This window comes from Chinchilla lanigera, unplaced genomic scaffold, assembly GCF_000276665.1.
Source record: "Chinchilla lanigera isolate Chin_1 unplaced genomic scaffold, ChiLan1.0 scaffold00064, whole genome shotgun sequence".
Classification (NCBI taxonomy): Eukaryota; Metazoa; Chordata; class Mammalia; order Rodentia; family Chinchillidae; genus Chinchilla; species Chinchilla lanigera.
In genome coordinates, this window is record NW_004955465.1 from 6,745,816 (window position 1) to 6,868,117 (window position 122,302).

Genomic DNA, 122,302 nt, shown 5'->3' on the forward strand with positions numbered 1-122,302 from the left:
AAAAAAAAGGCAGTCTGAACTGCATAGGGAGACCCTGTCTCAAAAAAGACAAACAAACCAACAAACAAAAATAGATCATTGTCATGTCTATAACGATGGTCTTCTAAATTTTAAAAAGTATATCCTCCTGGTTTTAAAAAGCATTTTTTATATACCTAAGTACCTAATTTATAAATTATATGCTACTATTAATTCTTCATAAAATGTGCAAAAATGCACAATACCAATGATTTCATAGACATTTCTCCAAAGAAGTTACACCAATGGCCAAGAAGAACACAAAAAGATGCTTACCGTCATTAGTCACTGGGAAAATGGAGGTCGAAACCACAACAAGATAGTTTTTATGCAATGCAATGGCTACAATTTTTTTAAAAGGTAAAACAACAAATGCTGACAGAGATGCAGAGAAACTGCAGCCCTCACACACTGCTGGCCAGAAGGTGAGATGGTGCAGCCACAGTGGAAAATGATTTGGAAGCTCCTCAAAAAGTCAAGCAAATTTATGATCAAGCAATTCCACTGCTGCCTACATACCTCAAGGCATTGAGAGCAGGTGTGCAAAGTGTTACCGGTACACGATATTCACAGCAACGTTATGCAAAGTAGGCAAGGTATTGAAACGAGCTAAGGGCCCATCAAAAGGTGAACGGATAGACAAAATGTGATATACAGAGACAAGGAAATATTATCCAGCCGTGAAAGGAATTCAGTATTGATCCGTGCTACAACACAGATGAATCTTGAAAACAGTGCGCTCAATGAGATAAGCCAGGCTTAAAAGGACGAACACTGTGTGATTTTACTTGTACGAAATATCCAAAGTAGGCATCAGAGGTAGAAAGTAGCTCAGCAGTTACCAGGGACTGAGGGAAAACAGAGTGGGGAGTTAATATGCTTCATAGGTACAGTGTCTGTTTGGGGCAGTGAAGAACGTTTGGAAACAAGGCAGGTGTGGTGGTGTAGGCCTCTGATGCCTGAACTCCGAGAGGCTGAGGCAGGAGGGTTGCAAGTTTGAGGCCAACCTAAGCTACGCAGCAAGTCCCAGGTCAGCCTGGAATACAGCGAGACTCTGTCTCAGAAAATAAAACAAGATAAAAGACAAATGCTGAATACAGAGAGGGGTGAGGGTTGCAGGACACTGTGAATGTAATTAATGCTGCTGAATTATAACTTAAAGTGGTAACAATGGCAAACATACTAGGAAAGTTTTTTATTTTTAAAGGATGATGCAAATGGGAAAGGTAAAAAGACACATAGATGTTGTAATATTTTCTTCGCATACAGTGTGTCCCCTGCATGCTGGGGGTGGGATGGGGGCAGTTTCCAAAGGCAAACCAAGAATTAATAAACGGGTGGCAGGCATCTTGGGAGACTAATAGGGTCTGGGTTTTGGTGATGCCTACAACTCTCAAATAAGTTTATTTTTAATTCTAACAGAAACAGAATTTATCCTGTAGCGTTTTTTGGAATTAAGTAGACTGCTGTGGAAGATCTTAGCGCCCCTCACGGCAAATACCTGGAGCTTTGGACCATCTGACTCTTGCAGAGTCCCAGAAGCCCTCTGTGCAAGCGCCCACACAGTGCCCTGCCAAATACCCCTGTGCCTTTTCGTGGCATCAGGTAAGACCCACACTCATCCAGGCACACACCTTTGCAGCACTCGGGAGGCTGAGGCAGGACGATCGCTGCAAATTCAAGGCCAGCCTGGATTGCATAAGTGAGACCCTGCCTCAAAAAGAAAAACAAAAACAAAACCTAAGTCCAATTTAAACCTTTCCTTTTTGAAACTGTTTTCATTTTCTTCACTATGCCTCTTCTCGCCCCAGGCTCAAGAGCATCAATCATGGCGGTGGTGGGGTGACAGGAAATAATAAAAAGATAAGCAGCTCAACATCGGCCAGCACCTCCTCGGCCCATGCCGAAGGTGTCAAACAGAAGGCTGGCTGAGGACCAAGGTCATCAAAACCAAAACACACCCGAGTCGAGGGCGAAGCAGACATTTCAGGAGACAGAAAGTCCTGTGAAGCACAGGAGTGACCAAGCCAAGGGTGCCACAGAACAATATGTGTTTCTGTATACCACGCTGTACCCACATTTGCTCAGCGTTTTTTTTTTTTTTTCAATTGCTGAGTTTCGCTGTGCAAATAGGATGGCTACGGTTTGATTTTTAAAAGCTGTTTTTCTAGTCAATGAAACGACCCAGCTTTAAAGTAAAAGTTAAAACACCCTAGGCTCTCAGGATCTGAACTTGCCTTTTCTAGAGGTCTGTGATGTGATAATATGAACTGATTGTCCCCTTCCTTTGACAATCCCATTGCAACTCCTGCCTCTTCCTTACAGGGAAAGACAAATATTCCAGCACTGCTGTACGAAATAGTTGACTCATATCCTTCAAACTGATAGTCACTGTATCCAAGTAAAAATAACTGGGGCTCTCGGATGAATCCTCTGTGAGCTGTCATCTGAAACACTATTTCTATGCTGTAATAGTACAGCATCTTTAGAACATTTCTACTGAATCAACCAGCTCCCAAGTTCTTGGTGAGACTCAGTTGCCTCTGCCTGGTCTGGATTGCCCATTTGAAAATCCTGCCCTTGGTAATGAAGCCCGTCATGAAATCTTGGCTTCTAAAAGATGAGTCCTCCCAGCGGGGAATGAGGCTGGTACACAGAAATGTGTATCATGATTCTTCTTGCTTAAAAGTGTTCCATTTTAGTTCCAGCACTGATATTGTTTCAAAACACTTTCCCCAAGGCCTTCCTGCACGTTATATTTAAAAAGTTGCCAAACTGGTTTTCTTTTTTAACACATCTTTTCATGATTGATAAGCAGAAGTTCACCAAAGCAGTTTGGAGTAAAAGCAACTCAGAGTTATAAGTTTTTTGGAAAATCCAGAGACACATTTTAGATGGAGGGTTATCAAATAAACTATAAATTTCCAAAGCCTTGAGAGCTCTGGGAAGGCATTTCTCCTTTGGTAAAAGACGAAGCCACAACTTCTTTGGAACCGAGCTGACATCCTGTTGGATTCACTGCCTACAAACCTGTTTTGTGGGTATTATGAATGACTGCAGGCAGAGAAAGTGGTTGTGAAAATAAATTTTCTAATGTAAAAAAAAAAAATCCTGTTAATACATTTGGGTTGACTAAGAACTTTGGTGAATAGCAATCATGTTTCCAATCTTTCTTGTGATTCTTAAGGCAGATTTATTTAACTTCAAAAATCATTTCAGTGTGTGAAGCCCTGGGTTCCATCCTTTGCACTGTAAAACAAATTTTTAAAGAAGTTTTATTTAACAATGTGGTCATTTCCGTGATAATGAATCCAGAGGTTCCTGCTCAGGTTGAAGTTTTCTGGCTGTTGATAGCCACAGGGTCATAAATAATAAGCCGTACTTCACCAGGGAAACTGGGATTACAGTGGCAAGTATTACCTACTTCTCTGTGTAGCCAAAGGATGCGTTCACGGAGTCCAGGAAAGCAAACTGGAAACTCTGGGAAATGGTAAATTGAGTGCTGTAAATTCACATTTGACCAAGTGCTTTCTTGAGGCGTACTCAGGAAAACTTGAAACTGTGCATCAGGATGCTAGCATGGCTCCTGGCTTCTTAGCAAATCTCACGCACAAAAGTGCCTTTTTCCTCTGTACTGACCGACTCCACAATGAGCTACCGTGAGGCATAAACTCAGGCGAGCCCCTCCTACAAAGAAAGCCGTCTATTTCTCTTCTCCTCTGAGCAAATATGAATGCTGTGTTTGTCCTTACTCCCATTCACTTTTATTTATGTTTTTTGGTACAACCTGGATTTCACTTTCTGACATTTTTAGAATACTCCTCTATATGCTTAGGAAATTTTTTGAAACCTAGATCTATTACACTACAGTGTGAATACATTTAATGTAACTTAATGGCACACTCAAAAGGTTAAGATAGGAGCCAGGTTGGTGGCACAGGGCTTCCCACACTCAGGAAGCTGAAGCAGGAGGATCCTGAGTTTGAAAACAACCTGGGCTACATAGTAAGAAACAAACAAAACAACCAAAAAACCCTTATCTCACAGAGAGAGAGGGAGAAAGGTTAAAATAGGGCTGGAGATATAGCTCAGTGATAGAGCCACTGTGTATGTAGCATATGAAAGGCCCTGGGTTCCACCTCCAGCACTGGGGATTGGGCGGGGAAGGTAAAGATGGTAAGTTTTATGTTATGTGTATTTTACCACTTTTTTTTTTAATAACTTAGATCCATCATCTTCCACTCTTCTCTGGTAGGGGAAAAGACTCAATGATAAAATAACCCACCCGTGGTTACAAGGTAGACGACATGGACGGTTTCGACTCTGTGTTTGGTGACCGAGTGGAATGGGGTGTAGGAGGAATTCTGCCCCTTACAGCCCTCAGCATCAATTTTAAACTCGTGCTTTCGCCGGCCCATTCAGCAGGCAGCTAAGAATATGGATGTGTGAATTCATCTCTACGGCCGACACACAGAAAGGAAAAGCAGAGCTGCCGATCAGCTCTGGCGAGGTAATTAGCTCACTGAAAGTTGGCTTTGACAAAATCCACGACGGTTGTGCAACAGGATAGACATTTGTTTTATGACAACAAAGAAATAAACAGCCCGGGATCCCTTGAGAAAGGTGTTAGAGTCATCACCTCTCAGAGTGTCTGACGATGCACATTTCTCTGCCAGCCCGAAGAAGCCCTTGTGCGCCGAGAGCCTGCAGCCTGCTCTGCCTCACCTCCCGAGCTGCCAGACAGCCCAATGCCCGGCGCACCGCCGAATGCCACACCCTGGCTCTGCATATCCAGAGGTACAGGAAGTGGTCTGCCCGGGGCTGGGCCATGGCCTCATCCCGGCATGCTTCCATGGACACAGTTTGAGTCACTCCCTGCTACACAGAGCTCTTAAACCCCACCTCCTTCCAACCCGGCTGGACACATCCATCCAGTCTTCCAGACCAGGGCTAAATTTGGAAAGCGGCAGGTCATGGGATAAAAACAACTTCGAGCACTGCCAATCAATGACTGCCCATCAGATACAAAAGCAAAGGCACAGGTCGGAAGGCAGGAGCACACGGGGGAGGTTAGAGCTCTCATGCTGTCCCTAGGAGAGACACAGGAGGCCACCGGGGTGGTCCAGGCTAGACCGGAAACCGGCTAAGGCAATGGTTTTCCCAAAGGATCCGCGTGGAGTTTAACACCTGGACTGCAGCTGGCCCAGGAGATTCTGATTCAGGACCCGTGAGGGGGGGGCCCTTTAATCTGATGAGCCAGGTTAGGGAGCCACTGGCTTAAAGCATTCTGGTCAGAACAGTGCTGAGTCAACATATTGGCTCTAATGAAAGCCCGGGCAATGACTCCCTCGTGGTCTATGAGGAAGAAGAATTTTCAAGATTGTATTTTCAGGCACATTCAAATTGGGAATGTTCCCTCAACCTGGACCTTTGCCAAAAGATTCCAATTTAGGTGCTGGTTCACACCTGTGGCCTCCCAGCACTTCCACGCAGGTGATGCACATCTTGGCCACGACTCATCCTTCGCCCCGAAATCACGTAAACCCGGCTCCCACGGTGGTGTCAATCTCAAATCACTTTTCCCATCTACCTTATTCCCATGTCTGCGGGTAGTGCGGTGGCCTGGAAGTATATCCACCATCACCCCGGAGTTCACTGCCCTCCGCGCGCAAACACTCTAAAAATCCTGTCCATTTTTCTTCTATTAAAGCATCTCCTTCCAACCAGATCCCACTGCCACGACAGGTGTCCGCCCACTCCCATCCCTGCAACAGCCACTCCCGGCCCTTAGACCCGCACTGCACCCTAGCCTGTGAGGTTACCCTTCCCCAAAGCCAACTTTGACCTTGAAAGTGAGGTTTCCATTCCAGACCATGTCAGAAAGCAAATGGGACAAACTTTGTTTCCTAGCACATCTCAGAGTTACCCTTACACTACACTGTAGTCTGTTCTGTGTGAAACAGCGTTGTATCTGAAAAAAACAACGCACATATCTGAATTTAAATTATTCTAATTGAGCACAGTGGTGCGCACTTCTGAGCCCAGCTATTTAGGAGACTGAGGCAGGAGGACTACAAGTTTCAGGCTAGCCTGGGCAACTTGGCAAGAACTTGTCTCAAAAAAATTTTTTTTTCTTTTTTAAAAAAGGGCTGACAACAGAGAACCCGCAGTCATACCTGCAGTCGGGACTGATGAACCCCCAGTGCTGACCAAGGAGGAGCCTGTTCCAGAATTGCTGAAGCTGAGGCCTCTGAAGCTTCCCCGTCTTCGAGCCAGTGCCACCTGTCCTTGAGGCAGCCCAGGGTGACACAGAGGACTCAGGGGGTGCCCCCCGCCACTCAAGCGTATCTGCCCAAATGCCCAGACCCCTGAGAAGCCGGCCTGCCTGTCCTGTCATCCTGGGGCCTCTTTGGCTTTTTACAAATAAAGTCCATTTGTAAAAATAAACAAACAAACAAACAAACAAATAAATAAAAGGGCTGAGGTTGTAGCTCACTAGAGGTGCTGGGTTCAATCCCCAGTACTGGAAAAAAAAAAATGACTGCTAAAAAACACTAATAATCACCTGCACTGCTAGAAAAATGTCACCAAAAGACTTGGCTCAACTCAGTTTCCACAAATGTTTAATTTGTTTAAAAAACACCCAAGAAACACAATACAGTGCGATGTAACAAGATGTGCCTATACTCCTCCTGGTCAAAATAAAAATCCTTTTACAATTCCCCATTACCTGCCTTAGTCCTGATACTGAACTTGGCCAGGCATTCACGGCCCCTAACTGGTCTGGTCTAATCTATCACATAAAAGACAAATTTCATACTTGAGCCATCTCTCCCAGCAAAGCTGATCTATTCAAATTCCCCAAACACACCCTGCACTTCCCCTCTTGGCTTATCTCACTGGGTTACAGCATTGGGAATGCCTTTCCCGCTCTAGCTATAAAAATCATGTCCATCCTCTAGGTCGAAGTTCAAGTCCTACCACTGCCCTCTGAAGCACTTCCCGATGGCTGCCACCTAGCCGCCACCCCGGAGGACACGTCCCACATCCAGGACACTAGGCCAGCTCAAAGCAAGGGTGTGGCCCTTCTCCTTTTCTGCCCGGTACCCTCTGTGTTCACCTCTGACAAAGGTGCCCTCGGTTCTTAGCTCCACGGAACCCCTGGGCCCAGCCCTCTTTGTTCTCTGACCCTTTGGGCAGTTCCGGTGGCTGGCTGGCAACATCTCCTTAAGAAGAGCACGACTTCTACTCTCCTGCAGAAGCAGCACAAGTTCACTGTTGACATTTTAGAGAAGGGAAAAAAATTTAATCTCTTCTTATTCTAATTCTCAACTCCTTGTGACTTTTGTATAGGAATCCGTCATGCATCTCCTTTTACGCACATTTTTTTTTTAACTGGTGTTTTTATTTAACTCCGGAACAGCTGAACTTCTTATATTTGCCATCTAGCTGTCACCTCCAACTAGACCTTGTTAGACTTGACTCTTTTAGGAACGTGCATAGTCCCACAGGGCCCGACACTGTCTACACACAACATAGGTGGTGCACGTGTTTCAAACTCAAGCTCACTTAGAAAGTATTCTGAAGGTGTCAGGGAGTAAACGGTTCCAAATGCACTGTCCACAGTAATCTATGTGCAAATCTGTTATACATAGATGAATTCTTCAGCAGTGCTCCAAAATGCATGTGTCAAGTGGGTTTTTCTTTTCTCTTTTTTTGTTTGGCACTGGGGAATTGAATCCAGGGCCTTCCCATTGAGCTACATCTTCACCCTTGAAAAAGAATTTTTTTTAAAATTTTGAGACAACATCTCACTAAATTCCTAAATTGCCTAAGCTGATCCTGAACTTGTAATCCTGCTGCCTCAGCCTCTCAGAGTGCTGGAATCACAGGCATGTGCTACCTTGCCCAGCTAACTAACTTTTTCTTAATAGATGCCCATTCCTTAACTTATTTTCTAAATCTGACTTACAACTGAGATGCAGATCATCCTATATATAATTATTTCATTTCAGAGGTGAATTTGGGAGGAAGGATGAAAGAAAAAAACAGACTGCCACTTTATTTTGTTTAAATTTGCATTTCATTTCTATAATAGTAATTCTGGTTTGCACCCAGATTTATTTGTTTGTTTGTTTGTTTTTTGTCTTTTTGAGACAGGGTCTTGCTATGGGGCTCAGGCTGGCCTTGAGCTCACTTTGTAGCCCAGGCTGGTTTCCAACTTGCAAAGATCCTCCTGCCTCAGGCTCCTGAGTGCTGGGATTATAGGTGTGTGCCACCACACCCGGCCTGAACCAAGATTTTCAAGGTTCATTATCTCACACAGAAATTATACTCCTTAACGGGAGATCCTGAGTGTGTTAGCTTTTTTTCTGGCATAACTCTATCTTTTCACTCATAATGTGAGAGTATTCAATGCATGAATTCCTCAGTTCTCGGGGCTGGGGATTTAGCTCAGCGGTACAGCGCCTGCCTGGCAAGCGCAAGGCTGTGAGTTTGCTTCCCGGTACCAGGAAAAAAACCCAAAAGAAAAGAAAAAAAATTCCTCAACTCTCAACTACAGCAAAGCTACAGTTTGTGCAAACAGTCTAAGTGAAAATAATGACTTTTTCCAGGTGAAGTGAAGGTAAAAAGTTCAATCTACTATTCAAAAGGAGGCCAAGTATTATATTTATTTTTTGATGCTTTTTTTGTTTGTTTGTGTGTGTGTGTGTGTGTGTGTGTGTGTTTGTCTTTTTGAGACAGGGTCTTGCTATGCAGCTCAGGCTGATCTTGAGCTCACTTTGTAGCCCAGGCTGGCCTCAAACTCGCAACGATCCTCCTGTCTCAGCCTCCTGAGTCCTGGGATTACAGATGTGCACCACCACGGCCAGCTGTTTATTTTGTTTTGCTTCTGTTTTTGCTTTTTGAGACAGGGTCTTGCTGTGTACTTCAGGATGGCCATGAACTTACTATATAACCCAGGATGGCCTTAAACTTGTGGCAATTCTCCCGTGTCAGCCTTCCAAGTGCTGGAATTTCAGGTGTGTCCCACCACGCTGAACAAGGAGGCCAAATATTACAATAATTATTATTCCCATTCTAATAGTGAGACAATTCAGAAAAGGTCAACCAGTCACTACTAATACTATTGCTACTATTACTAATTTGGGTTGGGTCTGTAGTTCAGTGGTAGATCACGTATACTTAGGATAACCAAGGCCCTGGGTTCAATTTCTAGCCCCCAATTTTTTTTGGTTCTTTTTGTAGATTATACTGTATCTTCACAAACGTTTGTATGACAAAAAAGCCTCCAGTTTTATTTATGTAGAATATGATTCAATTTAAAAATCCTTGTATCCTTTTTTGTTATTTTGTGCTGTTTGATTTTGTCTTCATTGTTGTTTTGTTAGTTCTTTTAATCTTTAAAATAAAAAAGCCAGGTGTGGTGGCAAACGACTGTAATCCCAGCACTCGGGAGGCTGAAGCAGGAGGACTGTTGCAAGTTTGAGGCCAGCCTGGGCTACAAAGTGAGCTCAAGGCCAGCCTGAACTGCAGAGTGAGACTTTGCCTCAGAAATACCCAAAAAAAAAAAAAAAAAAAGAAAAAAGAAAAAAGAAAAGAAAAAGAAAAAGAAAAAGAAAAAAAAATCCTTCTTTTTGTGTAACGGGAATCAAACTTAGAACCTTGTGCTTGCCAGGCAGGCGCAGTGCTGCTGAGCTATATCCCAGGCAAGGGATTCAATTTAGAAAAACCATTCAATTTCCCTGTTTTTGTCTCCTAGGGACTGATGCTCTTTGAAAGTACAATACACCCTAATGGATATAGGTATCCTTATGCCAGGAGCCTGGGATACAGAAGTTGACATTAATCCCATGTCAGCTTTGCAGTGAACCTGGAAGATCTCCGCACAGGGCAACACACCCCTTTTGCTCTGAATAAGAACTCCAGCAGTTGCACATGTCTTCCGAGCTGTCTTTGCTGCCCCTGAGGCCCTGCCCTGTATCTTGTGACTAAGGTCCACCAGGCAAAACCAGACTGAAGGAAACCCGGGAAGGGTGCAAAGATGACTTTGGGGTCACTGACTTAACCTGCTAAGCTTTTCCTCGGACGCCTCATTCTGCAAAGAAAAAGAGAGAGAGAGAGAGAGAAAAATTCTTTTCCTTTTCGATTGTGCTTGTCTCAGTAAAGCCCATCACTTCACCACCTCGATTCCTCCCCTCCTAATCATGTGCTTGGGGTGTGGGCCGAGGCCTGGCCACGGCGCACAGGGGGAAACTCTGGCTTCTGCTTCGATGAGGGCTGGGGTTTTTTCCGTCTTCTCCTTTCAATAAAGGCCTTTTCATGTGTGCTTCGCAGGCCTTCCTCAAAGACAAAACTGTCACTGTCCCCTCTTCCTTCCAACTCGAGGGTATCAGCGTCAAACCTCTGTATCCACTAAGTCAGGGCCTGTTCAGTAAATTTACAGCAGACCAGGCCTACGTGTGCAAGACTCAAATCCTAAAGCAAAAACTTTTATTTCATGTCCTCCAAGACAGTAAAAAAAAAAAAAAAAAAAAAGTAAATAAAGAGAAGGAAAGAAGGAAAGAAAACCGAACACAAAACAGAGCAAAACCCCACCTCCTCTCCAGCTTTCCCTTCTGGTTCAGTAATAAGAAAAGTTAATCCACCCCTCCGCGCCGCCTCCGCCGCTCCTGCACAGCCGCTCACCTAGAACACTCACTACATCATTGCGGAGAAGCCAAGCCCGGTTACTCAGGCAACTAAGTTTTCCTTCCCAAAGGGTCACCAGGAAACACATCCCGCCGGATCCCCCAGTAACCGTCCACAGATAATGCTGGGGAACCACAACACCAGAGACTCGCTTTCCAAGGCTTGGCGCTGGCGGCCCCGGCGGCCACAGGGGGTGTGCGTGGGGGGTTGCAGCGTCCGGTTACATTCCTGACCCACTTTCGCATCCCCTCCCTCCCGGTCCTCCTCCTCCCCCGCAGGCAGGCGGGGAGCCACCCACCAGCACTCCCCGGGCGCCTGCGGGCGGTGCACCGGCGTGGGCACTGCGAGGACCCAGGGGAACCCCACTCCCCCCACACCCCCGGCTTCCCCTGCGCGCGTCCCTCCCCGGTCACGTGGGCTCCAGAGCACCTGTTGGCGACCTCAGCCCCCCGCCGAGCCCGTCCCGCCGCCCTCCCCTGCCAAGCCCCCTGCGGGAGGCACGGGGAACCGTTTACACACCAACCCCCCTTCGTTCGGCGGGGCGCAGGGCCGGCGGGCGACGCCTGCACACGCTCGGCTTTGCAAAGTGCAAAGCGCCGGGCCGAGCCTGGGTGGAGGCGATCCTACCCGTCCTCATCCCTCCTCCCGACTCCAGGCGGACAGGGAGTGGGGTGCGCCCCGCCCGGCCCACCGTCCGGCCCCCCGCCCGCCTCCGCTGGAAACCTGGGCTCCTCGCGCACGCGGGCGGGGATGCTGCGGGTCCGCGGGGGCCAGGGCAGGTAGCGGGCGGTGACGGGTGGGTGTGCGCTCCGGGCCGCCCAGTCCAGGAAGGGGGCGGGAAGCTGCCGTCGCAGCTGCAAGTTCTGAGCGAGCACAGCAACTCAGCAACTTTGCCTGCACCGCGCCCCTCCCCCGCGCCACCCGGCCGGGCCGGGGGCTGCGCGTGCCGGGGACGATCGGGCGTGCGCGTGCATGGGGAGGGGGCTGCGACCGGGGCCCCGCGGCCCAGGGTGGGAGTCGGGGTCTTGGGGCCGCACCCACGCGCCCCAGGCCTTGCAAAGGCACCGCTCGCGCCCCCTGCGGTCCCCACCCGCAGCCCGCGGGTGGCTGGGCTCCGCGCGGGCAAGGGGGCGGGAGGACGGCGGCGGAGCCATGGAAACTGCGCCGGGCGGATAAATAAGGCGAGGGCCGCGGGGCAGTCCCAGTGCCAGCATCTGGGCGGCGGATGCAGTGCCCGGAAAGCGAGGCCCAACTCGAGCTCTTCGCGAGCCTCCCTCCGCGCCCCACTCCTGGGGAAAGGCGGCGGTGTAGACCTAAGAGGGCTTGGAGGCATAGGGCGAAGGCGAGGATAAAGGTGACCCCGAGGTCATCGGATGTTTGTCCCGGGGCTCCAAGGACAACACGAGGCCCCGGCTGGCCCGGCCAGTCCCGAGAACTTGGAAAAACCCCAGGAAAGCATCCAGGAAGATGGAGACAGAAGCTGCCCTGGGGCTGCAGCCGGAAGCACAGGGAAGACCGGGTATCTGAGCCAGCCGGGATGGTACCTGATATCCCTGGAAGTCAGCCCCTCAGGGGTGGCCGCTCCTAGGTGGCTGGAAAGAGAGTTTAGGCCAGGTGGAAGAAGAGCTTGGCCAGGCCCACGCGCTCGCGCAAAGGAGGGCCCAGGCTACCAGCGGTGCCCCTGCCCTGGAAGCACACAGAGCCTCCAACCCTCCTCCCGACTCTCACAAACTCCCTCTGACTCACTATCGAATTCCTAAGGCCATGCGCCCAAGCCTCCTGCCTGTAAAGCTAGAGATTTTAGTGGTGGTGTTATGAAGTTGAGTCACTTCAGGGTGTGGGGATCTTCCGAAGCAAAGGGGTCATTTCAAGTGAAAGTAAACTACCTGCGTGGAGGAGCTGCCAGCCCGCTGAATGATTTAATTACATGCCATCTTAATTGAAATAGATTTACACGCTCATTGCGGACAGCTGGACAGTTCCCTGCTGATGTGTACCTGGAAATTACCTTTTAACTGGAGGTCAATTTAGTTCACACTGTGAACAGGTAACCAGGACTTCCTCTCTCAAAAATGTTAGGTTCTTATTCTTCTTAATAGGAAAGAATAAACTCTTTTCTCCTGAAATGATTATGAAACCTCTAGGCTAGAACATGGTTTCCAAGCAGTGTTGTTCCAGAGAACTGGATTCTCAGTAATATTTGAAAAAAAGGGGCAGGAGGTCATCATATACCACACTTCACCCGTTCCCAGAGGCGCATCATTTTAAAATTGAGCGTCTCTGATGTCTGTCGGCATCTAGCATGGAGGGATAGTGACAGTCCCGGTGCTTTTTTCTCTTAGCGGTTCATACAATAAGGAAGTTTGAGAAATGCTGAGGTAAGCAAGTTAGAGTTTATTTGTTGTCCACCAAGCACAATGGCTTTTAGTCTTCAGTGTGCCAATGGGCCCGTGAATCACCAAGTAAAAGTTAGTAATGTGCACTTGTTAAAATGTAAAAACATGAGGTTTTCTTTTGGGGGGGTGAAGATTATTGCTTACAGCTGATATTCCTGTCAGGATCTGCTGCTCGAGTGTTTGTGCAAGATTGGAACACAGTAAAGGGAACTGGGTCTAAAATGGTGTAGTTAGGAATTGTTCAACGATCAACAGAATTTAGTGTCATTACAAAGAAATAACCAGAAGAGGAAAGAAAAAAACCGTTTGAGGAAATACTCAAAGGGAGAACTGTTCACATTCAGCTGTAGTAGAAACTGAATCAGATCATCTTTAGGGAACTGGTTCCACTGAGCACTTAGTCAAAAAAATTCATGTGTCTGGTACATACATAATCAATGTTAAATGATCTCCTGCATTAGTCTGATTTGCAGAAATCAATATACTTTATTTAAATCAGACAGGCACTAAACTACTCATTACAAATGCCCTTTGACTTACATAGTTTTAGTTCTAGACAAACTTATTACAAGTTGACGATATCATTAAGTCAAAAATGCTTGTACTTTTTCTGCACTAGGGATGGAATGCTGGCCTTGAGTATATCAGGCGAGTGCTCTATCCCTGAGCTACACCCCTAACCTTCCAAGGTGCTAATACACTTACCCGACCAACATCCTAGCTTAGCCTAGTCTACCTTCCTTGTGCACAGAACACTCACAATAGCCTAAAGCTGGGCAGAATCATCTCAAGCAAAGCCATTTTATAGTAAAGTGTTGGAGATTTCACATACTCTCATTGAGAAGCAGCCTATAGACACGATGAGACGTGGAAACAAAAGAAAAGGTCCAAAAAATGCTGGTGACAGTGCACTGCGGGATATGGCCTGTCTTCTCACCATGCCCTGGCGGACTGAACTGTATCTTGCTGCTGTCTGGCCTCGTGAGAGAGGCTTGTACTGCATATTGCTAGACTGGGAAGAGATCCAAATCCGAAGCACAGTTTCTACTGAATGTGTGTTGCCTTTGTTTCAGCCACTTTAAGGCGGAAAATCAAAACTTGCGTCATCCTCAGACAGAGGCTATCCATACTTCTAAAAATTCTTCCAAAGATTGCTAGAGAAAAATTTAAAAAGGATGGTGAGTGCCTAAAAGTGTACTCTAATTAAAAAAAAAAAAAAAGAGAGAAACCAGGCGCAGTGGTGCATACTTGTAAGTCCATCTGCTGGAGAGGCTGGGAGGGTATTCAAGACCAGCGTGGGCAATTTAATTTTTATTTATTTATTTATTTATTTTTTTGGTGTTTTTCTGGTACCGGGAACCGAACTCACGACCTTGTGCTTGCCAGGCAGGCGCTGTGCCGCTGAGCTAAATCCCCAGCACTCAGCGTGGGCAATTTAGTGAGATATTGTCTCAGAGAAAATTTAAAAGGAGAGAGCAAGTTGGGCCTCATGGTGCACACCTGCAATCCCAGCGTTTAGGAGGCTGAGGCAGGCAGATTGGCATGAGTTTGAGGATAACTTGAGTTACATAGTGAATTCAAGGCCAGTCTGAAATATTTAGTGATACCCTATCTCAAACAACAAAATTAAAATGAGAGAGAGAGAGACAGAAAGAGGTTTCCAAAGGAAGATGAAATTGGGCATAAGAAAGGAAAAAATGCTTACTATTCATTCCTTAGCAAAGGTTAGAAAGGTTAATGACTTACCCAAGTGAACCGGAGTCAAGATTTGACTGGTCTTGTGATCCCAAACACCGTGCTGTCCTCTACAACAGCTGCACTCTCATCGTGTCTCTATAGTGTGGTGGTCCTTTGGTATCTGAGGGGAATTCATTCTAGGTAGGATACCTCCCCCTTGGGTACCAAAATCTACAGATGCTCAAGTCCTGCATGTAAAATGGTGTAGTATTTGCATAGAAGCTATGCACACCTTCTAGTTTACTTTAAATCCTCTCTAGATGACTTGTAATTCCCAATACAATGTAGATGCTATTGAAATAGTTGTCATACTATGTCATTTAGGGAATACTGACAAGAAAAAACCTGCACGTTCAGTACAGAAGCAATTTTTAATTTATTTGGCAGGGGGATGCTTTTCATCTGAAGATGGTTGAATCCATCAGTGCAGAACAGTTGGACGTAGGGGACCAAGTGCATCTGAAATGAGTTGAATGTGAAAGCAAATATGTTGAGTCTTAAGAGTCAGAAAGAACTTTGGAGGTTATGTGGGCTCATCTACTCCTTTCCTAGGACTGGACATAGAGACACGGACAAAAATGGGTTTGCTCACGGTTACACTTTTCAGTCATCTAATAATGGAGTTAGGGTTAGAGTCAAGGTTTTCCTCCTGCCAGCTTTTTGCCTTATAGGGAGCTACCTAGTGGTAAGAGGTACCACTAGGTCTGCTTCTACTCTTGTGTGGAGCCTAGGCCCATACCAACAAAGGCCTGGAGTGATGGTTGAATCTGTGTCACAACGCCCCATAAGTAAATACTTATTTAAAGAAACATTTCTAAGGGGAACTTCAGTTATGTAAGTTCCTTAAAAACAGCCATGATTCTTAAAAGTTGAAGACATAGTTGATTTTTTTCAAAAAGAACATGTAGCCAGGCACAGTGGTGCATGCCAATAATCCCAGCACTGAGGGAGGCTGAGGTCGGAGGATCACGAATTTGAATTCTCCCTGGGCAAATAAGTGAGGTTGTCTCAAAATAAGAAAATAAAAAGGGCTGGGGTGTAGCTCAGTGGGAAGCCCCTGGGTTCAATCTCTAGTATCTAGGGGGGAAAATAGCTATTTGGGGAAATTTGAATACTGATTACATATTAAAGAACATTAAGGAGTTATGTTACTGGCTCAAGTACTGGTGGATTTGTGATTATATTTTTTTTTTGTTTTGTTTTTCTCCGGTACCGGGAACCGAACTCACGACCTTGCGCTTGCCAGGCAGGCGCTTTGCCACTGAGCTAAATCCCCAGCCCCTTGTGATTATATTTTTAAAAAGAGTTCTTATGTCTTAGATACATAGTGAAATACTTGCATGAGAAATACTATGGTGTCTGGTATTAAAATAATCCAATTTTTTGTGGGTGGAGGAAATGAATATAAATGAATGATGCCATATGAAAACATTGCATGGTAGAATTTAAGGATTCATTACACCATTATGTCTACTTTTGTGTATCTTTAAACTATTCCAAAATGAAAGGCTTTTTTTTTTTTGAGGAGTTCAATTTCAAACAAAAAGAATATCCCTTCATTTTAGGCATGTGCAAAAAGGGATGTGCTGCTATTTATTTTAGGGAGCTAATGTTCTTTTTGCTAAGGAATATTAAGTCAGCCCCAAAGCCACATCATCATGGAATCTATAGTATTATTAAGGGCCTCTTTGTGGCTAAGAAGAGTTGGTATGTTATTGTTTTTATTCTAAGATTTATAGAGCTGGCTTATAATACTGTATCCTTAATTGTATGGGTAATATATTTAAAACATATGTGGCAGCCATAGTTCTGGTTCTATTTTGAGCGACTTTGGATGCCCCCTTTCTATTCATCTAAGGTATATCTGCATCTGGTAACTATCAAAATATCACTAAGCCAGCACAGTGACTGTGGCTAATTTAAGGGATAGACACCAGCAAGTCTACAAGCAAGATCACTATCACTCAGCAATAGTAGATTAGCGATCCTTGTATACAGAAAGCTGGGAATCGGGGACATGGGTGGGATTTCCAAGCACATAGCAAAGAAACTAAGTGCGAGGTGAGACCAACTTCAGGTGCTTGGATGTTCAGGGGGAAGCATTTGAAATCTATGCTGGCTTAATTGACAGGAGACACATTAAGGTTGTGTTGAGCACCTCTTCCTGCTTTCACGTCATGTTTCTGCTCAAAGCCAGTAGGTTCAGCTGGTGGCCAACGACTCCCCAAGGGACAAAGTTACTGCAAGGGGCCTGCCATGCTTTATCTGCATGCAACACCTTCTCTGTGTGGGACAGTAATAGTACTGATGCATGAAGGTACTCCACCTGAGTGGATGTTGTTGTCACTAATTAATAAACTAAAAGCTTGTGAAAGTCTAAATTTATATTGCCTTTGATCTTAAATCAGCGAATACTAAAAGTATAAATAAGTACTATCTTATGTATGGAGTAAGCCAGAAAAGGGAGACCAGCTCTCTGAGTCAGAGGGTCTTCTTCACTGATTTGGTGAAGTGCGCTCTTGCTCTGCTCTTGCTCTTATTTTACGTACCACATGTTTTGGTTTGTTTGTCTGTGATGTGATGTGAGGAGGAAAAGTGAGTTTTGCGCATGGCTTCTGAGGTTTCCGTGCGTGGGTGCTCAGCCTGTTGCTTTGGGCCCATCGCAGCACAAAACATCACAGTCAAGTGTGTGGCAGAGGAGATGACCCACCTTGAGGCGCTAGGAAGTAGGGGAGACAGGAAGGGTGGGGGCTCCCATATCTCCATCCAGGGCACATCTCTGAGGATTTAGCTTTTCTTTACTAGGTCTCACTTCTTAACGAGTTCACACTTCCTAAGAGTTCCGCAGGCTGGAAACCAAGCCTTCGACATAGGGACCATTGAGAGACAGTCAACATCCAAACACAATGACAGAAGAGATAAGATGGTTCCGGGGCTAATTCTATGTACTTGTCAGATTTTTTCAGCATTTGTCTATTAGAACCGGAAGCTCTAGGCATCAGTGCTTTGTCACACGTGTGTGTGTGTGTGCGTGCGCGCGCGTGCGCGCATGTGTGTGTGTGGTGCTCGGGACGGAATGCAAGGTCTCATGCATGGCAGGCAAGCACTACACCACTTAGTGCCACCTCTAATCCCTTTCCTTCTCCATAGTAAACTAACAGTCAGCCCTCTGTATTTACCTGATCCAAATGTGCAAATAGAAACTATTTTAAAAATTGCATCTGTATTGAGCATGCACAGACTTTTCTTCTGGTCACTGTTCTGGTCATTATTCCCTATACAAGAGTGTTACAACTATTTACCCCTCATTTACATTGTATTACATAAGTTATCTAGGTGATTTTGGTTTTTGGTTTTGTTTTTCTTGAGTATCTTACCCTATAGTTCAGGCTGGCCTTGAACTCAGTTCCTAGCCGGGGCTGGTTTTAAACTCATGACAATCCTGCTTCAGCCTGCCTAGTGCTGGGATTATAGATGTGCGCCACCATGCCCAGCTATTTAAAGTATATGGGAGGATGTGTATAGCCAGTACTGCATCACTTTATGTAAGGGACTTGAGTACCAGAGGATTTTGGTATTTGCAGGGAGTCCTATAACCAGGACAACTGAGGACAACTGTACTCCCATTAGTGCCCTAATCTGAGAAAAGTTTTCACAATCTATGTACACATCAACCCTAAAGTACCCCAAATCTAGATCTCTGCTGGGACTTTTTACAGTCGTGGAAACTTAAAATTAGGTGGTTCTTGTCAGGAAAGCAAATCTCCAGAGTATCTTGGAAGTATCTCTTATCACAGAATGCATTTTTACTCTAAATTTTCTAATTGCTTTTATAATTCTCCCTTCAGCCAGGCATATTTAAAAGGGACTTTAGCCTTGGATTATTACAGCAAGCAAGCAAGCAAGCAGATGGCATTATTGCTGAGTGAGGTTCCAGTGTGAAGGATGATACGCTGAGCTCCCGAATCATAACTGGAGGTGGGATTAGTCCAAGAGACTTGTTTATTAGCAAATCCTCTCTCTTCATTTTATTTATTCCCCCATAATTATCTGCCACTGCCTAAGCCCTTACTCTGCACCTGGCATTTTATGCTAATCTTCGTAACAATCCCATGAGGCAAATATTCTTGTTCTTCTATTTTACAGATGAGGAATCTGACACACAGGTTAAATAATTGGTCTGAGGTCATGGAGTCTGTAAGTGACAGAATTAGGATTCGAAATCAGATCTGTGTCCCCAAAGCCTCAGCCTGCAGAAATAGGACCTCCTCTTCTTTGTGGATCTTAAGCATCTTGTTATTCTCACCTTTGGAGAGATACAGTTTAGAAAGAACTGCTATAACCCAGACCCACACAATAGCCGCTGTTTCTTTAGCCCACAGTCATTAGCCACCTCTTGCTCCATTTCCCTGGGAACAGTAGGTTTGTAAGTGGCTTAACCACCACCAAGATCATCCGCACATTCGATGCACAGATGGCTGGGAGCTGGCTGTGACTTAACCTAATTATTCTGGCCTTTCCACTTTGAGCAATACTCATCAGAAAGCGGAGACTTTGAAAGACTGTTTTAGAGCTCACCATCCTAACAAGAATCATTTTGGAGCCTCCAACTCTCCTATAGAAAGGGAGATGGGCTGTTTAGGAGAAGGAATGAAGAGAGTGCTGCTTGCAGTGGCTGTTAGGTGAACAAATGCCACATGGAAGCTAGAAGAGGCCACTGTCTGACACACGAAGTGGCTGCAAAGTGGGGCAACCCCTGGCTGGATGCTCCCCTCCCCCAGCCTCTTTTGCATGCTTTGGTGGAAACTCACCTCTCACTTCCTATTGTCTTTGCAGGACCCTGAGCATTTTACTGTCTGCTGATGACCTTAACTGGTCATTTTCTTCCATATGCCTATCTTTGTCTCTGTCTCTGTCTCTCTCTCTGTCTCTGTCTCTCTCTGATGGTGGTGCTAAGGATCAAAACCAGGACCTCACAGGTGCTAGGTAAATGCTCCACCACTGAGCCACACCACCAGCCTGTACTCATTTGGAGATGGAGATGAAACCTTGCTAACCTCCCCTCCTTTAAATCCCAAAGAATTGTCTGCTAGAAATAAACTCCCCCACCATTAAGATGCAAAGCAAGTCGAACATATTGATGCATGCCTGTAATTCAAGCACTGGGGAGGCTAAAGCAGGAGGACTGCAGTTCAAGGCCAGCCTGGGCTACAATAGTGAGTTTGAGGCCAGCCTGGACTGCACAGTGACACCTTGTCTCAAAAAAACAAAACAAAACAAAAAAAACACTGGGAAAACAAAAAGCAAACAAAAAAAGACAAAAACCAAATGTAGGCAGCATGAGGGCTGATATATTTTAAGAGTGCTCCCGCATGGCATAAATCGTCCGGACTGGCTTGGCAAGAGACAGAAGAGGAAGCCATTTATATTTGGGAGTTGGAGGAAGGGGCGTGTCTCAGCAAGGTCAGAAGCAGCGGTTTCTGGGTCCCTCCGACAAGCAGTGAGGCGGCAGAGCAGACAGCATGTGCTACGTGTCAGGCAGCCAGCACTGCCGCTGGCCCTGGGGGCGTGGGGGACGGGACGACCAGAGCACTGCCTCTTAAGGTAGCTCACGCCTGGCCTGCCTCTCAGTCAGACTGAGACTGCAGGCTTTGTGGGAGAATGTGGGGACACAGTGTGAAGTTAGGTGCTGGGAATCGGCCACCTGCTCGTGGCAAAGGGAGCAGCCAGCATCTCCCATTTCTTAGAGCACACGCCCTGGACTTCACTGCCTAACCAGGACGTCTGTTGGCTCTCAGCTTGCCTGGTGGAAAGAGCCCAGTTTTTAATTGTCTGTCTTCTAATTAAAGAATGTATCTGTGCTGTTGGGTTTCCCCTCTGCCTGCTTAGCTGACTTGGCTCAAGTGGCAGCAATTACCCTGTACTTCTAAATTTCATGTTGAATAAAAAGCAGTGTTTTGAATCCTAAGTTCAGCTAGTGAGAGATGGTTTATTTCTGATGATTTTTCTTCCCCGGATGAGGCAGCTTGGATGCTTGTTAGCTGTACATTGCTTTGTTAACACTCCCCATGTCCCAGGTAGTAGGCTCAGATGGGTCTCAAAATAGACCAGGAACACAGGGCTGATAAGATCCCAGTAGGCAGAAGGTAACATTACACCATCTATGACAAAACCTCTAGACGGATCGTGGCTGCCCTTTGCTCCAGAATCCAGCTCCCTTGTACTAAAGAGTAGAAACGCCTCAAACAGTGTGTGCGCTTTCCTTGGAGTCGGTTAAACTTCCACCCAGCTTTGCAAGCGTCACATAAGCAGTTTGCAGTCTTTTCTTTCTTTTCTTTTTTCTTTCTTTAGAGGACTGGATGGCCACACAAATGTCCTGGTGGCCGTTAAGCAGAGCGAAAGTCTTTGCTGGAGCACGTGCCAGCGTTTGACAATGCCCGGCACACTTTGGGAGCCTTTGGCATGCGTGCAGCACAATTGGATTCTGGCGCTCTCAGGACAGAGAAGGCTGCTAATTTGTGTAGCCACTGCCTGCAGATGGGGAGCCTGGGGACGGTCCCTCTAAGAAGACAGCATCAGGGCACCGGGGCAAAGGGGTTTTTCAGGTGACCGGAGGGGAAAGCCCCATCCAAGAAGAAATTTTAGTTTCTGCTGTCCCGAGTGCCTGATGTGAGGATACCTAAGCCCTCTCCAGTGTGACCTGGATCTTGTACCTCTCCCCTGGAAAGCTACCTCTGTTAGCGACAGAATGGCAGCCATAGACCCCACTGGGAGAGGAAGGGAACGGACTGAAATATTTATAGAGAAAACCAGGAAGTGAAGAGGTGCAGCCCCGCCTTCCTGGTGGGGCCTCTGACTCACTGCCATCCTTAAGGCGATTTCCTTCATTTCTTTATACCTCAGTTTCTCAGGGCAATAAAGAATGAAAACAGAACCTCCCCCCCCCCCACACACACATACACCAGAGGGGCTGGGAACACCTAATTCATGTTTACGCTTCTTTGAGATAACTGGGATTAATGCATAGCATCATTACCTGGAAGAGTACATCTTTATCGTCAAGTGCCCACCCTTCATCTGAATACGTATCTTTCAAGGACTTTCTTTCAGGTCATCTTTTTGACTGTCCACTCTGGTGACAGCCCCTCCCCTCTCTCCTTTTATTCTTTTCCACAGTGACTTCAAGTTATGTTATTTGCATGGAGTCCTTCTATGGGGAGGAGCCTCCAATTTCTCTTTGCTTGATTCAGAATCTGTGAACTCATAAATCTTGGTCACAGGGCTGATTGGATGGGACCCTGCTAGCTGTGGCGCTTTAGGTCACAGCTCTCTGTAGCCTTTTATGGAACGTATGCTGTCCCTTTGTACTTGGTTTCCCCTCCTTTCGAAGTCTCGGCTTCATTGTTTGGCCGGTGTGAATACATCACTTCCTCTTTGGGGGTCTGTGTTTTGTATCCTGCTGGGTTTGAAATGTCGTGTAATTTGTTGGGTTTTGCTGGATTATGTTGGGGGTTTGTTTGTTTTTGGTGTTGCCAGATTGTCACTGGCCACCAGAGCCCTTGACACTTCTACCTCCTGATTGATGGTGTTATAGAAACTTGTAATCCTTCGCATTTACTAAGAGATAGGCGTTCGTTTTTAACTGCACCCTTGCTTCTGTTGCCTGTGAAGGGAGTTCCCCCAGCAAGGACAAAAAAACCCCCACAAAACCCCACAAGCCTGTTATCTTTTCTTCCTGCTGTGCTGTCAGGCTGCTGTGTTGCCGAGCTCATTATCTGGCCAAAAACTCAGCTTCCTATCAGACCACACCTCTCATGGACGGTGGTGGTGATGGGGAGGGGCAGGAGAGACCCACAGACCGATCCGCTATGTGGCGAAAGGAAAGATTTCTGATGGTGCCTGGGATCTGCTAGTAATCATGTTCCTAATGCTCAAAGCATAATATCATTCTGTATTACAACAGCACCATTTCCCTGAGTTCTTACTTTGGGGCAATCACCAAGCCAAGTCATTCCAGTCCCTCCCTAGCTCTTGGCAGTGAGTTCTGTCTTCTTCCTTATTTTACAGAAGATAGAATGGAGACAAAGTAGTGAGTGCTGGGTGGTTAGTTCACTGGGAACTCAGGGATCAGTTGGATAGCTCTATCAATTAAGTTCTCTCCTATATCTCTAGAAAGAACTTGTTCTTGTGTTCTGGAAGAATGCTGTGAGAAGAAGCCTGTTATTGATGCCTAGTGTATTCTGCATTTTAATATATTCCACATGACCCTACTTCCGGGCTGTCTTAGCGAACTCTCTGATGTACTCAGGGAACACTTTGGGCCATTCTGCTAACTAGTGAGGGGTGCCTGCTTAGAAAGTGACGTTAGGGGGTGACGCAAGTAGCTGAAAATTGTCTGTCTAACATATCTAAAACTATTAAGATTGCCTTGTTGGCCCCAAATGAGCATGGTTGAAATTGATGTCAAGGTCTTGGGCAATGTCCTTGTTGCTATATTTTGGGGCCACAACACACTTCTTATGTGACTTCTTAGAATCATTTGCTGGTGTCACCTTTTGAGCAAATCCATTCTCTTGGTCTCCTGACCTTCTTCCTATCACTCTGGGCAACGCTTTGCTTGTTTCTTCAGAGCTGGTGGTCTCCCAACACTTCTTATCTCAGGACGCTCTCATTTTCAGAGTCCCCTTCATTGTAGGGGTTCAATTGCAGCTCCATGTAAGTGGCTTCTGGCTCTTCAAATTAGACCTAACTTCAAATTAGATCTTTCTTCCTGGACCTTAAACTTAAAAGGTCCAATACCTAACATATCCTCTTTTTTTTTTCAGTCTTTTTGAGACAGGGTCTTGCTATGCAAGATGTTCAGGATGGCCTTGAACTCACTTTGTAGCCCAAGCTGGTCTCATACTTGCTGTGATCCTCCTGCCTCAGCCTCCCGAGTGCTGGGATTACAGGCATGTGTCACCACACCCGGCTAACATCCTGTCTTTACCTTATAGTCTCTTCTCTCTGTCTGTGAAGGACACCACTGACCACCCATCCACTCATCCAAGCCAGAGGCCTTGGCATCATCCGGCATCCTTCCCACACTCTCCTCTTACAACAGCCATTCCAGCAAGTTCTAGTCCACAAGATCCTTCTATTTCTCTGCATTCCCTCACAACTGCCTTAGCTCAGGGCACATTCACTCTGTTCACACTCACGTTCCTCCAGGTTCGTGAGTGGTCTCACCATGCATTTCAGGCTGGCCTTGAACTCACGAGGCAGCCCAGGTTGGCTTTGAACACAAGGCAGTCCTCCTGCCTCAGCCTCTGGAGTGCTGAGATTAAAGGAGAGTGTCATCACAACCAGCTAAATTCCACCTTTTGAAGAGCAGAGTATCAAGAACTTGTCAACACACTTCATTATTATTATTATTTTGATACTGGGAATCGAGCTCAGGACCTTGCACTTGCCAGGCAGGCACTATGCCGCTGAGCTATATTCTTGGCCCATCAACGCACTTTAAAATGTCACAGGATTTGCCCAAACCATAACTACCATGAAGTGCACGTACTCACAGGCAAGACGGACTGCACCAATGTGGGTGACCACACCTCTGCGGCAACTAACTGGTGCAAAGCTCTGCACCAAATGTGGAACACTTCCACTTGGTTTCCCATGAGCTAGCGATCAGAGGAAATGTGAGCCGATCACAAAGGTGCCTCCAAAATATACCTTGGAAACCAAGAAAGAGAAAGAGCTGTTATTAAAAGCTTGGATGATCAGAAAGAAACAAACAGGGTTTGAATAAAATGAGGAAGTGTTGAATAAATTCACCAATATTAGACTCCCTCATCATTGACTTATCTGGATATATACTGGGTACCTACCTCCTCAGAACTTTCCCCTGGGGAGAAGGTCAAAAACTGAGATGGTCCTGGGACTTCATCTCGCAAACATGTGAGTGATACAGACCAAAAGGCTGCTCTTCGTCATCAGCCTCATCACTGCTGGCCCAAACCCATCCCAATCCCTGACCTAACATCACCTACCACCACTGTTTGTTTCTTTCTGATCACTCAAGCTTTTAATAACAGCTCTTTCTCTTTCTTGGTTTCAAAGGTATATTTTGGAGGCATCTTCACATTTCCTTGGATCATTAGCTCATGGGAGACCAAATGGAAGTGTTCCACATTTGGTGCAGAGCTTCGCACCGGTTAGTTGCCGCGGAGGTGTGGTCGCCCGTGTTGGTGCAGTCTGTCTTGCCTGTGAGTGTGTGCGCTCCGTGGTAGCTATGGTTTGGGCAGCATAAGAGGGCTGTAGCTGCTGCCGCTGCTGGGAGAGCTGCAGACACACTTAGGGTCTCATTCTCACGCCTGCTCCTGTCCCACAGGTCCAGGGTAAAGGATCAGGTCCTTGACTTCCCCTTCTGATAGGTTGCTAACCTCAGACACAACCCTTTCTACCTTTGTGAGTTTCTTTGCAAAGACTGCCTTGTGTCCTCCCCCAGCAATCCCGTAGGACCCTGGGAAGCCAGACATGAGGCTTCTGGAAGGCCAGAGCGGAAGAGCTAGAAAATAATTCTAGAACATTGGTCAAACATTTCCAGATCTTTCTCTGTTTCACTCATGGGCCTAGATGAGCTAGTAGTAAGTAACAGAGGTAGGTCTTGAGATCAAGTCCGTCTCCTGATTCCTGCTCATCATAGGGAGGCAGGTGAGCCTAGAAATGAAGAGTCTGGATTCTGCAATAAGGCTGTCTGGCTCATAGCTTAGTTCTTCTCTATGCCAGACATTTTCCTTTTCTTTTTTTTTTTTTGAGACAAGGTGTCGCTATATAGCCCAGACTGATCTCAAATTTGTAGCAATAGTCCTGCTTCAGCCTTCTGAGTGCTGGGATTATAGGTGTGTGCTACCATACTCTCCACAAGAGATTCTTTGAACTTCAGTTTATCATCTGTAAAATGGAAATATTGCCCTACCTCTTAGGATTGCTGTGAGGCTTACATGAGATAATCCATGCCATCCATGGCCTGGCAGCCAATGTGTACTTAATGCATATTAAAGCATACTATCTTATCTCTACTCATATTTTCTTGGAGTGACGGTGGGCAAACATTACCCCTGCCAGTAGAGGACCTTTGTTTTCCTATTTTTGTATACTAAATAAGCAACCTTCAATGTCTTTTTTATTGGGGGGGGGGTGCATGCAATACACTTTTTGCTCTCCTGAAGTAGAAAGCTAGCCAGGAACAGTTCTGGCCGTTGAAGATTATGGTGGGGTGTGCGTATGTACGTGCATGTGTCTGTGAGTGTGCATGTGTGTGTACAGTTTGCTTGATGTTTTTACACAGTCCATCGTTGTTAGCTTTTTGTTCTGAGGTTGTTGGCGAAGCGACTCCACCATGATGAGCTGGTTGGGGACTCTTGCTTGTACTCACTTGTAGTGAGAGAGAAGGGGGCTGGGGAGAGACTTACAGAGTTTGCCCAACACAGGCAAAAATTTAGGCAAAGAGAGAGATGGGTATTCGACACAGGAGTCATAGAGTGTAAAAGGACAGGGGATGTTTTCCTCAACTATGTCGATGAACAGAGAAAGGAGAAGGGAATTATTGTTTCAGATAGGTACTGGCATCTGAGTAAAGAACCACAGGCAGAAAGTAACCGTTTTCTACTTTTCTGAAGTTTCTTTTTCAGATTTTTATTTGATTGAATGCCTACCTTCCTCAGGGTAGTATTTTATTATCTATCTATCAATCCATTGATCAAGCTATCTATCTGTCATCTATCTATGAGAGATTGAACCAAGGCCTTCGCAATGAATTAAAACCCATGCCCTTTTTAATTTTTTATTTTGAGATGGGCTCTTGCTAAGTCAGTAAGTTGCCCAGGCTGGGCTCACGCTTGCAATCCTCCTGCCTCAGCCACCCAGAGTACTGGGATTACAGGCATGCACTACCACATCTGGTTGGGTGATATTGTTTTAAAAATTAAAACCAACTGAAAATAATTTCAGAGCTAAGAGTGTAGGTCAGTGGTAGGGCACTTTCTTCACTAGAGCTGGGCCTTGGGTTTGATACCCAGCAGAAAAAAAAATAAAAGAATAAGTTTGAGAATTGAACTATGTCATAGTTAACGGATGTGACTGAAATCATGTTTATTCTATGCATGCCCAACAGCCCCTGGGTGACTTTGGTTGGTGTCCAATGGTTTAACTGTGACTAAGAGAATCTTGTCACTATGGTGTGACCCTCCAAGGCCCTTTCTTTTGCTTTGTTATTTTCCAAAGCACTGGTGATTTGTTTTGCTTGGTTTTAATTTTTCCAGAGAGAAATATTCCCTTAGAAAACTCCCTGAGCCTTCTCTGTTGGCTGTAACGAAGTCCAACTTTCTATACAACCCTGGTAGCTTAGCCCTACAGCTTACATTTCACTAGAGCTGCTTCTGCCACACTGGTAACCAAGGCAGAACCTTCAGACCAAGTCTACGCTGCAGACCAGGTAGTTAGGAGGACTTGGATATCTCTATTTGACCTCAATTCCAACTTCATTTTATGAAGAATGCTTGTAGATAGACAGAGGAACATGGGATGCTTCTATTTTTAAATTTTTTTTGTGTGTGTTTTGCGTTTTTGCGATGTAGTCCAGGCTGCCTTTGAACTTGCTATATACCCCAGGCTGGTCTTGAACTCCTGGCTTTGAACTCCTCCTGCCTCAGCCTGCTGGGTGCTGGGATTACAGGCGTGGGCCACTTCCCCTGGCTTTGGATTTCTGCTTGTAAAATGCTAAAATGCTCTTCCTGCCTCCTTCCCCTTTGTCACTGGGCCGTGTTATTGTCTTCTGCAAGGCAGCATAGCCTCTCTTTAGCTCCTGCTGAAGGCTCATACACTCCCTTTGGTCTGGCGCATGACTGACAGCAGAGGCAGGGACCTATGCTCTTGAAAACCTAAAGTGGTACTGGGGAGCAGTTCTTACTCGAAAATCCCGTTGAACCATTTCTGTGCTGCACTCCTCCTTTTGGCTTTTTTGCTTCTGTAAATGCTCTAGCGTCTGGGAGTCAGATGGCTTAGTGAAGCATGGATTTGAAGAGGGGGCATGATGCAGGGGCTGGAGCTGGGGCAGGAGGGCTGCAGTGCAGAGAGAGGGATGCGGGTGCAGAGGGGCCCTGCCACCCTGTCTGTCGGAGGTTTGCACCCGACTTGCTCCTCCTTATCGGAAGGCGCTGATGTCAACAGTTCAGTTTGTTTCTGGCTCACTGCCCCCTCCAGAGGTTCTTGGTCTTGATTTTTCTGCTCTGCACTCAATTGTGTTTTCCCTTTTACTTCCTGCTGCCTGTTGCTGCCCCGGCTCTTCCTTTGCAGACAGGGCAGTGGAGAGGAAGTGCACACACAGCCAGAGGGAGACGGGAAGTGCTCAGGAAGCATCGCCCCAGCGAGCGCCTCGGATTCAAGGTCACGGCTCCACTTCTTGTTCGCCACCGACAGGCCACAGCAGGGCCCTGTGGGAGGGATATTGTGCATCACTCTGCAAAACTGCAAACCGGCTGTCCACAGCCCCCTGGTGTGGCACGGAGGAGCCCGACTCAGCCTGGTACCAGGAAGAATGGTGGCGCCTGCTTTTAAGAAATCCACAACAGGTGTGCGGTTCCCAAGGGCCAGTGGATGACGAGGAGAAGCACACAAAAGGGAACCAGAACCTGCAGAGCTAACGTCGGTGCACTTGTCACACCGGATCATTAATGCTGGGTGCATGTCACATGGGGCTTCGAGACTTTCACAAAAGCTGAGCAGCTGTGTGGCTGTCGTCAGAATCTATGAGGAAGGCATCTTCTTGCATCCAGTTTCTTCTGTGATGCTTGTCTTGTTGTGGTTGAAAGATCAGAGGCCTTAGGGCTATTTAGTTTTGAATTACACCCCTGCACTAGCTCCATCATATTAGATGTTTGTCTTCCTTCCTTCCTCCTTTCCTTCCTCCTTCTCTCTCTCCTCCCTTGTTCCTTCCCTCCCTTCTGCTCTTCCTCCTTTGCTTCCTTTTCAGTTAGTGTCGTGCTATGTTGCCCAAGCTGGCCTTCAACTCCTGGGCTCCAGCAATCCTCCTGCCTCAGCCTCGAAAGTAGCTGTGACTACAGGTGTTCACTACCGTGCCCTGCTTGGTACAATTCTTCACCTCTGGGAGCCTTGGTTCCCTAAATTGTGAAACTCTGACTGTGTGATTTGTTATATTTGACATTGTTCTGTGAGATGAATTCCCTACTCTTGAAATGGAACCAAAAATATGTTCCTTTCAAGATTGTTATGTGAGTCAATGAGAGAGTAATGAACATACCCTGAGTGGCCCCCAGCAGGCCCTGAGGATAAACACTTTCCTTTCTCTTTGTAGTTATTGTGTCTGGACTCAGGGTGGGCCCCATTAACATAAGAAAGGTTTTTACAGACTAGTTTCATTTAAGGGCTTTAGAAGAACTCTCTAAGAAACTACTGGTGAATGACTTGGCAAAGAAAAAAAAATAAATGCATAAAACCAACGGCTTCTTTGGCTTGTATTTCTTTTATCTATTACATGGCAGAGAAACGGGTAAAGCAATCAGGGAGTGCTTTCGATGTTTGCTCTTGGTCTACGAGATTGAAACTCATGAGGTCGCCAGTTTTGAAGGACACTGTGGCCTGCTGTGAGCTTGTCTGATCCGAAGGAGGAGGATGTTTAGTGAGGCGTGTGGCAGGGCCTGCCCAGGGTGGCAGAGGCCCATAGGTACCACCTCTCTGGGCACACGTGCCACCTGCCAGTGGCCTCCTGTGCTGCCCTGTGCTGTCACCTCACACTGAGCTGCTTGCCGGCTGATGCTTGCTCCCCGTTTCTCACTGTGGTCCTTCAGAAGTGCAGCGTAGCCCTGAGGACAGTACACTCAGCATGAGGCACTGACGTTGGCCTTCTCTGCAGCTGCTCGGGCTCCTCCTCCCCCTAGATTATCTTGGAGACACAAAGCTCCTCCTTCCACATAGCCCCCAAACCCCTTACCAAGGGCCCCCTTTGGTGTGTGCAGGGCACTATTTTAGGCAGAGAGCGTCTCACCTACAAGGGTAAGATTGGGTTTGGGATGTGGTACGGAGCTCCAGCTGGGCCTTCTCACTGAGATCAGGGCTGCCCTTGGGGTCCCCCATGGCGCCTCCATACTGGGGAGATACCCTGCTCCTTGCCTCTGGCCTTTGCAGCGTGGACTCCCTATCCCATGGTCAGGTGCCACACACTCACCCTCTTCCTCCTCCTGCAGAGACCGGAGACCTCCTCGCTTCCGGCCACTGCAGAGGGCTCCGCTTCCTGAGCCCGCTTTGCTCCATCCGTAGGCTCAAAGAGGGCCAGATCACTGCCAGGAGCCTCATGGGCCCAGGGCCACCTCGAAACCGGGCACACAGGGAGAGGGGCAGGTGGGAGAGAGGTGGGTGGGGAGTCCTTTCATTCATCTAGTTCGTGCTTGGAGCTCTTCGCTGGGGCCAGGGCTGGGCTGGCTTTAACGAGGAGCTCACAGTCAGGGGGACCTTGCAGCGTGGCCAGCAATCCAACACAGGTGCTCTGTACTTGGAGACAGACACACGTGGATAAGAAGATATCCGACGGGCACAGAAAGGCCCAGTTCTAATGGGAAGAGAGCTCCGGAAGACTGGGGAGGGAATTCATTTCCCCTTTCTTTCTCTTTGGGTACATGGGCTTGAACTCAGGGCATGGCACACGCTAGGCTAGTGCTCTAGTGCTGAGCTAGAGCCATATTTATTTTCAAATTTTGAAACAGGTTCTCACTAGTTTGCCCAGGCTGGTTTTGAACTTGTGTATCAGCCTTTTGAACCTACAGACACCCGTACCATACCCAGCAGGTGGAAATCCTTTTCTTTTTTGGTGACCCAAATACTTTTTGAAAGATACTAGGAAATTATTTATTCTAATTATGAAGGTGATAGCCACTTAATAAAATGACTTTCTACTTATATTTGCACATTATTTACTAATCCCCTTTAATATGATGATTTGAGTCTTTCTTCAGCACTGGGAAATATTCTAGCACAATTTGTTTTTCTCCCAGATTCCTCTCACTCCTGTCCTGGAATTCCTGTAAGGCGGCTGGACCCATGGATCAAATCTTTTAATGTCTAGCCGGGTGTGGTGGCTCACGCCTGTAATCCCAGCACTCAGGAGGCTGAGGCAGGAGGATTGTTGCGAGTTTGAGGACCAGCCTGGGCTACAAAGTGAGCTCAAGGCCAGCCTGAACTGCAGAGCAAGACCCTGTCTCAAAAAGCCAAAAAAAAAAAAAAAAAAAAAAAATCTATGTCACATTTTAGATTGCTTGATCTTTTGAATTTCATTTTGGGTAAACCAGCCTGGTCTTCCACTTAACACATTCATTCTTTGTGGATGGTTTTCTGTGATTCATCCCATCAGCAGAGCTCTCATTCAGCAATTAGGTCTTCAATGTCCAGGGATGCTAATGGCTTCTTTTCCTAGACATCCAGTCAGTAGTGGATTTCACATCCTTGCATGTCCCTCTTGGGACACTAATTATACTTAATTTAAAGCTCTCTTCTCTTTCCTGTAGAGCTTATTTCCCCAGGGCCTAATTTCTTTAGTGCATTGAGTTCAGCGGTCACCATGTCTGTGCTGGTTTTCTCGGATGGTTGGCGATCTTGGCTGTATCTCAGGGGTCAGGCGAAGCTCTGCAGCCTGACTGACATTGGTAACCATGCACAGCGGGGGTCTGTTCACTTCCGTAGATGACCAAGGCAATCAGAACCTGGCAGTTGTGTAGGGAGGCTAGAGTTCAGAGGGAAGGACACTGAACCTGGGATAGAGATGAAAGGGTTAGAATGTGGAATTCAGAAGAGGGGCCCAGCTTGGACTGAAGAAGAATTGAAGATGAATGTAGAGAAGGGAGGGTGTTTGGGGTTTGAGGAGAGAGAGTCAAGATCATAAATAAATATCAGAGGTAAGGAGATCATTTTGGGGCAGCTGGAGAATTTAAGGTAGATGTAACAGACAGAAGTGGGGGAGAAGGAATGGGGGAGCATGTTCCAGTAACAAGGAGCTCCACTGATCAGCTGGATGTGGAGTGCTAGGGAGAGAGGGGTGGAGATGCTGGAGGACTCTATCTGGGTGAATGGGGGCTGCTGCCAGAGAGGACGTCGGAAGAAGGAAGTGGCGTGGGAAGGAGGTGAGCAGTCAGACCCCGTGGACTCTGAGCTACCCCTGTGACATCTGGGTGCACCATCAAAGTTGGGGGCAGGCTGGAACCTCAGATGGGCTTGGGACTTGTCCACCGAGAGGCAGGAGCCATGCATATGGCTGGGACTCTTTAGCAAGGATGGGGGTTTGAGGAGCTCCATGGGCAGGAGGATGAAGAGGAAGCAATAGAACAATCCAAAAAGGAACAAGGAAAGCAGAGTGGTCTGTGTCATGGGAAGCTGCAGGAAGGGAGTTTTAAGAAGAAAGTGAGTGAGCGGTAGCGTGAAGCTCAGTAGGGAAGCAAATCACAACAGCCACATGATGAGGCGCCGGGTGCTGGGTTCACTGGGCACTTACACCATGCGGGGCTCTGGACTACACACGTTCCTTGCATTAACTTATTTAAATCATATAACAACCCTCATGAGGTAGGTGCTGTGGTTTCTATCTAGATGTCCTCCAAGAGCCTCATGTGCTCATAGGCGGGGCTTTGGGGAGGTGATTGGATTCTGGGAGTTTATGGCTGATGTGCTGTTGGGAGGTGGGGTCTGGTGGGAAGAGGCAGGTCTCTAGGGGCGTGTCCTGGAAGGGTTTCTCTCCCTCCCCAGCTCCTCCTTTCACTCGGTTTCCTGTTCACCATGGCCTGAGCAGCTCTCCTCCGCCAGAGTCTCTGCCCCGCGCTCCTGCGTCGGAGCCAGCTGACTACGGGCTGAAACCTCTACAGACTGTGAGCTGCAATGAACCTCTACTCCTTTAGGTTGTGGGTGTCAGGTGTGGTGTGCCAGTGATGAGGCAGGTGACTAAGTCAGTAGTTGTTGTATAGTTTCTCGTAGACAGGAAAACTGAAAACAGAGAGGTGAGCAACCTGGCCCAAGCCACATGACTGCAAGGTGTGGCCCCATCTTGATTCCACAGCTCACATCTTTAGGAAATTCCACATTTCTATCTAAAGGACATGCTTTTCTTGCTCATTGTTGTGAATTTATACTTCTGACATAAATCTATATTGCATACCCACATGCTCAAATTTGAGATAACCCTTCAAGGTATCTTCCTGATATAGTTCAAGTCATCATATTACTTATTGCATAATTCATAATAGCTAAATCTTGGAAGTAGCCTTCATGCCCATCAACAGATGAATGAATAAAGAAGATGTGCTAATTACACACAATAAAGTACTACTCTGCTATAAAGAAGGTTAAATCTGAGTCATTTGTAGGCACATAAATGCATCTTGAAACCATATTTTTAAGTGAAATAAATCAGACACACAAACTTAAATATTGCATGGTTTCTCTTATATGAGAAACCCAAACTATAAATAAAGAGCAAAATAAAAATATACATAATAGGAAATAGGGAGATCAGCAAATGGGAAGGGGATGAAGAAATGGAGGGGGAGGAGGGAAGGGGGTGAGACAAGAATTAAATGTGTTGTCCCATGCGCCACTCCCCACGAGGAATGCAGCCCTTGTGTACTGCAAACATGTGCTACTAAGAATAAAATTATTTAACAAAGCAGAGGCAAGTTCCTCTCCTTTCCCCACCAAGCTTCAGAGGAGCAAAGCTTTGTTTCATGGGTAAGAATGTGGGAAATGGTACCACACTTTAGTAGCTCTGAAGAGCAGTGTAGGTCTTGGGTCTTGAGTGCTCACATGTCCTCCAAGCCCTGGGTCCTGCTTATTTGGGGAAACTGACACCTCATTAGTACCTGCAACCCGGAAGATACAGGGCGAGCTCAGTGAGTTCCGGTCAGTTCCTCTTCTCAGCCTCCAGTGAGCCTGCAGCTGGCCCCTGGGCTCAGCACCATGTGACAGCCCTGGTGGCCTGGGCCCTGCCTGCCTGTCTGGCATCACCTCCCCCCCGTCCCACTGGCACTCCACACCAGCCACTCAGAATGCCCTTGCACCCCCAGGATGGACCGCCTGCCCCAGGGCCTTCGCACACCCTGCTCCTTCTAGCTCTGTCCCTCCTCGCCCCTTCCTGGCCTGACCAAGCAGCCAGAGTGATCTTCTCAACACCTCCATCTGAGCTCATCACCCTCTGGCTTTAGGAGTTTTTCCATGGTGCATGTAACAAAATCCATTTAGGATCTGTGGCATGGATGTAGTGCTAGGGCCACCTCCCGGCAGTCTTCCCTGATTGACTACTCCTCCCTAGCTTGATTTAGGATCCACTTGGATGTACTAATGTGGAACTCCGGCTTCCCTTGAGTCTAGCACTAACTACACCGGCTTGTCACTGTCTTCTTGAATGATTTCCCCGGTGCCACAACAAACCCCCTAGGTGTTTCCAGAACCTGGCTGAACTCCTTGCCCAGCATGGACTGGCCACGCTTGTCTGTTGGCCTTTGAGTGGACAAGGAGGACAGAAGTGAGAGCCGCTCTGACAGAGAAGAGTCCCTGTCCCTGCAGCTCCAGGAAAATCTACAGCCTCCCCGGCTCCCTGCACCTGGCAGAAGCAGAAGGCCACCATGCTTGCAAAGCTAAGGTCCTGGCTGGCACCCCCGTCAGCCTCTTTTCAGAGCTTGCTCAGTACACAGGCCTGCGAACTGGTCCAGGAGAGCTGGGTAGCTGGCGTGTCCCCGAGAGGACAGCCAGCAGGTACAGAGTGCCCTGGAGGCTTGCCCTCTGGGAGGGAGGGTGACATCCAGAAACTGGCCTGGCTGATTTTTATCAACCTGCCTTTCAGTGAAATCGTACAGTTCAAAAGGGGACAATGCAACCGCTTAACCATTGCTCTGCTAAACTGTTCTAGACAGAAGCAGTTTTTGCTCAGCCTGATTGGGGGAGGTAGTTATGAAGCCATGATTAAAAAAAAAAAAATTCCTGGATGTAAGGGGCAGACGTTAAGAATTAATATTGCTGAAATCTAGCTTTCTATATTGTTTATTGAGTTTTACAAAGAAGTGCCACCCTTAGGCCTTAACTCCATGACTTTTTTGATTACTGTGATGCTCAGATGGAGGACGTATCGCTCATTAAAGAATGCAAGTTGGAGGGTTTTGTGGGTGTTGTTGTTGCTTCCATACTGGGGATTGAACCCAGGGCCTTCACATGGAGCTACATGCCCTTGCTGCTTTTAATTTTTTATTTTGAGACAGGGTCTCATGAAGTCGCTAAGTTGCCCAGGCGGGGCTCCAACTTGTGGTCTTTCTGCCTCAGTCTCCCACAAAACTGGAATACAAGCAGGTGCTACCATGCCAGGTTGATATTTGGTTCTCATCCCTGAGGGGAAATACGCTTTCTCAGAGCATGCTGGGAGTAAGAAATTAAGAAATCAATTTAATTTCATCATCGCCCTTTTGCTCTCCTGACCTCCCAATCTCTTCTCACTCCACGCCTCACCGATTCCTTACGCTGAATGCCTTGAGTCTGATGGAAAGTCCCACTTCCTTGTTCAGAGCAAGAACCACAACCATGGCCTAAGCAGGCTGGACTCTGCACTGGACAGCTTCTGGGGACCAAAGTTAGGGACAAAAGCTGGGGGCACAATGGAGCCTTCTGAGAGAAAACAATCAATAAGGTGGATTTACCGTATTGTAGCACATAGACTGGACCACAAAGAAGCTCTACCCAGAGCACAGTGTGGGCGGCTCTCTGCCCCTGTGGGCTCTGCCCCAGGCCATCGTGTGCCAGGGAGTCAGGCCTGTGATGACTGCATCCATCCCATAGGTGCCCAGACTTTGTTTTTTTTCATTATTTCCTAAGCAATACGGCGTGACAACTGATCACGCAACCCTTCCGTGGTATTAGAGATTATGAAGCATCTACAGGGGGCTTGTGCATAGGCCCTGTGTAAATTCTGTGCAGTCTTATCAGGCTACCAAGGGGACACCGATATGATACAGTATTGTCCAGAGATCTGCCGGGGTCCAGGGACACCGGACCCCTTCATGACAAGCCCCTCCCACCGGGCACTTTCAGAAGGGTGGGGAGGCAGGAGGTCCCAGCACCCGGACTCCTACCAGGCCCCACGTCCGGGAAGCTGCAGGGGGCTTTTCTTTGGTCCACTCCACAAAAGTATCTCCAAAAGTAGAGGAAGTGACTGTCACCGTTAACACTCTCGGTTCCAATGACAGCTGCCCTTCCTCTCTGTTTACTCAGTTGCTTTGGAGAGGAGCATGACCCGTTCTCTGCAGAGTGGGATGGAAGGCAGCTTCCCAGAGGCCCTCACCCCTGCATCCAGCAGACCTGCTGTTTCCTGGACCAGTGTTTTTACTTCGTCCTCAGGCCAGCGTTTGTGGTCTCTGCCTTGGGTGAAGCGGACATACAGCCCGCCTGTCAGATGGGCAGCCCTGAGCCCGGGCACCTCAGGGACATCATGAAGGGTCTTCAGAGGAATCTCTGCGTTGTGCCACTTGAGATCCTAATTCAGTCTTTGACCTTCGTATGTGTGCCCATGCCAAAAGCGAGTCATGGTTTTTCCAAATGGTTTTATGCAGTTTCTAACACTGCTCAGCTTTGGAGGTTTTGTTCCTCTTTTCTTTCCTCCCCAAGGCAGAAAAATTCTGCCTATACTTTCGTAAAGGGTCTCCGCGAAGATGACCCCGGCCCCATGCACTTTCCCCATATTTCCTTCCTTACTTCTCCACCTTCCTGTGGCCCCCTGAAAGCGGGCTGTCTTGGAGAGAGTCCTCCACTGCAGTCATCACCAGACACTGGCAGGCTCTGTGTGTGTGTGTGTGTGTGTGTCCCTTAGAAAGCTTAGGTGGGCTCCAGCCTCTGCTGTTACAACTGTAACTATAGGAAGACCTCCAGCTTACTTCTGAAAGATGAATCGAGCTCTTCTCCCAAAGCTGAAATCCCTTTTGCATTGGGTGACACACACAGACAGGCTTCCCTTAGGGAGTACAGAGCCGAGTGACTGGGGAAAGAAAAGTTTAGCAAGGCTGCAGACATAGCTCAGTGGTAGGGTACTTGCCTAGCACGTGTGTGGCTAGGTTTGGTCAGTTCCCAATACAAAAACAAACCAAAACAAAACAGGACAGGTGTGGTGACACACTCCTGTAATCCCAGCACTCAGGAGGCTGAGGCAGGAGGATCACTGTGAGTTGGAGGCCAGCCTGAGACACAAAGTGAGTTTAAGGCCAACCTAAACTGCATAGTGAAACATTGTTTCAGAAAGATAAAACCAAACCAAACCAAATTAAAACCAAATCCCCCAGAAAAATTAAGCATGGTTATTTTTTTTTTTTTTTAAGCATGGTTATAACCTAGTGCAAAGGAAACATATTTTGGAAGGCACAAGCATCTTGCTTCCTTACCTGCATGCTCTTATCCTCCGTGGACTCACAACAGAGAGAAGGAAGCCGAAAAGCCAAAAAGCCCATCATTTTCATCATCCAGTGTGTTCATTCCACTCACCCATGCATCCATTCATCCCTCCCTCCATCCAACCATCCCTCCACCCATCCCTCCCTCCATCCATCCATCCCTCCACCTGTCCCTTCCTCCACCCATCCATCCCTCTACTCATCTGTCTATGTATACATCCATGTATCCCTCCCTCCATCCATCCACCCATTCATCCATCCACACATTTGCCCATCCAACCATACCTCTACTTATCCATTCCTCCATCCATCCATCCATGTATCCATTTATCCCTCTCTCCCTCCTCTATCCATCCCTCCACCCAGCCATCCATGTATATCCATCCATGCATCCATTCATCCCTCCCTCCCTCATCCATCCATCCTTCTACCCATCCATCCATGTATCCATCCATGCATCCCTCCCTCCATCCATCCACTCATCTGTTCCTCCACTCACCCATCCATGTATCCATTCACCCCTCCTTCCTCCATCCATCCCTCCACCCATCCATCCGTGCATCCCTCCATCCACCCTTCCATCCTTCTACCCATCCATCCATCCATGCATCCCTTCCTCCCTCCATCCACCCATCCATTCCTCCAATCACCCATCCATGTATTCATTCACCCCTCCTTCTTCCATCCATCCCTCCACCCATCCATCCGTGCATCCCTCCATCCACCCTTCCCCATCCTTCTACCCACCCATCCATGCATCCATGCATCCATACATCCCTCCCTCCCTCCAAACCTGTCCCTGTGGTCCCTCCACCTTTGTGCAGCCCTCTGGTCCCCAGAGCGGCTTCTGTTCTGGCCAGAGCCCGCCCCTCCTGGCACAGCAGGTAGAGATGGGCAGTTCCTTTGCTTTAATGGGGCTTTTACTGAAGGCAGAGGCCGGCACAAAAGAATGGGTGAAAGAATGGGACACGAAGGGGCACTGGGGAGGCCAAACTTCTCTCACATGTTGCTACACAGCCCACCAGGAACATACAGAAGACCATGTGTCCAACCATACACGTTAACCAGAAGGCATTAACTGCAAAATAGGGCGCAAGGTCTCACAGTCTCAATTTAGGGTGGGGTTACATCACCACAAATCCACTGCAACCTGAAAAATAGCACAACAAAAATGCTTTTGCTAACTAGGCTTGGTGGGACATGCCTGTAATCCCAGCTATTAGGGAGGCTGTAGCAGGAGGATTGCAAGTCTGAGGGCTAGCCTGGGCAACTCAGCGAGATGGGTGTGAAAAGGGCTGGGGAGTCCCTAGTACCCCGCCAAAAGAAAAAAGTTACCTCACCCAACCTGCTGATCAGCACACGTCAGCCTCACCTGCTTTGAATACGCTCAGAACAACTGCATCAGCCTACTTTAAAGTGTTGACTGTCTCATGAAACTTCTAAAATACTGTCCTGAGCATAAAAACCACAATGCTTGCGTGGGGATGGCTTTGCAGCACCGTCAAGTAGAAAAATCTGTCAGTATAAGTCAGGGACCATCTCTTTTTATTTTTATTTTTTTTGGTTTTGGTATTTTTCCGGTACCTGGAATCGAACTCACAACCTTGCACTTGCTAGGCAGGCGCTGTGCCGCTGAGCTAAATCCCCAGTCCCCAGCGACCATCTCTATATGACATGAATGCAAACATGTAGAACAGTGCCCGAACCTTGTAGTCCAGACCCATTAAAGAGATGCTCCATGATTTCCTCTTTTTACATTTTATCTTAATTATTTATTTATTTATTTATTTATTTATTTATTTATTTGAGACAGGGTCTTGCTGCTAGGTTGTCCAGGTTGGCTTTGAACTCTTGGGTTCAGATAATCTTCCTGCCTCAGCCTTTCCAGTGGCTGGACTCCAGGTGCCAGGCTACCACTCCTGTCTTCCTCAATCTTTTATACCTAGAATATACTAACGCAATTTTTTTTCTTTTTTGTCTTTTTCTTGTTTGTTTTTTGTTTTTTGTGTTTTTCTGGTACTGAGCATTGAACTCATGACCTTGTGCTTGCCAGGCAGGTGCTGTGCAGCTGAGCTAAATCCCCAGCCCCTTCTTTTTTGGCTTTTTGAGACAGGGTCTCGCTATGCAGTTCAAGCTGGCCTTGAGCTCACTTTGTAGCCCAGGGGCTGGTGTCAAACTTGTATCAATCCTCCTGTCTCAGCCTCCCAAGTGTGGGGATTACCGGTGTGCGCCCCCACGACCTGCCTGTAATGTGTTTTGTGCATATAATTTTTAAATGGAAAAGTAGAGTGGAGCTTCGCATTGCTGGAGAGGGGAGCCTTTAGCAGGCTCTCAGACTACTTTTGGGATGGATGTAGCGAGGCCTGGCTGAGGCCTATGGGCAGGGCAGGTGCTGTGGCAGTCCCCTTGCTTTTCGGGCTGAGTGTCCCCAGAGGAGGCAGAGAGGCCCGGGAGGGATGCTAACAAGCCACGTGGGTGTAGCCTGCGGAGATCCCGGAGCCTGGCGGAACAGAGCAGATGTTGGCGCAGTTAACTTGCCAGGGAAGTTCACCGAGGGTCACCTCAAGTGAGTGCATGCTACTGTTTATGTTTATTGTTTAGGTGAATTGAATGTAAACTTATTTTCCTATTGTGGGTTACATGCATTAACACAGCAGGACCGGGGTGTGTTTTCAGCTCTTGGTTCCCCAGGACTGAGCCTAGGACCTGGTAAGATACCAGGCGCTGCGGCTGCTCCAGGGCCTTGTGCGCTGTGCAGTGGGTTTGCACGGAGCCGAGGCGCATCCTCGGCAGGCTCTGAATTATCGCCAGGGATGGGTAGAATCCGGCGCGCCGGCTGTACTTTTCAGATGAGAGATATGGCATTGTGGAGGGAATAATGATAAGAAAAATGTCTGTTTGTATTCAGTGCAGACATAATTTCCTCCCAAATATTTCCCATCTTCAGTTGGTTAAATCCTTGGATGTGGAATCCATGGACGCAATGTGCCAACCAGGTAGGCTTCTCATGAAGGTGTGGCAGATTCCCAGTTCCTTAAATGATATAGCCAGTGTGTGCAAATTTCCTTAACTGCCATGTTCTCTGGCTTTTTTTTCCTTCCAGAGACAGGGTCATGCTGTGTAATTCAGGCTGGCCTTGAACTCACTACCTAGCCCAGGCTGGCCTCGAACACACAGTGGTCTTCCTGCCTCAGCTTCCCAAGTGCTGGGATCACAAGTATATGCCACTACACCAGCTTACGGCTTTGTTTTAGTTGCCTGATTTCCACATCCTCTTGGCCTCTCTGTAGCAATGAGTAGATTTAATGTCTGACAGCTCAATTAGTCTGTAATCTAGTTACCGATACTAGATTTAATGTCTTATTAACAATTGGTATTGTTACTATTATAATACATAGAAGGGTTTTTAGAATCATTGGTCTTGATTTAGAATTGCAAAAGACTGCATACCATTTGTAGTTATGACCAAATATATATTTAAGTACATATATACAGCATAAGTATAGTATATACTATACATGTATAATGTGTATATATATATGTAATGTTTTTGGTACTGGGATTGAACCTGCAGCCTTCTCACTGAGCTACTTCCCCAGCCCTTTTAAAAATGTTAATTTTAACATTTTGAAACAGGGTCTCACTAAGTTGCTGGGCTTGGATGTCCAAGTCTCACGGCTCAGCTTCCCTGAGTGCTGGGATGACAGGCGTGCACCACCACTCCCACCCGGTCAAATGTGTTTGCATTTCCTTTGGGTTCCCATCATTCCTTTTTCAAGCCTACTGCTCTCCCAGCGCCCACGTGAAACCTCTGCACAGGTTAGGACTGGAGCTAGAAGGAAGCCCCCTTCGGAACAACCTGCTAGGCTTGCGGTAGCTTCCGGCTTGGGAATGTCCCGATGCGTGTGCTGTTGGCTGTGCTGCTCTCGGTCACAAGCACTGCGTTTACTGGCAGAACATCAGTGCCACTATGACACACGCTTGTTGAAGTGAAGTGATTTCCACTGCTGTGATACATTTGGGCATTTTCCTTTCTTGCTAATAAAAAACAAACAAACAAACACATAAACCCAAAAATCACGCCTTGGAAAAACCTAGCAAAATATTTCATTACCACTGAGAGTGAGTGGTGGTGGTCCCGGTGACCCACGGAGGCTGGGCTTTGATGCAGTATGTCACATTGCGCTGCGGAAGCCGGAGAGATAACGGCAGTGTTGCCTGGGTTGATCTTCTCCTCTGACCCTCCCTGGCCTCCAGGGTCTGAATGCTAATCCTGACCACCTCAGCGGCGAGCCTGCACAAGAGGGATGGTCTCTGTGGGGAGCTCCAGGCTTAAGGTTCCTTGGGACCCCACTGCGGCTCCCCCCATTGAGCTTTTGCAGCCTTTCTTCCCATAGTGCCTCACTCTGAGCTCATTGTTCTGTGCAAAACCCGTCTTTCAAGACAAGGGCTTGCAGGTCAACATGACTTTCCCTCGGAGCTATTTTTATTTTGCTAGGAGATTCCTGGTAAAATTACCCTTGCCTTCATCTAAGTAAATAAATCTCCAGTGTGGGGAATTTGAGGTATGTGGCACGACAAGTTGGGTAGATAATTTTGCCTAGGAGAGGGGGTCCTTTCCAACACACCTCCTTCCCAAGCATGGGAACCGCACGTCCCCCAAACCATCCCAGTGAAGTTGCTGCAAGACTGTTTCCTTGTCTACAAATAAAAAGGAATGATGATTTTATAATTGTTTCCCACTCTGACATTTTCTGATTCCATGAAGTAACATGATTTCCTGGTATCAGTGAGATAGAGGTCACCTGCTTTGTTTTCCTGAGCATGTATGGCTCTCCAGTTCTAATAATTTGCCTTGGATGTGAGCATACCCAGGCCTAGAGCTACACCTTCACAAAAGCCAGAGGTGAAGGCAGTCAGCTGACAGGGTGAGGGACACATGAAATGCAATCTCTACATGCAATGGCATAGCCCTGTTTTTAAAAGGAAGGAAATTCTGACACATGCTGAAATATGGCTAAAAACAAAAGATGTTATGTTCATGCAATAAGCATAATGCTGATTATAAATAATTCTATTTTTTTGGGGGGTTAGTACTGGGTATTGAACCCAGGCCCTTCACATGGAACTGTATACCCTTTTTAAAATTTTTAAATTCTTTTTTTTTTATTTTAAAGAATAAAAGAAGGATAACATAATAATAGTAAAATTTTTAAATTCTGAGAAACAGTCTTGTTAAATTGTTCAGTTGCCCAGCTTGGGCTTCAACTTTTGTGATTCTCCTTCCTCGGTTTTCCCAGGTGCTGGGATTATAGGCATGCTGGGATTATAGGCATGTGTCACCACGTCCCATTTGTATGATTCTAGTTATATGAAGTGCCTAGAATAGGCATATTTTGAGAAACAGAAAAGAGAATGGTGGTTATTAAGTTTGACAGGGAAAGGACAATAGAGACTAATTGTTTAATGGGTACAAAGTTTCATTTGGGGAACCTGGAGTGGTCATGCATGCCTATAATCCCAGCACTTGGGCGGGTGAGGCAGAAGGAGCCTGAGTTTGAGGCCAGCATGGGGTATATAAAGATGTCTCAAGTCCCCCCACAAAAAAGTTTCAGTTTGGGAAAATTAAGAGGTCCTGAGATGGAAACAATGCAAATATACTTAATGATACTGTACAGTGAAAAATGGTTAAGATGGGCCAAGCATCATGACACACACCTGTAATCCCAACATTTAGGAGGCTGAGGCAGGAGGATCATTGTGAATTCAAGACCAGCCTGGGCTACAAAGTGAGCTCAAGGCCAGCCTGAACTGCATAGTGAGACCCTATCTCAAAAAGACAAGAAAAAAAAAAAAAAGGGTTAAGATGGTAACTTTCACTATGTACATTTTACCACAATAAAATAATAAAAAAAAACTTGCACTGAGCTTAGTGTGAACATTCAATAGTGTTGACTGGTTAACATATAAACACAAGTGCCTCAAATTTCACTTCATAGTCATCATATTTCATCCTATTATACCTGTGAGAAGTGGTTGATTCATGTTGCCACAACTCCTCAGCTGGCTTTGAAACAGTAGTAGATTTCACTGCATTTTATTGAGAAATGTATGCATTGAGAAGTTTGCCACATCTTATTTTTGTAGATCACGGGACAGGAAGCGTATGACAGATTGTCCCAAGAGACAGCACTCATTTAAAGGGAACAAGTCTGACCCCATACGAGAAAGTCACAGGTAATAGAACGCTACTCTTAACTTCTCTTTCTTGCAGTTATGAAAAAAAGGTCTAAGTAATCATACCTTGCACCCACCTCAAAGCACTGAGTTTAGATTTGGAATTTCCTTTAATAACAGAAGGTGACTGTAAAAAGGAAACAATTACACTTATTCTTGCTACCTGTCTTAGTTACTTTTCTCATTGCTGAGACAAAATACCTGACACCCAGAGTTAGAGGAAAGGCTTATTTGGCTCACAGTTTGTGGAGGTTTCAGTTTGCAGTTGTCTGGCTCCAAGGCAGGGTGGAATGGCAGAGGAGAAATAGTTCATGGCAGACAGAATACAGCAAAAGCAAGCAAACGACCCAGCAAACAACAGTAGTAGCTTCTTTCTGCCTCTTTTATATTCTAGGTTACCCACCTTAGGGTGGTACTAAACCAATCAGTGGGCTACTTTAATAATCACACACCCTTAATCCTAGTATCCTTCATGCTGGCATTGTGCTATGAATTAATCATAGTGTCACACACTCTAGATCCAGCCAGCTCTGACAAAGCCCCACCTATGACTGTGTGAGACCTTGGGGAGACATCTAGACACAAGTCATAACATTACCTACCTAACCAAGATCCTCTCAGTGAATCTGACTTTGAGTCTAGAAAGCTGTCATGGGTGTGATCTTGGGCCCCTCTCTGGTCTGTGGAGAGGCTGACAGTTGTGCAGGGAACCCAGGACATCAAGGACAGCAAGGCAGGGAAGGCCAACCATGCAAGCATGGCTTCCCATCCCCTCTCCTCTAGCCCCTGGGAACTCCTTCCTACTTCCCATCTTTGAATTTGACTATTCTAGGTACCTTGAGTGAGCGGGATCGTAAGTACTTGTGTCTTTGGGATTGGCTTATTTCCCTGAGCAAAATGTCTTCAGGGTTTATCTGCACTGTAGCAGAGGTTAGACTTTCTTTCCTTTTATAGGTTGAAGAATAGCCCACTGTTTATCCCTTCAATGATGAAGATTGAGATTTATGGTCAACCTTTCACAATTGTAAGTGATTAGCAAATTCACATATGTCTTTATTTGAATATATGATAATGACTCTCAGAAAGGAAATCATGGGGGTAACGGGTGTGAATATCCTAAAGCACTTGATGGATAATGCTAAAAAGTCTTCCAGAAATAGCCTTGTAATTTTGCCACGAGGAAACTGAGGTGCAGGGCCTTCCTTTATGTCTCTGTGGCTCTCCTTACAGTGAAAAAATATTCTGATAAAAACCAGACACTTAGTTTCACAATGCACTCTTTCTTTTTTTTCTTTTTTTTTTCTTTGAGAAAGCTAAAAGTTTTTTTTAATTTTAAAAAAATTGTTTTTATTTCACAATGCACTCTTGTCACCAAACAAATACAGTATCTGGATTCTTAGCCGGCTGTGGTAGTACAAACCCCAGCACACTGGGAGGCTGAGGTAGGAGGACTGCAAGTCTGAGCTTAGCCTGAGAAACTTTGCAAGACCTTGTCTCAAGAAAAAAAATCTGGATTCTTGATTCATTTCTTTCTCATCCGGGACTTGGTACCATGAACACTGCTCTTCCTCTAGGGATGGGGTTGTTGGTTCTATGTTCAGCAGGCCCCTTTGGGAATCTAGGATCAGGCACTGGCAGGGGGAATGGTTTAAACAGTTGCACTGACATGCAGGATACGGTGATGGCTGGAAGGAGATTCGGGACGTCACTCGGCTGGGTGCGTCTCACTTCCAGCTGCACTGAGCGTGAACCTGAGGACTGTCCCCTCCCCCAGTGGCTGTGGATGAGGAGGCTGGTTGACAGTCTGAGTGCCCTGCCCACCCTCAGGGAAAATGCCTATAAGGTTGCAAACAGTCTCAACAATGGTCTTGAGTCCTGAGGAGATTTTGTCAACAACAGGCAATAATTCTGAGACACCGGTGTGCCCAGACTTGGCAGTTTCTTTCCAGAGGCACCCTGATTTTGTCAACAGGACCTCTCATCTGGCACTGGAAATCTCCCTTGGTGAGATTTCCTTCATTCTTGGTGATCTTGGGGACATCCCCTGGCTCCTTTAACCTTTGGTTCCCTAGGTGACAATCAATTCAGATGACTGCATTAAAGGCATTTATTTGATCACCAAGAAAGGCCTAAAGAAACGGTCGGTGTTAATGTCATTTCAGGGGTGATTACTATGTGCTGCAAGATGGAGATGTTGGTCAACTTGGAAAGTAACTAATGGCAGTTGTGCAGGGAACCAAGGGCATCAAGGACATCAAGGGCATCAAGGGCATCAAGGGCATCAAGGCAGGGAAGGCCACCTGTGCAACCATGGCTTCCCAATCCCCTCTCCTCTAATCCCTGGGAACTCCTTTATCATCACTAGCAGTAGTACTTGAAAAGCTCTGCCATTTCCTACTCATGGTATTGCTTGATGCATTTCACTTAATGTCCTTTCACCATTACAAAGTTCTGTTCCCTGTGCTATGCCACGGAATCACTGCAGCAGTGCCACAAACGAGGTGTCTGCTGCAGAGGCACTGGATGACAGCCCGCAAGGCTTAGCACTTGGTCCCTGGTCCCACGGCAGCAGAGCCCAAGACTACAATGCAGGATTCTTGGATTTAAGGCCCTGCGCGCTCTTGCCAGCACCCAAAGCTTGCCGTTCCCCTGGGCATTTCCCCATTTACCTCGCATGACCTTGGATGAGTTGCTGGGAACCGAAGACCAACAAGCTGGTGTTCAAGGCTACCCGGAAACTCTTGTGGATCTAAAACTCAGAAATTCCCTGGCGCTACCTTTGCAGGTGGTGTATACTTTACAGATTTCATGCGTGCCATGCCTCCACGTGTCTCTGCCGCCCAGCTGGGCTGGGACTCCTGGTGGGGACAAGAACTGAGTCATGAACACAGCCTGTGTCTCCCTCCTCCTGTGTTGCTTCCACACATAATGTACTTCTTCTCTGTTGTTAATTTTAAAGGCCAGAAGCTTATTATTTATTAGCCCTTCCAAGATAGTCTATTTAGAGCAGTTACTAGCTTTCTGCAAACACTCTTTAGGGATAGGTACACATTGTGGTGTTTGACCCTAAAAATAAGAGTGTATTATTATCCTCCAATGCTGCATATAAAAAAAGAGACATTAATATCTTACATTCTCCCTCTCTGTGGCTAATGCCAACCAGCAACATGCGTTAACCATTTTCAGACTCTTCTTGTAGGCAGGAGGACAAAGGACTTCTTCTGTTGTTTGTGAGCATACATGGCAGACAGTTGGAGGAAAGGTAGTCAGTTAAGGCTTTAGTGATTTTTTCCATTTTCAGATGTGTGGAGCCCTGTGGAAATCCTGGCTGGAAATGGGAGGGGCAGAAAGCAAACCCTGGCCTGCTGAGTCTGACTCCACTCAAACCCGTAAGGCTGCCCACACTTGGCTTCAGCGTGGGTCATCCAGACAGCTTCTGTAACTGTGAAAACCATCAGCTGAGACGAGCAAACCCAGAGCCTGCTAAATACCAGCCCTTGTCCTGCCCAGAGCTGGTCTGTGCTCTGCGGAGATGGGTGATGCTAGCCAAGGAAATTATAGGCTGTCCAGCCACCAGGTCTTCCAGAAAGATTATGGGGTGACTTACTGATCTTTAGGTGGGTCAGGGATTTTGAAGGAAGGTTAGATTTAAAGCCTGTAGTTAGGGTTGGAAAGACTGGGTTTGGACTCTCAGAGGGATGTAGATACAATGAAGAAAGCTCCAGGCAAAAAGGGACTTGTCTCGGCTCTCTTCCTGGTTCCCACACAGCCAGGCTCACTGCCTGGAGACGTAGGTGACACAGTTGGCTCCTCAATCCCTCCACCTTACAGAGAGAGACTCTGTAGCTGAAAAAGTGAAATAAGTTGCTCACATTTCCCCACTGGTTAGCATCAGAACTAAGGCTACAACCCATGTGTTCTGGTGGCTTCCATGATTAAGATTTCTCCCAAGGATGCCCTATGACCTGATCATTCAGTTTCAGTGATTTACCCTCAGATTTGCTTTACCCTTTTGATGACTTTTCTGGAGCTTCAGAGGTTCTGCTTTTAATGCATTTCATGTTTAATGAAAGAGATTGCACTAGGGTCAAGCACAAAAAAGTAGAAGCAACAGAAATTTGGGAGGGTTCAGTGTGAACAATGACCTTGGCTCCTTGCTATGGGCTAAATTATATCCCTTCAGATTCATATATTGAATCCTAACCACCTTGTGTTAATCAGCTTTTCCATTACTGGGATAAAATACCCACAATTTAAAGAAGAGGTTTAATTTGGCTCATAGTTTAGGGGGTTCAGTCAATGGTTGGCTGGCTCCAAGGCAGAAATGGCAGGGTGGAAGTGCATGGTGGAGAGGAGCTCAGTTTAGAAGCAGGAAGAGTAGCAGGGAGAAGGAGGGGACAAGAAGACACCCTTCCAGGTCATGTCCCCCAGTGACCTATCTCCTCCAATCAGGCCCTGCCTCTGAACACATGAGGCTTTTGTAGGCTATTTTATATCCCAACCATAACCCACCCATCTCATAATGTGACTTACTTGGAAACATAGTAATTGAAGGTGTAATTAGTTAAAACAAGGTCCTATTGGATAAGGGTGAGTCTCTAATCCAATGTGATGGGTATTCTTATAAAGAGAGAAAATTGGACATAGAATAGTGTGAATGCCATGTGAGTATAAAGACAAAGATTGGCAAGATGATCCAATAATCCATGGGATCAAAGATTGGGAGCAAACCAACAAAAGCTGGGAGAAAGCCATGGAAGATTCTCCCTCACAGCCTCAGAAAGAAGTGTTAAATTAAATAAGTATGAAGCCATTGGTCTGGGACTGTCTCCATATTTACAATTCCTAAGTTGTAGCCACAACATAACTTAGTAGTATATTTCTGTAAGCTTAGCTTTAACCAATCACAAACAACTGACTGATCACATCACGCTCAAATAAATCAAATACTCCACCGTAGCCAATCAGTAAATGTCTCTATTTGGTATCCTTGTTTGGCTTATAACTTGGAGTGGTAGTGTCACTGTACCTCTTCTGATTCTGAGTGCTGCCTAATTCATGAATTGTTCTTTGCTCAGACAAACTCTGTTAAATTTAATTTGTTTAGTTTTCTTTTAAGAAAACTACCCTGCCAACCCTGGAAGGAACCCTACCAACTCCTCAATTTTGGACTTCCAGGGTCAAAAATCGAGGCAGTAGATTTCTGTTGCTTAAACCTCCCAGTCTATGGTACTTTGCTTTGGCAACTCTAGCAAATTAATACATTTCCTTTATTTTATATTCCTCATGGATGAGTATATCATTCCTGGTCTGTTGTGTCATTTTCCTTCACCTGTTTTTCTCTCAGCCAAGTAGTTAATGCTCTCTAAATAGTCTTTTAGTACTGAAATGATCTTGGTTAAAGGAAAAAAAATTTAGGGGCAAAGGAAGTACCCCAATTCATTTTAAGACTTTCTGTTTCAGTTGTTGGCAATGAAAATGAAAAAAAGAAACCACACCTCTTTCTGAAGCAATTTATTTGACAAATTTTCTCAGGGGCTTTATTGGCCTTCCACTGCCTAAGATAATAATCTAGGGTCATTTACACTTCAATCCAACCCCAGGGTTTACATTGCCCCTGGGATTTGTGCCTAACTCTACCTAACAGGGGAGGTGCTCTTTTTTTCAGGCCTAACATCCCCCATATTTCTGTCACTGGCTCTGGGGGATCACACTGAAAGATCCTGCTTTTTGCTGTGGGTGTCTCTGAGGCCCGCTCTAGTAGTTGCGGCTTTGGCCTATGCTGACCACTCAGAAGCCAGGTGAGGCCTTTACAAGGGTAGCAATATGATCATCAAATGCTTTATGGGTTATCTTTGGCTTTGGAGGACATGGAATTTAATGCTGTCCGCTCATCCAGAGCTTTTCCAATAGCGCTGTGCTAATGCAAGTCTTAGGGGAATAAGAGCAAGCCTGCAGGTGAGGAGACATCTTCCCAGGGCCAGAGGTGCCTACGTTCTTAGCATCAGTGAGGCTGAGTGAGAATGGAGGCAGAAGAGAGGGAGCCAGTATCCCTGAGAACTCCAAGACTGCAGCTGCCCCTCAAAGCTTAAAGTGCTGTACTCCACGCAGACCACCCTGTGTCTATCACCAGTGCCCTTTCAGGTAGGTTCAGATGAAGTTACATGACAGCTGTCCTTTAGATCAGCTCTGCAGCTGACTAAATGAAATGCCCTCCCTGGTTGCCAGGAGCTCTCCTTCCCTGCAGACTGCCTCTTTATCATTCTGATTCCCCAGAACGGTTCCATCCTTTTCCACTGAGGTCTGAATTGCAGCTGTGAATTCCCCTTTCCACCTGGTCAGCTGTGTTTGCTGGCCAACCTGTGTTCTTCTCAACTCCCATGTTTGCCGTTTAGGATTTCTCATTGCAGGACCCTGTCTCTCCCAGTACGGTATTTCCCCCTTTTCGCGGGAGTATGTTCCAGGACACCTGAGAGGTGCCTAAAATCACAAGTGGTGCTGAACTCTATGTGCACTGTGCTTTTTCTCTACATGCCTGAGAGTTTAAAGTCTATCATAAAGTTTAATTTATGAATTGGCCACAGGAAGAGATTAACAACTAGTACTAATAAAATAGAATGATTACTACAATATACTTAGTGTAATAGAATTGCCAGCATCACTATTCTTTCGTGTTAGGACAATTATTAAGTGAAATAGGGTTATTAGGCACACACATAGCTTCACCATGACAGTCAACCTGATAACCCAGGTGGCCGGTAAGTGGCAGCAGGTGGTATAGTCAGTGCGGACCCACCGGACAAAGGACTCACGTCCAGGTGGGATGGAATGAGACAGTGGGAAATTTCGTCATGCTGCTCAGAACGTGCAATTTAAAACATGTAAATTTTTATTTCTGAAATTTCCATTCAATGTGCTCAGAGCCTCTTGACCTTAGAAAACTGAAACTGCAGAACATGAAACCATGCATAAGAGAAGACTGGGGGGCAGTTTAATTTGGGGAGTAGTTATCCACATTAAATCTCTCTTGAGGTTTCTTTCCTCGTCTGTGAGTGATCACCTACAAAGCTATGGGGTCTAACAGAGAAGGTGGCAAACTCTTTCTGTCAAGGCAGTAAATGAGTTAGATTTTTGCCAGCTACACAATTTCTGTTGCAGTCACTCTGTTCTGCTTTTGTCATTTTAGCACAAAAGTACCCACAGACAATATGCAGACAAACAGGAGAAGCACTAAAACTTTCTTTATGGACACTGAAGTCTGAAGTCCAGAAATAAAGAAAGAAAGGATGTTTAAATTCACAAAATTTTTGCAATTCACAGTACGTTTTTATTTTTATTTATTTATTTTTGTCTTTTTGAGACAGGGTCTCGCTATGCAGTTCAGGCTGGGCTTGAGCTCATTTTGTAGCCCAGGCTAGTCTTGAACTTGGATTCATCCTGTCTCAGCCTCCCGAGTGCTGGGATTACAGGCACGTGCCACCACGCCTGGCTTCATCTTTATTTTCTGAGCCATTTAGAAATGTAAAAACCTTCCTGGCTCACAGGCAGCATGGAGAGAAGGTGGTGGGAAGAATTTAGCCTGCCAGCTGCAGCGTGCCAACCTCTGGTCTAAAGGACAGCGCCTGAACTCTGGAGTCAGACAGACCAGGAATTCAATTGTATTTGTCACTTGTCAGCTCTGTGACTTTGGGCAGGTTACATAACCCTCTTACCCTCCAGACCTTGAAGAGTTGCTGTGAACACTAGAGATCACTTGTGTAAAGTTTCAGGCACGCAGAGGGCAGTCAGCAAGTGTAAGTTCCTTTTTGATTTCTTTTGAGGATCTTTCTCAAACTAGAATTCAATAATCCAAGAGTGCAAAGTTCACCTTGAACCCTTTGCGGGCAGAGAAGCCTGGGCAAAGGATATAGGCTAGTTTCAGCCTACTCAGCGTGCTCTTTGGCCTACTTGCAAGTGCACACATGTGTGCACAGAGCTCGCATGTTTACACGAGTTTCACACTGCTGCAGGACAGAGAAAATGACCTCTCCTCGTGTCCAAGTACAAGGGGTCCTGGATTCTGGATTTGTTGGAGATGCCCCCAGTTTAGCAATTCCCGAGTCTCTTACAATTTACAGTGTGTCAAAGTGAGAGTTTTTAATCAAAAACTTTAAACACAAATATTAAAAGTGTGTAAAGTATTCTCCCAAAGAGACATTTTATGAACCCCAAGCCATGTTATCCCCAAGTGCCCTGCCGTAAAAGATTGGGAGTTGTAAACCCCGGGTGAGGGCTCTTTCCAGACCCCTTTGGAACCCGCTCACTTCATTCTTCAGAAAGATTCTATGCCTGGGTGTTTCAGTGCATGATGAACTTAAAATGATTCACACATCTTTGTCCACTCTGTGCAGCTGTAGCAAAATACTGAAGGCTGGGCAAGTTGTAGAGCACACAAGCTCATTTCTCACAGTTTGGAGGTCAGACAGTTTGATGTTAGGGTGCAGCGTCTGATGAGGGCTTCTCTCTGCTTCTAAGATGTCACCTGGAGGAGTGTCCATTGGAGGAGTGTCCATTGGAGCTGTGTCCATTGGAGGAGAGCAATGCTGTGTTCGCACATGGCAGAGCAGAAGTGAGCAAAAGCCCCCACCCCAAGCCTTTGTATCACGGCGTTAACCCATTCCTGAAGGTGGAGCCTTCCTGCCCTAACCTCTCCCAAGCACCTCCTCTCGACACACACTGGGGGTTAAGTTTGCAATACATGAGATTTGGAGGACGTATTCAGACCACTGCGTGTGTATTATTTCATGAACATCCAGAGCTGGTTTTATTAGTATCTTTTTGTAGCAGGAAACAACCTCATCAAGGTCGAGATGATCACCAACACCTAACTGTCTAGACCTCTGTCCTCTGGGAAGCCTTCTTCCAATACTGTTTCTCAGTCCTATATTGGGGCCGACTTGCTTGTTCACTCTCCAGTTTTTGAAGATAGTGGTCTCTATTTTTTTTTTTTTTGTCTTTTTGAGACAGGGTTTTGCTATGCAGTTTAGGCTGGACTTGAACTCACTTTGTAGCCCAGGCTGGCCTCAGATTCACGGCAATCCTCCTGCCTCAGCCTTCCAGGTGCTGGGATTATAGGTGTGTGCCACACCAGACCATGGTCTCCGTTTTTCTGTGCTTTCTGAGGACCCTAAACAACTTTGCAGAGCAGAATCTGTCCATTGTTTGTTCACAGGTTCAGCAGCAGTCCTTTGGCCATGGCCCTTCTGTCAGTCTGTTGTGAAAGTTTGTTTGTGAGCTCGGGAAGACTGCAGGCGCCCACGAAGCCGAAGCCTCCATGAGGGTGGTGAGCTGTGCCTGGTGGGGAGGAGCCTTTGATCTAGGCTTGGTTTTAAGAGCCAGAACCCCAGCCCCAGGCATTGCACTGACTCAGGTCCTATCTCAAGGTTCTAACCAGGTGTCGAGTTATTTAACCTCTTCAGTCTCATTTCCTCATCTGTAAAGTGAGGACGTGAATGTCTACCTCACAATGGGTTTGGAAGATGCAAGGACAAGGTTTACAAAGAGTGCTTAAGGAATAATAGCTCTTAGCAGTAAGAGGCAGTTCCTAAACACCCCTGGCAGAGAGGCCAGGTTCTGCTGTGGGGAAAGGGTTGCTATCATTTATTTCTCACAAAGTTATGCTCTGTGTTCTGTGTGGCTCTGTTCCACGTCACCTTCCTGTGGGACTCAGGCTGACGGAGAAGTCTCCGTCTGGAACAGCAGCTAGAGATAGAAGGAAGAGAAAGCTTAGCACAGCTCATACTGGCTTGCAGAGCTGGAAAAAGTTCACTTCTCCTCACCTTTATTGGCCAGAGCAAGGAACATGGCCAAGCCCGACTGGGGAGAGAAAATAGAACAGAGGTAACCAATATTTTAAAACACTTAGGTACCGCGATTTTTATGCAAAATAACCTCTAAGAAGCACAAGAAAGTGTGGCACAGAAGAGACATATAAAGGCTGAATAAACACAGGCCTGGGGTATACTGTTAGACTTGAGTGCTTCCAGAGTAAACGATTCTTTAAGAATTTTCTGAGAAAAGGTTTTCATTGTCACTCTCATAAGGTTTATATAAAACTGAAGATTACTGTACACACACTCCCAGCAGTTGTCAAATACCGAGTCCTGCAGAGGCCAAACTTCTGTTTGTCTTCTTCCAGGCTTTCAGAGGCTGACAATGATCAAAGCAAACAAGTCCTTTTTGTCAGCCAATCTAGGTTTTTAAGATATATTTGAAGAAATCCATAGCATTCTGGAGGCATTAATTTAAGCGTGGTACCACACACACACACACACACACACACACACACACACACACACAGAGTTGCTGACTTTTGGGTCAGGCAGGATTCTTTATTTACAAAGAACAGTATCTATTCTAGGAAAAAAAAAAAAGATCTAGTAAGGGAAATTAGGTAGCTCAGAAAATTTCCAGGAGAGCTTTGCGCTAGAAACAATGTGTGAGTTACGGCGAGTGCACTGCCGATTGTTTCGGTCTGGAGCAGCTGCCAGCACTGGGCGTGAGACACTGCCAGTAGGACTTGTGCCAAGTTGCCCTTAAAAGCCAGCTGCTTCCCTTCCTTGTGTTCTGCCACCTTGCCAGAATGGGTCCTGGGTGACTTCTTCCTGTATTTTGCTTTTAAACCTCTTTTCAACAGTTTTTTCTGAGTCCAAATCTTCTGCATTTACCACTGTAACCAAGTGGTCACACGGAGTGTCCCTGACAGTGAGAAACTTTGACCTGGCCTGCTTGGCCTGACATACTTAGTACCCCTGAGGTGCTCTTTAACCAGGAGGTACAAGGCTCTCTATTTTATTTCCTGGTATTGGAGACTGAAATCAGGACCATGGCCATTCTAAGCACGCTCCACCACTGAGCTACAACCCTAGCTGGTCGTCTTTGTGTTTCTGATGATAGCAGGTATTGATAATCATTGCCGAGATCCATTAATTCATTGGGGATGGCAAAGTGGTTATATTCTAATTGTACTGTTTCTTTAAATATTTCTACTTGGCTCAATGTAATAACGGTATTTTTTCTTTTATTTACTGTTTAGTTATCTGTTGTTCAGGAGATAAGAGAAAACAAAGTTTGATTCTTTTCTTTATTGGTTTTCAAGATCATGAATTGATCCTTCACTGCTCTAGCATTCTCTAAAGATGATCAGTTAGGTTTTTTAAAAAAATCAACATGATTTCATGAATTAAAACACATTTGATAAGTTCTCCAAGTTATAATTTTTGGCCTTTAAAGCATGATCCTCTTGCTTTAGCCTCCCAGGGCTAGGGTCACAGTTGTGTGACATCATACCTGGTGCAGTTATAATTTTTGAAGTACAAATTATTCTATATTTTGCTAGTGGGAGCCTTTTAGTTTGGTTTCTGACTCCTTCTCTCTCTCTCTCTTTTTTTCTGACTCCTTCTCATATGACCCTAGGGTCTTCAGTAGTTTCCACACTCTGTGATATGATGTTTCAGGTTTATTTTGTGGATTTTGTGGGTCAAAGAAGAACCAGCCATTTCTCTAAGAAGCCTGGCTTCCTTCAGTGAAAAATGACATTTTAAAACCCTGACCTAGCCACGAACAACACTTACTATTATCTAACTGGCAACTGTTTTCAGGTCTCAGCAACAGACAGAGCCAGGAGGTATATACGTATATACGTATTTGTGCATGGCATACACGGATGTGTATGAATACCGCGGTTCAAATCCGAGAGTAGGTCTTTATATTTACATTTGATCTCTCTCTTCCTGCCCTTCCTCTCTTCCTTCCTTCCTTCCTTCTTTATTCCTATTGTCCTTCCTTCCTTTGATCTTACTGTGTTGGAGATTGAATTCAGGACCTTGCAGATGTTAGGCAAGTGCTCTACTACTATGCTACACTCCCATTCTTAATTTAACCTTTTTTGTATTAAAATCTTTGCATTCTTTTTCTCCCTACTGAAAATCTTGATCCTCAGAAATCTAGGGTAGCTGATTATAGTGATGTGCACCTGTAATCTCAGCATCCAAGAGGCTGAAGCAGGAAGATTGCCAAGAATTCAAGGGCAGCCTGGGCTACATAGTTAGTTTAAGAACAGCCTGAACTACACAGTGAGACTCTATCAAAAAAAAAAAAAAATCTAGGAGATGATATAAGTAGAATATTCTATAATTACTCATTTATTTTATCTCCTTCTGAATACACAATAGTCCCAGACTAGCAACAGTAGCACTGGCATCATCAGAAATGCTGTGAACAGCCAAAGGGCTCTTTCTCGCAGTGCTCTTCGCTCCCCCAGAGGCGTCACACCTGTCTGCCCAAGTAGGAAGGCTGTGTGCAGGGTACTTGGTCCCCTGCAAGCCTTGGTTGCTCCTGGTGCTACGAGCGTGTGTGTCATTACTGCGCATCACTTCCCCATGTGTTGGGGTCTCTCCAGCCATTTGTTACTATCTGAAGTTTGTTCTTGGGTTGATTCTTCAGAATGAACAAAACTTCCTGAACTTTTTTGTTAAACCTTGGGCCCACACCCACTTCCACAGAATACAAAACCTTGAGCCACATTTTCTTTCCTTGTTTCCATTTTCCTCTGGCATAAAATCTTGCTATCAGAAAACTGGATGATAGGGCCGGGGATATAGCTCAGTTGAATAAGCACTTGCCTGGCAAGCCTGAGGTCTTGAGTTCGATTCCCAGTACTGAAAAAAAAAAATTGGATGATAATTTAGTTTCCTTTTCTTCAAAGTTTCTACATGTTTTTTTGTGCGTGCATGTGTACGTGCACATAGATACCCAAAGAGTTTTTCATTTTTTTTCAAAGTCTAGTAATTTTTGCTAGACAATGTTTTAGTGGTATTTTAGGTATTCACTGTTTTCTCAACATAGAGTTCCACCCTATTTTTTTCTTTTTCTAGGAAAGAATGTATTTATAGGAAATACTAGATATTTAAAAAGTTTTGATCTGCTTGCCTGGTTTGTTTTTTTTCCTATTATCTCAAATTTTGCATCATCTTTGCCTATGTTCAGTATTTGATACTTTCTTCTATACTCTTTTCAGTTTTCCCTACTTTAAAATGGCTTTCTTTTAGTTTTTACTTCTCTTAAGATGTTATATATTGTATTTACTTGGTTTTTGTTTTTTGTTTTTTTCGTTTTTGAATACATTTCCTGAGGTTTATCACACAGTTTTGGGGTTTTTCTTAGTTCCGATTTATGGTGTTGTTTTTTGTCTTATATCCTTTAAAAATGTCTTTTAGGGGCTGGAAGTATAATTCAGGGGTAGAAAACTTGCCTGGGGTACAGGTTTGGAGTTCAATCCCCAGCCCTGTAAGCTACCCAACCTACCAACTAACTGTCCAGCCAAACCAACCAAACCAACCAAACCAAACCAAATCAAAACAAAACCAAATCATATTTTAACCTTTTTTTAAAATAGAAGTTTATCATCTTGATTTCATTTTTAAACATAACTTGTCGTTCTGTCAAGTTTTTCTTAACTATACAACATTTTGCAGGCTCTTATTTTGTTTTTCTTCTAATAACTTCATTGGATTTAATCTTGATGTTTTATGTTGTACATTTAAAGAATTAATTAACGAATAGACTTTTAGAAAGAGCATGGTTTAGAGTAGACTTTCTAATTTTATTTCCTATTTTTTTCATGTCAGAAAAAATATGGCAGCTTAGTTTCTCAATATTTTCAGATTCTGATCTTCTCTTTTTCTCCTGGGCTATCTCTTTCCTTTGTCTCTACCCATCTTAATTTTGATTCCACACCTGGAAGTTTCAGTGTGGGGCCCTGTCCTGAGATGGAGTCTGGCTTGTAGGTGCTAGAAACTCAGGAGAAGACATCTCCAAGACACCAGTCCTTTCTGCAGGCCTTGTACTCACCAACAATCACATTTGGCAAATATCCTTCCAATTGCAGCTGCCACTCTCAAAAAGTCGCTCTAAGCTCTCATTTATTTATTTACTTGCTGTGTAGTACTGAGGATGGCACCTTGGGCCTGGTCTTGTGTATTCCACACAAGTCACACCCTAGCTCTTTTCATTTAATTTTTTGAAAAGGGGTCTTTCTAAGTTGCCTAGGCTGGTCTTGAACTTGCACTCCCCTTGCCATATCTTCCTAGCAAGCTGGGACTATTGGCCTGTGCCACCATGCCCAGCACAAGCTCTCCTTTAAATAGCTGGCTATTTTGAGGGTCTCTTATTTGCAGGCCCTTTCAGCACCTTTCTGTGTCTTGCCACACAGTGCTGAGACCACACAGACTAGGTGGCTGTTGGTGATGTGTCCTCATGAGCTTGTATTTTGAGACTCATGGAGAAATACTGTCATCTAGTTTTGTTGTGATTGTCCACAGCAATTTGCTTTTGTTATTTAGTTGCTTTAGCTTTTATTTATTTATTTATTTATTTATTTATTTATTTTTTGGTTTTTCTCCAGTACCAAGAATCGAACTCATGACCTTGTGCTTGCCAGGCAGGCACTGTGCCACTGAGCTAAATCCCCAGCACCCCCCCCACCGCCTTTTTTTTTTAATGTGTGTACTCAGAGAGATTTAAAACTCTACCTGATTCCATTTTCTTAGAATTCCCTCTACAGGTATTCCTGTTTGAAACTCTTCTTAATGCAACTGGAAACAAAACAAAACAAAACAAAGCCATACAGGTGTATCGGATTGGTTGAGGTTAGGTCAAGCGTCTTTACCCTAATTGCAGAGGATGCTGGGAAAGTAGTTTCTGGCTTCCTCTTGGAAAGAGGAACTTGTAAAAATGGAAATTCCCTAGAGTAGGAAAGATATTGAAAAAGCATGCAATATATTCAATACGGATGCATGAGCCGAGGCTTGGGTTTTGTACGCATGTCCTGGCTGAATGCCTTTGAGAGTCATTTGAAGATCTCAAAGTTTCCAGCCCCTTGAAGTATTTGTCATAATGATTTGCCAGAAATGAATGGCAGTGGAATTACTCTTAGGACAAAGGCATTATTTACTACAGACACCAGATTTCATTTTAATAATGAAATTATGATATTTAGGAGGTTAGGTCAGTTTATCTGTTGAGAGTGCTGGGGAACTGATACATCCATCTTATAAGCCAGTTGTTCAAATTGCTTTATAAGATTGGAGTATCATAAATGAGCTGTGTGTCTACACAGAGCCGTTGGTGAGGGATGAACAGAAGCATCCTAAATTTAATCTTGTGACTTTTGGGGATATTTCTAGGGACTGAGGACCAGCTAGGATCTGTCACCTTTCTTAGAATGCAGTCCATTCTACTGTTGAGCAATTTTGTCTCTATTAATTTTGACCTTTTTTGGTTTATCCCAACATGTTCATTTACCTGACTGGCCAGCCACAGGGGTCCTAACATGCTTTGGAGTGAACTCTCAGGTCTTATAAGTCAAGACATTCAGGAAAAACTCTTGAATATTTGTACATGTCTGCACACTGGGTTTCTTTAATTCTTTAATCACAGTGGCCCAAGTTGCACAGGAATTACATAATCAGCGTGCAGACAAAGTTAACAAATTTGTAGTATACGCATATAGCTATCTAATCCTTTTTGGTAAACAGACCACTCATTTCTGCCCCAGCCAAGGTTTCCTGGTAGAATGTGTTATTTATAGCATGGCATACATGTGCCTCGAAATACAGTGTGGGTAACAAAACACAACAACCACTAGCTGAAACCTAGGGGAGGAGGTTTCCTTTAATATCGTCTTGTTTCCCGTTTTGCTGCTATATTTACTAAGAGTGTTCAAAGCATGTCATTTCAGGAGTGCCCAGTCTGAAAATGTCTCACCCAGTCACAAGGACTACAGCCATCTTCTGAGGACATGTGGCTTCTCAGGAATAGAGGGCCTGCTGATTAGGGGCTACGATTGCTGCTGAGGGCTGGTGGGGTGGAGCAGAGATATGGAAAATCCTCCCAGGTAGCGAGCATGTGTGATATACCACGCTCATCACAAACACATCCTGATCAGTGAATCCTCCCTGGAACACATGAGATGAGCCATTTGATCTTCAATGTACAGAGGACAACTTTAAATCCCAGAGATATTAATTTGTCTGAGCTCATTAGCCTGACAGGTGGCAGAATTGGAATTCAAGCCTGGCTCTGAGTGATTCCTAAGTCCAGGTTCTGTGTAACTGGGTCACCTTGGGCCTTGATGCTGACAGACAGAGAAGGGATGTCACATTGGCTCATGCGTTTTCAGTGTCCCTCTGTCTGATTTAATGTTCTGCTGTCACCATCCTGAAGTTTGTTTTTTTTTAACAGGATGTCCCACATTCTCATTTTGCAGTGAACCCAGAACACAATCATGCAGTCACGCCTCAGAGTGCTGGTGTTTGCACTTAGCAAACGCTCATGACTCTTTCTGTAGAGAGCAGTCCTGGCTGTTCTCAATCTTCCAGGCCTCAAGAACAGGCTGGGGAACTCAGGGGTAAGATGGAGGTGTGGCAAAGAGCTTCAGACAGGAAGGGAATAGAGGGAGAGCTCCGACACATGCTGGTTTCCCCTAGTCCTGTCTGATGCCTCTTTCTTCCACCTGTTCTTCCCTTCCTACCTGATTCTACTTGCCCTGTGCATATAGAAAACAGGGTGGAGGACAATGTGTTTATATTGGGGCCCACCTCCCCTTGTTCCAAACCTCACAAGCTTCTTGCAAACCCTCCATGTGGACAGAAAGGTGTTCTTACTTCTAAACTTCTCAGCTTGTGCTCACGTTCCCTCATACCTCCAGCCCTAGTCAACATTTAGTGTCACAGTTGGACCCACTTGTGCTGACAGAGTTTATGTCCAGAGTTCTAGATGCTGGTTTCCAGACACCAACTGGACCAATGCTCCTGGGAGTTCTGTACATCATGAGCATATTGCTGGGATCTCAGAACAAGGGTCCCTCCTGGCCACACATGCTTCCCAGATCATCCAGCTCCTCTCCTTCACGCAAACCCTTGAGGGTTTGTCATCTTTGCATTGCCAGTGGCTGTCACAAAGCTAGGCACACAGGTGGATGTAGTGAGAAGTGCGCTAAGTGTGTGTGCGTATAAAGCTTTGATAATGTATGTATGTATGTATGTAGGTATGTATGTATTTGTTGGGGGTCTCACTAGTTGTACAGGCTAGTCTTGAACTAGAGCCCAGGAGGTAAATAATCCTTCCACCTCAGCCTTGTGAGTAGCTGGAACTATGGGGCATGCCATCTATTGTTCTTCTTAAAGTTTTTTTTTTTTTTCGTCTTTTTGAGACGGGGTCTCACTATGCAGTTCAGGCTGGTCTTGAGCTCACTTTGTAGCCCAGGCTGATCTAGAACTCACAAAGATCTTCCTGCTTCAGCCTCCTGAGTGCTGGGATTACAGGTGTGTGCCATGCTCAGCTAAAGTTATTTTGATTTCTGAATTTTAAAATACATATTTGGCATGACATACAATTACTTTTGAATCAGAAAAAAGCCATCAATAAATATTTTTAAATTGTCTAATAATATACAATAAGATATGTAGATCTGAAATGTTTAGTTTGATATACTTTGATAACTGGTACACAGCTTTGTAAGCACCACCATGTGTAGGACAAGAGTGTTTCTGTCTCCTTAATCTCTGAATGTCTCCTTTCTCCTCAGACCCTCTGCTATAGTTTTCCCAAAAGTCACGTGTTGGAAACTAAATTCCCTGAAGAACAGAGTTGAGAGGTTGGAGCTGTAATTTGTGATTAAGTACCATGGACTAACAGCAGTGGTAAAACCCATCCCTATCATGTGTGAGGCCCTGAGTTTTATCTCCAGCACTGCAAAATGAAAAGAATGGATTAATGCCATTATGATAGGAGTGGGTTCCTGACAAAAGGACAAATTCATCCCCCTTCCCTGCTCTTTCTCTCTTTCTCCTTCCCTCTCACATGCCTGCACTTTCGCTCTACCACCCTTGGCCATGGGATGCTGCAGCATACAAGATCTCCTCCAATGCAAAGCCCTCACACGTCTTCCCAGCCTCAAGAACTGTGAGAAATAAATTTCTTTTCTTTATAAATGACACATTTTCTGGTGTTCTGGGATACCAAATGTCTTAGTTTCTTTCTTCACTGCTGGGACACAATACCCAACACTCACAACTTAAAGCAGGAGAGGTTGATTTTGGCTCTTAGGTCATGGTCTGCCAACTCCAGAGAAGAAAGAGGAGGGTAAAGGCACGCAGCACAGGAAAGGCTGCTCATGCCACAGCAGCCAAGAGGCAGGGAGCCAAGGGGGGAACTGACCAGGGAGATAAACACTGCCCACAGTGATGCACCTTTTCTGACCAGACCCTAGCTCCTAACGGCAAGTCAGTTATAAACCCATAATCCAATCACCTTTCAAACTCATGAGGTTTTGGGGGCCATTTGAGACCTAAACCATAACTTTCTTCCCTGATTCCCAAAAGACTCGTGTGCATCTCTTCGTGCAAAATGCATTTAGTCCATCTCTAAGAGTTGCCAAAATTTTAACAGTTCTGGCATTGCTGCAAAGTCCAAGTCCAAAGTCTTCTCTGAGACTTAATACAAACTCTTAGTCCCTGTAAATATCAAAAAGAAGTTAAACACTGCTGACCAAAATGGCACAAGATAAATATTACCCTTCCAAGAGGGAGAATGGGGGACTAGGAATAGGATTAAAGCAAGACTGAGGCCCTGAAGGGAAAACATTGAATCCTGTAGCTCCCTGTCCAACATTGAGGGCAAGCTGTGGCATGATATTAACTCCAAAGGGCTTGGGAAGCCCCACTTCTATGGTTGTGCTGGTGGTTGTATCCCTCAAGGCTTCTTTCTTGGGCTGGCTTCACTCATTCCTTGTGCCTTTACTCAGACATTGCACATTTCTGGCTTCTCCAAATTTTGAGATCTCCGCTATACTTTTGACTTCATTCTCACAACTTCATGCATTGCCTTCTCAGGGACACACTTCCTGGCTTCCCAGGCCATATTCTGAAATCTGAGTGGAAACCTCCTGACTCCATAACTCTTCCATTCTTCATGCTGTCAAATCAGCACTATATGAATGATGCCAAGGTCTTCTGTCACCTTGAGCAGAAGCCAGGCTCTCTTGGGCCATAGCTCCAGAGGCCTCCAGAGCCTGGATAGCTCAGTACTATGAAATAAACCCAGGGTTACCAATTTTCTAGGTCTCTGACCTCAAGCAGGGTGCCCTGGGGCTTTCTTCTCAAAGCAAAGTCTTTCACATTCGCAGGGTGAGGGCTGATCTTGCTGTTTTGTCACAGGCCCTCAGGCCATTTTTTTATTGTCCTGATCCAAAGCATTTGGCATTTTAAAAATGCTAAGTTTTCAGCAACCAAGCTCTCCTTTGCTCCACCTTTGTGGGCTCTTTCTTTCTGGCAAAACTGAAAACTTTTTAAATGGGCTTTTTGTTCCTGTTTCTCAGTGTCAGTCTCACTAAAAGCAGTGGGCAGTACTCATGCTACTGAATACTGGGATGCCTTGAAATTTCTTCCACCAGATTAGTCTGCTGTCTTTAATTTCAGTCTCCAGCAAAATATCAGAACATGAGCAAAATATATACAAATTATCTACCAGAGCATAATATATATGGCTTGGGGTTCAACTGTCCATGGAGTCCTTGTTCTCAACTGAAAGCTCCTGTACCTGGTATTTACCATTTGCCTTTTTATTAACATTTTGGTCTTCTGAGTTCCAACCAGAATCTCCCATCAAGCTTGATTTACATCATTCTAAGGCTACTTCCTCAGCCAGCATCTCCAAACCTTTCCAAACTCCTCCCTTTAACCAATTCCAAAGGTGTTTAAGCCACATGGTCAGATACAGTCACAGCAGCAACCCCACTCCTGGTACTAAAATCTGTCATAGTAACTTTCCCCATTACTTTATTTTGGTTCAAATTTTTAGAAGTTTCAGTTCTTGCGTAGTTGGCAGCGTGGTGGAAGGTTCTGGGTGGAGGAAAGCTGCTCATGTCATGGCAGTCAGGAGCAGAGAATCTACCCTTCTTGGTTATTCCCACAGTGACCCTCCTCTTCCAACCAGATTGCACCTTCTAACAGCAAGTCAGCTACACCAGTCACTTTCCAAATACATGTGACTTTGGGGGCATTTTAGATTTAAACCATACACCACCAGAAAACTAAAACATTCTCTTTGCCCTCAAGATTGACCTAATTTCTGATTTCTGCCATAACCCTTTTAAGATTGTTTCTCTTCCTTTTTGCTGCCAGGTAGTATCCCATTACATGAATGTACCACAATTCTTCTACCATTTTCCAAGTCTGAGTGGGTGAGTGTGTGAGGGACCTAGAAACCCTCACAAGGCATAAGCCATTCCTTGACCATCTTGAAGGGTGGCAGTGAGGAGTGGAACAGTGTCTTTGGGTTTTTTCATGGACTCTTAAGATTTTAGAGTTATGGTAAACAACTCCAATTCAAGCCATTGTTTGCTTTGCTTTGTTTTCTTGATTGTGATTGAGCTGGTGGTTTACAACCCCTCTGCTTATGGTGGACTGCAAAGGCATTTCTCTTCTTCACTTTTAGCTTCTGTGTGGCAACAGAAGGCAGACAGCCAAGTATTTTGGGATTCTTCTTTGAGAGGAACTTTTTTTAATTGTTGGAGTGGGAACCCAGGGCCTCTCACATGCTCTACCACTGACCTACATCCCCAACATTTGAAAATGAACAAATAAAACAGAATTTCATAACAAAATAATAAGAGAATAACAATAGTTGATATGTAGTGTTATCAATATCTTCAAAATAGTTATTCAAAATACAAGACATAGACCAAAAAGATTCTTACAAAGGAGAAATACATAATAACACAAAACTTTCTTTTCAATGAATGAAGGTAAACTAGTAGTATAAATGAAACAAATTAGCATACATATTGAAATATTTTTTAAACAATGGAATATTTGGGAAAGTGTTTTAACTTTTCCCTACTTCCCATTTATCTCTGTTCTATTTTGCTCTTCATTTGTATACACACTTTAGGAAAAGAAAAATTTGTATAAATTTTGTAATACTAAATTGATTGAGATATCATGAGATTAATGCAAGTTACCTTTGGCCTCTACAATTACAAGAGGTTCTTAAAGTGGTGGCCATTAACTTCCTGACATTTATAATTTTTCCTTTCCTGAAGCTTATATACATTTTTTGGTGGACTCTGTCCTGTCTATGTCTATGTCTTTATCTATCTATCTATCTATCTATCTATCTATCTATCTATCTATCATCTATCTATCTATATTTATAGTGTGTGTTTCTCATATAAGAGAAACCATGTGATATTTAAGCTTGTGTGTCTTATTTATTTCACTTAAAATTATGTTTTCAAGTTATATCCATTTACCTTATAAACATCCTGGTAATCTGATAATTTTAACCCTTCTGGGAAGATACCTAAGAGGGGCATAAATAGAGGACCAACATCAAGAATATATGCAAACTCAAAAAAAAAATTAGACTCCCCAAAATAAAAGATTCAGCATTTTTACAAAATTAATTTTGAGATAGGGTTTCCATAAGTTGCTCAGGCTGGGCTTCAAGATATGATACTCCTGAAGAGCTGAGATTACAGGCACATACCACTGTGCCCAGCAGAGAGGAGGTTTTGTTGTTTATTTTAATGAGTCTCTGTGATGTCAGTTTTAACTTCTCTGAGGCCATTTCCCCCTTCATTGTTCTAATTCCTCAGCCATGAGATGGTTGATACTGCTTCTGAGACTGGGTCTCTGAGATCAAGTCTTCCCTGTAATCTGAACACAGGTCTTTTGTGGCTCTCTCTTGGATCATCGGTCTCTCTCTGTCTGTCTCTCTGTCTCTCTGTCTCTCTGTCTCTCTGTCTCTCTGTCTCTCCTGTCCCCAGCCTGGATCCTCTCCAGGTCCTCCTATTACCTTTTGGCTTAGGAGTCTCCTACTGACCCCAGTCTTTTGCTTCGCAGTTGAAATATGTCTGCGTTGCCTGAGCCCAACTTGGTATTCCAGACCCTGATCTTGGCGTTGCCCTTATGACTCAACCTAGCACACCTGCCCTCGGCACAGACACCTGCCACAGGGAAGCTCTGCTCATGTGGGAGGTGACACAAATAGTGAATGGCCAACAGCACCCTAGCTCTTCATGCCTGACACTGCAGGGTGTTGGCTCTGCACACTCACACACACGGGAGGCTCTAACCCTCTCACCAGAACTCACAGGCTGGGGTTAGCATCCTTGTTTTAGGAAAAATCCAGGAACAAGCACAGAACAATTAACGGATTTCACGAGCAAGAAGCTCACCACCCCCAAAGTTCAAACAGTTCAAACAGGTTCCTATCATTTCATAAGGGGGCAAAACCTGGGTATAGTGGTGCATTCTTGAAATCCCAACCTGAACAACATAGAGAGACCCTGAGGTCCTGAGATCCTGTCTCAAAAATAAAAAATAAAAAAAGGCTGGGATTGTAGCTTGGTGCCAAGGCCAATGCCCAGCACCAAAACCAAAAACTATGTACAGCAACAATATAAGCAGTGACCTGTTTGCCTAGGACTCTTCCAGTTCTACTCCTGAAAGTCTTGAATCTTGGGAGATCCCTTAAATTGTGAGTAATTGGAATACTTAACCCAAATCTTGCAAATATTCTATTTAGAAGAAACTCTTGCCTTTAGTCAGCCTGCAGAAAAGGTGCTGTTGTAACCTCAAAGCGCATTCATAACACAGAGGGGCTAAGCATGTCATGCAGCTTGCACGGGGCTGCCCATCTCCAGTGTCTTCTGGCTGCAGGTGTGTTTTTCAGTGTATCAGGGTTTGGCATGGCCCACACTGAGAACAGACAGATGGGGCTCACCTCCCAGGCAGCCCACTTATTTGCACGGTCTAGTCTGGAATTTAACACTTTGGGGCACCAGGCCTGTGTGCCCAGCATACATGGAATTGCAAAATGCTGCATGTCAGAGGGGCCTTTCCTTTACTTTCCTGTACTCAGGGAAGTCCCAGTGCAGAAAAAACTCCTAATTTTGGATAATCTCCTTAAAGAAAGCGGAAACAAAAGTCAAGGTGCACTCTCCACTGCTCTTGCATGGCCGCACGTGTCTGGATGCTGAAGGATGTGGCCTCCTGACCCCATCTCTACTTCATGTTTTCTCCAACTCGGGAGAAAGATGCTGTAGTTGAGCCTGGTGTCAGTGAAGTCTCTCCTTCTCAGACAGTACACTAGCTTCAGGGAAGATTTTCAGAGAGCAAATCTGGAATGGTTGTGATAGAGCAGAGGGGCAGAAAATACCCGGATCGATAAACAGAGAGGAATGGCTGGGATTGGGGAAGCAGATGTCCGTACTGTACGTGAAAATTAAAGTGACTTTTTAGGCAGGAAGGGATTCATTTTCAAAAGGATGATAAAGACATGCATTCAGAGAAGGGCAAGTTCACCAAGGGCTGCTAGGCTTCTGAGGGGAGATGGGGTTCCCTAAGTTCTGTACAGAAGGAAGAAGTATGGCCACATGTTGCTTAATGATAGAGACACATTCTAAGAACTGTGCCATTGGGAGATTTTATTGTTACTGGGAGACCAGAGAGTGCATTTACACAGAGGTGTAGGGTGGCCATGACACCACCTGGCAATATAATCTTGGTGACCTCTGTTGGCTGAGATGTTATGTGGTGCATGATTGCAGGTGACAGGAGAAAAGGTGGGCACATCCCACATACTGTAGCTACACACCCGAGCCTCTTGTCTGTACCGCACCAACAAAGCAGCATAACAGGTTCTACCTTTGCTTTTACTTGAACTTGTGAAATGCTTTATTTTTGTCAAGGACCACAGAGTTCCACAGCCCTGGGTTTGGATTCTAGCTCTGTCACTCACCAGTGTGGTGTCTCCCGCTGCATTTCTGGATGTTGCAACCCTCTCACTCTTCCTTGGTACAGTGGGGTTGCACATACCTTGTTCATCTCTGGATTTCACTGTGAGGACTAAAATGAGAGCTACGGCAGGAAGCTTTGGAAGCTGTAGATCTCTGAGCAAATAGTTGTTATGGACTGAACTGTGTTCAGAGGCTGAAGCTCCAACCCCAAACAGCTCTGTTTGAAGACAGGGCCTTTAAGGAAGTAATTAAGCTTAAAGAAGCCATAAGGGTGGGGTGCAACCCTGCAGGAGTGGTGTTCTTACGAGGAGGGGAAGGGATGGCAGGGATAAAGGTTCCCACTGAGGACAGCAGGAAGCTGGAAGAGAAACCTCACCAGAAACTGCCCCTGCTGGCCCTTCATCTTGGGCCTCTAGTTACCAAACACTGAGAAAATAAAATTTCTGTTGCATAAGTCACCTACTTTGTGATATTCTTTTCTGGCAGCCCAGGGAGAACCATGCACAAATAATGTCACATAGCAATTTAAGACGTGCAGAATACTGGCCGGTACATCTTCTTTTTACCTTTTTAATTTCAGTTTGTGAAAGGGATAAGAGTGCTATCTAGTAGCATGCAGGATTTTTTTTTTTTTTTAATTAAGCCCATAGATTTCTTGCATCTTGAAGTGTTGTTGAGAACGAGACAGGATGTTGCCTTGCTGGCTTGTATTCTAGAAAAACAGGTGGAAACGTTGACCATTCAGTATAAACTAAAAGTGCAGGACAGTTGGTGACCTTTGGACTTGCACTTTTTACCCTAAACCTCTCACCCCTTGCTTCTGGGGCTGAATAACTTTTTTTTTTTTCCTGCTGAAATATATGGTGTACCATGTTGTTTCAAGATGAAAGTCTCAATTTTCGGGAAGAATTCACAGAAACACGAATTTGTCCTTCCCTGACCTAATCCTGACTTGTTGGACTAGTGAATCACAAACACAATTGCTCTGCTCTGCTTCTATCTGTGGCTCCCAGCGGTTTCCACGAATTCCATGCTTTTTGTCTCCTTTTGTGTTTTCTTTCTACTGATTGTTTTCCTCTCTCACCCCACACAGAGAGCCCTGCCCCACCCTCTTAGTTTTAGTAAGAATCATAGACAGTTGGAGTGAACAGGCACCATCCCATGTCCCCTTAGTCTAGAAGGGCTTGGAAAGCTAGGAAGCAAGTGTCACGTTGGTTCCCTCCCTGGTGTACCCCAGGGACTCATACTCTTTGGCCCACATTGATGCTGCTGGGTTTGCTAATTGAGTCGTGGAAAATGAGGTCTCCTCTCGCCCTTCTCTTTTATGAAATGTGTTACTATTGCCTAGCTGGGGTAGATTCCCATTGTCCAAAGACTTTCACCACCTTTGTCTCATCTAGGGATGGGGATGACTGTTTTTAAGATCCAGGTAGTAAAGATCAGGGCCAGTGTGGTCACAGGCATCAAGGTGTTCTTTTCTTTATTGTGGTAAAGTATGCAAAGCAAAATTTACAATGGTAAGCATTTTTATACCCCAAACCATACTTTATTTAACAATCCAAAAATTTGTTCTTTTGGCTGCAGCTCCTGCAAAGGACATGTCAGTCAAAGACTTGTTGCCCACTCTCTTCAGAGTGGGTGTGGTCTTACGTCTCAGTGTGGACAAGTGTTTGTCTAGAGATACTTCTGCTTTTTGTGGTCATTATAGCTCACTTTGTTCCATAAGTTCTTATTCTTCCAATAGTGAAACCTGAATTAAAATATTCTCTGAGTCTTAACATTTTCCTCTCTAAGCATGCTTCTGTCCCTCCCTCCAATAAGGCTGCTCCTCATTCTCCATTAATGCTGAGAATTTAGAGACAACAGGTGTCCATACAGCCTGAGAACCCAGAAATGAGAGCTGGCCTTATTCCCCGCAGGTACACAGTCTACAAAGTGCAGTGATGTGTGGGCCCTGTGTGTCACACAAAGCCCTGTTTTCTTTATGTTTGCCCATCCTACCTTATAAGCCATAACGGTTTTGGATTTGGGTCATTTTGAGGTTTGATACATAGAAATATTCTATCAGTAAACCAAGTGTGGTGGCACACACCTGTGATTCCAGCACCCAGGAGGATGAGGCAAGGGGATTGCCATGAGTTAGAGGCCAACCTGAGCTACAAAGTGAGACTTTGTCTCAAAAAAAAAAATACTTCACTAAATACTTTTTCTGCTCTATGAAAAGCAACTTTTTCTTCTAGTAACCATACTCCATGGATAAACTTGCAGCGTTATGTCTAAACATGATATGGCAGTTGTACGTGCAATAATGAAACTAATTTCTTCACTTAGCCCTAGAGAGTTTGCTGAGCTTATTCCTTAATCTAAAATTTTACTCTTTGCATTGAAAATCAAATATGCATATACTTTTTCTTCAACTTAAAATTCTTCCAACTACATGGGCATTTGGGAGATGACATATAGCAGGTGCTTAGTAAGCATTTGGGGAATGGAACAGATTCTTTCTGATTAGGTTTTGGAATGGGGATGTATCAAGTTCTCTCTTCCTCCAACTTCCTAGGGGAGAAGGGAAAACTTAGTTTCCAGATGGTTGTTTTAGGGAGGTTTTTGAAGTGTGATCACTGTTGTCCTTGCCAATAACAAGCCACACTTATTTGTGTGTGTCTTTTTGAGACAGGGTCTCGCTATGCAGTTCAGGCTGGCTTTGAGCTCACTTTGTAGCCCAGGCTGGTCTCGAACTTGCAATGATCCTTCTGCCTCAGCCTCCTGAGTGCTGGAATTACAGGCATGTGCCACCACACCCGGCTCACACATTTGTTTTGCTCTGATAAATCAAAACAAGTCTGGTAAGTCTTTCTCTGAGTACCAACTACACTACATTTAAACTATCCAATTAGTAATAGGTTGAAAGTCCCTAATCAAAAATCTCAAATATTCCAAAATTCAAAACGTTTTGAGTTGCTGATATGATGCTTAAGGAATTTTGAATTTTGAATTTTGTATCGTTTGAGATTTTGGATTTTCAGATTAGAGATGTTCAGTCAATGAACTGTGTACAAATATTCTCAAATTGAAAACCTCTAAGATCTGAAATATTCCTAGTCCTAAGCATTTAGCATCTGGGATACTCAACCTGTGGCTGCCTCTCCCATTGGACTCTGAGCTCTTTGAGGGAAGGAATCAGGCCAGGTTTTGTTGTTTGTGATAAAGGGTGTACTTTCTGTGTCTAGTTAGGGGGACTGAACCCAGGATGCGGAGTATGCCCGACAATTACTGTACCACTGGGCTACACCCAGCCCAAGGGTGTGTGTTTATCAGTGATCATCATCAAGCACACAGGGTAGAAAGAAGAGAAAGGATTGAATTTGGACCTGGACTGTTTAGTTAACTCAACTCTATTTAGGTTAGTGGTAGGGTTTGGTGTTATCCATAAGGGTAAGAGGAGGCAGCTGATATCACACTGGGTCTGGAAGTCTGGTTCCATCCAGAACTTACAGGACTAGTTATGCTGGAATTCTGCTAGAAACAGGATGACCTGAGGCCTGAGATACCTTTGGCTGCTTTTTGTTCGTTTTTTGAGACAGGGTCTCACTATGTAGTTCGGGCTGGCTTTGAACTTACTTTATAGCCCAGGCTTGCCTTGAACTCATGGGAATCCTCTTGCCTCAGCCTCCCAACTGCTGGAATTACAAGCATGCACCACCACACCCAGCTGATACCATTGGTTTTTGAGAGAAGAGGAAGGTTCTGCATCCCCAGACAGGGGATGCCACTTCTCTGGGCCTTGGATTCTTCATTTCTAAAGTTAGAGAGTCAGGGTCTTCCAACTTGGGGTATGTTCATTATTAGTGGTAGAGAGAGATGCATGTGGCTGGTAGACAACAGATAAAACATAATATGTGGAGGTTCTGATGCTGTTATTTAAGGTGGCTGCGGAAATACTCTAAGTTGTGGTGCAGATGGAGTCCGTGTATGACATTTATTGGGCAAGTGGCATGCAGGTGATGGCAGACAGAGAAAGAGTGGGCTCTCTGATCTCCACGAGCCTGTTCAGCCTTAGTTTCCCTGAATGGAAACAGGGGACTCTGTGTGTGTGTGTGTGTGTGTGTGTGTGTGTGTGTGTGTGTGTGAGCCTCTTACCTACCAGAGGGGACTGAAGGTCTTTGCTTTTCTACCTGGGAGGGAAGATGAGCAGCTCAAAATGAAGGCTGGTGACACATATGGAAGCCCTTTAAAAACTTTATGTGCCATGTGTGAGTGCCATGTTATAACTCTTGGCTGGCAGCGGTTGTAGTTTAGGATTCCTGCTGAGCAGCCTAATTTGCACTAGAAACTCTTAAGGGGGGTTTCATGACCTTGACCCGCAGGACCATAGGAATGCTGGTCACTTTGGTCAGCAGGCTCTGGGCATCACCTTTGCACCACATTGCACACATTGCACCAAGGCAAACTTCCAGAAAAGATTTTTTTTGGTTCAACAACTTCTAGGTCAATCCACTGTAGCTTTGTATTCTGGCCAGTTTCAACTTTTTTTTTGTACTTAGTAGCTTTAGAGACCTGAGCTGGGAAGCTATTGTCTTCTCTAATCTCTTTTCTGGCCCCTTTTAAATGGTAGCATGTCTCTTTCTTTCACCCTGCCTTGGTTCATTTTGTGCTGCTCTAACTGAATAATATATAGTGAACAGAGATTGATTTCTTACAGTTCTGGAGGCCAGGAAGACCAAAGCTAAGGGAGTCAGCATCTGGTGAGAGCTGTCTTGCTGCCTCATCCGAGGGCAGAACATGGAAGAGAAAGAATGGAAAGAGAGGATGAGAGAGGGGGAGGGAGAGAAAGAAAGAAAGGGGGCAGACTCTTGCTTTTGTCAGGAATTCATTTCTCCACTAAATAGCCCACTCCCTTGATGCCATCGTCAATGTATTGTCTTTTCATTAATCACTTCTCAAAGTCCTCACCTTTCCACACTACTGTGTTGGGATTAAGTTTCCAACACAAGAATTTGGGGATACACTCAATCCATAATATATCCTCAGTGTATCACCCCATCAAACTACATCTCCCCCTAAATATGACTCCATTCTGAAAGAGCAACATATCAAACAAGAATGCATTTGGCTGCAAGTAAAAAAAAAAAAAACCCAAACTTTGGTTACTTAATCAAATTATGGTTTCTTTTCCCCACATAATAAGATGAGTGGAAAGGACAGACTAGAGCTCATATAGCCATTCAATAGTGCCACAAGTAGTTAGGGACTTTCCTTTTTCCTTTTTGTCATCATTAGTGTTATGACATTCATTGTGTTATCACTTTATGGTCCTCAGATTGCTGCTCTGTCTCCATGAGTCATGTTTAAATTCTAAAATAGAAAGAAAAGGCAGGGCTGGGGATTTAGTTCAGTGGCACAAACAAACAAACAAACAAAAAAAAAAAAAAGAAAGAAAAGGGGAAGGAAAGGAAAAAGTGCAGTATGGATATAGTTTGTAAGAAACCAAGGAGAGGCAGCCTTGCAAAATACTGTTGTAATAGTTTTCTTAGGGGAGCAAATGTTTATTGATTCAACAAACATTTTACAACTATCTATTAAGAATGGCACCAAGTTCTAAAGCTATGGAGAGCATAATTACAATTCTTATTTCTCAGCACTTTGCAGTTTGTCTAGACTTCACATCCATCATCTCCTGGTTAAGAGCATTAAACTCATCGTTCCTACATAAAATACAGGGCACACACAGATTCTGATGAAACTCCCCTCTCCACACCCATCATGCTCTTTCCCTTTCTGTGGCTGGTACAGGCTTTCAAAAGCAGGAGTCCTAACTGAGAGGTATGTGAACCTTCCTGCAAGAGGAGAAGGTGTGGGCAAAGCTCAGGTCTGGAGAAGAAATGGATGCTATGTGGTACACTGACTTGCTGCCTCGTTGGTGGGTATCTCTGCTCTGTGATATCCCTTCTCCCATGTCAGTGATTTTCTTTCTCTCTTTACCAGCTCTCCTTTTTTTTTTTTTAACCTGTCTTCATCTCATCTTTACTCTTAGTACTGACTGAAGAACTGAAAAGTGGCCTCTGAGTGCAATACCAAAACTGCAAACAAAAAGACTCTTAGAAGGAAAATGGAGGAATTGGTGCAGACAGATGGATCTCACACCAAGACTTGCTTTAAGATCACTGGGCTGTTCGTCATTGTTTTCTGGGGTGGCCCGGAGTTTCTGATTGAATGCATCTGGGACAGGGCTGGAGAACTTGCATTTCTGACAAGTTTCCAGCGTATGTTGGTGATCCCAGGATCACACTTTAAGTACTACTGTTTAAAAAAAAAAAAAAAAAAAAAAAAGTAAAATGGGCTGGGGATATAGTTCAGTGGCATAAGTGCCTGCCTGGCAAGCACAAGGTCCTGAGTTCAATTCCCGGTACCCAAAAAAACCAAAGAACCACTGTTTTAGTCCAACATCCTCTCCCTTTACTCCATAACCAAGGGCAGAGCATAAGGAACAAAGGCTTTCATCAGAATCATCTGGACAAATGCCCACATCTTCACTTTGTTTGGGAGCATAAGCTAATCTGTGGCCATCTAAATCCCATGCTGTTCTGTAGATAGTTTGATTTCCACTGCTGTGGCTGACTTGTCACTCACACTCTACAAAGAAGGGACAGTGGAAGCCAGCATGATGAGAGGACACTGGGATGAGCTAGCCCAGGCAGCGTGAAGTTAGCTGGAGTGTGACTGATTCTGTCAGGGCGAAGCCCAGGATGGTTTAGATCTCAAATGCAATCCTCCTCTACCTAAAGAAAAGGACTTAAAAGCCTCAGGAGAGGGCTGAATGCCTATGACATGGTTTGGTTTGAATGTGGTTTATGGTAACATTGGAAGGTGGGACCTCAAAGAAGTGGGGCTTCATGGGAGGACTTTAGGTCACTGATGAAGTTGGTTCATGGGAGGACTTTAAGTCATTGGAGAAGTTGCCACCCGGAGGGGTTAAGGTAGCTCTCATGGGGTCCTTGAAACATTTCTCTGAAGAAGGTTGCTATAAGGAGAGCAAATCAGATCTTCTCTTGCACTGACTTCCTGCCTTGTCATATGATCTCTCTTTCTCACATGGCTTTCCACCATTTGTAATGACATCTGCTATGAGGTGAAACAGTCCAGGGGGCCCTTGCCAGAGCCAACTTCATGCTGTTTGAATTTGCATCCTTCAAAACTATGTGCTAAATGACCCCCTTAAAAAAAAAGAAATTATTTAGCCTCAGGTGTATTGTTGCAGGAAAAGAAGATGGACGAATTCAACCCACAAACAACACTCACGCTGAACTCATTGAGAAGAAGAAACAGAGGCAACCCTTTTCCAACAGTTATTGTGGTGGCGGCAGCTGCTGTTGTATCCCAGGATCTGCTGCACTCCTGGGGCAAAGGATCCTTCTCCAGTGTTGCTTGTGCAGCCCTGCCCAATATCCTCTTCATCATCATTAGGGGGCCTTGTTGTGCAGTGCAGTTTCCCTACCTAATGGAGTACCAGGCACAACAATAATAGCACAACATTAATCTCTTGCTGGCATACGTGCTCATCTTGTGGGGCTCATGGCACCCTGCGGTGGGGACCACCCTGCCCAGAGCCCTGTGATGAAGCCCTATTTCAGAGATGAGAGCATATGGCTCCGTGTCAGCCCTTCCGTGGGGTTCCCATATGGGTTACTGGGAAGCAGAAGGAAGCTTGAGGGTCCCAGTGGCAGGCAGGGATTTCTTGATCCCTTTGTGAACAGAACATGAAATCTGTGTCTGGGGCAAAGGAAAATTCGTGGTCTCTATCTTTTCCCTGTAGTTCCTTCATGTTTTGATCTTGATGTTTACCCTTTCTTATTGTGAGTTTCTCTGGTTGACTGATTGCTCGCCAGTCTTTTGGATCGGGGTCATCAGGACACTGGCAGAGTCTATGGTGTGTGTGGGGGAGGGTGGGGTGTTGGTAGGGGTCCTACACTGTGGCAACCTTTGGCGGATCTCTGGAGCCTAGGAGTTCAAGACCAGCCTGGGCAACATAGTGAGACCCCCATCTCAAAACAAAGCAAAGCAAAACAAAACACAAAACAAAACTGACCCAAGTGGAACCCAAGCAGGCTTGTTTTTTTTTTCCCCACTTCTTCACATGTTGGTTTCCTTACCACTTGACTGGAGGGAGCTGTCTGGATTCTGAGGAAGCCAGCGATGTGGAGGAGACTTTGCTTTGGGGATATTTTGCCTTTTTCTTTCCACACATTTTGTAGCAAGAAGGGAGGAGAGTGACCCCCGAGTTTCTGAGGAGTCTTTCTTTATACATTCCCAAGTGTTTCTTTCTCTGGTTGATGTTCCTATCTCTATCCTCATTTTTTTTTTTGAAATACCTCATGCACAGGGCATGTATACAATTGGTTCTTCTCCCCTAGGTATTTCACACCCATACACCCAACCAGCCTCAGATAGGAAATATGTGGGAAAACCTTACATCTGTACTGAACATGTAGAATTTTTCTTGTCCTTAATCTCTAAGCAATAGACATTAACAGTCACTGACATAGCATGGACATGGTGTTAGCTATCATAAGTCAGCTAGAGAAGGTTTAATGTAAAAGCATGTTAGGAGGATGCATGTAAATTTTATGAAAATACTAGCGATTTGTGAGGGACTGGAACATTGGATTTTGACATCTGCAGAGTGATTATTTTTGTGGTTAGTTAAAAGCAATAGTTGGTATTTGACACACTCATTTGGCCTTGATATACTGGCTTGCTCATCTACTTTTATTGTGTAATCTGAAGTGAAAAATAATCCATGTCTGAAAAGGTTGTTTTCTGTGATAAATCAGCACGTGGTCATCTTTATGTGCTGACTGCCACCAATGGCAGCGTAGATCAGAGATGGTGCGAACCTGGGGGTGGTGGAGGTCACTCTCAGATGCTGGATAGCATTGGTTTCTGGCCTTGAGCAGAGCCAGGGACTTTTTTCTTTGCACATCAGTCACTGAGACCTTATAGACCCTGTAGACCTTATAGTAGGCTGTCACTGTGCAGATGGGGAGGAAGAAGCCGTGTCCCTTGCCCTCAAGGAGCATGCGGAAGGGAGTGAGAGGTCAACAGTCACATTGAAGCGATGCTTCAATCAACCTGATGCAGCTGCTGCTTCTGTCCTTTTGTGGAGAAGAGGGCGCCGGCAGGGAGCATGGGGTGTGTGATGAGATGGATCTGGTCAGGGTGCTGGTCGTCAGCAATCTGGACACTTGCACTGGGTAAACTTTTGTGGTGGGTCCTGGTCTGTGCATTGAGGGCTGCCCAGTAGGAGCCCTGGCCTCCACCTACCAGGTTATGTGCATAAAAAATGTCCCCTGACATTGCTAAATGTCCCCTAGGGGACAAAATTGCCCCTGGTGTTTGAGGGGCACTGAGCTGCCTGGGAAATCGGTAGGGACCACGTGGTCCCTGAATACAGAGGTGTGGCACAGCATCATCTATTTGGACATCTCAAGTAATTTTGAATGGTGGGACTCACTCTGCCTGTTGGAAGGTCTTCGGGCAGACCCTGAAAGTCTCACATGCAGAGCTGAAATTAAACCATGCTGATTGGTGCTGGGGCAGGAACTGGAGGGAAAACACTTCCGAAGCAATTAGGGGTGTTATTGGGTGGCCTGCCAATGGGTGTCATTAACAATATGTACCATCTGGTGGCTTCCTTTTTCAACTAATTAGTGTTGCTAAGAACACGTTAAGCTCTTAAAGTCATTATTTTAATGTGCTGTGCACACTACCACTGAGTGCCTTGGGGCAAAATGTAGGTTTCTGTTTATGGCCATCCTGTAGAGAATGGGTTTCATCTACATTCACCAAGAAGGGTTTTGTAGAAGATGATTTTAGCAAGACCGAGCTGCTGTGAAAAAATCAGAAAGCACCAAGACTATAGTCTGGGAGACAGGAAGAAGGCAACAGAAATGACGAGGAGCTGAGGCTCAGGCAGGATGGAACTGGGGACGGGGAGGAGGAGACAGTGGGGAGGCAGAAGCAGCTGGACTTGGACACAGGAGGGAGCCCAGGGTGAGCACAGCTTGTTTGGTTGGGGCCTCTCCCTTTAGTAGATGCATGTGGATGGGGAGCAGAGAACGAAGCAGGTACACACAATGGGGAGAAAAGAGGTGATAAGTTCAAGTAGGTAGCTGGGGCTATGGGGAAATCACCTCCCAAAGCACAGGAACCTGGAGCTGAGGCGAGAGAGCCAGACTCAAGATAAAGCCTCGTGAGTAATCGTGTTGAGGTAGCCGTAGAAGCTGTGGGTGAGATCGCCCAAGGGAGTGTGCACAAGGAGATGGAGTGAAGAGGCTAGTGGAGTCCTCAGGAACCACAGCTGTTTTCCATTCTGACTCAAATCCTACTCAAGTCCTTTGTCCCACGATCCCTTTCCAAACCCACAGCCCACAGTGATTGCCCCATTGCCTCTGCGCCCCCGCCTGTGGAAAGCCTAAGCTACCTGCCCTGTTCTACCCAACTTGCCAACCCACGACCATCCTAGAGCTGTCTTGGGCCCCCCAAACAAAGGCTTTTCTGTTACCTCTCCTGAGTTTTGCTTGTCTTTCCAACTCTACTGTGGGCTCAAGAAGGCCTGGGCTCCAAACCAGTTAAACCTAGCAACAATCTCTCCTCAAAGTTTACTTCCCCGTGCTGCCTGATCCTTAGCTAAAAATTCTGATCCAATTAAACATTGTCTCTAGAGGACAAATCCCAGGTCCCATTGAAAGAACTCTGCACCCATTTCCTCCCAGCCAGCATTGGGGTTCGGGGCTGATCATTAAGCAACATTTCTCAGGTCAGCTTTGTGGACCTGGGACCCTGGTCCAACGAGGAATGTGAAAGGAGAGAACTCTCCCTGGGTTTGCCTCCGAGAATACTGGTTGGTTGGAAGGCTGGTGGCTTATTTTGCTAAAAATAAGCTAGACACTGAAGCAGTGTGTTGGAAAATAAAGCATTGGGCTCTTTGTTTATTTTGGAAAAATATTAAGATTCTGTTAATGTGGTTGTAATTGGGGATCAGTACCAGAAAGACTGGTTAGGGGCCTTTAGTAGGGAGGCTGTCAGAAGGGGTGCATGGGGAGATTGTAAAACCGTTTCTCTCCTGCCAGCTGGGGGTGGGGTTATCTGCCAGGGGAGGCGCAGCCGATTGCCAGAGATTTTTCACCAGGCTGCTCCTGAACTTTACCCCACTGTCGCAATCAAGATCATGTGCGGGAGCCACAGGACCCTGGCCCCCAGCGTGGCTCAACCAGGCTGCGGGCCTGAGTCCAGCTGCGTGCTCTGACCTGTGCAGGGGCTTGGGCTGGTGAGGGATGCTGGGCCTGTGTGTTAGTTCTGGCGCATGAACAGGGCATGAGCTCCTGGGACAGATGGATGGTGAATGTTTGGCAAAGTCAGTGTGGTCCAGGGAGCTCAGTGTCCTCAGTCCTGCTCTCCTCTGCTTCGGAGGGAAACGCCTCAGCCAGCCTCTGGGGCAGCAAGTGGCTTGCGCTCTCATGCAATTTATTTACTCCTCTGTGTTCTGAATTTGTACTGTCTCCATTTTTTTTTTCCCCTAGAGTCTTTGCCCTGGATGATTTTACTTCTTGCCCAGGTTGCCTGTTTAATAATGGTGTGAATCAGAGGGGCAATTAGCCAGCGCCCACAGCGCCGGGCATTCAGACATGTCTCAGCCCAGCAGGAGCCAGGGATTCCAGCTCCCCAGAGCCAGGCTTGATCTCAGGGCTGTGGCCCAGGCTCGATGGACAGACCCAGTGGCAGGTCTCTCCTCTCCCTCTTCCCACCCCACCACAGTTCCACCTGCCCTGTGTCCATAGCTCTAGGGTACAGTGTGACTTTCTGTGAACTTGCTGGAGTTTCAAATCCCTGTGGGAGCCGGGCATGGTGGTGCACACCTGTAATCCCAGCACTCGGGAGGCTGAGGCAGGAGGACCGTTGCAAGTTCGAGACCAGCCTAGGCTACATAAGTGAGCTCAAGGCCAGCCTGAACTGCATAGCAAGACCCTGTCCAAAAAGGCCAAAAAAAAAAAAAAAAAAAAATCCCTGTGGGGATCAGGGCCAAGAGGACAGCCATCCCCAACCCTCAGCCCACACACTGTCAGCATCGATCACTGGGTGTGTTTCCAGGCTTAAAGGCACCCTGAGAAGCAGCAAGCTTCTGCTCAGGATGATGCAGTGTAAACTCAGGAGGTCCTATTCCCTCTCCTGTTATTTCCCACATGTGTCAGTTTCCACAACCTCCACTACATGTCCTGTTTTCCTTCAGTCCCTGGTGGAGGCAGTGGGGGTGGGATAAAGGTGCGCCAAGTGCTGCTGCCCTATCCTTTACAGGGAGTCTTGCTGCGAACTCCAGGTGGGTGAGGGCCAAAGGACAGAGGAGAATTTGGGCTGTGGAGGGAAGGAAGCGGGTGGAGGGACCTGGGGCCTTGGGCTCTGGAGTCTGCAAAGACTTGCTGGAGGGCCTGCAGGTGCTTTCCTGTTGGTACCGGTGCTCCACTGCACCGGCACTGCAGCCTACCCCGGTGTGGGAGGCAGCAAAAGTGGGGATGTAAAAGCAGAGGGAGCCCATCAGGGACAACTTCATGTTCAGCTGCTTGGGCTCCATTCTCTCTCCATCCCAATGTGCCTGCCACCCTTCCTCTCCAACGGAGTGCCTGCAGACACCACCTTCTCCTGCCTGTGGGAACAAGGGGCCCCTCTGGATAGTTTGGGAGGACACCAAGGCTGCCCACTGGCCTCTGCTGCCTGGGAGCTGTGGAAACCTGGGGCTGCCACGTAGGCAGTGACTCAGCACCCACCCTGCAGAGGCCCTGGGAATGCAGTGAGTGTGCTCACAGCTCCGGGTTAATATTTACCATCCCAGGCAGGTCCAGGGTAAATCCAGAAAGAGGGGCGTGGTAGACTCAGGACAAGGTGGACAGAATGGAGAAGCTGGAAGCAGGGCAAGCTCAGAGTGCTTCTCTGAGGATACCCAGCTTATTCCCTCCTGAAAGTCATTTGCTCTGTCCCAGGTGTTTGGTGGGCACTGCAGCTGGCCGACATAGGTGAGGGGCCAGAGATTAAGATGGGCGTTAGGGTTGGAGCTGGGTTAGTGCTCAAGGCCCGCCACACAACCTTGGAAGATTTATCCTCTGAGCCTGGGTTTCCTCCTCTGCTGAAAACACACATCCCTATCCATACACTTCAGGCGCAAGGTGAGGGTCACCCAGGACAGAGCCTGCACAGCGTGGAGCAAGTGGCGGCTATGGTCTTGCTTGTTTTTCTCACCTCTACTCCAAGATCTGCCTTTCCTGCCCACTGACCCTAACAAGGGCAGGCCTTCTCAAATCATGCCGCATGGACCCTGGAGTTCCTGCATCATAATGACAGCTGGTTTCCACAGCCGCTGGGTGGGAGAGGGGGAGGGCGACTGTGAGCTGTGAGCAGGGAGGATCGCAATGAGGGGTGAGCCGCAGAGGGCTGACCTGCCTGTCCAGGGACCCCTTAGTAATCTGGAATTATACAAAGCACCCACTGACTGGGAAAAGTGATCTGGGGACAGTTCGGAGGCAGCATTCCAGCTGCTGGAACTTGGACAAAGGGGATAAAAACGTTGGTCTGTGCTGTGTGGCATCTCCCGTCCTTGGAACCTTATCACACCCTGATGGAAAACCAGAGCTTGGTCAGATGATTCACAAGGGAGGCTTAACTCCTTCCAGGATTGTTCACAGCCAGCTTGGTGTGGGGAGGGCCAAGCAAATATAGGAAGATTTGTTTGTTGATTTGACAGATGTTTACTGAGCCCTGAAAGGCGCAGAGCCTTGAGCTACCCGGTCTTAGGTTTCACAGTTTTACGTTTTATGCAGTCGAAATCCTCCCTCCAGTGAGGGAGGACAAGAACCAAACAAGATGTTTAAATAAATAAACAAGATGACTCAGCTCTCAATAAGTGCTGTGAAGATAAAGGGCTAGGCAGTGCTTTCAAATACCAGCTGTACCAAAATCACCTGGAGGCTTGATAAAACACAGGTGGGGTGGTGGGCTCCGGGGTGGGGCCGAGAATTTGCATTTCTAGCAAGTTCTCAGGCGGTGCTGATGCTGCACATCCCTGGAGCAGCTCTGACAAGCAGACCAGGCCAATGGATGGGGTGGGGTGGGGTGGGGCCCATTTAGAAGGGCTCAGGATCTCGCCCCTTTGTACGGAAGGGGAGGAAGCTGTATGTTACTTTCAGTTCTTTCTTGGAAAGGGCAGCTGCAAAGAAAAAGAAAGCATCTCTCCCTTCTCTACTTTTGTCCTATTTCGGATTAGCTTTTGGAATCCATGGCTCTTGGTTGCTTATGATGGCAGGCTGGGTCCTGCCTTGTGGTCCATAGAGTGTTCTTGTGTATTAATTTGTTCTCATGAAGGAGCAGTTTAAAGGCCATGTCTAAGTCCCATTTTCCAGAAACAGCACTAGAAGCAAGGAGGAGGACATCCTAGTTCTAGTTGTAACCTGCTCCAGGATATGGGTCCCGCCTCAAACATTACCCATCAAGGACTTGTGCTTTTCTTAAAGTCTGTATGTAAAAAACTAGATACATATCACCATGGTTACGATCCTAGGAAGGCATAGGGCATAACTTCTGGGTCTTTCTCACTTTGGTGTCGTGCCACAGAATCTGCCATCATGGTAAGATCATGCCATTGCGTTTGTTGATTTCAAATATTAATTTGATCATTTATTCACAAGAGGCATTAAGCTGGATACTAGAGATACAATGGCAAAGACCAATCAGGGCTCTGCCCTCGTGGTTGTTATGGTTTAAATGCGGGATACAGGCAAGCTAACAGGTAATTACTTATGCAGGGTCATTTTAAGATTCTGTGATGGAAGAGAAACAGGATATAAATGTGAGAGTCAGAGGGCTTCCTGGGAGAAGTGACATGAGAGATGAGGGGCAGTGAACCAGGTACTGATGGTGCAGACGACAGAGCCATGCAGAGCTTTCTGGATGGGAACACGGCATAGGCCAAGGCCCAGAGGGGAGCGAATGGAACATTCCATGACTAGTGTCAGTTCAGGACAACTGGGACAAAGAACTGGAACCATATCCTGTGTGGCCCTGTAGGGCTGAATGAGCAATCGTCTTGAGGGGACGTTGAGAAAAGGTCTTAGCTGGTTGCTGTTTACATCGAGGACAAAGGTGCTGAGTTCTGCCCAGAATGGGGATTAATCAAACACCCAGGTTGGGACAGTTTGCTAGGGTGATGATTAGATTCTGCTTTGCGTTGGCAACGTTAGCAAGTCCTCATTCCCAGATTCTCGCTTCCTCCCACCTGTCGAGCTAGGAGTCTGGGCAAACCAGTTGGGATGGGTGAAGAGGCCTGTGGAGTCGTTCTCCACCACAAAACGTTTCTGAACCATAGTGATAATTCTATTGCAATGTGGTTTGGAGGCGAACTGTGAACACAACGGTCAGGGAAATGTTCAAATATGATTTTCACGTCAACAGTCCTGGCCCCAGAGACTCACAGGGTGTTTTTCGCGTACTCTGCTTACAGACCTGGCGTGTAGGATGCTGTGACCTTCAGCAAGTCAGTTTGGCTTTTGGCATTTTACTCTTTCTAGTTAGACAGTGGGGACAGTTTCTGTGGCTGGGACATCAAGAGTAGAAATGAGACAGTGGCTGTAAAAACATGGGGCTGTGGGAGGTAATGTCCAAATGTCCAGGATGTTAAAGGAGGCTTTTAGTCGCTGATATGGAATTGGCCCTGGCTGAGTCTGTGTGTGTGTATTTAATGTCGTTTATTTCCATAGAAATCTTTTCTACTTGCTTTTAGATGGACTGTCTTCCACGTGACTTACACAGAGAGCAGTATGTTGAGGAACTCAGGAGAATACATCTCCCCAACTAGAAAGAGAATAGGCTCAACCCAACTTTGTCTTCTAGTTAATTTTTAATGTGTTTGGAGTTCAAAGTTTATGCTTTGTGTGACAAGTGCCTGCTGTCTCGAAAACTCTCTGAGCCTCTCACCTCTCCTTTGGAAGTGTTTTTTCTCAGAACTCTGGGCTTTCCCTGAAGTTCCTCGACTGCGTTCATAAGGGAGCGCCCCCTCTGAAAAGCCTGGGTCCGTGTGAACTTGAAGGTGGAATAACTTCCACATCCTAATGAGCTGGTTTTCTGCCTGGCTTGCCTGGGCTCCAGCTGACCCGGATTTCTTTCCCGTTCTCCTCTCTCCTGTGGCTCACTTGACCCTCAGAAACACTGAAGGGAAGATGGAGGTTACCTGTAGGGGAGACTCTGGGCCTTTTCTAATTGTCTGGCGTTTCTGTTTCTCAAGCTGATTCCCACATATGCCTTGTAGACAGGAAAGAAATTCTCAGCTCTGAGCAGTGACTGTCTTTTCCGGGGCTTTCTCTTTTTGCATGCCCGATTTCCTCCCAGTTTCTGTCTCCCCTTTTGAAGACTGGCAGGAAGGTGGAGATGAATTTCCACCTTAAATGTGATCTTTGGGCCCGGTTGGTGCAAGAAAGAAGGAAGCTGCTAATTCCAAGTGGCTGTTGCCAAGTGGAAATTATAGTTCACGTCTGAGACAAGAGCTAACCTCAACTTTTTTTCATCCTGAAGCCCTGTACGTAGGTTCCTAAGGGGAGGTTAATGCCTTTCATCAATCTTCTGATGAAGCATACCCAAACCAACTCTCTTATAGAAAGACAATGGGTGTCTCTCCAAATGTTTTTTAAAAACTGCATATAGTGATATAATATGTATGAATATTCTGTGATATAGATTCATAGACCTAGGCCAAAGGGTACTAAACTTTTGCATTTTGATAGATAATATGAGGCTGTCCTTAAAAAGGCTGTGGCGTTATGCTCCTGTTTTTCTACATCTGTGCTAACAGCTGATGGTGCTAATCCTTTACATTCTTACCAACTTGATAGTGCAAAGACGGCATCTCACTTTAATTTTTATTTTTCTGATTGCTAGCGAGGTTGAATATCTTTTCTTATCAGCCAATTATGTTTCTTCCCTGAAATACATATATTTATCCTTTGTATTTTAAAAATTGATGTGTTTCTGGCGGTTGTGAGGTCCTGAGTTCCATTCCTGGTACCCCAAAAATAAAAATAAATAAAAATTGACGTGTTTGACTCATTAGCTTACTTTGTTTTCAGCATACACTCAGTTCCTGGTAACTGAGCTTTGGAAATAACTGATGACGGTGGGAGAATGTAGTAAATTGGAAAGATCACAGCATTTGGGAGCAGAAAGAAGGCCATGGTGGTAATTTTGTCCAAATGCTTTGTTTTATAGACGAGAAAAAGTTTTGAGAGGTGAAAGATGGCTCAAGAATGACCAGTGAGGGTTCTGAAAAGTAATTCTAGTTTAACATTTTCCCCCCATCTGCTGCTTCTTGTGAAATAGTGTTTATAAAGAATACCATTGCCCAGTCTTCTCTGGCCAGGAAATCATCATTAATGTAACAGCAAGCAAATGCAAATGCAAAAGATAAGCTTTTTTAGCCACGTGGATGGCTCTCTGGAGCTGATTTCAGGCATAAAACTAAACACAATTTCTTAAACCAGGTAGGTAAAAATGAGTTGATTTTGTGAGGAAAGGCACATTGAATGCTGATGAAATAAAAGGGTTATTATGCAAAAGTGGGGATGGCTAAATAGCCCCCTGCTCACCCGTGAAGCAACCAAGTGGTTGTGCACCTTCTGTTTTTCAACCTTTTATAGCAAATTATTCGTGGAAACAATCAAATTTGGAAACTTCCTCCCTACACTACTTAAAAACATACTCCACATGTTCTAGGAGTGTGTTTTCAGACATACAAGGTGTTTGGCTCGCGAAGAAACCTGGGTGTGAACTATATGAGCAATAAGGTAAAGGCTCAGGCTTGGAGTCAGGTGAGCGACCAATGCAGGGGAACTTCCTAATGCAGGAGTGGAGCCCGGGGGTAGGCAGCCTCCTCGGTGCTAGGAAAGGAAAAGGGTGAAAGGCAGAGTGGCGTTTCATCATTGCAAAGGTGGGGAGCAAGGGCAGATGAGCTGTCTTGTTCTCGTGCAGTCTTACAGGGAAGCAAGGCAAGATGGGCAGGATCAGGAGTGTTCCTGGGCCTGTAGGCTGTACAGGTCCAGGTAGGCCGGGGATACACACCACCAGGAACCTGGGAAATGGAACAATGTTACTATTAAAACCCCTTTCTGCTGTGCTGGGACTAGAGGTTTCCCTGAACTTGCAGCCATGTCCCCACCCACAGACTCCACTCTCTAAATCATGTGGTCACCAGAACTGTTTTGGAGCTATGTACTTTCCTGGGAGTGACACCTAGTTCCTGAGTTTGCCCGGAACTCAGGGGTTTCCTGAGATGTGGGTCTTTCATCGTGAGCGTGAGGATAGTCCAGGCAAACCAGGATGGTAGGTCACCTTGTATGACTCTCCAGACTCTGTTAGAGTCTCTGTCTCTTTCCACTTTTGGGGAGTGGGAATAAAGCTGCTGCTCACATTCGGGGACTTGGCCTGGGGCATGGATGAGTGAGCTTGTGTCTCAGACCCTCAGGAACCAGTAGCTCACTGGCTGTGCAGCATCCTCCAGATCCCGGCTCCAGCTGGATACCCTCAGGCTCTTGGGCGCCAGGGTCATGTAAGACTGGGAAAACCTGCTTTTGGCTCCAGGCACTAGAGAGGAGGAGCATTCCGCTCAGTGATCAGCTGAGGATCTAAGCATGACAGAGAAAGTCTGGGTGGGGTGTGGGATGACTGGGACAGGAGCATCATGGTGGGTTGAGGAAACACTTGAGAAGCATCCATTGTCAACCTTTTATATGGGAAATTACACACACACCGCTAACAGTGTAGTAGAGTGCATAGCACAATAAACTGTCCTGTACCCAACACAGCCTCAACAATGATCAAACACAGCTGGTCCTTTTACCATCCACCCTACACGGACTTTCCCTCACCCCATGATTATTTCCAGTGGTCTTAGATTTCCTAGGTTCAGTCCAGTAAACTGTGTGGGGAATGAGGAAAAGAGGGTGAAAGGTATCCACTACATTTCACAAGGTAGAAGTCCCTGTGAGTTCCTGATTTTATCCCATGGAACTTTTGGGGTCTTGAGACCATAAACTTTGCCTTAACCTCCTGGCCTTGTGGCTGGATCCTGTGTTCCATGATGTTGGCTATCTACATTTTACCCGCTTCTTTCTGTGTCTTTTAAAATCATAGACATCCGTTTATAATCTACTTGGTTTATTCTCTCCCTCTCTAGCCCTTGTGCTCTCCAAGGTCAGGGACTGAGTCATGACTTGTATCTCTCAGACTCCTAGGACAGGGTAGCCATGGACAACACATGTAAGGGGCAAATGACTGGAGGGTAAGTATAGGGCAATGCCTTATTTTCAAGGCTGGCTTCTAGGATTCAGAAACACCTACAAACTACAGGTGTGAATGTGTGACAAAGGGCTACAATTGTCCACACAACTTTCAGCAACTCTGAGAGCAATGACTTCCGGATTCCTTTGGGGTCCAGCCTATGGGACTTCTTCTGTGCTTCCTTGACAAGCATTTGTGTTCTTCTGGTCTCGTCTGCCTTCTGCTTTGGGTCGGGGTGGCAGCTCCTCCCAGCGTATGTGCCACTGAAGGAAAAAGGTCCCCTCGGGTTTCCAGTCCTAGGGCAGGTGTTTCCCAGCTGGGACTGAACCAACCCTTTCTTCTTCTTTGGCCTCCCTGTGCTTACTGGGGCTCCCCTTTGATCTATTGTTTCAAGGAGCCGGCTCATTCCTTGAAGAATCCTCCTTTGTTTACCCAACAGCAATGAACTCTGACCGGAGCTGCCCAGTAACCTTTGCGCACCGCCCACCTCCCTCAGAGGGGCTTTCTAACCTCCAGAGATGAGGGGTCCCACTGACAGGTGCCAGAGTGCAGGCATGGACCACTATGTTGTGGAACTGGCAAAGCAAGTAGGCTAGGAAGATAATTGGAAGGAGGACCATTAATCCAGTGGAGAGCTTTGTCCATGGTTAAACTCACATGGATGAGCATTGGGAGCCGCGCAGGGAAGCAATGTTCTGCGATTCTTTGAGCCACTTCACATTTGCTGCCCATCATGTTGTTTTGCCCCACCCACACTGCAGTAAGAGATGGAGCCCGTGCTCCTACTCCAAGCACAGAGACCATCTTTTGCCCCCAGCAGCCTTCTGAAGGCACATACAGGACAGTGGTCCCCAAACTTGAGTGCGCCCTAGACCCAGAGATTCAGATCCAGGAGGTCTGCGTTGGGGCTGGAGAATTTGGATCTTGAACAAGTTCTCAGGTGACACTCATCCTGGCCACAGCCTCCTCGAAGAAAAATAAGGTCCACAGGAGCCAGAGTGGACTGTCCCTCCACATGCCTTTTACTGACGAAGTCCAGGGGGAGACGTATAGCCCAAGAGGAGAGGCGACTGTTGGGCGAACTCAAGGTGGTGCATTCCCTCTTTCTCCTCCACAGCTGGAAGAAGTTGCTGGCCTCTGAGTGATGGTGATGACCCCAAGGGAACTAGAATTTTGTGCTAAAGTAAAGAGGGATGTAGTGAGAGACAGAGTTTGAGAATTTGCTCTGATGGAGTAGAGGTGACTGTCAGAGGGCTTGAACACAACAGGACGGTGTGAGGGACAGGAGCCCTGAGATTGCAGGGGCAAAGGATGAGGGTGGGAAGGACATGCAGGGGTGAGACAGCAGCACGGGTGCTGCAAGGACTGAAGGGTGTGTAGGTGGCATGTATCTATCGATTGTGGAACAGAGGAGGAGTTGCCACAGGAGGTGGGGCCTGTGGAGGGACGCAGATCCGGGGCTCAGGGTCTGGTGTTTCCCCTGGCAGTGGGGACACGGCTCATGGCATCATGGTGATCAGCTCTCTCTACCTTGGCTTCTACTCTGTCCCCATGGTGAGTCCCTTTCTGTGGCCTGCGCCAAGCCTTTTCCTCCTCTACAGCTTCTGCTTACTGCCCTTGCTAGCGTCTTCTCTCCTTCCTGCCTGCCACTCTGCTTCCTCCAGAGTCTCACTGTGTGTCACCCATCCTTAGACCTCCTCTGAAGATGGGCAAAGGTGTGAACTCTCAGTCCTCTCTGGCTAGATGATAGGAAGCCACTGAGGGCAGTGTCTGCTATGTGGCCCAGGAAGCCATGCTGAGACGGGCAGGTAGAAGAGCTGTGGGCACGGGAGGCACTATACTTCTACAAAAGCAAAGCAGAGCCCCTGCTCTGGGGGATTCTAGAAGGCCTGGGATACCAAACAGACTCCAGAAATGTCAGACAAGGGAACAAGATGAGATTTTTCTCTTCTGGGACTGAAATGTAGGGTGGAGGTGTGGGGATGGACAGCACTCAGGGCCGTGGCTGGGTGGGGTAACAGTGCTAGATGAGGCCAGAGGGAGAGGAGCCACAGGCCTGAGGGTGGGCTGGCACCACAGTCCTCCCTGCTGGACTAGGTTGGGCCTCTGATCCTGGACAGTGAGGCTGCTTGTACTCTCAGGGAGGGATCTGTGGGCCTCAGCTGTGAGAGCAGGAGGATACGGACTGGCCAAGGCCACAGGGGGCAGGTGCAGGTGGACTGTGTATATAAACCAGATGGGCAGTGTAGGATGTGTGCTTTTGGGACCTGATTCCCAGGAAAGAGAATTCCTTTTTTTTTTTTTTTTTTTTTTTAGTATTTTTGAGACAAGTTCTCACTATGCCATTCAGGCTGGCATTGAGGTCACTTTGTAACCCAGGCTGGCCTTGAACTTGCAAGGATCCTCCTGCTTCAGCCTCCCGAGCGCTGGGATTACAGGTGTGCACCACCACGCCCGGCAGTAATTCCATTCTTAACTGTGAATTCCTAGGTGGTCGTAAAGGCGCCTAATCTGTACAACGCTCCCAAAGCCATGCCTAAGGAGCTTTCCACCTGGGGCTTACCTGTGAGCTGGTCAGAAGGCACAGAGTAGTGGTGGCAGCTTCTGGGAAGAGTGGGCAAGGCTCATGGGTCCCTGAGAATATTCTGGCAGAGGCTGAAGGCAGCGGAGCTACTCTCCTGCCCAAGGGGCAAGCACTGGCTTGGGGTGGGCATGGGCTGGCTGCGCTGTCTGTGGTGCCCTCCTGGCTCTGACACTGTGGCCCCCAATCCAGCCCTTCCTGCTCTATTGTTCACAGGGCTGCACCCCGTCTCCTTCCAGTAGTGGGAGCAACCTTGAAAAGACCAGCCTGTCCCATTCTCTGCTTCCCCACAGGTCAATGACAACTCATTCCGTATGCTAACTTGTCTAGGAACACCGGCCAGCGGGCTGTGCTGAAGTTTGCTGCTGCCACTGGGCTACTCCTATCACTGGGCACTTCACTCGTGGGACCTTCGCTGACCAGATCCAGGTAGCCTTCCAAGAGCCAGGTCTCCTGGTGGTTACTGACCCCAGGGAGACCACCAGTCCCTCACGGAGGCGTCTTATGTCAATCTGCCGACCACTGCTCTATGCAACACAGATTCTCCTCTGCGCTGTGTGGACATTGCCATTCCCTGCAACAATAAGGGAGCTCACTCAGTGGGTCTGATGTGGTGGATGCTGGCCCAGGACATGCTGTGCATGCGTGGCACCATCTCCCATGAACACCTGTGGGAAGTCATGCCAGATCTCTGCTTCTACAGGGATCCAGAGGTTGAAAAGGAAGAGCAGGCAGCTGCTGAGAAGGCTGTGACCAAGGAGGAACTTCGGGGCGAATGGACCTCACCAACTCCCGAGTCCACTGCTGCTCAGCTGGAGGCTGCACACTGGTCTGAAGGCACACGGGTGCCCTCTGCGCCTATTCAGTAGATCTCTACCAATGACCGGAGTGCACAGCCGGCCACAGAAGACGGGTCTGGGCCCCCACTGCACAGGCCACTGGGTGGGGAGCAACCACCACCGAGTGGTCTTGAGCTGCTCTGCAGACACTTCAGCAAAATGGAAATGAGGTTGATGGAAAGTAAAACACCCATTTCTAAAAACACCTCCCCCGCAACAATTCAAATAAGTGCTGGGGTTTGGTGTAAGATGAGGGCCCAATTTCATTCACTTGCATGTGGATATCCAGTTTTCTAGGGAGATGTTGGTGAAGGAAACAAACTTTGAGCCCCAAAATGAATCGGGGCTGGCAACCTAATGTACAGTGTGCTGGCTGAAGTTAACAAGGCCGTGTTGCCTACTTGAGACTCCTTGAGACAATAGGTCTTAAGCTTCCTTACCACAAACGGTAACTATGCGAGGTGAAAGGTGGGTTAGATAGCACAATCACTGCACTCTTTCTGATGAACACCTACGGTCATCACAGGAGATGGGCTCCAGAACCCTGCGCTCCCACCCCCTGGGTACCAAAATCCAAGACGCTCAAGCCCTTCTATAAAATGGTGTAGTGTTTACATAGAACACACCAGCCTCCTCCCATAGACTTTAAATCACCTCTGGATCACTTATAAAGTACCTAATACAGCGAGGCATGGTGGTGGCATGCCTGTAATCCCAGCTAATGCCGGGAGTCTGAGGCAGTAGGATTACCACAAATTGAAGGCCAGCCTGGGCTATATAGTGAGCTCCAGTCCAGGCTGAGCTGCATAACAAGACCCTGGCTCAGAAAATAGAAAGAAAGAAAGAAAGAAGAAAGAAAGAAAGAAAAAAAGAAAAGAAAACCCAATCCAATGTAAATGCTATGGCAATGGTTGTGATACTGAGTTAGGGAATAATGGAGAAGAAAAATCTGTGCATTCAGTACAGATGGTTAGTTTGGGGAACATTTTCCACCTGAAGTTGGTTTCATCTAAGAGCTGACTGCGTATCAACACAACACTGCATACCTTAAATATACTGTATACAGTTTCAATCTGTCAACTACACAACTTCCATGAAATTGTCACAATACAGTTCAAGTGCAAAAGGAAGTGGATCCATCTGAGGTTCCAGCGGTTTCTCCTCTCATCTCTCTTACCTGTGCTCATTAAAGCTAGAATAGCTATATTGCTTGAACTCACTGCACCAGCGGCGCTAGGTACCATGCATGATGTGCAGCTGTTACTAGGGTTTTCCATCATCTCAACCAGAAACACTTGCCAGTGAATGCCGGTTCTCCATCCCTCTTCCCCAGTGCCTGCCCACTTCCAGTCTCTGTACATTTGACTATTCTAGGACCTCTCGTAGGTGGAATCCTACAGGAGTAGTCCTTTGTGACTGGTTTATTTCACTCAGACATTGTCCTCAACGTCCACCCATGCTGTGGCAGTATGAGAACTTCTTTAAGCGCTGGCTTAAAGAAGTGTACACATGTGTCCCCTGGCACATGTGTACATTTTCTTTATCTATCTGTAGTGAATTGACAACTGGTAGTCAACTTACAACCTCCAGCTGAACCAAGAAAGTGTGGTGCTGGGTGTGGGTGGCCCACCTGAGGATTGTTGCCGGCAGCATGAGAGGCAGAACTGGAGAAGAAGTGAGGCTGTTGGGAGCTGAGAAAGGCTGTTAGGAGCTGGTAGAAGCTGTAAGGAGCTCTTGGTTCTTTTGAAGGAGCTTGTCATGCTGGCTTTCCTGATGAACTTGGCTGTTTTCATCCTCCAAGGAGCTTGGGGCCTTGTTGGCACTGAGAATAGCTTCGGTTCACCTTGAGGGAGCCCTGTCCTCACTCTGAGCATCGCTTCCTGGTTCCAGAGAGGAAGAAGTTGCACAGCTCAGTCTCCTGGAGAAGCTTGCTGCGTTGGCTTTCCTGATGGGAACTCAGCTGTCTTCTCCACTGGAGGAGCTTGAGACTTCACTGTTGCTGAGGATGGCTGTGCCACTTTTTGGGGGAGCTCTGGTTCTTCTGAGCGTTGCTTCCTGGCTCCAGTGCAGATCCCTCAGCCTTCTAGCACAGATCCTTCAGCCCACTGGCACAGACTTCCTAGATTCCACCACTGACCTTTGGGCCTTCCCAACGCAGATCCGTGAAACAGGCCTGCATGAAATATTGTTATGGGCTCTGGGCCTCCAGTTGGACTCGTAGGAGGCATTATTATGAGCTCTAGGTGTTCAGCTGGACTCATGCAGGACATTGCCATGGGATCCAGGCCTTCAGCTAGATTTGTTGGTCTTAGTGTGTGGACAGACTTCCTGTACTCTCTTGTGTATCATTCTTTGGGTGACTGTTATAATCTTGTAAAATATGTGTCCTGTATTATATTGTTCCCCTTGCAAATAAAACCCCAAAACAACACACCATCCATCAGTCCGTGCACTCTTGGGTGGCTCCCGCCTTCTGACTGTTTTGCAGAATGCTGCCACGAACCTGGGTGTGCAAACATCTGCTCCAGTCCTGCTTTCAAACCGCTCACTTCCCTGTCCTGTGCCATCTTTAGGGCTGAGAATAAATACTCTTTCCGGTTTCCCAGAGTAGCACGTTGGGGTCCTCTTTCAATATATCAAAAAGCAAAGCAAAACACAATCAGGAAAATGCTTCTGGGAGCAAGCTGGTGAGGGGAAGCCACTTTGCTTTCTATTTTGACTCTTGCTGTTAAATCACCGATTTGTAATTCCATTTCAGGGCATGTCGAGCCCTCGATTTTTCTGTTTGCTAGTCCCCATGGGCTTTGGAGGGAGGCTGGGGAAAGCCCCACTCTGGATGGGGCTGGGGCCCGTGCCAGCCCCTCCTTGCCTTCCTGCCATCCTGCACATGTTCCCTGGGTACTGGCACCTGCCCTGCTCCGTCACTGTCACTTCCTGCCCTGTGTTTCAAACCGAGCCTGGAGCAGCCGCCTGGCTGAGAAGTCATTTAATAAGAAACCAAAACCAAAACCACCCAGCGCTTAACGAATAGCTCCGTTCTACCAATTCATTCTGAGTTCAGCTTTCCTCAGATCTCAGCCACCCTGCCCGTGTACCCCTGGCATCTGGGCGCCTCTCTGCACCTCTGTTTCCGGGGTCCTGCACGTGCAGTTGGGTAGGGTAGTCCTGCCTGGTGCTTCATCGGGGGAAAGTTATTCTGGGTCTCTAAAGGCCTCATAAATCTGCCGCTCAGATGGATGAAAGGCTCCATAAAAGTCTCCCCTCTTTGTGCAAGTCTCAAATTTCCCTTCAGTTTAAATTCGACAAATGAAGAATGAAACAACCGAGTCGCAATCCCCCCTCTAAGATTTTCTTTCTTCTCTTTTCTTTTTGAATGAGCACGGCTGTGAGTTTTGAATTCTGCTTTCCTTAGTTTATGATTAGCCAAGTGTGCAGCAGGTTCACGGATGACTCCTCGGGCAGGGACGTCAAGGGCAAGCTGAAGGCCGTTTGCTGGGCCTCAGCCTTGGGGAAGTGAAGTGTCACCGGACTCAGGGTATTTATGATTTTTTTTTTTCTTAAGAGACATTTCATAACGCAAATCTGAGTTCAGTGGGAGTGGTTCGTCCTTATAACAGCCTGAGATTTAATATCTCTAAAAAGGAAGGGGAAGGGACAGGTGGACCCAGGGCCAAATGCACCAGGATCTGCAGTGTGACCTTGGAGTGGAGGTGACCTTGGAGTGAAGAGTCGGACCTGGCTAGTCACTATCTCCCTCCCTGGTGCGGGGGAGGTGACAGGGACGGGCGCCGCTGTGTGGTTAGGGCTGGCGGCTTGCTGGCGTGCTAGTACCATGCTGCGTCACCCTCTTGGGTCTGCCCACCTACGAGCCAGAGCATGCACTCCTTCCCCTCGGAGGCCGCGGCTGGATAGGCCCTTCTTCTTGAACGCTGCTGTGGGTTATGGATATTAAAACCCCCATGATCACCTGGTGTGATGGTCTCACACTGTAACCCCAGCATGCTGGAAGGCTGAGGCAGGAGGATCACAAGTTCTAGCCCAACCTGTGCAACTTATCAACTTAGCAACACCCTCCGTCAAAATAAAAAACAAAGGGCTGAGAATGTAGCTCAGTGCAGAGATCCTGTGTTCAGCCCCCAGTAGCAACAAAATAAAATAAAACAAAAACAAAAACAAAGCCCCACACAGGCTCTTTTCTACTTGCTACACCATCTTCCTGGCCTTTGGTGATTTTTAAAAATTATAAAAATGACACTCACTGATTGAAGTAATTGAAGACAACGCAGAGCAGCAAGCAGAAAGCACCACGGCATCTCCTTTCCGGGTCTGGTGTCTCCCTGCCCTCCCGGCCCCCTCACTACGGATGGCAAATTTTCCTGTTTCATAGACACGAAAACTTGGTACTGAGTGATTTTGCACTGAAGAGTTGGGGTTCTGGCAAGCCCCCGACCAAGTTTCACTCTGGAGGATTCAGACCCCCACAAGGCTGGCGGCACGGACCTGGCCGGGTGGTTCTCCTCCCCACCATCCCAGGGCAGGGTCGGGGGCAGCCTTCGCCCATCTCCCCGCGCCCCATCCCGCAGGCGCGCCACCCCCTCCCCCATGCGAGGGGAAGGTGGGCCTGGCGCTGCAAGGTATTCTGGGAGAGAGGAAGGGAGAGACACTCCATTCTCACACTTTGTATTACAGTATATTGTTAAATTGCTTTACTGCTGTCATTGGGAATCTCTTCCTAATTTATAAATTAAACTTTCCTATAGGTGTATATGAAGAAAAAAATATAAGCTATACAGGGCCTCCGCTGGGGTCTCGCGTTAGAGGGGACACGTCGTTTCTCACTTTAGATTCCCGCATGGAGTGTCTTCCCAGATCAGTGTAGAGACCCGGCTCATTCAAGAGGTGCATGCAGCTCTGTAGGGACACAGGGCGGATTTCCTCGTCATCCCCGTGTGGCTGGCTCGGAACTCCTTTCCAGTTTTTTACTATCAGGAGCGGTTCTGAAACTGAACTCCTGTCGTGTGCAAACCCTGTATTTCTCTTGTCTTTGTTTTGATAGTGCATGTTAAGTGCACGTTAGTCACACAGGCTAGAGAGCCGTGTTTTGGCGTTGTTCGTGTACACGCACATGTATGTCCATCTCCTCTACCTCCCCCATAACCTCCGGTACTTTGCTCCCCTTCTGTGTCCTGCCTTTTTTCAGTACTGCTTCTACTCCCTCTCTCTTTCTCTCTGATTCCATATATGAGAGAGAACATTTCACATCTATAGAATAGATATCTGCCGGGGGGATTCCTGGGCATGCCCGATTTCCACACCCACTGACAGAGTACTTTCTGGAAAAAATTGAGCGATTCACACTGCCGCCAGCTCCAGGCTGTGCCTGGTCACTGTCCTTTCTCTTGTGAGAACTACCTGTCTATATATTATTCTTCATATTTTTTTTGGGTTATTTCTCTTTATTACTGATTTTTTTTTTTGGAGACAGGGTCTCGTTATGTCACCAAACTGGCCTCCAACTCACAGTAATCCTCCTGCCTCAGCCTCCTAAGTGCTGGCATTACAGGTGTGTACCACCACACCTGGCTTAATTACTGATTTGTAGGTTTAAATCAAGGACACTTACCGCGGGGCTACCACAATGTTCCGAATACGCCCTCCCAGCATATCATTTGCCTCTTGACTTTGTGACGTGTCTTGTCACAGGGCACCTGGCCACCAGGGGAAAATTATCTGGTAGACAAATCTGTCAGTCTTCCTTGTTTGGCTTCTAAGAGTCCTGTTTCACCTAAAACCTTATCTAGTTCAAGGAAGAACTATTTCTCCACATGTTTTCTTCTGAAATTTTTATTGCCTATTTTTTTGCTATTTATCTCTCTTTGAATTTTTAAAATATGACATAGAGAAGGCGGTATCTAAATTATTTTTCCAGATGCTTTTCAATGGCACCAACTGCATGTGTGAAATAATCCCTTTCCCCCCTTTGCATCGATGGTCCTCCTTTATTGACCAGGAAGTGTCCCTATTCCTCTGATCTGCTTCTGGACTTCTGCAGTTCTGCAGAGCTTAAAGTGGCCTTATTTTATTTGTTTATTCTTTTTGTTTTGGATTTTGAGACAAGGCCTTACTGTGTAGCCCAGGCTGGCCCTGAACTCTCGGTGATCCTCCTGCCTCAACCTCCTGAGTACTGGTCCCACAGGCCAGCACCTCCATGTTCACCTCCAGGGCTTCACTTATTAGTGTTGATATATGGAAGGGCAGATTCCCTCCATGTTTTAGGTTTGCTTTTTGGGTTTTTGAGGCAGGGTCTTGCTTTGTAGTGCAGGCTGGCAATCTCCTGAGAGTGGGGGAACCGGTGTTTTCATTGTTTAATGGAATGTTTGTTGGTCTTAAAGATTTTTATCATGCTTTAAAGTTAGGAGTGGCTTCTGAATTTTACCAGATGCTCACTCTTCTTCAATACTGATGCTGTTTTCCTCCTAAGTGCTTCCCTCTAGCTTGTTTCTATCAGTGGGACAGGGAAGTTCACAGTTAGGGGATAGCAAGCTTAGGTGACAGCCAGGTCCCATGGCAGCCTGCCTGGGGTCATTTTAGAGATGTCATTTGCATAGGGCAGGGCAGGGCGGGACGGGGCAGGCAGGGCAGGGCAGGGCAGGGCAGGGCAGGGCCAGCTGGCAGAAACCAGGGAGTAACAATGAGGGGTGGAGGTGCGGTGTCACTTCTGAAGCAGCAGGGAACACTCAGTAGATGCCAGGAAGTGCAGGCTGGTGTGGGCTCCACTGCCAGCCGGGGGCAAGCAGTAGGAGGCAGAGACTGAGCAGGAGGAGATGAGGGTGGTCAAGGGTCCAGTGCAACCCCAGGACTTAGGGCTCCAGTGAAAAGTTCCACAACTGACTTACTGAATCAGGAATGGTGCTACACATTTGTAATGCCAGTTACTAGGGAGGCTGAGGCAGGAGGGTTGCAAGTTCAAGGCCAGAAGGGTGGCCTGGTCACAGGGGGAGATCTTGTCTCAAAAGAAACAACAAACAAACAAATAAAGACAAACGCAAAAAAACCTTTCTTGTGTTTTAAGTGATACAAAAGGATTTTGAAACTTTTCCCCCCACGTACTGGGGATTGAACCCAGAACCTTCATTCACATGGAGTTATATTCACAGCTCTCTTGTTTTTTTATTTTGAGACAAGACCTTGCTAAGTCACTAAGTTGCCTGGGCTGGGCTGGGACTTGCCATCCTCCTGCCTCAGCTTCCCTGTGAGGTTATACCCATGTACCACCATGCCTGATTTCTTTTTAGAGATGAAGGGGTGTGTGTCTCACTATGTTGCCCAGGCTGAGCTTGAATTCCTAGAATAAGTGATCTTCCTGCCTCAGCCTCCTGATTAACTGGGGTTAACTACAGATGCACGCCATGGAACCAGGTTTGGGTCATCCTGAAGATGGAGTCTGATAAGCATCTGAAAACAAAATGCTAGATGAAATATATTCCACAAGATTCACCACCATTCACCCCAAATATTACTAGGTGCTTTCACACCTTATAAAGGGGCAAAATTATTTTAAGCCCCAAATTTAAAAATAATCATTTAAAAAATAAAATATTCACAAAAATATGATCCGGAAAATACAGAAAGATACAAAGAAAAAATAAGAGTAATAATTTCATCCTTTAATGAATAACTTCACTCAACTCTCTAGTGCATTTTATTCCAAATTTTCCCCTTTGACTTGAGGCCAGTGAGCGTCTACTCAGAGATGCGGTCGTCTTTGCCTCCTCTTCTGGTGTCTGTGAGGCCCAGGGTCCTGCTGTGTTGACCTTTGACCCCCACACCTCGCTAGACAACTGGAGCTTTTTCACTCAATAAATACACCCTTGTTAGAAAGCTCTCTGCGATCCTGACTTTCACGGCCACACAGAACGCCTCTAGGGTACAGGCTCTGGGGTATGTGACAAACCCTCTCCTTTCTCTCAGCCACAGTCCTCCCGCACCTTTACTGTCCACAGTTTCTAGAAGCTTCCCCTTCACTTCTCCCACGTTGCGCCCTCCATGCCAGCCTGGCTTGCTCTTGCCTCTTGGGCAAGACCGCTGTGCCGCATGGGTCTGAGCCCCCTGCCAGGGTCCCACAGCTCCTCAGCGTGTCACCCAGGCTCCTCGTGGCAGAGGCCCGGTCTACAGAGGTCACAGAGCAGGACACAGGATGGGCTGGCTGCGGAGGTGGGGGAGGACGACAGAAAACCAGCTGGGGAGGGCACAGTGCTCTCGGTAGGCATCGGGGGGACCACGGGCAACCTGAAGTCAGAAGGCAGTGCAGGCCTGATTCAGGAGGGAAGCTTTCGGGGAGAGCCTGTGGCTGCCACCTGGGCTGGGCAGGGGCTGCTCTTCTTACCCTTGCTGAGCCTCCAACCAAGCTGGGACAGCGGTTGTCCCCGCGGCAGCCACAGAAAGATTCCTGGGAGGGCGCTGTGGACAGCACAGCATGACATCACTGGACAATCAACAGCAAACGCAAGCCCTCTGGTCAGCGTGTGGGAGTGTGTGCTAGGTAGGGAGCGATTCGAGGTGTCTCTGTTCCTGACAGTTCAGAAGTGGCCAAGGGCACACTTCTTGTGGCACATGTGAGAGTTAGTGCAAAGACGCTGCACTGTCCTGACGAGCACTTGGAAGGCAATGCCCTCCCTCCATCGTGATTCCGAGCGCACCTTCGTGGGTTATTGCCACCTCCTGACGAACTCCCACCACCAGCGTGCGGGAAACGTCTGAAGAGCCAAGCAGACCAGCCCTGCTGCGTGTGAGAGGAGGGTGAGAGGGCTCTCTCCAGGGCCGCATCCCTGCCTCTGCGTGACCTTGGCAACATCACTTCGCTGCTTCGGGTCTTTTGATGTCTTTGCTCTGGGTTGTGAGCATCCTCCATAAATCTAGAATGCAATTCCCAAAGGATTCTGGCCTTTTTGTCTTCGCAGATGTCTTAGGAGAGTTTAGGAAATAACAGTCCTAGCAGACTTGTTCTGTGGCCCTGGCTGCTTGCATTGTTTACATGAATATACCCTTTTTGTGTGAGAGAGGATCAACTCACAGTTCCTGAGTGTGTGCGTGCATGTGTGCATGCGTGTGTGCGTGGGAACCCACACACACAAACCTGAGATGCAAAAGTTGAAATGCATCCACCAGTAAAGGAGACTCCTGTGGAGTTGTCTTTACTCTCCCTGCTGCAGAAATACAGCCAGAGGCTAGAGCTTCTATTTCCCATATCCTGACGGCAAGCAGGCTACAGTGGCTTCTCATGCTTACCGGAAACTGAAATGATTCCTTCATAAAGATCTGTGCCATTTCCTCATTCCTCAAGCGCCTACTTCATCCTTTGCCATCCCAAGGGATTCGCTAGTTTCCTCACATTGCTTTCCCTGGTCTCTTCTTAAAATGTAACGCCCCACACCCCTTTTGCCTACTGCCCCTCAGTCTACCAACATGGATGGGAAATCATCGCAGGTTCATAGACGGTGGCAGGATGGGGACGGAGCTGTCTGCCCAACCATCTGCCTTTTCTTAGCTGTAAAAAGGAGAGGATTTATAGGTTTAGGAGGAGATTATTTTTCAGGGGCTCTCAGGCTACTAATATTCTGTCGCTGTCTGCAAAATTCCTCCCACGGGTTGAGCAAGTCACTGTGACCTCTGAGGAGAATAACGGCTCCCAGCACCCCGTCAGTTGGAAGGGAAGTTGTGTCTTCTCGGGGATCTGCTGCTCCCCGCTTCCAACTCAGGAGGCCACGGTGGCTGTCATGGATGAAGGGCTTCTGCATTAGAGAGGGGCCCGGAGGAAGGGGCTAAAACAAAACTGAAGTCAATTTGCATTCAGATGTTTGCATTAAATATTAACAGGGCTTAGGCATGGGGGTAGTTTCCTTTTATTCACACTCGGGTTGCCGTGGCTGTCGGGTTTGGGGCTGGCTCTGGCAGAGGGGGAGGAAGAAGACGACTGCAACCCTGAGCAGCTCAAGGTCGCATCCTCCCTGGGCCCTGGCACTGAGGCCCAGACGTTTCCAGCAGCAGCCAGGGAGGTCTGTGGTCTCCCCTTGACAATGAAAGACGCTCTTGTCTTAAAAGCAGTAACTGGATTTAGACTCAATGGGGAGACCCGGTCCTCAGTCCACAGGGCGGCTGCGCAGGGCTTGTACTCATCTGCAAAGTCAGTCACAAGGGGAGTGTGGGACGGGAAGGGCTGGCGTCGCCTCTGTGGATGAAAGGAGGCTGGGAAGCTGTGCTCCCAGGGACGACGCAGGCTGCTGTTCGCTGGCTGAAACCACAGCCGCTGTTCAGGGTGGGCTTTTGACGGGGACCCTTTCTGCAAAGCCCGGGGAGCCCAGGGGCCAGGAAAGAGGGGGTTTGTGTGTCTTCATTTTCTTATCTTTTCTTTCTAGAGGATGAGGGCTCCCTTCGTCTCAGAACTCGCACTGTCTGAGCAAATATTCTTGCAAGGCTGGCTCTTGCTAGCCTCGTCTGAGCCTATCCGGGTGTCACCCTCCACTGGGGACTCTTGCGACTTTCCATTGCTCCCCTCTAGTCCAGCGCTGTCCTGCACAGCCAGACTTCCCCGGGCATGGGCGGTGGACAGCATGTGGCTGCACTGAAGCGACCCCTGGACATCTTTTAAAAGTTTGGCTGCCCACTGACACGTGGTGCAATACACTCAGAGTCTCTAGGGATGGAGCCCAGGCGTGGCTTCATAGGGAACGTGCAGCGGCTGCCAAGCCGGGGAGCTGCCGTGGGGTGAGCAGCTCATTTAGACTGGCCGGACTTGACCCTCAACTCTGTGGCTGGTAGTAGTCTTGGGCCAGTTATTTTGCATTGCCTGCCTCAATTTCTTCATCCGTAAAATGGGAATTGGAAAGGGTCAATAGTGCATAGTATCGGTGTAAAGATTAAATGAATTAATAGGCACAAAGAGCTTAGAAAGTGGCCAGCACGAGTCAGCACCCTCTGAATATTTGCCGTTTATGATGCCACACAGCACGTCTTCACCGTGACAAGGGCTGGGGCAGGAGAGGCTGTGTAGCAACCTGGACAAGGGTGTCGGGAAGGGACAGAGGCACTGGAGGCGTTTCTCTTGGAGAGGAGGCTTGGCTGACGCAGGGTGACTGTCTCCAGGCTCCTGTCGCAGGGGAAAGGAATGTGGCGATCCACATGATGGCGAAGGGGAGAGGGGACAGCTTCCCACGGAGCGCTCAGCCCGCAGCGAGATGGGTTGCGTGGTGGGTGGAGGGGAAGTCTCAGGCCCTGGGGTATGCAGGAAGTAGGGGGACCGGTTTTAGTATCCTACTCACAGGACTTACAGGAAGAATCAGAACTGGATGGGACGACCTCCAAGGCTTCCTGTAGTCCGTGCCTTTTAAAATGGTAGACATTGTTAAATGCTCTTTTTAATTTATTGATTTATTTTGGTACTGGGCACGAAACTCAAGGCCTTTGCACTTTGCACTAAGCTGCATCTCCAGCCCTTTTTTAAAATTGAAAAAAATTATTATTATTATGACTATCATTCTTGAGATGGGGTCTCTCTATCAGTCCAGGCTGGTCTTGCACTCACTATGTAGACCAGGCTGGCCTCCAAGTCCTGGTGATTCTCCTGACTCTTGAGATTACCAGGCGTATGCCACCATGCCTGGCTAGTAAAATTTTTAAAATTTGAGGCAGGGACTCAGTAAATCACTAAATCTCCCAGGCTGCGCTTGAACTTGCAATCCTCCTGCCTCGGCCTTCCATGGTGCTGGGATTACAGCCAAGTTACACCCTGCCCTGGAGTTGGTGGTGGAGACCAGCATGGTCTAACCTTGTGCCCAAGAGAGGACCAAGGTGCGTGGCATGAACCTGCTATCAGGCGGAGGAGATGCCTGGTGCCAGCCTCTGCCCGCGCTAAGCTGGGGACGCTGAGGGCAGGGAATCCCTGGGTGGGTCTGGGACACCTGCTCTGAGTGGGATGAAACGCTCAGAAGCCCTTTTCATTGAATACAACTAGGAGAGGTGCTGGCTTTGCTTAAGGCCTGGAGTCAAAGAGAACACTTCTGTATGTGAAGACCTCTGCCTGGGGCACTCTCCCCCTTGATGCTCCTGGCCCCATTCCTGGCTGTGCTCCCCTCTGTTCTTGCTTCGGTGTGGGTCTTTACCCGATTTCATTGATACTGCAGAATTATACAAGCATTGATTGATTGATTGATTAATTGATTGATTGTACCAGGACTTGAACCCAAGGCCTTTGCACTGAGTTACTCTCCCAGCTGTTTTTTTAAGGCAACATCTTCCAAGTCCCTAAGACTGGCTCAAACTCATGATCCTCCTGCCTCAGCTTCCCAGGCAGCTGGGATTACAGGTGTGCACCACCATGCCTGGCTCTATGAAGCCTATGTCACTTGTATTATCCTCTTCAGGGTGAAGCAGGGGATAGTGCTAGTTTGACATTGTCACCAGAGCACTGTCCTAGCCGCAGAAATTGCCTCCAAAGTGAATGTTTATAGATGATTTACCTTTGTGTCAACCTGGGGGACACCGAGTGGCACAAGTGCCCCTGATCTGCAGGGTTCTGGACTCTCAGATTCAACCAACCACAGACTTAATGCAGTAAAAAGAGAAATACGTCAGTACTGAAGAGGTGCAGACTCTTCCTGGTCATCTTCCCCCAGTACAACAGCATAACAGCTACTGACCTGGGCCTCCGTCATACTGGGGTTGTAAGTCACCTTGAGATGATCCGATGTGGAGGATGTGGGCAGAGACCAGGCCACTTTACAGGTGGGACCTGAGGGACATGTGTGGGGTTGGTGGAGTGTCCCAGAGCTGCCCCTCAGAGCGAATGCATTTCACAGGAACTCAGCTGACTTCCCTTTTAACCAGGAAATGCTCCCCTGTACGCTGTCCAACACCTGCTCGCCCACTTCTGGGTGTCGGCTGGCAGATGGCCTCCTTGTGACTCCTGGTCCTTGTCCTGCCCCTCCCCAGCCAACCTCTGCTTGCAGGACAGTCCGTGTGGCCATCTCCTCCCCACTGCCTCAACATCCTTGGTTCCAGGGAGCTCCTCCCTGTCCTCAGCCTGTCACCCCACAGAGCCACAACTGGGTCCTCTTGCCCATGGGAGCCTCCCCCTCCCCAACTGCCACCAGGGAAGCTCCACTGCCACAGCCCCTGCCAGGCCATTGACCCACTCTCTCCTTCCTGAGCAGCCTCTTCTTTGCTGGCCTGGTGCCCTGGAGCCCCTTCCTGCTTTTGGCACCTCGGACCCATCCTGGCTGGGCCTGTGCCTACCCTCCCTCTCTGCTTTGGGTTCCTTGGTGAGCCAGTTTGGCTGTGTCCTCAGACGCGCCTCCCTCACGATCTGACCCTCCACTGTGTCTCCTTGGACAACCGTTCCATTGTCTCCCGGCCCCAAACGGCTGGTCCCACTGGACAGCTCCGTGTACCCAGAGTAACCGGACCCCCACCCCCGCTCCTGCGGGGCTCTCCCGGTGCGGCAGGCATCTTCCCTAGGCTCCATTTTTAGCTCCCTATCAGGTTGCCACGACAGCTGCTCCGCATCTTTTCCACTGTGCTCCAGCCCTAGCTGACCCTGCCCCTCCTCTCCCCTCTTCCCATCACCTAGGAGAGCCGCCCCCAGCCTTGGAGGGCCAGCCTTCCTTCCTTCCTTCCTTCCTTCCTTCCTTCCTTCCTTCCTTCCTTCCTTCCTTCCTTCCTCCCTCCCTCCTTTCCTTCCTTCCTTCCGTTCTCCTTCTTGCTCTCTTTTCTTCCTCTCCTCTCTCTGGCTCTTCCTCCTTTTCTTTAAAACATGGATCATTTCTCCTTCTCTTCTCATTGTTGGGGCAAGAAGTGCTCCTTATTTCAAGGCTAAAGCCTCTGCCTGAGCTCCTATGCCACCTCCTCTTCTTGTCCTGCGATCTTGCCTGACTGGTACCTCTTTTTTCAGCCTGCCTGTCCTCTAGGCCCTGGAACCAAGCTACTTCCTCTCACTTCCTCCACCTTCAAAACAGCCAGAAACGAAGCCCTTCCATGGTCTTCCTGCTTTAAGCACCCTCCCTGTCAGCTCCCTACCTTGTTCCACAGTCCTCCTGTCCCCTCGACGCTGAGGTCCCTAAGATACACCTTACTGTTTCCTTTCCCCTGGGAGGCAACCTTGGAAGAAAGAGCACTGGGGTTGGAGTCAGCCCTGCCAAGTGTATGTGACACAATCTTGACCCTCACTTGGCACACGGTTAATTTTCCCAAGAGTCGGTTTCTTCTGAAATATGGAAGCTGTGATACTTAATTCACTGGGTTATTGTGAGCATAAAATCAAGTTACAGCTCTCAAATGCCCAAACAAGTAAGTGATGCAGAATAAAAACTTCCTGTCCATCACTTGCTTTGGGTAACGCTGGTCCCTCATGCATGTGTCTCTGCCTCCTTCTCCCTGCTGAGCTTCCATCCATCTTTGAGGCTACTCACATGCTTCCCTCTCCAACTGCTGGACCTGTTTTTCCTGTTCTCTCTCTGACCCCTGTTCCTCCAGTATCATCTGCAGAGGCTGTAGTCCAGTGTGAGTTGGGGTCATTTGTACATACATGCCTGTCTACCCATGAAGCTGGGAGTCTCTGGGGTGGGATAGTGGGTTCACCTTCGCATTCTTCTGGTACTTGTAGGAGGGGCTTGCATCAAACAACTCCCCAGGAAATGTTGTGAAGTTTAAAAAAATTGTGTGCTGTTAGATACATCTTTATAACCTAGGACAAATAAATGACTGAATATTTTAAAAATCTAAGCTGATCTGTCTCCCATCCATGAATGTACTACCTAACCTTGTAGAATTTACAACAAAATAGGAACTTGCAACGTAAAGATCATTGCAAGTTAGGCCTAGCTAGATTTGGGGATTCCTTATGTCACCTGTGAAAATTATTTCCTTTTGGATTAGTAAGGTCTCATTTTGGCAGTCCTTACTTGGTGGGACAGATGGCATTTCTCATGGGTGTAGGGAATGGCCAGACTATCCGAGCTTCCATCCAGCAGGAACAAACAGGACCTTGGGATCTTGTGTTCGAGTGCAACATAATTGAGGCCTGTTTATAAAAGTGACCAAGGATGCCTCTCTTGGTTTTCCTGGAATGCAAGCTCTCCTAGGGGTCTCTTTTCCGTGGTGCATTAGTTAATTTATTTGTTCATGCAGTAGGTATTTGGGAGTCAAGTTCAGGCTCAACAGAGCGTGGTTGGCATAGCAGAGCTCCGTGCTGTGGGAAGACGGATGTGTGGAGGTGGGCTGTGGGCTGGGCGGTGGCCTGGCTTAGTGGTGATCAGAATGGATGCTCTGGGGACAGTCTGGGGGACAGTCTTCAGTGGCAGTGGCACCTGCCTCTCCTGGCAGGGCCCTCCACACGGTCACTCTGGTCCTGAGGCTCTGGACTTGTCACATTATGCACAAGCAGGCCGAAATGCCTCCTGTTAGACACACCGGCTTCCCTCAACTCATCTTTCAATCGAGAGGATTTGCAAAGATTTATACCATTAAGAGCAAGATCTCAGCAGTACGCCGTACGGCAGGCACACGCTTTGCTGCCGCCCGTATACGTATTAGTCTGTAAGCCCTTCTGGGCAGGGACCCATATGGTGTGTCAGAGTTGCTCTCCCTGTGCAACTTTTTCTTCTTAGGGCTGATTTTCCACAAGTTTGAGTCTGTTCCTTCATCTCCCATCTACATTAGGGATCAACAGCCGTCCTGGGCCAGTGGGGAGTAATCTACACTTTCCAGTCTGGTAAGTGGGCCTGAATTCCATCTCTTACAGTTGTCCCTTGGGGTCTACAGGGCACTGGTCCCAGGACCCATCCTGGTGGCAAAATCATGGATGCTCAGTTCCCTTAAAGTGGCATTGTATTTGTATATAGCCCGTGCAAGCCTCCCATAAACTTTAAAGGATGCCTCCCTGACTTACAGCACCTAAGACAAGGTACACAGTTATTACACTGTATTATTTGGGGAATAATGACGAGAAAGAAAGATTTGTACATATTCAGGGCACACACCTTTTTCCCCAAAATGTTTTTGATCTGCGGTTGGTTGAATCCCTGGATACAAACTGTTATTTGTTTTTGTAATAACAATTTCAACAATAACAATTTGTTTTTGTAAATAACAATTTGTTATTTACAAACCCAGGGATCCAAATTGCCAATTGTGCACACCCACTCCAAGCGGAAGCGGGATGGAGGACAGCGACCGTGTTGCCTGCGCCACGCTTACCTCTTTTTGGTAGGGAGCAGCAAGGCCGAAATGTGCTCGCCTCCCTCACAGCCTGGTGGCTGTGGCTTTGGGTTTGCTGGGTGCCAGATGTTGAAGCAGAGCTCAGATGAGAGAGGCAGCTGTTTATAGTGAGCAGTCATGCCTCACTGGGAGGCGGGTCATGTGGAACCCAGCCTGCCTTTCTTCAGGGATGGGGAAGTCACAGTGTGGCCATCGGGGGCTGTGCATGGAAGAGTTCTGCTGTGGTGATTTGCGGGGGGCATATATAACCCTTCTGTCCTATGGGTTGTTCCCCCTCAATCATGAGCCACCCGTCGGAAGGATTCACCACCTAAGTCTCAGTGAAGAGCAAGGAAAGGGGATAATGGAAACGGGAAGGGTCTGCCGTCCTGACTGCTTCTGAGTGTGTCAGGAATGTGGAGCAAGAGGAGCAGCAGCGTGCATACCCGCGCCATATGCTTTCAAAGGCTGAGTTTTTGGGCTCTGGGACAGGCAGATCCCAAAGGGAGAAGTCTTGAGGCTCCATCTTGCAATTCTGTCTCTTTGCCTGTTGAGAAAGGACCACACGCTCAAGTAGATCTTTTCCACATTTGTAGTCATTTCAGCTAAGAAGGCAATCTCTCTTGCGAGCCTGTTTGAAGCCAACATCTGGGCGGGGGTGACTGCTCACCAAGCCTGCCTCTCTGCTCCCATTCGCGTGCAGCTTGATGTTCACAGCAGCCCTCTGCAATGGGCAGGTAGGCGCTCCTTACTTCTGCTTGTGGATGACAGATTTGAGGCTTTGAGAGGTGAAGTGATTTTGGAGGATTATCCTGGGAGGAAGAAATGCCATGGTCAATGGATTAAGCAAGCCTCTGTCTATTGATAAAACAAAAACAAATAACAAACACTGGAAAAAGAAAGGCAGATAATCTTTCCTCATGATGGACTCCTACTAATCATTTCCCTATTGTCACGATGTGACAGTGTGTAGTAGGGCAACAGTACGTGGGACACTTTGGTGTATATGGCCCCATGGAGGCCCCAGTGTTTAATTTCACCAGTAGCCCATTTGTATGGGTACAGCCTGGAGTGGTGTGCTGGAAAGATAAAGAAACTGAGGCTCTGTGGCAGCAGAGACCTCTTCATTCCACTGTAGCCAGAGAACCCAGGCACTTCTCTGACTTTTAAGAAAGCAGCTGACCTGAGAACCCTTCTCCCACCTCTTACAGATTTAATCCAGCCCAGGGACGCAGGCAACCACTTAGCTAGATTGGAGCAGCGCCTTTTACCTTTGGTATCTTGCTTAGGTCTTTCTAGAAGGCCAACAGGAATGCAAAAGGAACAAGACCCTGCACACATTTGCTAAATTTCCACTCAGTCAGAGAAAGCTTTACTAAAAAACCAACAGACAATATTAGCCTCCTTTATCAAAAATTCAGAGTGAAAGACTGGCTTGATTTGGCCAATAGAGACAGACAAGTAAAAGTAGCAGATTGGGGAGGATAAATTATGTCACTTTTTTCTGTCCAGCCCATATGAGTAGGTGTCATTTTGATGTCACTGATGAGCTCTCACAATGTCCATGTGCTCACATAAAATTTGTATCCATAAGAGTTATGGCCAGAGGAATTTTGAATTTGTTTCAGCTAGTATAAGAGGTATAGTATGTAATCTCTTATGAAATAAAAATGTGAATATTGCATGTTCTGTTTGTTAACAAAAACATCAGAGACTAACATTTGCCACGGTCCACCTACTGTGACAATCCAGGATGGCCCAGAGCGGGCAGGTGGGCTGTATGGTCCAGTAGCTCCTGGCTCCAGGTGGATACCCATGGGTCTTGACCAGGGTGGGGGAATGCTCCTTCTGGATTTAGATTTGCGTATCTGGAAACTGAAGCAAACACTACTAGAAGGCTTGTGCAGACTCCATAGGAGTCACCATCAGATTAAGAACTGATTTGGATGACGGTATAATATAATGGTGTACTACGAGGAATGATATATAATGAGTGTATCATGCACCTCACCATCCACACAGCGTGGACTGATTAGATTTGGAATGGGCAGTTGAGACATTTGCTTACCAAATTTTGGGGGGAAGTAAGTGATCAGGAGCAGAAGGGGTGGATTGTACCATAGAATGAATAGAAGTTAACACTTAAAAAAAAAGACTAATTGAGACTTTTAAGGTGATGGAAATATTAGTTGCTAGTACAATAGGTTGTTGGATCTTTAAACATTATAGACAATTTAGAATAGCAAATCAGCCTGGGATATTGTTCAGCAGTACAAGTGCCTGCCTGGCAAACGCAAGGTCCCGAGTTCGATTGCCGGTACCAAAAAAAAAAAAAAAAAAAAAAAAAAAAAAGAAAGAATAGAATAGCAAATGAACACACTTCTGGTGATTTTAAATTCTGTTAAAATCTTCACTCTGTTTCCAGTGAATTAAATGTTTTAGCATATAACACACATAACAACCAGAGTGAAAATCTGTTCATGATTCCAAAGCTTACTTGATGGGAATAGAAGTTTTGTCCCTAATATTTCAACAGAACTCATTACTTTGGCCCCAAAGCAGCCAGAATTGTCTCAGTGTTGTGAAACTTACAGGTTTTCTTGAATGCTAACACACATTTTAATGAAATAATGGGAAAACATTTATTAACCAGTGTCCACTTAATGAGAAATTTTAATTAGTAGAAACATGCCATTTTAAATGAGATAATTAACAAGATAATATATCTTTTAGCTAACAAGATGAAAATAAACACCAACTACCACTTGCTGACCGCCTGTGATGTTTCTGGGTCCTTCATTTTACAATAGTGATGTGGGTAGGGCACATTTTACAGTGGAGGGTGCTAAGATTGAGAAGGTGAATAGTGGATCTTGCTTAGTCATAGACTTTGTAATGGCAAGTCTAACTGATTCCAAAGCCCATGTTTCTCTTTGATCAACTCTGCCTCTGTGCAGTGTCTATTCAGAAAACTCTCCTATGGGGTACTGCCAGTGGCCAAAAACATTTTAACTCAGTCTTCTATGGCTTTTACAATGCAGTACGCCTGTGTGCAGAGGCATATCTTTTATGTGTGCATACAGCCCGGTTTGCATACGTGGGATGAATGGTGGGAGGACTATGAACAGGCACAGCCTGCCTGAGTGCATTTCCTGAAAGGAGCCATCAAATTCATACAGTCTGAAACTGGGTTCCATCCGTTAAATATTATCTAGGTGCTGACTCATGCTAATCAAACAGAGCGATAAAGCAGTTAGGTGTTACTCTGGCGATTACATGTGAGCAGATGTGATGCAATCCACCAAGTTTGTTTCCTTTCCACTGTGGTGCTGACTGTGGAAGGATGTGTTGGGATGGAGCCTCTGTCAGCCTGGGTTCCTGAGCATGTGTGATAACCTGAACTGTGTTGGGTAGGAGAAGAAGAGATTAATAAGCTTGCTACGTAATCCACAGAGATGATGGGGTTGTGTGTTACTCATACAACCTAACTATGCTGACTGATACAGTAATCAGCCACGCCCTCTTAGATGACAATGGTAAATGTCCAGTCAGAAGCACATGAAGGAGAGGTGTGCTTGATCCCAAATAAGGTTTCCATCTAGTCTATATGAAAATCTCAATGACTTGCAATTCAACCAATCAGAATTCAGTGAGTGTGTGTACTTTTCTCCACCTCTGGTGCCCTAGTCCAAGCCACCGTCACATTTACATTATTGCAGTAGGCTTCTTCCTCATCTGTCCTTGCCATCCACATCTCCTTCCCAGATCCAATCCTGTGGTGCACGCTTTGCAAAACTGGTATTTTAGTTAACTACATTGGGAATCCCTTTCTGTGTTACTGATATTATTTGTTGTGAAAGGACCATGGCTTGGAAATCAGGGCCAGTCATTTCCACAAGACCTTTCCTCTGACCAGGCTGATCTTGGTGAACTGTTCCAGAGAGAAGGGCAGGTGGTGGCTTGATGTACTGAATTAGATGTACTGAAAAGGAACAATCTCTGCAGGGGATATTTCTCTCAGCAGTGGTTCCCTGACAGACTGTCAATTATCCTAACTCCTAACTCAGTCCTCAGCATGTACAGTACATCCAACGCTTGCTTAATCAGAAGATACCACTCTGGCTAACAGATATGGTTAGCAAACCAGTTTGTGATGATATGGCAGATGCACTATTAAGAAATGTAAAGTATTAAAACTAAACTATTAAGAAATGTAAAGTATTAAAAACTAAATTAAACATTAACTAAATTAAACATTAATTTGACAGCTTAAAGGGAAAGCTAGAAACTTATACACATCTGGAAGGACTGCAAAGGCCCATGTGTTAAAGGTTTGGCCCCTCCTTGACACTGTTGGGAGACAGTGGAAACTTTGGGAGGCCTTCAGGTCCTTGGGGGCGTGTCCTTGAAGGGGACAATGTGTCCTCAGCTTTTTCATCTCTTCTCCACTTCCTGTCCATGAGGTGAGCTGCTTTGCTATGCCTCATGCATCTGCCATGATGTGTTGCCTCACTGTAGGGCCAAAGCCATGAGGTCAGTGGGTCATGGATTGGATTCTCCAAAATTGTGACCAAAATAAAGTTCCTTCTTATGAGTTGTTTATCTCAGATATTTGTTTAGTGATGGAAAGCTAAACTCGCTCACCATCATTAAATTACTTTTCTTACAAGCATTTTGGTAGTAGATATTTAATAGATATATCTTGTTATTGAACATTTAAAACTATTAACTTGTATAATTAAAATTGATAAAAATAATTCTAGGTATTGCTGGAGAAAGCCTATCTGACATGTAAGGTGAAAAATATGATCCATTTATTCATAAATCAGGAAAGCAAATTGCAGTATAAGTCATGGCCGCCAATAGTAAGTTGAGAAGCAAGATGGCGCCCGGGTGATGGCTCATTTAAACCTAGCATGCCTGTCACTCCACTCAATCTTTCCTCTTCCTTGCATGCTGCCAGTGCCTGGTGGTGATCATGTTAAAACCGAGCATTCTGCCAGGTGTGGTGGTACACGCCTGTAATCACACCTGTATGGGAGGTTGAGATAGGAGGATCACAAGTGTGAGGCCGGTCTGGGAAAGTTAGCAAGATCCTGTCTCAAAATACAACTTTAAGAAGGGGATGTGGATGTTTTTCAGTGGTAGAGTGCTTGCTCAGCATGCACAAGTTTCTGGTTCAATATCCAGCACCACAAACAAACTTGAAGTGTGATAGGCGCCATGATGTGTGTGCATCCCTCCAGGTTCATGTGTTATACACTTAGTCCCCAGGGAGGTCATGTTAGGAGATGAGGTTGACTGGGAAGCGTTTAGATTATGGGGGCACCATGGTCATGAATGGAGTAATGCCGTTATCTTGGGGTTCCTTATGAAAGGACAGTTTCTCCCTGCTTTCTCTCTTTGCCCTTTTGCCAAAGGATGACACAAGAAGGCTCTCTCCAGACACTGGCCCCCTGGTCTTGGACTTCCCAGCCTCCAGTACTATGAGCCAGTACATTTCCATTCACCATAAGTTACCTACTCTCAGAGATTTTGTTACAGTAGCACAAAATAGAATAAGACAATAGGTGTAACACAAATGTTTCCCATCATTGTAGTTTTATTTCTTATCCACATTATACTAATAATGTGAATAGATACAGCCTAGGATTTATGCTTATACTTAATCACTACCACTTCTATGAATCAACTCAAAAATAAAATAAGACAGTCTGGTCAGTAGATACTGAGTTATAGCTGGATGGGAGCAAGAAGTCTGGTGTTCTTTTGCACACCTGGGTGACTATACACTACAATGATGTACTGTATATTTCAAAAAAGTAGAAAATAGGAGTTTGAACATTCTTACTATAAAGAAATTATGAATGTTTAGAGGATAGATATGTTTTACCTGAGTTAACTATTTAACAGTTCGTTTTTGTGCTTAAACATCACATGCTACCTTATAAACACATACAATTATTTTATCTTAATGTATCAGTTAAAAATTCAAAATTAAAACAATGAAACAAGCAAATAAAAAGAAGCTGTTTTTGCCCTTTCTAATGTAGAGTGCCAGCTGTAAGGGACAGGTTGCGGGAAGAACAGGCAGTGGACATCACCGTGTGACGGGATTCATGATTCTTAAAGCTGTGCTTGTTGTCCAAAGGAGGCAAGTGCCTGCATTTGTTAGAGCTGAGTGCTTGCCAGAGCGTGTCCCTTTCATGCGGCGGCGCTCCCACACGGATGAATTCAGTCCTCCAGCCATGTGACTTCTGGCATTTTATTTGAAAATCAGTGAGGGGAAGGAAAAGGTTGTGGGTAAGGAGGAAAGAAAGGAAAGGGCAGTGAGCAAAATAGAGTAAGATAGACAAAACAATCTTCTCCACACCCACAAACAGCAACATTGGACTGAAAAATTCCCGAACTGTGTTAGGAGCTTCCTATCTGTTGGCGAAGCAGCATAGTGCAGAATATCAGACCATCCCCAGGAGGAATAAAAGTGGGTTTTCTGTAGGACTGATTGTTCTTGACAAAGTCATAAGCCGAGTAGGGAAAGGTTCACTGTGGAGCAAAGCTAAAGGGAGAAGTGTTGGACCGTGGCAGGCGGGCGTGCTAGAGGGTAGGTACCCTTGTACTGAGGAGTTTTCCAACAACTCCTGGCTTACCAGTTGCCACGGAAACCACTAATCTCATTGCTGAAGTTCTAAGTGATTTGAGATGGAGAATGTTCACTTGAGCACACTGTGCCCTCTGACCCTTCTTCCTACACCGGACTCTGTCCTCGCAGCCGGAATGCTTCCTGCTGTGATGGGGCCACAGGTGTCACAGACTTCTGGATGTTCCCCCGATTCATCCGAGTGGCCAGGGTTGTTGCTGGGAAACTCTAGCAGGCAGAGAATTCGGGCAGGTCCGAGGCGAGTTGGTGTAAATGTTGGCACGAACCGGCTCACCTGTCGTGTGATTAAGTCATGGGGTTGCCGCTTGTTCTCTTTGGGACGAAGCCAGGCAGCATTTGTTCAAGGGAAAAATAAGGCTCTGTGTGCTGTGTGACTGTATCAATAGAAACGGGCAAACAGATTCCTGTAGAAGAAAGGCATGAGAAAGTGGGCGGTGGGGATGATCCAGCAGCTGTGTTGAAAGGTGTCTTAGTCAAGGATGGCCTGATGGCAGGAAACAAAGACCTGCTTAGCTTAGGTGAAGTGGGGTTTGTTGTGCGGTGTCAGGGGACCGTCATGGAGCCCGGCGGAAGGAAGCAGAGGCTGACATCATGGGAACTGGGAAATTATCCACTGGCTCCCCATGCGCTGGCCATTCTGCTCCCACCTCCTGGGCATGTCTGCCCATTCCTCTTTCTTGGCAGACTGAGCCTTTGCAAGGCCTCTCTCCCATCACTCAGGCTTGGGTTGCTCTGATGCCCAGGAGACTGACCTGACATAGTCTTACAATACTGTCCAACATGCTACCTAACTGACTCCAACATGGTACCCAATACTTCCCCCCAAGGTGGACTCTGTCAGGGCTCCTGAAGGCAGATATTCAGCATGAGTCCAAGTACTTGTGGCCAGAAGATAGGGTCAAAGGGTGAGCTTCCCCTGCCTGGCCGAGCAAGGTAGAGGAGCTTCTCCAAGAAAGACTAGGTAGGGTTGCGGGTGGAGATGATGAGTGAAGGTAGCAATAGACATTTGTGGGATGAGAGGCTGGCATGGCACTGGCAAATCAGAATGAGTCAGGGTGGCCGCTGGCCATAAGCAGTGGTATATCTGTGCCTGTCTGTGCTGGCGAAGTACTGGGAGGGCAGCCCGCGGAACTAGCTGTGAGATCCAGAAAGTGAGACTGGGTGGTGTAGCCAGAGGAGAGTTAAAAGGCTGCCAAATACGTAAAGGGGTTGAGAAATGGTCTGCTTCGAAGAGGAATTTGGAGGTTGTTAGCAGGCAAAGATGCCCTCCAGGGAGAGAAGCCCTTGAAAAAGTCATGCTTGGGTGGGGAAGAGGGTGTTGAGTTAAACTTGGGTGAGGTCTGGTTGTAACCAAGCTGGGAATGATACAGACTAAATATTTTAGTAAGTGTCACTCACATGGAGGACGGGGGAGAGGGTCGGGTAGTGGCCCGGAGGAGCGCTGGGACTCAAAGGGAAGGCTAAGTATACCCACCATCGCCAAGGATCCTGTGGGGGCACTGAGAACAGGCAGGAGGAGGAAGACACATTTGCTAAACAGACAAGCAGACCAAAGAAAGAGATGGAGGGTGGGCTGCCTCCTGAAGAGCAGGGGGAGTCGGCCCCAGTGCATAGGGCAAGGGGGTGACATGGGGGTAGAAACCGGGGTGGGGCAGAAGAGGCTGATTGTGAGGGCTGGGTGCAGGCATCAAGGGTAAGGGGTGAGGTATCCCATGCCATGTAGAGAATACAGGTAACTAACGTCAGAGAAGCACTGGTGGAGGCAAGACAGGCCCCGTGGGAGACAGGGAGGAGTCTGCATGAGCTTGGTAGGACATTGCAATTGGTGGAGGAAGTAGAGTTAAAGAGGAACACAGACATGTGCACACGCATCTTGTTTGTCTGAGGTGAGCTCAGGGACTCAGGAGTGAGAGGAACTGAGCTCTTGTGTGAGAGGGACCCTTGCCAGGGAGCTGGGTGTGTTCAGTCTCAATAGGAAGGTTTGGAGTCTGGGGGGCTTGGATGTGAGTGGCCCTAGAGCCCTATTATGGTCAGGATCCACACCCTGGCTGTCTTGGAAAACAACCAGTTTTTGATTTGCTGGTTTGTTTATGCCAAAATATTAAAGCCTAAATTCTCTCCTGCTCTGACTAATTCAGAGGCTTACATTTTTGAGGGCTGTCTTGCTTGGGGGTTTGCTTTGGCAGAGGGAGGTGTGTCAGAACTTTGCGTAAGATCTTTGAGAAGTGCAGCTGCAGGTCAGCGACTGATCTGTGCAGGGTTTTGGGAGGGCATGGCAGGCTAGGTTGACCACAGGTAAAGGAAAAGAGCATGTATGTGTCTCAGGGGTATATGCACATGTGTGTATTTCTTCGGGGTATGTCAGACTAATCCAGTGTTGTGCCCTGGAAGAGAGCTAAGCTCCATATAGCTCAAGAGTTCATTTCACGGTGCCATCCTGTGACAGTATTACATGTCACAGCAAGGTATTGGTAGCTTGAGATAATTAGGCAGCTCACATGCTATGGAATGTATCTCCATAAGAGGAAGGTGCATTTCTTCCATTCTTCCCAGGGCTTGGGTAGCTCTGGGTGCTCAGTAAAAGCCTGCAGAATGAAGAAATCATTGTGGAGTACAAGCACACTGTCCAGAAAACTTACCATTCCACAAAAGCGTAACACAGAAAGAACAATAGAATGAAAACCAAAAATCAAACAAAAAGATCTGAACAAAGGACATAGACAGGAAAGTCACAGAGGATGACAAATGGCTAAAAAATGTTCTAGTCACTCAGACTCAAATGCAAACTAATACAAGGATGGGCCACTTTTGAATGAACATGTGTATTGTTTTGAAATTAGAAAAGGTTAAAAAATGATAATAATGTGGGCATGAATGCTGTGAGTTATTCTCTCAGATTTCAGGAAGAAGTATGAATAATTATGAGTTTTATAAAAAACTGATTGTGTGTCAAAAATTGAGAAAATGTTCACAATTAGATGATCCTATAAAATTCTGATTATAATTTCATGACTAAATCTTGGCTCAAGCCAATTCATTACATTGATTCCTCACTATAGTACTTGTGACAAAGCAGTGTATTTTTTGAGGAAAAACTATAGATAGCAGAAATAGTGAGCTATTACTACTGCTATTAGAATTAGTGCTAAAATTTCCTCCCCCCAAAGAATCATTCCGGTGATCAATGTAGAAAATGTTTCTGACAACACATTTTGCTTTGTTTTATTTATTTATTTTCTTGATGTAGAGTAAAACAGCCTAAAAACCGAGAAGATCAATTACCAGTTAAGAATAGCACGCCCAGTACTGAGATCATATTATTCCTTACCTTATTTAACAATATTTTGCCAGTTGGCTATTATATCACTCAAGTTTATGCCATCAGATTGTTTTGCTTTTAAAATGCATTGGGACAACCCTTAAAATTAAATCATATCAATAATTTATAGTCAGTATGATATATGACAGAGCGTAAGTTACACTGTAATCTTTTGACCAAGATACTTTCCAGTGATTGGCTTTTGGATGAAAGCCTATGAAGCTGGATTTGGCATTATTCCTTTTATTATTTTAACACAGCTTATGTTGTACTGTATCATAGAACCAACAGTGCATGTGACAATGAAATGATATTTTTTAAATTTAAATTTCAGACTACATGCAATATATAAATCTCAATTATCCTGATAACTATAACCTGTGTATGTATTTGATGAGGCCGCGGGGATTCATTTGCTTTTAAATTTTTATTTGAAGGACAAATAGGAAGGAATGCTTTGGGGCTAAAAAGTCATTAAACTTTTGAGTTGCAAATGCCACACACACCTGTCAGCCACCAATGATCCTTTATTGAACTGCTGTGCTGTCAGTTTTGTCTTAGATTTGAGCCTGGTTCCTCTTTCCGGGGCACCCTACAGCGGTTACCGGCAAGACTTCCCCGTCCACATCTGCTCCAAGAGCAGTTCCTGGCAGGAGAATGTGTGAAGGTGTTTTGAAAGTTGCCACAGGTTACTACAGGTATGCAGATGGTGGTGAGGAGGCAGGAGCTCCCCCCACCCCCACAACAAGAGATCAACAAGGTGGGAAGCATTTTACTTGTCTCCACCACAAGACTTTGCGCTTGTGGCAGCACATCCTGTGGGAGGTGCCTTGGGATCCTTTCCAGGGAGCTCACTTCCTGCTCGTAAAAGGCTCTTGTGAGGTGCACATCCGGAAGACACAGGAAGGGGAAGAGCTCACATGTCCACCTGGGAACAGTCACTGCCACCGTGCTGTGCTCGCACTTTCCTCCCAGCCCTTCTCTTGCTCAGCGCAGACCGACTCCTCCTACCTGCGTGGGGAGGTCCCAGCTGCCTTCCAATGAAGCCTGGTGGCTTCCTTTTGCCCTGCGTGCTGCGTGCTGCACGCAACATGAAGAGCACTTGAACGGGAGTCAGTGCAGACCTTAACATTTTACCTCTTCTCTTCATTCATCCTGCTTTTCTATTCTTTCCCAAGCACGTGGTTACGATCTGGGGCTAGAGGCCTCTCCAAGGCCTTTGCTGTGTATGGGGTGCAAGACCAATGTTACTGTCAGCAAGGCATCTCCATGCTTTCTTTTCTAACAGGTTAACCCTCAGCCCATGTGTATGGTCAGCCCTCTGTATTTGATGGCTGTGCATCTGTGAATTCAACCAACTGTGGATTGAAAGCACAGTATCCGAGGAAAGGAAATCGTATCAGTACTGTGAATGTGCCTAGAGTTTTGGTTGTTATCCCCTAAATAATACAGCAAAACGACTATTGACATAGCATTTCAGCTGTACTAGGTATTATAATTAATCTAGAGATTATTTATTTATTTAGTAGTGCTAGAGGTTGAACCCAGGACCTTGTGCATGCCAGGCAAGCACTCTACCATTGAGCTATGTCCTCTACCCGACTAGAGTTATGTAATGTACACAGGAGGATGTGTGTAGGTTCTATGCAAATTTTATATAAAGTATTTGAGCGTTTGAGGATTTCGGAACCCATGGGGCTCCAGGAACCAAGCCGCCGTAGATACCCAGGGGTAACTGGGCTTGACTTTCTCCAAATCGTAGCATTTTAGGTCTGGGTCCTGCACACTTGGTCCATGAGATCTCTTCTCCCGTATTTTCCCTTCCTTCCGTCTTCCCTAGTCATCCTTCCAGGGTTGATTAAAAACTCTCAGCAGCTTCCTTGACCTCTACACAAGCTGTTTTATGTTTAACACCCATTTGTTCCTACTGTGCTGTGCCATGTCTAGTACATTACAGTTATTTGCATATTCACTGATGTTTTCATTGAATTATAGGCCTAGTTGATCCACTTCTTTATGTCTGGCATTTAATAGATGCTGAGTGGAATTTGTCTACTCTGTGCTTCCGAGGGGCAGTCATTCTGTTTTTCCTCTTTCTTTTCTCCATAGAACTCAGTTCAGAACACTTTGGAAAGCTCCGTGGCAGGTTGTGCGGATGAATTTGGTGAGGACCGCAGTATTCCCTATGACTCACTTCAGGGAAGTCTGAAGATCTTGGGAGGCCAGAGGACTGCCGGCTGAGAATATCCACTGCGTTGTGTGCAGGGACTGGGTAGCAGACCCTAGCATTCCTCTCCCCACCACCAATTCAGTCTCCTCGGTTGGGTTCCACAGCCCTTGTTGTTTCTGCCCCAGGAGAGCAAATGAGCTGCAAGCCCTTATGGGACCAATAGAAAATCTTCATCAACAAATCCAGGACCAGGCTCACTTTTGGAAACTAGGCACATTCACTTGGCAACCTTTAGCAGAGTTTCTGCCACGGTGTGCTAGGCAGTTTGCTAGGGACTGGCATTCAGGGCTGGGCCAAGGACACATGCTCTGTGGTGTCAGGAGCCCCTGGGTCAGGAGGGGAGACCAACAGGTGTCTCCCCCGGGCCTGTGCCTGCCTGCCAACCTGGTGGCATGCCTTGCCAGGGAGTGGGGACAACAGGAGCACAAAGGAGGGGCTGGGGTGGGGGCTGGAAATGGGATGCATCCCCTGGTCCCTGGGTCAGCTGGCAATTCAGGGCAGCCAGTCCCTGGAGACAGAGATGGCCACGGGGCAGGAAGCGAGGCGGGGCCTGGAGGAGGGAGCAGTTCAGAGAAGAGGAGAGAATATGCAGATTGTTCTGTGTTCTGCCCACGTGGCTGGGTGAAATTCAGGGCCAGGTACCTCATCCTCCACTGCGCCCAGGCTTGCTCTGTTCCCTTTCCCTAGAAGAATTTAACCCTGTCTCCTTTTTTCTATACATACATATGCACGTGCGCGCACACACACACACACACACATGCACGCACATGCACGCACATGGACACAGCTGTGGTCTCTACTCCAGTCTTCAGTGTCTGACACAGGGAAGGGCTGGGCTCGCCTTTCTGCTCTCAGCTGAGGCTTCTGGGGCAGCTGCTGGGCCACCTCTCACTATAGAGGTTTTGTTCCTACTGAAACAGTAGGAGACAGCTGAACCAGAGGCAAGGAAAACACGGAGATCGAGCACCCTGAAGGAAGGGAGAGGGCTAAACTGTTTCACTGTGGTCCTTATGTAGCCAGGCCCTTTGCTAACGCTTACCTAGAAGCTCCACCTGAAGGCTGCATTCTATTTATGGACTGGTCAGGTGGTAAGAGAAGTGAAACTACTAAAAATACAAAAATGGCAAGGAGTGGTTTCCTTACATTACAGATTTCAGGACTCTGGCAGAAGAGGAGTTAAATTAGAGTAGTGCAAGGAAGTAGCAGAGCAAAAGTCACTGTGCTATTTCTTGGAACGATTTCTGCCTAACCAGTTATCATTTCTCAAGCCCTCTGAAAGCCTGCCAGAAGCTGCCTGCTTAAGTAGCAACAGGCTGAGCAGCCAGCACGGGCTGTTCTGGTCTTTGGGTGTAATGCAGAGCAGTTTTTACAGTTACCTCTTTAATTGGCCTCTCCTTTGCTTTTATTTTAAGCAGAGCCTTTGGGTGGAAAGTGCACTGAACTTAGAAGATCCGGGTACAAATACTACCAGGCCACTGCAAATTGCCTAGCTTTTGGAGGCATCAGATTTCTCACCTATGAAAGCAGAGGAAATTAAATCAGAACCCTTTCTTGGTCCTTTCTAATTCATGAGGCTATTACGTTCAAGGCCAGAGGTTGGCAAACAGTGGTCCAGAGGTGGCTGTCCATGAGCTAAGAATGGCTTTTACAATTCTCAATGGTTGAAAAACAAAAGCAAAATATTTTGTGATTCATGAAAACAATGACTTCAAATTTCAGTGTCCATGAAGTTTTATTGTGACAACAACATTCTCATTCATTTGTATCTTGTCTGTGTTTGTTGGTACAGTATCAAATTTCAGTGTCTACAAATAAAGTTTTATTGGAACACTGACATGTGCATCCATTTGTGTCTGATTGGTGGCTGCCCTTCCACTCAATGACAGAGTTGAGTAGCTGCAATGGAGCCTGTATGGTCTGAAGACTGTCATTCACTATTTGGCCCTTTGGAGAAAAAAAGTGTAAATATCTTTTGGCCATAATATATCATATCTTCTTATTTCCTGCATTTCTGCGAATAGCAATATCTCATTGAATGACTACAACAATGGAATGAGATAGCAGACATAAAAACTTTTTTTGGAGCTGGGGATCAAACTTATGACCATGTGCATGCTAAGCACATGCTTTATCATTGAGCTATACCTGCAGCCCTGTAAGTGCATTCTGAGAAAATTAAAAGCGTATATAATATTTATTGTTCAATTAATATTGAGGGAGGATATCAGATAGCTACTAGATATTGCTGAATGGAGCTAGAACAAACTTTTATTAGTATTTTGTATACAAACAAGTTACCTTTTTATTCAGCAAGTTTGAAAATGTACACAACAGGATGGTGGATATGTAAGATTATATGTGGAACTGGAAGGGAAAATAACAAGAACATTTTTGCTAGTTTGGTGTGAATTGAGGTGAGCTTTTTATGCTTTGATTATTTAAACTATTGTTATAATTCTGTTTTAAAACAAAAGCAAAGGGAAAGTACCCCTTCTCAAACTTTGTACAACCTAGTGATTTAAAAAGTTGTTTTAAAAAATTTCCAAAGTGAATGCCGAATTGTAGTAGTTAAGCTCTTTCCCACATTGAATTCCAACATTGTGTCCCCCTAAATGAAAAGATTTAGAGATAAGTACTGTAAACAAAATTTTAGAAGAATCACACTAGTTATGATCTATGGTCTTTGCCATGATAGTAATAGAATAACCAATCACCAATTAGATAGCTCATCTTTTGCTTATGTTTTAACGAGAGGAGCAGAAGCCTGTTTGTTTAAAATTTAACTTATTCAGAAAGTTGGGGTGAGTGGGAGTGAACATTTAAAATGTGGTTGAATCAACCTCATGGTCTCGAAATACAAATGGTTGAAGCTTTTTGTCAGGTGCAGAAGTCCATGTGAAGAATAATCTAAAAACATAGAACATAGGACATAAATTTTTGAATTGTGTTTTCCAATGGTGACTGCAGTGGGAGAAGCACAGAACTCACTGCTTGGGTCCGTAGGTGCTGACTGGACCCATGGAAAGCACTGGCCCAGCACCTGGTGCAGCGGACTCTTCCGACGAATGACGAATGTTAGCCATTCTTAGCATGGGTGGCGAGACAGCAGGAAGAAGTCCAATTCGTTCTTCCTTTTTTATGCTTTTGCAGTGCTGAGGATCGAACCCAGGGTCTGGCGCATGCTAGGCAAGTGCTCTGCCATGAGCTACAGCCCCAGTCCCTCAATTATCAATCCGGATGGTGATAGGGAGTCGAGCAATTATGGCCTTTCCATTTCCTGCAAGCCTGTCCAGCTCACTGTTTCATGCAGGATGAAAATTTTTGGCAAAATTTACTACCAATTTTAAGTCTTCATAGAATACTTTAGGCAGAAGGCAGTTCTCCAGTGCTTGATGAGTGGTTCTTTTCTTTTTTTTTTACATTAATATCCATCCAACAAAATGATGAAGTACACACTGGCCATCCGAAGTGTCAGGAATGATCAATAAACAATGACAAAAGACCTTCTACCTCCTCACAATAAACACTGGCGCTCCTTCTCACCACCTCCCTTGACAAACACCAGCTGGAGCCAGCATTCTCATTCTCGACAGGCCCTCACTGCTGTGATGTCAGATCAAGTTGGTGATCTCTCTTTTCCTCTCCTCTCCTCTCCTCTCCTCTCCTCTCCTCTCCTC

The 122,302-nt window shown here is 46.4% G+C and overlaps 1 protein-coding gene and 1 pseudogene across 1 annotated transcript in view; one reads left to right on the forward strand and one right to left on the reverse strand.

Annotated features, from left to right (window-relative positions):
- The window catches only part of Rreb1 (ras responsive element binding protein 1), a 184,831-nt gene extending 173,223 nt beyond the window's left edge, over positions 1–11,608 (reverse strand). The window contains exon 1 of the mRNA XM_005398863.2: positions 11,434–11,608. The gene's annotated coding sequence lies outside the window, so the exon portion shown is untranslated. The remainder of the gene's footprint in view (positions 1–11,433) is intronic.
- Positions 11,609–29,976: 18,368 nt separating this feature from the next.
- LOC102021863 lies at positions 29,977–90,370 on the forward strand (annotated as a pseudogene).
- Positions 90,371–122,302: the final 31,932 nt, after the last annotated feature.